Raw genomic sequence first — 128,695 nt, 5'->3', positions numbered from 1 at the left:
CTATCTATTTATCGCCCTCACTCTATCGCCCTCACTCTATCTATTTATCGCCCTCACTCTATCTATTTATCGCCCTCACTCTATCTATCTATCTATCGCCCTCACTCTATCTATCTATCTATCTATCTATCGCCCTCACTCTATCTATCTATCTATCTATTGCCCTCACTCTATCTATCTATCTATCTATCTATCGCCCTCACTCTATCTATCTATCTATCTATCTATCGCCCTCACTCTATCTATCTATCTATCTATCGCCCTCACTCTATCTATCTATCTATCGCCCTCACTCTATCTATCTATCTATCTATCGCCCTCACTCTATCTATCTATCTATCTATCTATCTATCGCCCTCAATCTATCTATCTATTTATCGCCCTCACTCTATCTATCTATCGCCCTCACTCTATCTATCTATCTATCTATCTATCGCCCTCACTCTATCTATCTATCTATCTATCTATCTATCTATCTATCGCCCTCACTCTATCTATCTATCTATCTATCTATCTATCTATCTATCTATCTATCTATCGCCCTCACTCTATCTATCTATTTATCGCCCTCACTCTATCTATCTATCTATCTATCTATCTATCTATCTATCTATCGCCCTCACTCTATCTATCTATTTATCGCCCTCACTCTATCTATCTATCTATCTATCTATCTATCGCCCTCACTCTATCTATCTATCTATCGCCCTCACTCTATCGCCCTCACTCTATCTATCTATTTATCGCCCTCACTCTATCTATCTATCTATCTATCGCCCTCACTCTATCTATCTATCTATCTATCGCCCTCACTCTATCGCCCTCACTCTATCTATCTATTTATCGCCCTCACTCTATCTATCTATCTATCTATCTATCTATCTATCTATCTATCTATCTATCTATCGCCCTCACTCTATCTATCTATTTATCGCCCTCACTCTATCTATCTATCTATCTATCTATCGCCCTCACTCTATCTATCTATCTATCGCCCTCACTCTATCGCCCTCACTCTATCGCCCTCACTCTATCTATCTATTTATCGCCCTCACTCTATCTATCTATCTATCTATCTATCGCCCTCACTCTATCGCCCTCACTCTATCTATTTATCGCCCTCACTCTATCGCCCTCACTCTATCTATTTATCGCCCTCACTCTATCTATCTATTTATCGCCCTCACTCTATCTATCTATCGCCCTCACTCTATCGCCCTCACTCTATCTTTCTATCTATCTATCTATCTATCTATCTATCTATCTATCTATCTATCTATCGCCCTCACTCTATCTGTCTAGCTATCTATCTATCGCCCTCACTCTATCGCCCTCACTCTATCTATCTATTTATCGCCCTCACTCTATCGCCCTCACTCTATCTATCTATCTATCTATCTATCGCCCTCACTCTATCGCCCTCACTCTATCTATTTATCGCCCTCACTCTATCTATCTATCTATTTATCGCCCTCACTCTATCGCCCTCACTCTATCTATTTATCGCCCTCACTCTATCTATCTATTTATCGCCCTCACTCTATCTATCTATCGCCCTCACTCTATCGCCCTCACTCTATCTTTCTATCTATCTATCTATCGCCCTCACTCTATCTGTCTAGCTATCTATCTATCGCCCTCACTCTATCTATCTATCTATTTATCGCCCTCACTCTATCTATCTATCTATCTATCTATCGCCCTCACTCTATCTATCTATTTATCGCCCTCACTCTATCTATCTATCTATCTATCTATCTATCTATCTATCTATCTAACGCCCTCACTCTATCTATCTATCTATCGCCCTCACTCTATCGCCCTCACTCTATCTATCTATTTATCGCCCTCACTCTATCGCCCTCACTCTATCTATTTATCGCCCTCACTCTATCGCCCTCACTCTATCTATTTATCGCCCTCACTCTATCTATCTATTTATCGCCCTCACTCTATCTATCTATCGCCCTCACTCTATCGCCCTCACTCTATCTTTCTATCTATCTATCTGTCTATCTATCTATCTATCTATCTATCTATCTATCTATCTATCTATCTATCTATCTATCTATCTATCTATCTATCTATCGCCCTCACTCTATCTGTCTAGCTATCTATCTATCACCCTCACTCTATCTATCTATCAACCTTACTCTATCTATCGCATCACCACAGCATCACTCAGCACCACCACAGCATCACTCAGGGGCATCACAACATCACTCAGGGGCATCACAACATCACTATGCGCTACCACAGCATCACTGAACACCATAGCAACCACATCACGCAGCGCCACCACAGAATCAATCTGTGCAGCCATTCAACAATTGGTTCAAATATGTTCTCTCAGTGTTTCAAGATTTATTACAAATGTCACAAAAAGATGTTAATATTTCACTTCTGTTCTTGGATTTTCGTCACAATAAAATATTCAACATAATCTTCACAAAAGTTATTTACAAATGTTTAAGCTATTGCCTTTATACATTACAATAACTTTTATATAAGTATTAATTATTTAAAAAAATTAAAAGCCATTGTTATTTGTAATATCAATACATCTAAGTCACGTAAATACAAAACATGTTGCATTACAAATGCTATAGGTGTTTGCGAAAGTTATAACTATTGGCATTGTAAATGACAAAGCTATTAATTTAGCTATTTTAAAAAATAACACATAAATAAAAAAAAATTCATTTATAAGACCAATAGCTCAAACTTTCCTAATGCGAGCCCTATTGCATTTCCAATGCTTGTTTAATGTTCCGGTTGGCGGATTCTTCCCTGTGGGACTGTTTATGGCGCATGTTCTGGCGATCCTGCACATGAAGGCCCTCTTGTCTGGGTGTCTTTGGATTTTTAATCTTTGCCTGGCTTCTCCAGGTCGTCCTGGTTGACTGCCATTGCATTTCCTGTTTTTTGTTTTATCTACCACTGTTGGTCTTTCCCTAGGCTGGGTATGGTGGCTTGGTGGACTAATGCTTTCTCTGTAGGGGCCTATGTTCGACCTCATGGTCACAGGTTCAAATCCCGGCTGGCCCACTCCGCCTTTCCTCCTTCAGAGGTCGATGAAATGAGAATCATCAAGTTTGATAACAACACACATCCGTTATTCAGTGCCAAGATACCCTTGGGTGAATGAGCACTTTACCAACACATAGGATCCTGTTGTACCACAGCTTGGGGCTGATCTTTGGCGGGTTTTCTCTGCCTCTGCTTTTGGTCTGGGCTAGTCCAAGTTCGTCCCCTGTCTCACAGGACTTCCTTTCAGACTTTGGGCTGCTGTTGCATGTTTTCAGCCCTGGGGGCCTTTCTGCCTGAGCCCGACTCATTTGGTGGTGTTGACTCGGGTCCTCTGATTTTTAGGTCTCGCCCTGGAATTCGCATCCGAAGGATGCGTCCAGGGCGGAGACTTATAGTCGGCTGACACGGGGGAATGAGGGACACAAAACTGTGACGAGCGTGGATTGAGCTGCGTGCACGCGCGTCAACATTCACGCATGCGCACATCACAGCCACACGCATACACAGCACTCACGCATGCGCACATACACACGCATACACAGGCACACCCCCGTCACCTACACGCATACACAGAGACCCCTCCACACACACCAGCCCCTCTCCTCTCGGCTCCACACACACGCACACGCATTTACACTTACACAGACACGCAGGCACCCAGACAGGCAACCCCCCCCCCTCACACACACGCATACACACAGACTCCAGGACACATACACATACACACACACATGCACGCTCACACACATACACAGTCCGCCGCCGCGCGCGCGCACACAGATGCCCCCCGCCCCCCCCAACAAGGCGACGCCCCACTCACCGGCATCCTCAGTGCAGCGGCTCCCACCGGCAGCAAGACTCTTCTTCCCTTCTTCGGCACCGGGGCGCAGGGTAGGCTCCTGCCTGCTCCGGTGCGCCAAACAATCGCGGCTCTTCCGTGGGAGGCGGGGTAGGCTCCCGCCCTCCTACTTCCGGTTGTCCCGCCCGGCCTGCCTGACTTCCTGGTAGAAGACACGGAATGTTCATGGCAAACAGACAGACAAAAAGTGTCTTAAGAATCTTTCGTGCGCCGGTAAAGTCATCGCGGTGCTGACCAGCAGAGGGAATGCACAAGGTAAGCGGCTCGCAAGGAGGTGGTGGGGGTGTGAGGCGAGGGACGTGATCTCGCTTAATTTAGTTTCGAGTAGAGCCCCCTGCCTCCCTCAACCGTGCCCCCTCCCCCGCTTGAAGGGGCCTGTACTATGCCCCTGGTGCCCATTTGGTTTGTATTGTAAGTTCGCAACTCATTATATAACACACGTTAGAGTTGCTCCCTGAGCCTATTCTTCAGGACATTGACACAGTTTAATTCCCTCACAGGTGGCCCGTGTGTGTGTTAATGTGTGTATATGACGTTGCACCTGTAGTTGTGAATGTACGCACGTCTGACTGGCGCGGAGGTGTGCATGCATACGTGTGCATCTATCTCTGGATGCGGGCAAGAGCAGAAATGTCCTCTCTCTATGTGTGCTTCAGTGGCCAGCCACTACTGCCTCTCCAAAGGACTTGCGGATTGCCTTGTGTTGCGATCAAACTCACTTCCGGATTTCAGTAACGCTAGGTGTTACCTGCGCATTATCAGGCAAGGCCTTTCAAGGGATGAGCTCCGGAGCTCATCTTTCTAACAACACGATCCGGCTGGAGCAGCGGGGACGGCTGAGGTGCTGAGAGGACTCGGTGCATCAGAACACTGATGCTGCAATGCAGGTTTTCTCTGAGCACTTACAGTCACTGTCACAACCGGCTTTCGTTTTCACTGTTAACAGCACATATTTCTTTTACAAGTGGGATTAAAGGAGGTAGGCAGAGGACCGTGTTCAACAAAAAGAGGGGACACGTATTGCATGCAATCCTCCAGAATTGGCACCGCTTTTACAATATACGCGCTGCTGTGATTTGAGGCCCTGTTGAACAGCTCCAACATTCACCAGACATCATTTCCTTCATGTAGAGACATGAAGAATGGCGGAGAGGGAGTTTTGAATATGAGGGACTATGTTAATGTAAAAAGGGCATAAAGTACACCCTGCCGTAATTCTGGTGCAGAGTGACTGCAAATCCTCCAGTGAGCCCACACTGAAGGCCAAGATTTGTCTGTGAGATACGGGAGACTCAGGGGCCCTCTTCAAATTCTGCCTGTGGGCCCCCTCCATTTTGCATTGCGTCATAGAGTGTAATGTGCTGTAGGGCACAAGGCGGCTGTCTGCTGCACATGGTACCTTTGTATATTTTCTTGTCTAGAACCAGATATTCCTTAATACTTCCCGGAAAATCTGTTCTTCTCGGAGGAGCTAGTGTGTCACCGAACAGGATGTGACACAGGGGTATCGGAGCTAGGGGAGTCAGAAACGCTAACATCATGGAAGGGCCTTTAATGGTGCAGGTTTGATGATGGAATACCTTTCTGCTCTTACATTATTTAAGGAAATGTGCTCCCTGTGCTTTCCAGTGAGGAGTGTTGAGTGTCCGGTGTAGTACAGAAAAATGGACATGCATCCTCGGATCAGATTGTGGCAGCTAGACATGCAGCAGAAGTTCGTTGTCACTCGCTTCCATTTCTGCACATTCAAGCACCTTGGACCGGAAAACGTACGCTTGTCCCTAATGTAACAAGCGCGAGGCCAGGTGCTGCAGCAACATTACAGTACTCCATTGCCGTGGGCCCAGAGCCATGAACTAGGTTTAAACCTTCTCTAATCTCAGTTCCTTCGTTAATCAGATGCACCGACCAGAGCCGTAGCCTCCATTAGCGCAGCAGGAGCATTGGTGCCGGGGTTCAGAGGCTCTATGTAGACACCCAAACACACACACACGGAGTGACAGTGAGTGCGAAGTGACAGTGAGTGCGGAGTGACAGTGAGTGCAGAGTGACAGTGAGTGCAGAGTGACAGTGAGTGCAGAGTGACAGTGAGTGCAGAGTGCGTGCAGAGTGACAGTGAGTGCAGAGTGACAGTGAGTGCAGAGTGACAGTGAGTGCAGAGTGACAGTGAGTGCAAAGTGACAGTGAGTGCAGAGTGACAGTGAGTGCAGAGTGCGTGCAGAGTGACAGTGAGTGCAGAGTGAGTGCAGAGTGACAGTGAGTGCAGAGTGACAGTGAGTGCAGAGTGACAGTGAGTGCAGAGTGACAGTGAGTGCAGAGTGACAGTGAGTGCGGAGTGACAGTGAGTGCAGAGTGCGTGCAGAAACAGTGAGTGCAGAGTGCGTGCAGAGTGACAGTGAGTGCAGAGTGACAGTGAGTGCAGAGTGACAGTGAGTGCAGAGTGACAGTGAGTGCAGAGTGACAGTGAGTGCAGAGTGCGTGCAGAGTGACAGTGAGTGCAGAGTGACAGTGAGTGCAGAGTGACAGTGAGTGCAGAGTGACAGTGAGTGCAGAGTGCGTGCAGAGTGACAGTGAGTGCAGAGTGACAGTGAGTGCAGAGTGACAGTGAGTGCAGAGTGACAGTGAGTGCAGAGTGACAGTGAGTGCAGAGTGAGTGCAGAGTGACAGTGAGTGCAGAGTGACAGTGAGTGCAGAGTGACAGTGAGTGCAGAGTGACAGTGAGTGCAGAGTGAGTGCAGAGTGACAGTGAGTGCAGAGTGACAGTGAGTGCAGAGTGCGTGCAGAGTGACAGTGAGTGCAGAGTGACAGTGAGTGCAGAGTGACAGTGAGTGCAGAGTGACAGTGAGTGCAGAGTGACAGTGAGTGCAGAGTGACAGTGAGTGCAGAGTGAGTGCAGAGTGACAGTGAGTGCAGAGTGAGTGCAGAGTGACAGTGAGTGCAGAGTGACAGTGAGTGCAGAGTGACAGTGAGTGCAGAGTGACAGTGAGTGCAGAGTGACAGTGAGTGCAGAGTGCGTGCAGAGTGACAGTGCGTGCAGAGTGACAGTGAGTGCAGAGTGACAGTGAGTGCAGAGTGACAGTGAGTGCAGAGTGAGTGCAGAGTGACAGTGAGTGCAGAGTGAGTGCAGAGTGACAGTGAGTGCAGAGTGAGTGCAGAGTGACAGTGAGTGCAGAGTGACAGTGAGTGCAGAGTGACAGTGAGTGCAGAGTGACAGTGAGTGCAGAGTGACAGTGAGTGCAGAGTGACAGTGAGTGCAGAGTGCGTGCAGAGTGACAGTGAGTGCAGAGTGACAGTGAGTGCAGAGTGACAGTGAGTGCAGAGTGACAGTGAGTGCAGAGTGCATGCAGAGTGACAGTGCGTGCAGAGTGACAGTGCGTGCAGAGTGACAGTGCGTGCAGAGTGACAGTGCGTGCAGAGTGACAGTGAGTGCAGAGTGACAGTGAGTACAGTCACTCAGCACCACCACATTATCAGTCAGAACCACCACAGCATCACTCAGAACCACCACAGCACCACTCAGCACCACCACAGCATCACTCAGCATCACTCAGCACCACCACAGCACCACCATAGCACCACTCAGCACCACCACTGCATCACTCAGCATCACCACAGCCCCATTCAGCACCACCACAGCATCACTCAGCACCACCACAGCACAAATATGTTCTCTCAATGTTTCAAGCTTTATTACAAATGTCACAAAAAGATGTTAATATTTCACTTCTGTTCTTGGATTTTGTTACAATAAAATACACTGAACATAATCTTCACAAAAGTTATTTACAAAAGTTTAAGCTATTGCCATTATAAATTACAATCACTTTTATTAAGTATTAAAAAAAATTAAAAGCCATTGTTATTTGTAATATCAATACATCTAAGTCACGTAAATACAAATGTTGCATTACAAATGCTATAGGTGTCACATTTGCGAAAGTTATAACTACTGGCATTGTAAATGACAAAGCTATTAATTTAGCTATTTTCAAAACCAACACATAAATGAACGTTTGGTGAATTTCCATTAAAATATTTGACTTTTTTACTAAGATATTATTATACTGTTTTATGCAAACAAAATTTAGATACTGCATAAATAACTTTAATAAAACATATTTTATATGAAGCTTTTTATGTAAAAAAAATATATAGCATAAAGCAAAAAACAATTGCCATTTACAATGCTAATAGCTCAAACTTAAATAATGCGAGACCTATTGCATTGCAAATGCTTGTTCAGTGTCTCATGGGTTTTCTCCTTGACTGGGACTGCTGGGACGAGGTTAAAGGTTTAGTGGGTTTTCCCCATTGCTTCTGGTAGGGGCGCTGTTTTCATTTCCCCATTGGTTGCCTTTTGGGCTCCTTATTTCTTTGGGCTTTTTGTGCTTAGGAATGTGGACACAAGGCTCTTAGTTCGTTTCTGTGTATTCAGATTCTGGATTTCTGGACATGTTGCCCTGGTCGCTTCCCTTTTGTGGCTGGACTCCCGATCGGGGTTCGTGTCTGCCATTACCTCCTGGCTCCCGCTTCTGCGGTCCCTGGGCGTCTGCCAGCTGTGACTATCCCGGTGTCAGCTGGACTCCACGTTTCCATGGTAGAGTGTTAATTCTGTCCTGTGGTGTCGTTCCTCAGACGGAGTTGTCATGTTGGCTTCCGTCGTTCGACCTCTGGGTCGGTTTGGGGCGTCCCCATTTCCTTGGGCATCTGCTGCCTGGTAGCTTTGTTCTCAGTGGTAGTGGTTCTACTCCCCTCCTCGGGTATCACCGGAGTGTGTCTGGATTGGGGTTCTCGGGTGCTCCTCTATTCTCTTCTCTTTCAGCATTCCCTCTGTGCACTTTCGTGCTTCAGGGATCTTACCGGATTGCTGTAAGTGGTGCATCTTCAGTTGACCACTTTTGCAGTCCGTCATTCCTCTTGTCCTGGGAGCTATTTTGGCCGCTTTCGGCTTGCTGATTGTTTCTCTTTTTCATGTCTTTTTCCCTGTAGCTGGCCTGTCATTCTGCGTCTCTCTTTCTCTCTCTACTATGTTCTGCTTCCTGAGGTTGCTTTTCGGTCTGTCACCTGCTACTCAGCCCTTCTCCAAGGTTTTGGCTGTGGCTGTTTGGCGGCTTCGGGGGTTCTCTGGGTTACCGGTCCTGGCCTGATGTTGAGCTTGTGTTTCCACTCTGCCTGACAGTCCCTGCTGGAGGTGGAGGAGCCGTTTTGCTTGGGCAGTGGGGTTTCGGACTGCTTCTCGCTCCAATTTTCCAGGCCTGGTGTTCAGTTTCTTTGCGGGTTGTTCAATTTTTGTGGGGGCTGTTTCTGCCCTCCCTGCAGGGTCTTCGGGGGCTCATTGTTCCCGCCATTGGGTAGGTTGGGAGTCCAGGAATTGATGGTGTTCACTTCTGTGGTGGGTCCTTAGGCTCTTTTCCTTCTGCCCTCTTTCTCCCATTTTCCGTTGTCCCATTGAGTTCCCGCCCTTGGGGTTTTGTCTTCCCAATGCCCTTCTCCTGCTCTGATTCAGGATTTGGGTTGGTGGCTGTTCCATTCCACCTTGGTGTGGCGCCAGTCTGTGGGGTTGGGGGGGGGCCTCTCGGGGGAGGGGGGGGGGATTGGTCACAGTGGGTCTCTGATCCCTGTGATCAGGGTTGTTCCTCTTTTTGGCGGGAGTTGCCTGGTCTTTGGGTGGCAGTATTGGTTTTTCTGGCTCCGGTTTGCTTCCTGCTCGCAGGCGCCTCCTGCAAGAGGTCGAGCCGCAAGACTTTGTTTTCTTAGAAATGGTTCCATTGCAGGAAGTGCCTGTGTTGTGCCTGCCATTATGGAGTCTGCTGCAAGTTGGTCTACGAATGTTCCTACTGTGGATGCCCTGTGCATTTTGATTAATTAGGAGGCAGAAGCTGCCTTCAGGGCACGGAAAGTCCGATGTTCCTCCTGCTAAGGTGCCTTGGCCTCACCAACTGCTGGATTGGTAGGATCCTGAGGAGGAGGAAGGTCAGAAGGGTTGCTTTGTTCAGGGTGCTGAGCTCTCTCACTTATTTGCCCCTGTTAGGGGCTATCTGGGTTTTCCTTCTCCTGTGATTAATGAGTTGGAGGATGATTTTTTTACCCAGCGTCACCAACCTGACCCTGACTCATTGCCTCTGCATGGTGCTTTTCGCAAGGTCCTGGCACACAAACGGTGTGATGTTGACAAAACTGCATTTCCTCGCTTTTTGGGAAAGCGTTACACCATGGAGGGGTTTTCAGAGGAGTTCCTTCAGTCTGTGAAGGTGGATCATTTGATGGCTGGTCTTTCTTCACAGAGCATGGTTCTCTCACGTGATGCCCTTCCTTCCAACCCCGTGGACAAGAAGGTTGAGGGTGCTGTGAAAGGGTCTTATGCTGTCTCCAATTTTTCTGTTAGGACAACTGCCTATACCCATTATATGGTTTAGTCCCTCTTGAAGGACTTCCAGGCTCTGGCTCTTCAAATGAGTGATTGAGGGGCTGCTTCCTCTCTGTTAGCCCTGATGGAGCTCCAGGTTCGCTATTTGTCGGGCATCTCCTTTGATAACTTATGTGCGGCTGCTGTAGCTTCCATTGCAGTTCGTTGCCAGCTGAGGTAACACCTCTTGTGGGTCCCCCGAAAGCAGGTGGAGATAGACAGAAAGCATAAACAAGAGGTAGATGTAAAGAAAGGGGGTCTTGGCACCACTCAGGAAGTTTACCAACAAGTTATGGAGCAGTAACAGGCTAAGAGCAACTATTTGTCACAATCAGGGGTCCACCAGGGCCATCTGGCACCAGCCCAGTTCAGTAAAGCACAGGGGGGGCCAAGGTCTCTTGGCCTACTCCCAACCCTTCTCAGAAGGCACCACAAACTCTTTGGAAGGGCCAGATGGGGGAGAGTAGTTGGTCCACCGTGATGGTGCCAGTGAGGGAACAAGTAGCGAATGGGTAACAACATACAGCGGAGCCTCTCAGATGGAGGAGTGGCTTCTGGCAGCAAGTGATGAACATGTTCCACTTGTCAAGTTCTCTCGTGCTCGTCGATCAGACGCTCATATATGGTTTTCTCTCGACCTTAAAAAACATAAACTGGAACTGCGTCAATACGAGAGGAAATGGAGACATAGCTACTCCGTTGAAGGCAGGGAGTAATATAAGATTGCTCGCAGAGAAAATAAAATAGCCATATTGAATACCAAAGCAGCTTAATTTTCTGAGAGAATTTTAAAAGCTCAAAATAAATCTAAGGAAATCTTTAAGGTTGTGGATGACTTATGCAATGACGACAGAACAGCTTCAGCTCAAGTATCCACTCAAGAGCTCTGTAACTCCTTAAATGACTTCTTTTTGGATAAAATAGCCACTATCAAAGAGAGTATACCTAAATGCACTAACCTGGATTCCCTGGAAGACATGCCTAGCAATCCCTTCACATTAGATTCTATCCCTCCCATCGACCCCTCTATATTAGCTGAACTTATGACCTGGGTCAAATCGGGCTCACCCAATGACTGTTGCCCCCCTCATGACTTAAAAGACATTTTTTCAGCTCTACCTCAAAGTGTACTCCCCCTTCTTAACGAGTCACTTGAGCAGGGTAAGGTCCCTGGCGCCTTTAAAAATGCAATGGTGGTTCCCCTTATCAAAAAATCCGGGGCTGATCCCTCCAATATTTCCAATTACCAGCCTATATCTCTCTTCCCGTTTGGAGCTAAAATCTTGGAAGCACATGTGGCTAGGTGCCTTTCCAACTTCACAGAATCAACAGACTATCTGGAACCCAACCAAGCTGGCTTTCGTCCAGCGCATTCAACAGAGACTGTGATCCTAGCAGTCCTGGACACCATTAGATCCAACGCTGACAGGGGTATACATCAAGCCCTAGTGCTCCTGGAATTGTCGGCAGCGTTCGACACGGTTGACCACACCATCTTATTGCACCGTGTCGCACAGGCCGGCCTGCGTGGCTCTGCACTGAGCTGGGTCAAATCTTTCCTGACTGACCGTACCCAGGCTGTTAGGCTTGGGAATTTCACTGCCCCCAAGTGTGTCCTTACTTGTGGGGTCCCTCAAGGCTCCTCCCTGTCCCCGCTCCTGTTTAATTTATATCCTAAGCCCCTATTATATTCTCTAAAAAATGAAAGGTCGTAATCTTTAATTATGCAGACGAGCTGCAATTAATATTCCCTTTGGACTCCCCGGACTCTGTCTGTGAATTTCAGGCCACCATGATGCATATCCAGCGGTGGATGGATCAGAACCACCTGAAACTTAACCCAGGCAAGACAGGTTTGGTGCTCCCGGGGAAAAACGAGGTTAGCTGGGGCCTGCACTTCTGGCCGATAGAACTAGGGCCACCTCCCTCGCCTTCTTCCTCGGTGAAAAGTCTGGGGATTATCATTAATGCAGATCTCTCACTCAGAGGACAGGTGGGAGCTGTGATCTCTTCTAGCTTCCATCAATTGCGGAAAATTAAAAAAATCGCCCACCTGCTGACCCATTCGGCTCTCATACATGTTGTGCTCGCATTGGTCCTCTCTCGGCTGGACTTTTCGAACTCCATCTACCTGGGGTTACGTGAATTCTTTAAAAAGCGCTTACAAATCGTTCAGAATCAAGCGGCCAGACTTATTCACAAGCAGCCCAAATGGCGTTCGGCAAGACCACTGCTGGTTGATCTCCACTGGCTACCTATTGTCCAACAGGTTGCATTTAAGGCCGGCTGCCTGGCCTTCAAAGCCCTCCATGGGAAAAGCCCCAGGTTGATTAACAGTATGATTGTGAAGTATGAGCCTACTCGAAATCTCTGCTCAGCCTATCTTTATTTACTCACCATTCCCTCTTTTAAACGGCAGCGACAAGGTGGCTGTCGCTTCGCCCATCTTGCCCCTAAAGCCTGGTATGCCCTTCCTCTGACAATCAAAAGCTGTGATAATATTTTGGTATTCAGAAAAGCTTCAAAGACCTGGCTTTTTAAGCAAGCATCTGCATAGGTTATCTGTCTGCAATTTTCCTCACCAATAGCGCCATGAAACCCTTGGGTGCCCGTGCGCTTTAGAAGTTGTTGTTAACATAACATAACACAACATAACCCCGTCGGTTACACGTTGATCCAGGCTGTGCCCCAACAATCGGGGCACAGGGTCTGGTCAACGGCGAGATGATTCACTCCAGACACTTCAGGTTACATGAAGTAGAGTTGCAATTCCGTACCTCCCTGGAATTTAGGCCAGTGGCGGCTGGTGCTTTTTGAAAGTGGTGAGGCAGAAAGGTTTGAGTTGAGTATAAAGTGCATGTGAGCAACCTTTCATCAAACAGTGGGGAGTGGTTGAAAAAAAAGGTACAAATAAACTCACAAAATCTAACTCATGCAGAGTGACACATCACTCAGCCTGCACCCACACAGACACATTGCTTTACTCACCTTCAATCACAGGCACACACTGCCTCACTCATCCTACACTCATATAAGAATCCCGCTCAACTTGCACTCACAAGGGCATACCATTCATCCAGTGCATTCACACAGTCACACAACTCACTCTATGCTCACATAAGCACACCATTCACTCGTACAATCTTACTCCTCAACCAGTGGGCTCTCATTACTCACCCTGTGCACTGCTTGCCCTGCACTCAAACACACGCAACACACTCTGCAATTGCACACAGCCATAATATTCACCATCATCACCACACACCATAATCGCACACAGACCCCAGGCTGCAGGAGAACTAAACGCTCCCTGCACCCACACTCTCAAGCAGAGTCCTGCAGTGTGCTGGGGGTGGGAGGGGCTGTGAGGCCCAGCAGAGGAGCTACAAGGCTACAGTCATTTCAGGAGTCCGCACTGATGATGACCCCCTTGGAAGTCCTGCTTATTCATACATAAAGACTACCTGATGCAAAACCCCACCCATATGCATGTTGTTATTAGTACAAGGCATACAATTATTGTTTTGACGTCCGCGGTTTTGCAGTAATATAAAACAAATGCCACAATTTGAAATTACAGAACGTTTACTTTTGCTTATATTTAGAAATTGTCAAACACCAATATTTTACATTCCTTATTACAGTATTTAAAGCACAATTAAAAGAAAACATCGGCGTATCAACCTTTTTTTTTTACTGCTTCCATGTAAAATACACAGCATGTGAATAATATACAACCCATCTGGTAAAACGGATTTCAGTATTAAAAGTATGTTTTCGATAATAATATCACGCCATATTTAAAGGAGTTCTGAGTATATAAATAGGTGCTGCTGCAGCCTTTTCTTGAATGACCACCTCAGGACCAGGTCCCAGACCACGCCGGTCCCTGGAGACGAGCGGCGGAGAGCCGAGGCCTACACTAATCATTTCGTTAATTATTTGGTGTATTCAAGACAAAGGCGGCAGCCCTTGTCATCTAATTGGGTGGTCGCCATTCTCTCGGCTGCCCGAGCAAGGGGAGGCCAAAGGTTGTCATTCAGCCTGATCTGACGTGAGGCAGTAATGAGTTATTTAGCCTCTCAGCGGGCTCTTGGTGGGGTGTGAAATGATTCTGTAGCCCACAGATCTCTGTCTATGACTATGCAATCAGTGCCGCTTTGAAGGGGCCGAGAGACAGCGACCCAGGCCTCAGGCCTGCGTCTGTCCAGAGGATTCAGGATTAAATCCGTACCGGGGGAGGGAGCTTTAAGCAGTGCTGGCTTTAAGTGTGCATACCATACAGCCCGCCACAGCCCGCAATAAATGTAAAAAAAAAACTTACCTTGGCTTGGCTTCCCGCTCTGGCTCTCGACTCGAGTCCTGTCCCGAGGGCCGAGACTGCAGACTCCCGCGAGCCATCCTGGATTTTTTTGAATGCTCGTCGTCACCAGAGTCGTCACTGGAGGCTGCAGGCAGCCTCCCTCCCCTCCATGGCAGCCGGCGCTAATTGGTTCGGCCGGCTGCCCTAAAAACGTCATTCCTCTTGGTCTGCATGCTGCAGAACGGAGAGTGGGAGGAGGCTTGGGGGAGCGGCTTGCCCACTGTTGCTAATACTGTCTGTTTGGACAGCCTCTCAGGCTGTCCAAACAGTCCGTATTCACAACAGTGGGCAAGCCACTCCCCCAAGCCACTCCCCCCTGCCCTGAGGCTCGAGCTCGAGAAAGTTTGCTGAGACAGTGACTGATTTCGCGCCGTGCGAGAAGGGCAGGCAGAAACAAATGGTAGTTATAAATAAATAACTACCATTTGTTTCTGCCTTCTTCTCGCACGGCGAGAAAACAGGGGGGGCGGCGCCCAAACGCCCCCACGGTAAAACCGCCACTGATTTAGGCACTCGGTCTGGCACGCCTTGATGTTGGTTGCACCAGACGGTTACGGTCACACACACAGACACAAGTTCCCCAGTGTCTCATGAGGTAGAATAAGACTCTGCAATGGTGGCGTCCCCGTCCTCTGAGGGTTGCAACCTGGGACCCGGACACCACACACTAAGAGCATGCAGTCAGTGTGGCACACAAGAGAAATGCGGCACAGTCGATAACGCGGGTCACGTGGGATCCTGCAACCGGTGAATCAGTGCAGGAACCACTTTACCATAGATGCGGGCAATTTATTAAGCTCTGCACTAGGCACTCTGGTCTCCAGACACAATTCTCTAGTTTTAAGCTCACACAATGTTGTCCAGCTTTCAGCAGACGTTGTGGGCGCTTAGAGGGCACCAATCAATCAATCAATCAGTGACACTTATATAGCGCGCTACCTACCCGTAGGGTCTCAAGGCGCTGGGGGGGGGGGGGGGGGGGGTGCCGCTACTGCTCGAACAGCCAGGTCTTCAGCTTCTTCCTGAAGGAGAGGTGGTCTTGGGTCAGGCGCAGGTCGGTTGGGAGGGAGTTCCAGGTCTTGGCGGCCAGGTAGGAGAAGGACCTTCCTCCCGTAGTCGCTCTTCGGATACGGGGGACGGTGGCGAGGGCGTGGTTGGCTGATCGGAGGTGGCGTTTGGGAGCGTAGAAGTTGATTCGGCTGTTGAGGTAGCTCGGGCCCTGGTCGTGTAGGGCTTTGTGTGCGTGGGTGAGGAGGCAGAAGGTGATTCTTTTGTTGACGGGGAGCCAGTGAAGGTCTCTCAGATGTCCGGTGATGTGGCTGGTTCGTGGGATGTCGAGGATGAGCCTGGCTGAGGCGTTCTGGATCCGCTGGAGTCTCTTCTGGAGCTTGGCGGTGGTACCGGCGTAGAGGGCGTTGCCGTAGTCCAGTCGGCTGGTGACGAGGGCCTGGGTGACGGTCTTCCTGGTCTCGGTGGGGATCCACCAGAAGATCTTCCGTAGCATGCGTAGGATGTTGAAGCACGCCGAGGAGACGTTGTTGACTTGCCTGGTCATGGAGAGGGAGGAGTCCAGGATGAAGCCCAGGTTGCGTGCATGGTCTGTCGGTTTGGGTGCGGTGCCCAGGGCGGGGGGCCACCAGGAGTCGTCCCAGGCGGAGGGTGAAGAGCCCAGGATGAGGACCTCCGTCTTGTCAGAGTTCAGTTTCAGGCGGCTGGTCGTCATCCACTCGGCTACCTCTTTCATCCCTTCGTGCAGGTTGGCTCTGGCGGAGGCGGGGTCGTTGGTCAGGGAGAGGATCAGCTGGGTGTCGTCGGCGTAGGAGATTATGCTGAGGTTGTGTTTGCGTACGATGGCCGCGAGGGGGCTCATGTAGACGTTGAAGAGGGTGGGGCTCAGAGATGACCCTTGAGGGACGCCGCAGATGACTTCGGAGGCCTCTGACTTGTACGGTGGTAGGCGGACTCTCTGTGTTCTTCCGTCGAGGAAGGAGATGATCAATTCCAGCGCCTTGTCCTGGATTCCAACGTTGCTGAGGCGCTGTACTAGGGTGCGGTGGCAGACAGTGTCGAATGCCGCGGAGAGGTCTAGGAGGATGAGGGCCGCTGTTTCTCCATTGTCCATCAGGGCTCGGATGTCATCGGTGGCGGCGATGAGGGCGGTCTCGGTGCTGTGATTGGCTCGGAAGCCGGACTGTGAGGGGTCGAGGGATCCGTTCGTCTCGAGGAAGGCGGCCATCTGCTTGTTGACGGTCTTCTCGATGACTTTGGCTGGAAACGGGAGGAGCGAGATGGGGCGGTAGTTCTTGAGTTCGGTGGGGTCCGCTGTTGGTTTCTTGAGGAGAGCGCTGAGTTCGGCGTGTTTCCAGCTCTCAGGGAAGGTGGCGGTGTCGAAGGAGGTGTTGATGATGTCCCGCAGGTGGGGTGCGATGACAGCGTCGGCCTTGTTGAAGACGTGGTGAGGGCAGGGGTCGGTCGGTGATCCGGAGTGGATGGAGTTCATTGTGCGGATGGTGTCTTCGGTGCTGATCGGGGTCCAGGCGTGGAGGGTGGTGGTGGGGGGTGGTTGTTCGGTCATGGTGTGCGTTGGTTGGTTGTTGAAGCTGTTGTGTATGTCCGCGATCTTGTTGTGGAAGTATGACGCGAGGGAGTTGCAGAGGTCTTGCGATGGGGTGATGTCGTTGTTTCCTGCGCTGGGGTTGGAGAGCTCTTTCACGATGTTGAAGAGCTCTTTGCAGTTGTGTGCGTTGTTGTCCAGCCGGTCCTTGAATGCTGTTTTCTTGGCGGCGCGGATCAGCTGGTGGTGCTTCTGGGTGGCAACCTTGAGGGAGGTCCTGTTGTCCGGTGTAGGTTCCCTTCTCCAGACTTTCTCGAGGGCTCGGCAGTTCTTCTTGGAGCTCTTGAGTTCGTCGGTGAACCACGGGGCTTTCTTGCTGCCGGGTCTGCTGGGCGGGGTCCTCAGCGGGGCGAGCTCGTCCGCGCAGTTGCTGATCCACTTCGTGAGGTTGTCGGCGGCCTGGCTGGGGTTCGCTGAGCTGGCAGGAGGGTGCTGGCTCAGGGAGGTGGCGAGCTGGTCTGCTGTGATCTTGTTCCAGCTTCTGCGGGCGGCCTGTTGCTGGTGGTGGTGGGTCGTCGTTCTCTTGAAGGTGAAGTGGACGCAGCTGTGGTCCGTCCATTGAAGCTCTGTGGCGTGGCTGAAGTCGATGTCTGGGCTGGAGGAGAAGACTGCGTCCAGTGTGTGTCCGGCGAGGTGGGTGGGGGTGGACACCAGTTGCTTGAGTCCAAGATTGGCGAGGTTGTCGAGCAGGGTGCTGGTGTTGCGGTCGTTGTTGTTCTCCAGATGGAAGTTGAGGTCCCCCAGGAGGATGTAGTCAGCGGAGGGGAGGGCATGCGGGCTGACGAAGTCGGCGATGTCCTCGCTGAATTGTGTGCGTGGTCCAGGGGGTCGGTAGACACTCTCCAGATGTCACTGGTAGATGGTGTGGGCCCCTTGTAGGAGATATTTGATATTCCTGAGACCTCAGAGAAAACAGAAGACCAGCCAACTGCTCCTTGGGAGCCCACTTCAGGATTCCACATGAAGCAGGTCGTCGGCCAAAGCTAGCCTATTCAGGAAGACATGTGGTCCTTTCCACAGGCAGTTATCCTCCCTGTGCACAACATAGTCCTCTGGCAGTATGCACCATGCAGACCAGGTTCTCCAGTCCTGTGTCCCCACAAGCAGATCTCTCCTCATGGTGGGGTGGCACTGGGTAGTTTGGGTCTTTGAAGTTGGAAGACGGTTTAAAGGGTATTCCTTTGAACCACAGATGTGTCCCCTACATTTCTGCCCTGACTGCCATGAGGCCACGGAATGCAAATCTCTACGGGGGCAGTGGCCTGTCCCCAGAGGCCAGGTGTAACAATCTCTGCCCCCCATGGATGCTTTTAAGCTGCCACGATAAAGACGAGCAGGAAAGAATAAAAAAATAGTCCAAGACACGAACACATAAGCTCTAAGTGGAATGTTACCAGTAGTTGGATGATGCTCCGTGGGAGTAAACATAACACAAAAAGGAGGGACAAAGAGGAAAGATTAACCAATAGCAAGCAAGCATTTTGAAGCACAATTGAAGATTAAAAAAAAGACAATGGGCGGGCTGTAACCCACAAAGTGGATCCAGTATGTCTTGCTCCCCTCAGCTGTCCGCTTCTCAAAATATTTTCCGATTTCCTCAGCTTTCGGAGTGTGGGAGCTCAGACTTGCAGCAAATGCATCATGGATCAGTGCCAGCCCCTTACCAGCACCCAGGCCCTCTCCCCCATTGATCACACACAGCAGCGCTTCCACCACTGCCTTCCATCAGAACTCCAACCACTTACTTTCCCTTCACCAATGATTGTATCCCTTCTTCTGTCTTTTAATCATGTGGGTATATTTTATGGGAAATCAGCAAGACCGGAAAAGAAAAGCTTCTAGGAGAAAGAGAGGAGTGTAAAATCCTTACTGCTTGGGAAACACGCTTCTTCTCCTTCGTTAGGGAGATCATTAGAAAACATGTGCTTTTTAAACGAGGATGCAGAAAGATGTACTCAACGTGGAACAGTTGAGCTTGCTGTGTATAAAATTGCAAAAAAGAAGGGGGGGCTCTAGTCTTTCACTTCCGGTACCTTTGCATATACACATAATGAATGGTCTGTGCCGCTTGGAATGTGGTATTTTATTATTATATTTATATACTACCCTTGTAAGGCGTTGAAGTTCTTCAGAAATGTGTTGCTTGAGTGCATTGCTTGAGAGTTGCAAAGGGTGTTTATGTAAAGGAACTGGTGCTTATGTAAAGTGCTCCAATAACTTTCACTAAGATAAAAAACAAACCTTAGCGTAAGGAAAGCCACTCATACAATTTTTTGGCTGATTTGTAATCTTGGACAAATCTGGTAATCTTTATTAATGTGAATCCTATCTGAATAGTCTGAAGAAAATGCAGAATAAAGAGCATCACACTACTGTCCTGGGTACCTTGTGGCATACCTGAATGTTCAGTGAGACGTACAATACCACACAATTCACCGCCTCACAACATGATTATACTCCACATAATACCACTGAACGCAACATGAATCAACTCCACAGAATTACACTCTACTCAATACCACATAAGTACACCCCACATAAAATCACTCTATGCCACATAGCAACAATACACATAAGTACACTCCACTTCATGCCACATAATTCCAATCAAACACAAGGAGATGATGAACGGAGCACTAAATCTTTTCAGACACTCACCCCCAGCCACAGATGTGGGTTGAAAACATCATCATTCTTAAACTCACTTCAACGCCCCAGTTTAGAATCAGCTATATAGAAATCAGTCTTGACCTTGTACCTCATGGGAACAGTCTAGCCCGAACTGCCGAACCAGGTCTTCCCTGGACCAGAAACAACCATCCTGGAACCAGTTTTGGAGCAACAGCCACCATTAGCCAGGCTAGCTTGAATCCAGTGGCAAAGTGAGCAAGGGTCCCACGTCTGAGCGTACCCTGTCAACTAAGGGCGAACAAAGCAAACACAAGGAGATGATGGACGGAGCACTGAAACTGTTCAGACACTCAACCCCAGTCACAGATCTGGGTTGAATCCATCATCGTTCTTTAGCTCACTTAGCCACCCCAGTTCAGACCCAGTTATATGCAAATCAGTCTTGACCCTGTGCCTCATGGGAACAGTCCAGCCCGAACTGCCGAACCAGGTCTTCCCTGGACCGGAAATAAACATCCTGGGACCGGTTTCAGGGCAACACTCCTCTTCAGCGCCAGGCTAGCTTAAATCCAGTGGCAAAGTGAGCAAGGGACCCACGTCTATACCCTGCCAACTTAGGGTGAACAAAGCAAACACAAGGAGATGATGGACGGAGCACTGAAACGATAGAGTTCAGCCCAGATCTCTGTACAGGGGTGAATGTATGAAATTGTTCTGCATACAATTAGTCTTTTTGCATTTGTCACCCGAGTGGGACGGGTATGCCCAGACGTGGGTCCTGTGCTCTCCATGCCACTGGAGTCAAGCTATCCTGGCTGATGAGGGTTGAAACCCCGGAACCGGTCCTAGGATGCTTGTTTCCAGTCCAGGGAGGACCTGGCCTGGCAGTTCGGGCTGGACTATTATCATTGGGCACAGGGTCAAAACTGATCTGCATATGGCTGGGTTCAAAGTGAAATGGGATGGGAAGCAAAAAAAATATGGGTTTAGGCCCAGATCTCTAAAACTGGGGTGAATGTATGACATTGTTCTGTATTTTGTCCATCAATTGTTCTTTTTACATAATTTCAATCAGCATAATTTCACACAGTTCCACGCCACACAATTCAACTCCACATATTTCCATTCCCACACCACATAATTCAACAAACCACATAATTCAACTCAACCACACAATTACACAATACACCAAATACATCCAATCCACACCACAGAATTCCACATCATGCCACAATATTCAACTACACACCACATAAACTCTACTACATACCACTCCACAACACAAAATACCAACCCACATAACTACAATCCATGACACACAATCCCAATCCACATAATTCCAGTACACTCAATACCACATAATTAATATCCACAAAATTCCACTGCACACCATGCCACATAGTTCCACTACACAAATCCACTCCACACCATACTATTTCACGCCACACAATTCCACAACTAAAAAGTCCAATCCAACCCATATAATTCTACTCCACATCACATACATACACTCCACTCCATAACACATGGGTAAAAGACAATGGGGCATATTTACAAGAAAGTGGCTGAGTGCGAGTTTGCTCCAAAATTGCTAACACCGCGCTCCGTCACTTTCGAAATGGAGGGATGCTCAGTATTTACACATTAATACGGCACTTACCTACGTTTTACCCCGCTTTGGCGCTAAATTTACCTGCCTAGCGCCAACACAGGCCCCTTTGCACTATAGTACAAGGGTGCCTGCGTTGAGGAAATTATTGTTTATGTGCAGGAAGGTATCCCTTCCTGCACATAAACAATCCAGAATGGTGATTTGCAACAACTATGTGTGATGCATTGTGCAGCATTCTCAGAAGTTGCAAATCATCATATTTTCAATTATTGTTTATGTGCAGGGAGGGACATCTTCTGGCACATAAACATTCATTTATGACAATTTCCTGTTTCTATGTGTGCTGCACAATGCAGCACACATAGGAACAGCAAAAACGAGGAGAAATAAAGCATTTCTCCTTGTTTTTCCAGGCTTTCCCTGTCTTAATTTTGGCATTGCCTCCTTTTTACCCCACCCTTGTAAATAGTGGACAGCGTCAAAATCAGTGGGTGTTGCGGAGGAACGCCCACCGCAGCACCCATTGCCCACTCCTTTCACAATAAGTCTAGCGTGAAAGGGGGCATTATTTACAAGGCGGCATTAACGCCACCTTGTTAATAAAGAGAAACCCCTATCGCCACAGGAATGTCGCAAAAAGTGATGTTCCTGTGGCAGTAGGGGCTTGTGAATATGCTGCACTGTCCTTTACAATAACAATAGCTCCTGGAGCACCCATCGCAGGTAAGAGTGGTGTGGCAGTGGTGCGGGTAGGGGGAGTCGACAGACGAAGAGTGACAATAAATCTGTAAAAAAAGGAATACCACTTACTGTGCGGTCGCCGCCTTTCATTGGTACTTCTCCTGCGGGTCTGGGTTGCCTCGTGGTCTATCTCGGGGGCCTTCCATGCCGGGCTCGTCGGTATGCAGTCTCGCGGGGTCCTGCGAAACATGACGTGCGCCTGCGCACACTTGGTGGTGCAGTGTGGGGTTTGCCGATATGCGCTTAGGAACTGGGCCAGGCACTCTTCCGGGGCTTCTCTCTGCTCCACACCAATCTTAAGGGCTCGGTTCATTGTTCTCATAAACCTCTCGACTTTGCCATTTGCCTGCGGCCACTGCGGCGTAATCCTCCTGTGGTTGATTCCTCTCCTGCTGAGGTATGACCTGAAATCGCTGCCTTGAAAAGGCGGTCCATTGTCCGATTTAACCTCGTCAGGGAAACCTAGCATGGCAAAAGTGCGGTCGAGTGCGGGCTTCACATGGATGAACGCGGTGGATGGAATCACCTCGACTACTGGGAACCTGGAGCATGAGTCGATGAGCACCAGGGCCTGTCGCCCATCAGGGAACGATCCGAAATCCATACTGATCTTGGACCACGGGGTATCACACAAGTCCTCTGTGATGACGGGGTGTGGTGCTGGTTCTTGGCTGGTGATGGCACATGAATGACAGTTTTGGACTTCTGTTTCCACCGCATTGTCTAGTCCAGGGAACCATACCCGACTACGCAGGCGGGCCTTTGTCTTTGCAACTCCTTGATGTCCTTGGTGAGCAAGGCGAACAACTTCTTTCTGCAGGCTTGCTGGTATGACAATGGTGGTGCCTCTCAACACCACGCCATGGGGCCCCAGGCTTAGTTCGTTCTGAGTTTGCCATATCTGTTGCCGGAAAGTCTGTTCTTCCTGCGTGAGCGCTCCGCAGCCCTCTAGAAAACGCTTCCAGGAGTGGCTTTCAAGTGTGGCCTTTACTCTGCTGAGACATTCATCCCGTCCTGTGGCAGCACTCATCTCCTCCAGCGTGAGCGCTTTGAGACAGGCATCCTGGGTCAGTGCCCTGACGAATTCTTCCACGTCTTCTCCGTCTTCTAGCTCTGACGCAGGAGAGGGTTGCCCTGGGTGTCTTGACAAGAAATCCGCCGGGTTATCCGCTCCAGGGCGGAAGATGACTTCGAACCGATATGGTTGAAGCTGGACGGCCCATCTTTCGATCCTGGGTGGTGCCAGCCTGGCAGAGCCCCCGAACAGTGGCACGAGTGGCTTGTGGTCCGTGATGACTTTGAACTCGTGGCCGAACAGGTACAAGTGAAAATGCTGGCACGCCCACTTGATTGCGAGCGCCTCTCTTTCTATTTGTGCGTACCTCATCTCGGTCTGTGTCAGTGCTCGGCTTGCATATTCGGTGGGAACCCATTCTTGACTTTCCGTCTTTTGTAGCAGGACTGCACCTAGCCCCACCGGGCTGGCGTCCACGACAACCTCTGTTTGTCTGTGCGGTCTGAAGTATGACATGACCTTGTCGTCTATCAGGGCGTCTTTCACTGCTTGGAACGCTTCGTCCTCTTTCCTCGACCACGACCACGGATGCCCCGACTTGGTGAGTGTGCGTAGGGGTTCCGACAGGGACGCCAAATTGGGGATGAAGCGACCGCAGTAGGTGGCCATCCCTAGAAAGCTGCGGACTTCGGTCGCAGATGTCGGCTTTGGTGCTGCCCGGATGGCGTCCGCCTTCTTCGGGTCTACTTTCAGGCCGTCTCGGGAGAATATGTAACCGAAGAATTCCACCGATTCATTGTAGAAGGAACACTTCTCCCTGTGTAGGGTGAGGCCGTGCTCCGCAAGCCTCCTGAGCGTGGCCCAAAGGTGTCCGTGGTGCTCCTCAAGTGTCTTGGAGAAGACGAGGATGTCATCACTCAGGTTGATGACGCCTGGAAGTCCCGACAGTGTCTCCCTGATTGCATTTTGAAAGACTTCGGCGGCCGAGGATACACCGAAGCTCAGGAGGCCTAAGTGGGTCGAGAAGGTTGTGATGTTCCTGCTGTCCGGGTGTAGCTCGAGCTGGTGGTATCCAGCATTTAGGTCCAATTTAGAGAACCAGCGGGCTCCATTTAAATCTGCCACTATATCGTCCATCGTTGGCGTGAGGTTCTCTCCCTCTTGATGGCCTTGTTGGGGAGGCGCATATCCACACAGAGTCTTATGGCACCTGGTTGCTTTGGCTTGGGGGCCACCACAAGGGGCGACACCCAGGGAGTGGGCCCTAATACTTTCTCTATCACCCCGAGTTCCTCTAGTTTCTTCAGCTCGGCTTCTACCTGCGGCCGCAGGTGAAAAGGAACCCTTCGGTGTCGCAGTGCCGTGGGCTTCACCGTGTGGTCGATGTGCAACTTGAACGTCTTCCCCTTCAGGAGGCCTAGCCCTTGAAAGAGCGCTGGGAACTCGTCTAACATGGTATCTGCATGTCGTTCATGTATCTGGTTAGCGAAGAACACCAGTTGCAGGTCCTCCGCCGTGTGGCACCTGAGGAGCGTTCCGCGCTTGCCGCCGGTCACATGGAACTTGGTGGTTACTTCCTGGCCATTGCAAGCAACTGTTACGTCAATTACACCTCGCAGGGGTAGTGGGTCATCGCTGTCGTACGTGTATATTCTTGTCTTTGAGGGTGACAGTGGCGGTCGAGGGGACAGTTGCTCATACTGCACATTGTCCATCACATTTACCGATGCGCCGGTATCGATTAGTGCTTTCACCGGGGATCCGTCAATCTGAACCTCGCACATGGGCGGTGGCCTCCTCCTCGAACCTTCCCGTCCCACAAAAGAGACGAAGAACACCTCGTCATCTTCATCATCTATTCTGCAGGCCGACTGGGCGGCGTCACCATCGGGGCTAGGATCCTCCAGCGATAGTTGGCGCACCCCTTGGGCGACGCCTCTTCCCCTTTGGCCAGTCCGTCGATTGCCATTGCTGTGACACACCTTCGCGAAGTGGTTCAGTTTGCCGCAGTTTGAACAAGTCTTTCCTCTCGCAAAGCATCGACCCTGCGATGGGTGATCCATTCCGCAGTTCCCACAGGCAGAACGCGGTGACGTAGGCTGATGGGTCTTCTGCGTGTTTTGGAAAGGCCTTCTTCGGAGAGCGTCGACGTGTTCCTCCTTCACCGACACGTGTTTCGCTGGAGCGGCAGGCATGTCGAGTGCAGCTTGCATCGCCTCAGCCCGGGCATTGGGGAGTTCATGCGACCTTGCTAGGACGAGGATCTCGTCGAGACTTATCCGGGGTTGTCGTAGGATGAGGCGTCGCAGTTGGACTGATCTGCAGCCTTGTATGAGTTGTGCCCTGATTTCTAGAGTCCGGTCCGGCAGTTCGGAGGAGGTAGCCAGCTTGCGAAGCCTCGTGTAGTAGACGTCGATTGACTCGCCTTCCGCTTGACGGGCCTGGCGCAGTTTGAACCATTCGTAATCCGGGTTGGCGCGTGGGTCGAAATGGCGATTGAGCGCCGTGACCGCAGCCGTGTAGTCATCTTCGTCACCCCGGTCCGGCAGGGTCTCGAACAGCTCGTACAGCTCGTCGCCCCCGTAGCACATGAGTAGGGAGCGCTTAACCTTGGCGTCAGTCTCCCGCACACCTACGAAGTAGTGTTGCAGCCGCCCCAACCATAGGCGCCACCGCGCAGCCGCTGTGGGCGGCTCCGCCAGCTCGCTGAAAGGTGGGAGCGGTGCGGCCATGGCATGTCCTGGGCGGGCGTGGCGTTGGCGACGGGGGCCGGCGCCTGCGCATTAGGAGGGGCCGCTTGTTGCTGGGCCGGAGCTTGAGGGGCTGGGGCCGGAGGAGCCGCGTTGCCGTCCCCTTGCACGTTCATTCTCTATGTGTGGTGGCGCGTGGGCCACGCGCTGGCGCGAAGCTCTGCGAGGTGATGTGCGTCTGTCTGAAACAGCGTAAGCGAGTGTGTGCTTCCGCAGCCGCCAAGGGGGGCTGTCAGGCGTGCACCCTCGCGTAGTGGCCGAATCCAGGTGGCCGTGGAGCCTTGAGAGCGCAGTATCTGGTTCACAGGAGTAGCCCCAATCACTTCCTGCAGTGAAAAACGGACCTCCGCGAGATGCGTGAGGTTCAGCAGGGCGGGAAACACGTGCCCGCGAGATGCGTGAGACAGCACTAGGGCAGGCAGTGCACATCCGCGGACGTTGAGCGCGGAGGCGGGGCACGCGTCGGGGGCCGATGCTACCCCCCGGCTGACGCTCTTCAAGCACCTGCGTGGTATGGCGGCCACAGGCCACGCACAGCCGCACGGGCCCGTTGGGGACGGGGGCGTGAGGTGGGGGCCCCCTCCCAGGACACACGGCGGGTGGCAGCAGACAGCGAGGTGAGGCCCCGAGGATGGGAGGCGGGGGTGGCTCACCTGAGCGCCGAGGCAGGCGCGGTGCTCCTTTCCATGATCCGACTGGGCCGACCAGGCCCAGGCAGCAGTGCCACCCACATGAGAGGCGACGTGGGCCACGGCCGCAGGCTCGAGCGCAGGCAGCGCGAGCGCGGCGCCCAAGACACCGCGGGACACAGCAGGCGTGTCCGCGAGGCGTGGGCAGAGTACCCGCCTCGTCGCCAATGTGCTGTTGGCAGGGGTAGGGACCACCTAGGCCGCAGAGTGGGGCCTTACTAAACAAGAGCACAATAAATGAATGCGGACACTAGCTGGCAGTTAGGGCCGAAGACCCCGAGGCGGTCTCACGCCCGTTTATTTATACCTGGGGCGTGACCCGCCCTCAGGCTGTGTGCGTGCGTGCGTGCGTGTGTGGACGAGCCGGGTGGCTCCGACAGTACAGTGTATAGTACTGAGTAGCATAAATATGTTCCTGAGTGAGATGAGAGACAGGTAACATCCTGCTCACCCACTCTCAGTTAAGGATTGGACAGTGACAATTACTAATTAACTCTTTTGGTGATATTTGCAATTATAAAGCAACTGTAATTTGCAAGTAACGAAATACGGGGACTATAAGGCGCTCTAGTAGCTTTGGGTAATGTCCACACAATAGAAATATACACTCATAAATGTATAAATAAATGGTCCCACTAAAGTCAGAGAAGGGCTTGGGCCGCCATCTTGGTTCGGTATCGCCCTGGTTGCGGACCGGAAGTGTGAGGGGTCGGCGCTCATGCACCTATCACTATGTTTGACACTTCCAGGAGCGGCTGAACTGACGGCATGATGGGCTGGGCGAACAACCCTCCATAACCCCGCCCCTTCATTGTGACGCCTGCAGGCACAGTAAGTCCGGAACGGCACAAGAGCTGTCAGTCACGTCCCTCTACCGCATGACGCGTGAGTGGGCGGAGTCCAGCGTGCCGTTGTCACTTGCCCGGACGCCTGCGTGACCCCGGTTGCCATGGAGCCCGTGACGCCGCCCGGTGACGGCGCAGGGCTCATGGCCGAGCAGGCTCTGACCCGGGCCGGGGCCCCCGCCCTGATGCGGGCCGCGCTGGTGCAGCTGCTGGCGGCGCGGCCCGCGGAGCCTCTGCGCTTCCTGGAGGAGTTCTTCGGGGGCGTGGTCCCAGGCGGGCCGGAGGCGCCGGGCACCGAGCGGGCGCTGCGGTACCTGCGGCTGGCGCCCTACACCCGGAGGTGAGGGGCTGAGGGGTCCGGGGGTCTGAGGGGAGCCCGGGTCTGAGGGGTGTGCGGGCAGCGGCTCCTCAGCATGCATCAGTTGCATATGTCCTGCTGGTGTTTGTATAGCGCCTCCCGCAGCCTCTAGGCCCTGGCTCCGGGTGCCAGGCTGCGGGGGGCTGCAGGCCGTGGACGCGCCTCCACCCCTCCCTTTCTGCACGCCCTTCTGTGCAGTGGGACAGGCGGGCCATCATCATCACCTTCTCTCCTGCAGGGTGGTATCGTGACCCTGGTGGTGGAGCAGGTACAGTGCGGGTCACTTTGATGCTTTCACGAGGGCAGGCCCTCTGCAAAGGTTGGCTGGTCACCTCTCTGTTGCTGTATTTGGAGCAGCAACCTAAGATCAGGCAGTGGTAACAAGTGTAACAAGCATTAGAAATGCAATAGGTCTCGCAGCATTAGAGTTAGTGCTTTTAGAATTGTTTATGGGTTTTTTGCTAAATCTTTAGCATGAGGTTGAGGGTGAGTGAGGGTGAGTGAGGGTGAGGGGTTGAGGGTGAGTGAGGGTGAGGCTGAGGTGTTGAGGGTGAGTGAGGGTGAGTGAGGGTGAGTGTGGGTGAGTGTGGGTGAGGGTGAGGGGTTGAGGGTGAGTGAGGGTGAGTGAGGGTGAGGGGTTGAGGGTGAGTGAGGGTGAGTTAGGGTGAGGGGTTGAGGGTGGGTGAGGGTGAGTGAGGATGAGTGAGGGTGAGTGGTTGAGGGTGAGTGAGGGTGAGTTAGGGTGAGGGGTTGAGGGTGGGTGAGGGTGAGTGAGGATGAGTGAGGGTGGGTGGGTGAGGGTGAGTGAGGGTGAGGGGTTGAGGGTGAGTGAGGGTGAGGCTGAGGTGTTGAGGGTGAGGGTGAGTGTGGGTGAGGGTGAGGGGTTGAGGGTGAGTGAGGGTGAGGGGTTGAGGGTGAGTGAGGGTGAGTTAGGGTGAGGGGTTGAGGGTGGGTGAGGGTGAGTGAGGATGAGTGAGGGTGAGTGAGGGTGAGTGAGGGTGAGGGGTTGAGGGTGAGTGAGGGTGAGTTAGGGTGAGGGGTTGAGGGTGGGTGAGGGTGAGTGAGGATGAGTGAGGGTGGGTGGGTGAGTGAGGGTGAGTGAGGGTGAGGGTGAGTGAGGGTGAGGGTGAGTGGTTGAGGGTGAGTGAGGGTGAGTGAGGGTGAGGGTGAGTGAGGGTGAGTGAGGGTGAGGTTGAGTGAGGGTGAGGTTGAGTGAGGGTGAGGTTGAGTGAGGGTGAGTGAGGGTGAGTGAGGGTGAGTGAGGGGTTGAGGTTGAGGGTGAGGTGTTGAAGGTGAGTGAGGGTGAGGGTGGGTGAGTGTGAGTGAGGTGTTGAGGGTGAGGGAGGGTGAGGGGGAGTGAGGGTGAGTGAGGGTGAGGGGTTTTGGGTGAGTGAGGGTGAGGGGGAGTAGTTGAGGCTGAGTGAGGGTGAGTGAGGGGTTGAGGGTGAGTGAGTGAGGGTGAGGAGTTAAGGGTGAGTGAGGGTGAGGGTGAGGGTGAGGGTGAGTGAGGGTGAGGGGTTGAGGGTGAGTGAGGATGAGTGAGAGTGAGGGTGAGTGGAAGGTAAGTAGATGTGGGGTTAAGAACAGTAAATCTATACTTCCCTATATATTCTTACGTCCACCCTATTAAGGTAAGTAAATGTGGAGTTAAGAATAGTAAATCCATACTTCCCTATATACTCATAACTTGACAATTTAATATTAGTAGCTATTGGTTAAGCAATACAAGTGCAAGTCGATATTAAAACTACAATATTATAACATACAACCGGCTCGATAATATGGAAAGCGCCAACTACCATTGCGCCTTCTGCTCCCTTTTCATGTGAAATACGTGTTTCTATGAACCATGGCAAAATTGGCCAAATATTCCATGTACACTGTATTATTTGTCCATACCAGCTTTGATGCAACATTATTAGCCTTGCAATAATAATGACAAATCTTTGTTTAAATGCCGCCAATGTCACTATCTGATTTTCAATATGCAATGACTACCGCCGTGGAACCCGGTTGGGTGGAATTTGCGCTATATAATATAGTTACACTATAATTCAAGGAAAATAAGCATAAAAAGCATTGCAAGTCTCACTGGACATCAGACTGCTTATTTGACTGTCTCCCATGTGACGATTTGAACTGGAATGTTTGTTGAAATTATGTTTTACACACAACCCTTATGAATATTTCAATTACTACCAATTTATGGATAAATGTGCAACCCTTCATCCCGAAGATTTGTATTGAAAGCTTAGCTAAATGGCACTGAAAAAAAAATTAAACCAGAACTCAAAGGCCAATAGGGTACCCCTCCCCCCATCCTCAGACCAAACCCTCCAAGAGAGAAAAGGAACTGCCGAAAATGGAAAATGCTGTGCAAAATATTTAAGAACACGTGTACTGCTCAAATACATTTTCGAAACTTGAAAACCCTGGAAAGACGGGCACGGGTGCACACTGCATGTTTTCATCTCGCATTCGCAGTTTGAAATGGCCTGCATTGGCTTTGTTCGGTGTTTTGATGCGGGTGTGGAAGTCACATTGAAGGAAGGGGAGGCGTCGCTGCTCCCCTCCCCCTCCGGCTGCCAGGCCTGACCCCTCTGCCCGGCGCCTCATTTGCAATGTGTCAGAGCTAGGAGGGGCGCACGGAGCGGGGCTCCTCGGAGCTTTCCATACAAAGGGTGAAATCTGCATCACACAGCGGGCTCCGGGGGCGGCCTGCTTCCTTTCAAGGCTCTGGCGGACAAAGTGAGCCTTCACAGAGCACTGGGGGCTTCACGCCAGAGGTGCAGCCGGTAGGGCTGCGTGCCACAGAATAGCCGTGCAACATAGCCCTTTGAAAAACAAGAGGTGTGTGGTGGGTGGGAGACAAACGTGGTACACACTTTTGTAGACACGCACTTCTATCAGTGCAGTGCTGCATCTGCCATGGATCTGCAGCTATCTGCGCGGATGCCTGTGTGTGGGGTAAAGGAAGCCCCACGTGGGGAGTGGGGCGGTCTGTGGTGGCGTGGGAACGATACAAGATAGGAGCGAAAAGGACACGCGTGTACCGTATGCGCAGACCAGTTGGCGTGCCTCGTGGAGTTTAACGTGTGAACTGTCATAACAAAACAATGGAGTTGCTTTCTGTGAAAAATGCACATTGTTGGATATGGAGTAACCGGCGAGGATGAGAAAAACCTGCGGTAGAAAAACACTCGCTCAATTGCTTTTTGGTTCCCAGTCAGCAAAGGCCGTCCTGCCCGTCAACTGAACGGGCACAGTGTGTTTCGATTGTCTTCATTTACAGGCGCATTGAACTTGGTGATTAGAGCTTCCAGCATGTAAACGAAAACAAGCAAACGATACAAATCGCCAGAAGATTGCGGCAAAGCAAATAGAGGAAAACAAGACGGACGGACGGAAGAGAGGGGAGGGGGGAGGAGAAATGCGACACAGAGGGAAGGGGAGGGGGCGGAGCGGGTTAAATTATACAAACAACAAGCTGGAGGGAAGAGAGGGGAGGGGGGAGGAGAAATGCGACACGGCGGGAAGGGGAGGGGGCGGAGCGGGTAAACAGAGACGGACATGCACGCGCCCGTGACTTTTAAGGTCAATGCGCATGCGCATAAGCTCAATGCGCATGCGCATTGACCTTAAAAGTCACGGGCACTGCAAGGAATCGCCACGATTCCTTGCAGTGTGGATAAAGTGTGGATAACTCGCAATAGTCTCGCTTGCTCGATGCGCATGCGCATCGACAGGCGAGACCTAAAAAGCCCATAGGTATCCCTAATGAGGGCTGTTGGCTTTGGTGATGGATTTTAGCCATGCTATATAGCAGTGCGCATGCTATTTTTTTGGGGGGGGGGGGGGGAGGGAGGGGGGGGGGGGAGTTTTGTATAGTGCCGACTCGACCCGAAAGTTTCAGGGTCTTTTACATGAGCACCAATTGCGATGTAGAGTGACACATTCATTTTGTTAGGCACAGGGATTAAGTGTGGCTATAACCAATTTCAAAATAAAAGCTAGCTATGTTGCAGCCAGGACTAATGCACATTTTTAAATTAAGGGATTTATTTATGAGAGCCTGCGCCACTTTTGTACCACATAAAGTTGCACATGCGTGATGCAGGGCTCTCTATCTTATTTATAAAGCCACCCTGCTTGCTTTGAGTGACTTCATAACTATCGATTAAGGCAACGCACCGCAAATCACTGCGTTACCTTACTTTGCGCCCAGGAGGCGTTCCATGGACATTTCAGTGGGTTTTCCCATGCAATACTGATGGATTTCGATGATGCTCCGGATGTATAAAATCATGTAAACCTGGGGAAGCCCCAAATCCATACATCTTCAGAGGTGAAGTGTAACGTGGAGGAATATGTTTATTTCTCCTTGTTTTTTTCGTTTTTCTATGTGTGTTGCATTTGATAGCACACATAGAAAGGAAAACACCTCTTAGGATTGTTTTTGTGCAGGAAGCTATTCCTTCCTGACAAAAACAATCCTGCATGCAACGGAGGACAAGGGTGCCTCCGTTGGCGCTAGGCTCCTGAAACAGCATCATCGCAGAAATACAGGACAGGAATGTACCGTATTGCATAAATGTGTTGCATTCCTGCCCTTTCACTTTGGTGTAGGGCAGTGCTGCAAGGTGCCTTGCTATGCTGTCCTGTGCCAAATCCCACAAATGAAGGCCTGGATGCTTGTCTTTTTTTGAATCATTATTTTTAGCCATGCTGCATAACACCCAAACTGCTATACAGCATGGCTACAAATCTTTGCCAAAGTAAGCAATGCCCATGCTTTGCAGCATGAACAGATGTCAATAGCAGAACTAATAGTTTCAAAAGTGCTGTCTATTGGCTTTGGCAATGCTTCTTAGCTATCTGCAAAACATCCATGTAATTCAGAGCAAATTAGTTAATCTCCCAATGCGTGAAAAAGAAATACAAATCATTGTTGCCAAAAAATCCACTGACAGGAAGAAACCAATTGCACCCATATCCATGTTCTAGTGAATATTCATTTGGAAGCTAGCATCTGTTGGCACAATAAACACCAATTTCAAAGGAGACAAGCATTTGCAATGCAATAGGTCCTCCATTAAGTTTGAGCTATTGGCATTGCTAAATATTGCAACACCATTTGCAACAAAAGTCTATAAATTGTAGGCCAAAAATGTGTATTTATTTTTGTAGCAATGGTGCGCTGTAGATGAATATGTGTAAAAGTAAATTGCGCCATACTGCGATTGCTACAATAGTTAATCGTGGATGCGTTAACAATTGATGTGTGCACTGCCGGCTGGTGGTGTGTGTGCCTGGTGGAAGCATGCACTGACGGTTGGTGGTGTGTGCCTGGTGAAAGCGTGCACTGGCGGCTGGTGGCGTGTGCCTGGTGAAAGCGTGCACTGGCGGCTGGTGGTATGTGCCTGGTGAAAGCGTGCACTGGTGGTGTGTGTGTGCCTGGTGAAAGCGTGCACTGACGGCTGGTGGTGTGTGTGTGCCTGGTGAAAGTATGCACTGACGTCTGGTGGTGTGTGCCTGGTGGAAGCGTGCACTGACGGCTGGTGGTGTTTGTGCCCGGTGGAAGCGTGCACTGACGGCTGGTGGTGTTTGTGCCCGGTGGAAGCGTGCACTGACGGCTGGTGGTGTTTGTGCCTGGTGAAATCGTGCACTGACTGCTGGTGGTGTTTGTGCCAGGTGAAAGCGTGCACTGACGACTGATGGTGCCTGTTGAAAGTGTGCACTGACAGTGTGGTTGTGTGTGGTGGTTGTGTGTGTGGTTGTGTGTGTGGTTGTGTGTGGTGGGTGTGCATGTGGGTTGTGTGTGTGGTGGTTGTGTGTGGCTGTGTGTGTGTTTGTGTGTGGTTGGGTGGTTGTGCATGGTTGTTGGTTTTGTGTGGTTATATCACAGCATAACCATTAAACCTGAACGTTTTAACTCATAAAAAGTTCATACAAACTGTTGATAGGGCCTTTTACTGGCTTCACAAACACTGCCTCCTGCACGTGTCACAGAGCTGCCTCGGAGCGGTATCCTCTTTGCAAAACCTATTAGCATTTTGCAGGACGCCTTGATTTTATTTCTTCTAAAATGCCAAGAATCTTTCAGAAATCCAAACTTCTGTTCACTAGCTCAGGGAAGGATAATAAAACATGCATTTACATTGCGGCCAGCCTTCATGTAGTCCTCAACTGCTCTCTAGGTAAACAAACCCTATGCTCGCAATATAGCCACCGGGTTGCGCGCACTGAAAGAACAAGCACTGGCAAAATCAGCAAGTTAAGTGGACGCCTGCTAAAATATGTAGCCCGTGTTTATAATGCTGAAAGTTTAGCGCGGCGCCCGGGGGCAGGACAAAAATGAGAAAGCTGTCTGATGCATGGCCAAACAAACCAGCATAGTCTGACAACCCTTGATAAAGAGGCCAGGGAGGATCGGTGAGGAAGTGGAGTTCACGAACCAGCGACGAAAGCTGCAGCAGGGGCCGCCACTGAAGCATTGCAGGTCGCTCTTTCTAGCTGAAAAACAGCACGCCATGATTTACTTTTTATCTTCCTGGCAGTCAACATCCAAGGAGGGATTTTGGGGATGAGAACTAAACAAAAGGAATTTTCACTGACACTGAATAGAACTCTTCTTTCCCTGAGCATTGCTTCTTTCAAGTTTCTAAGCGGTTGTGCGTTATTTACTTATGCATTTTGTTATATTTCTAAAGTGCATACTTCAGATTCCAAGAGATGTTGACTACCTAAATTTTGGTGAACTATACTGTAAGGGTTGGGGTGGAACCAATATTCCCCCACCACTGCCCTTGGTAGTTATGTTTTCAGTTCAAAAGCAAGTAAAATAAATATGGCCAAGGTAGGCTTTCTTGTAAATTCTTTTGCTAAGCTGTATCTACAGCTGCTGTGGCGGGCATGAAGAAGAGGGGAGAGGGGGGGAGGGCGGGGGCGGGGCGGGTTGTCGCGGCCCTAAAAGTGATCGCGTGAAAGCTATAGGAAAAAAATGCTGAAATCGAAAGTGTTCTGCTGTGGCGGGCGCGAGGAAGATGGGAGAGGGAGGGGGGCGGGCGGGTTACATGTTACATGAGGACACACATTCATTTTTGTTAGGCACGGGGAGATTAAGTGATTTGCCCAGAATCACAGGATGTTCAGCGTCACTTATTGTTCCAAAATAGAACACATCCATTTTGGAGAGGTATCCAAGTGAAATGAGGAGCACATTAGCAGGTTGCAGCTGCAGTTAGGCACTGGGAGATTAAGTGATTTGCCCAGCATCTTAGGATGTTCAGCGTCATTTATTGTTCCAAAATAGAACACATCCATTTTGGAGAGGTATCCAAGTGAAATGAGCCCAGTAGCAAGTTGCAGCTGACGAGTCCTCCAAAAAAAAGGCAAAATGAAACCCAAACCTTCAGGATTGCCATCATTGTCACGCATCCTGTTTTGATAATATTCACTGTCACATAGCCAGGTATTCTCAAAAACAGCACTTTGGGTTTTTGGTCGTGTAGATTTGCTGTTCTAATTGCAATGCTAAAGTGCATTTCATGATATCTGTGGTGGTAATGTGCAGCACAAAGCGTGGCTATGTCGGCCCCTTGAAAGTAAATAACACTACTCGATGCACTGCGGTGCTGGAAGGGGGTGAGGGGGTTGTGTTTTTCTTAATCTGACTTCAATCGCTTTTCTGTTTAATGTTTACTTATAAGCCATTATAGGCAATGTGGGGGAGGGAACGCCACACTGCTTCAAGGAGAGCTGAAACAAAACCAAAATAAATAAATAAAACATTAGGGTAAACCGCAGCGCTTGTAGCGGACTTACAGAATCCTTCGGATGGCAAATGGTGATCACTTTCGCAGCCGCTTTGATGTTCTCAGTGGTTGCGCGGCTCACTGAGAACATCAAAGCGGCCGCGAAAGTGATCACACAGGCTGACAAATGGTGCGCGTGCCCGGCGCACGTGCACTTTACCCGATCAGCCTGCAGCCTTTGGGAGCACTTTCAAAAGCCTGTTACTAAATATCTTGCATAGCATTGCTTACGATGTAGCTAGGCGAGACCTAAAAAATGCTTCTTTGAAGTGTGCGTGGCATAATAAAACATAGCTACAAATGTTGAGGCTAAGATAAGATAACATAAACATCTGTTGAAACGCCTCCTCATTCACCACCTGTCTTGACTTTGTTTTGCCTAGCGAAAACACAAACAATGCTCAGAATTCACACTTAATCACATATGCCCTATATATGCAAAATATGGAAACACCCTCCTTCATACCATGACAAGAGTAATGGGATTCCATAGGACAACTGGATTCTGTTAGCCATTGTTCCACAAAAGAAAAGAAAGGCTTGTACTCCTTAGAGAGGAACTGATAAATAAAGAATAGCCCAATGGCTTCTCAGACACAGTGGTGTGTAGGGAGCAAGAACCACAACATTCCTCTCTGAATAACAACAGGAATAAGGTATCCTCCTTTCTCCATTAGTAAAGGTTATTGTACTTCTGTAGTAAGGGATCTCTGTGTATAGTCATAATCTAGTGAATAGTCCCGCCTATGTGTGTGGACCCCGGCAATCAAAAATAATCTCTTAAGTTGTCAAATCATGCAGAAACTGCAAAGAAACTTAAGAGAGATTTTAAAGACAAATAATGCAGCCTATATCCACAGGCTACACTGTCCAGTACTTCAACTAGAAAAGCAAAGGATATTCCACCAATATCACATTTAACACAATCTGCTAAGTTTCACCCATCTTGCTGCATTGACTGCCTACAGGAAATGCCCTTCACAGACTTCCTTCTCCCAGATTCCTGTGATCAAAGATTTTTTGGAAGGCTTGAAGAAAGTGTTCCCTCCTGTCAGGCTTCCTTCGCCTTTATTGGAATTGAATGTGGTGCTGTCCAGATTGATGAAGGAGCCTATTCATAAGGCTTCGTTGCAGCACCTGTCCTGGAAGGCGGCGTTTCTCGTGGCCATTACATCGGTCCGCAGGGTGAGTGAAATTCATGCGTTGTGTTGCTAAGGACCTTATACTGCATTTCATGCTGCTAAGGTTGTTATGCGAACTCACCCTAAATTTCTTCCCAAGGTTATTTCTGATTTTCATGTCAACCAGACCATAACGTTGCCTATGTTTTTTCAGAATCCTTCATCTCCAGCGGAAAGGTCTCTACATTCCCTGGATGTTAGGAGGGTGTTGAACTTTTATCTGGATAAAACCAAAGATATTCGTAGTCAGACCAATTATGGATCGGTCAGGACGGGTCTTGCTACCTCTAAGCAGTGACGTAAGGCGGAGCCAGGCATGTCGTCGCTGGTTAATCCCATGGCAAAAGCCATGCGCCACCAAGAGGGACGCATCTGCTGCAGCGCTGATAATCTGATTCGCTACCAGCATCCCTTCGATTAACACTTCCTGGAAATCTTCCCGCTTCTCGCGAGGTAAATGTTCCGCAAACTGCTGGAGGGAGTCCCAGAGGGCACGGTCGTAGCGTCCCAACAAAGCCGTGGCACTCGCAGCCTTCATAGAGGTCGCCGATGTTCCACACATTTTCCTTCCAGCTGAATCCATCCATCTAGACTCTTTGCCTGGGGGGACTGTGGATGACTGGGTGGTGGCATGCTGTTTGCGGGCCGCTGTCACAATCACAGAATCCGGAGGAGGTTCCACCCTCAGAAAAGCCGGGTCCGAATCGGGAGTCCGGTATTTTTTCTGTAATCTCGAGGGGGCCGCCTTAGTCACCGCCGGGGTGAGAAAAAGGTCCATGGCCGGTTCCTCCAGGCCCGGCACCAGAGGTAGTAGTGGACGAGACAGGTGTTTCTGGTGCAGTGTTTTGAAAATTACCGATGTCTTGGGCGTGGGCACGGTCAAGGATATGCCCAATTTGGCTGCGCCTCTCAATAGGATATCATGAAACGCCACCAGGACATCAACCGGCGACACCCTTGTGTCCGGCGATCCCGACAAAGTCGGAGAGTAGTCCCTAGTCCCTGAGGACCTTGTGCGAGAGCGAGATCTGTGCCTCCTATGGCGGCGTCTAGACCGCGTAGACGACCTGTTGCGTTATCGCTTCCTCCTCCTGGAGCGAGAGCGCGACCTCCCGGTTCGTGGGCGCTCCGCAGGTTTCTGTGGAGGCGTCTTCCATGGCCTATCCTAGGGTCTTGGTCTAGGAGCCCCCTTAGGTGGTGTAGGAAGAGGAGGTAGCGACACCGATCTTGGCGGAGGAACAGGAGGTATCTCCGGCCGAGGGGCGGGCCCATGCGGCGGTGGTGGCTGTCCTGAGGGAGGAAGTGGTGGGAGAGGAGGGTTGACGGAAGGATCCTCCTTAGGTATAGGGGAAGGAGGCATCTTCGGCCAAGGTGGTGTATATACCACCGAGTACACCGAGACTGGTGACTTCTTCAGAGGAGGGGACTGCGAACCAGCCCCTCCAGTATGTGATCGCCGTCTCCGGCGCCCTCCACCAGACTCAGCGTGACTTCTGGCGCCAGAACTCCTTCTGCGCCGCTTCGGGGAGTGAGAACGACTCCTCGACGCCGACCTCTTTCTCCTCGACTCCGAACGTCGTTTGTCCGGTGTCGAATGTCGCCTCCGCGACTCAGGCGTCGAGCGCCGCCTCCGCGACATCGACCGTTCCATTCTCTACGACAAGCGTAGACTCCTCCTCGACGCCGTCCTCTTCCTCGAGGTCCTGGACGCCGAGGATTCCCTCGACGCCGACCGTCTTCTCGACGGCGACCGGCGGTATCGCCTCGATGACAAGCGCCGACGCCTGTGGCCTCTCCTTCGACGCCGATAGCTCAACGTCGACGACGAAGACGCCATAGACAGTGTTTTCGACGGAGGCCTAACCAGGCTCTTCGACATCGAATCTTCACGCCGTCTCGACCCAAAGCGCCGGGGAGAAGGGGAACACACCGTTGTCATCCCTTAAGTTCAAGTTCATTAATTTGTATAGCGCACTACTCACCCAGAGGGTCTCAAGGCGCTTGAGGGGGGGGGGGGGTGCATTACTTATCGAATAGCCAGGTTTTCAGCTGCTTTCTAAAAGAGAGGTGGTCGTGTGTGAGGCAGAGGTGAGTTGGGAGAGAATTCCAGGTCTTGGCTGCCAAGTAGGAAAAAGATCTTCCTCCCATGGTGGATCTATTGATGCGCGGAGTTACAGCTAGGGCTTGATTGGATGAGCGTAGTTGGCTGGTGGGTGTGTAGAAGGACATACGTTTGTTGAGGCATTCGACGTCGTTGTCGATGCAATCGACGCCGACGGAGACCAGGAACGTTTGCTGGTCTTCCTGCCTCTGGGGAGCCCCCCAGAGGCCTCAGCAGAGGCAGAGGGAACCTTCCCATCCTGCCCAGACCCACCTGCCGCCTGCAGTCGTCTCTCTTCCAGGCCTTGAAGCCTAATCTTCAGCCTTTCCTTCAGGGTCCTTGCTGAGAGGTCCTGGCAGATGTCACAGTCTTCAGGGACATGTGCTTCAGGGAGACAAATAATGCAGACGTCGTGTGGATCAGTCTTGGCCTTCTTCCTTCCACATGCTGGGCATTTGTCGAAAAGAGCAGGCATTTTAGAGCCCTAAAAAGCCTGACAAACACACAGGAGAGAAGGGAAACACCAAGAATATAAACTGCAAACACTTTTATCCAAAAGTGAACTTAAATCCAATATAAACCCTTAAAAAAAGGGAGAGCTCAATGCCAGGGTCCTGTTAGCAGGAGCCGTAAAAAAGAACTGAAAGTAAAAGGGACCTGCTGTGCATTCTGGGATACTGGGAGAACGTTCTGGAAAGTTCTCTTAAAGGCACAGTATCCTATTTAAGCCACATAATGGCAGCCTATGGGGCTTGTCTGTCCATGCCTTCCTCTCTATCATTCCAGAGTCTTTTACTGGTAGAGGCAAGTTTCTCTATGGAAGAAACTGGGCAGGCTGTGTTGTGTGTGGTTTTGTTTGGTGGAATTTCTAGTTGAAGTACTGGACAGTGTAGCCTGTGGATATAGGCTGCATTATTTGTCTTTAAATTCTCTCTTAAGTGTCTTTGCAGTTTCAATTTAAGAGATTATTTTTGATTGCCATGGTCCACGCACATGGGCGGGACTATTCACTAGATTATGACTATAACAGAGGTACCCCTACTACAGAACTGGAGTTACAGGACAGAAACTACTCCATATATGAAACGGAGTAATCCAAACAAAAGCGCAGCACCTCCCTTATGTAGAAAGACCATGTCCTGAAATAAGGAACACAGTAGTGAGGAGGCCTACCCCCAGCACTCCGCTTCCTTAGAGAAATGTTTAAACCAACAACAGACCCACACGGTAGCGCATAGTTGTGACCACTACGGGGCTCCGCTGGGATCGAAAGTACCAATAAATGCCCAGAAAGGTACTGCCAAGATAAGAAGCTTCTAGGAGTTAAACTTCACCCATAAACGAAGCAGAACGGCAACGCGTAGCAAGAACCACCGCGCTCCGCTCATAAGTAAATATCCAGACGGAAATGCGGCGGAAGGCAACGCTTTCCGTAATTGAACTGTTCCTGGGTCCTACCTCGAGTCGGGGAATCTGGTAGTTGGATCACCGCAGAACTCCGATGCTGGGAATCACCGGTGACGTGCAAGAAGCTTCCCCTTCACAGGAAACTGACAAATCTCCCAGAATTACACGCAACAGGAAGCGTGTCTCTGGGATTCAAATACCTCCCCTCACCGAGGAGCCTGGGAATTGTAGTCTTACAGCATCAAGTCTAGTTTCTTGCTGTGTTAACGTGAGTACCCACACAGCATTGTAGGCGCAACTCATGAAAACCTGACAATATGCTGCATAATTTGCCTTTTTTTTCTCCTAATTTGTCCCTCCCCTGCCGCATAGCTCCAGTGGCCCTGACAATACTTCACTTTTGACATGGGACATTCCAGCATAGTCTTCCACAGGGGTTGGGGCGAAGCTGTCTAGTTGTACTGAAACGCTAAGATCTTTGTACAAAGCCAGTTAAAATCAGTTCCAATAGTGCCCCCAACAGGGAGTGTTCCGCCATTGCTGAGCTCAGTTTCTCCATCTGGCATCCTGTAAACTCTCATTTAAAACTTCTACCCCGTGTGAATTAGTTTGCCTCCTAATGTTAATAATGTTATTGTCTCAGCCCATTCTTGTCTAGCCTTGTTTTGAGGGCTTTATGAGGTAATGTACTTGTGCATTTCAATCCCTCTCACATAGACATCTCTCTTGTCTGCTGATTTTATTCATCCTGTACATAAATGTTCTTATTACCGCATATAACTGTTTGTCCTTTTTTTTCTCTATACCCACCCTGTGGCATCGCAGGACTGCCTTTAATAACAATGTCAGCCTGGCCTATGAGTGCCTGTGCAACGCTGGCAGGAAGAAGAAGCCAGGTCTGAATGGGAGGACTTACAGCGAGCTGCTGACTAGACTGTGCAAGGAGGGTAAGCTCCCCAGTGACATCACCTCACCCCTGCTGAAGAAGATCCGGTGCCGGGATCACGAGGCTGTGCCCTTTGATATTTTCCGATATGGCACGCTAACATGCTTCGTGTTGATGGAGTACGTGGGTAAGGCAGGTGCCCTCTACGACATCCTCAGTGATTCTGGTGCAGTGGACGAGTGCGTCGGCCTAGCCCTCCTGGATACTTTGGAAGACGCCCTGGAGGCGAGCGATTGTTTGGTTCCTGCTAGTTACCTAGTGGCCGGGTCTAAGCTAGGTCCTGACAGTTTAGCACTGGCAATGGATAAAGCATTACTGGCCAAGAAGCCCAAGTCCTCAATACGTAGGGAGGAGTTTCTGGGGCAAGCAGCTGCCTTGTTTCTTGCTAAAGTGAAACCCACCCACTGACTTTTTCAACTTTGTACCATGTTTGAAAGTAGTTATTTCTTTGTTTTCCAGTAGAGCCGAGAGGAAGAGCTTCGAAGTCATGTATTTCTGAACTGGAAGTATTGTTAACTTCTCAATTTTGGCATGTTTTAAGTTCGTAAAGCAATGACTTCAGGCTTGCTAGAAAGACCTTGTGGCAAGTTGTTATTTTGCTATGTATCGTGTGCCAGTAGCAGGAACCGGGCAATGAAATGTTCCTATGACAACAAACAATCTTATGTGACACTACAGTGAAGATGGCGCAATGCAATTTTTAATACCATCTTAGGCATTTGCCACCAAGCACAGCCGCTTTGGTTTATCACGCCCTAGGATGTGGGTTGGGAAAGATGTATTCTTGCACATAAGTAGGGTTTACAATATTCATTTGATTGTCCTGGATTTCAAAAAAATATTCAGCCTATTTTCTTCTTTTATTCAATAAACATATTGAATGTTTCATAAGCCTACGCTATATAATTAGTTAATAACTCTAATAGAGCGAATCAAGCTATCGTCTTGTCAGTAGTTGGTGGTATCTTCTCGCATCTAAGGTGTCTTAGAGCGCAGTCACATGGCCCTGCTTGGAAGATGCTTAATGTCCACACTAGAATGTAATAACTGTTTTGATAGTCGCTTACTGTCTTGTCTCTTAGTTTATTTTTCTGTGTCCTGGGGGGATACGTGGGTGGAGTCGGGTATTTGGGACCTTGGTAGAAATGGCTCCTACCACTGAATCATGTTCGAATCTGACTTGCAGCCACTAGATGCACAGAGGTCGCCCAACATTGGTTGCTTGTCAACTCATACTCCAGCAGTCACTCATCACTGCTAACAATCTGTATGTTATCTTCACTATCGCGACCTAGCTTACACCAACTACTCCATTTGTTATCAACATTACAGCTACTGACACATGTCCATTGCTGTCTGCCAGTGAAGATAAGGGCCCAGAATCTCCTATTATCAACACATTAAAACTCTTTGGCTGGCATTGTTACCTGCTATTTTATCTCCGCTCCCAGCCACCAGACCCTCGCCCAACATTCTTCTTCGAGGCAACCAGCCACATCCCAGTTGCCTCATCCATCTCAACCAATGTGTTCCTTTGACATTCCAGGAGACTAACCATGAAGGATACCTTTCTTCATGTGCTGAACACCACTGCTATCTCTCAGCATTCGTCATAGCCAACTATCAGCAAGGGTGACAACATGGATTTTGCCTGCACCCCAATGACCTGTCTAACCTGCCACTTATCCTACAGGTCGTTTGGATCAACCACACTGCCATACCCTTCTGAGTGAGCCATTTTTCATTGATGCACAGGACACAGAAAAGAACACCCAACACATGTAAAATGTAACGCCATCCTATATTTTGCCCTCCGCAACTCCCCGACACCCCTCTTCATATCATAACCTGTTCCAAATGACAGCTGATACACGCACCCTTTGACATGTGTTTCATACTTGCATTATTCTTCAGAAAGGTAAGTCTTGGTGGGGGAGGTGCTCCTGTATTCTTGAATTAGTGCCAACACAGCACCCACGTGGTAAACTCTGGCTTCAGGAATGAGATCAAGTGCTCCCTTTATGAGCAAGGGTCTGCCTCAATCGGCTAAGAAGGGATGGGTTGCCTACTGGGTCTTACAAAACAGCCCACATCCTCCATAATGCATGCTAGTCCATGTGGACACCAGCAGTTGTTCACTCACTACAGAAAGTGATTGTTTGCGTGTCTTGGCACAGCCTAGTATGTGGTACCTGTGACACCAAAAAAGAAATCTGTAAGAGGTTCTCCATTCTTAGTCGAAGCATCAAAACACAGGTACTCCCTGCCAAGCAAAATTCTAAATATACAGGAGCACAGCCAATGCAGATGAGAGGTCAATGTCTGGCTGTTTCTGAGATGATCCAGACTACTATTCCTTCCAACAGCCTGGAACTACACACCACTGCCATCATATGCGCTGGCCGTGGCTATTCATGCCCACAGGCCAACTGCTGGCAACGCTGTGCCAGATGTAAGTTACCTACCTGGACCTGACATCCACTAACTATAACAAGAGGGCAGTCCTATTAGTCCCCCTCACAGGGGATATAAATGCCAGTTCACCATCCCTATTGGACAAGCAAGTGATGTCTGTAGAGTTCTGGCAGACATGTGTGGTCCCTTGAGGAAGTTAAGATGGTCCTGAAGGTCCCAACAAATTACATAGTCTGATTATTAACACGCTATGGTTGAGAACCTATAATAGCTGTCATACAAGGGATGACTGTAACTCATTCCATCCTGGCAGTTGGCTCTCCCCCACACCCCCATGCTAAAGCCTCTTCAAATCTATAAATGGGCGTCCTCCTGCTATAGTCAACATATCAATTTGGACCCAGATTACAACAGAGTCCTAGTGAAATAATGGGAGTTACAGATTTAATTGCAGATACCTGCACAGTGCAAAGTTTAAATTATGCATCTACCACTCATCCATCACACCGCTAAGAGTAGTGCCGCAGATAAGATTAGAGATTCTCTCTGGTCACTCTGGCATGACACTGAAGCACATTGAACATATTTTCAGTGCATTGTCAACACACTTTCAACCACACCCCTTGGATGCTGCAACATGGTATGTGTGTGTGGGTAGGGGCTGCAGTGTCCCACATCGGAGTAGTGAGCGATGTATCATAAATGCTACAATGCAGTTGCATTTCTTAAAGTGCAGTCTGTGCTGAGGAGTAGGGCTGTCCCTAGACATAGATAATGCAAAATATAAACAAGCACTGGCGTTGCCAATAGGTCTCGCAGTAGGAAAGTTGGAGCTATTACAATTGCAAATAACAATGCCTTTTATTTTTGTTTTCATTTTAAAAACATAAAGGGCTTTGTCATTTACAAAACCAATAGCTCCAACTTTCCTAATGCAAGACCTATTGTGCACTGCACAGTGTGGGTGAAAGTGGCACTGCATGGGTGTGAATGGCTTTGAGTGAGTGGCATTGCGTGGGTAAGTGGCGTAGCGTGGGTGAGTGGTGTTGCGTGGGTGAGTGGCGTTGCGTGGGTGAGTGGCGTTGCGTGGGCGAGTGGCGTTGCGTGGGCGAGTGGCGTTGCGTGGCCGAGTGGTGGTGCGTGGGCGAGTGGCATTGCGTGGGCGAGTGGCGTTGCGTGGGCAAGTGGCGTTGCGTGGGCGAGTGGCATTGCATGTGTGATTGGAGTTGCATGTGTGAGTGGCGTCGCATGTGTGAGTGGCGTCGCTGGGGAAGCCTGTGGGAGGGTGATTGATGCCTTTGATGTCCGGAGGGAGGAGAGCCTTTTGCGAGCCTTGTGCAGGAGAAATGCTGCCGATGCGCGTGCATATTGCACTATTTCACGTTTTTCATTTATTCTCTTTTACTTGTAAAAGGGCCATTATTAGTCCCAAACTATAGAAAAGTTAGAACGAAGTGTCACTTTTGGAACATTAGTGAAACCACACCACCACACAGCATCAGCAAGCGTGCACACGCAAACTGGAAACTGATTAAGAGAGATCTCCTTCCCAAAATGTCTAATTGACAACGCATTTCGTTTCATGCAGTATGCTGCTCTGTGAGCAAGGACACACTGTACTCTGCAAATGTGGGAAAGTGGGCAATTTTATTTATGAAGCTTGCAGAAACGACATCACCATAAATTATACCATAAAATATATATTTCTCGTGGCAAAATTGCAAAAACGTTTTACTTTTTCAAAAAGTCTAACACAATTAATTAAAATATTCGAAATCATAAAAATAAATGTGACTCAAATAACAGATGAATGAATCAGCCTGCAGATTTCAAAGGACATTATTGTAGGCGATGCGATGTGGGTAAGTATAGAGTGCAGGCATGGTGAAAGGAGATGCGTGGAGGATGGGGGCGGGCTTGGGAAACAGAGTACGGCCGGCCTTAACAGAGATCTCCTTCCCAAAATGTCTAATTGACAACGCATTTCGTTTCACGCAGTATGTTGCTCTGTGAGCAAGGACACGCTGGACTCTGCAAATGTGGGAAAGTGGCAATTTTATTTATGAAGCTTGCAGAAACGACATCACCATAAATTATACCATAAAATATATTTCTCGTGGCAAAATTGCAAAAGCGTTTTACTTTTTCAAAACGTCTAACACAATTAATTAAAATATTCGAAATCGTAAAAATAAATGTGACTCGAATAACAGATGAATGAATCAGCCTGCAGATTTCAAAGGACATTATTGTAGGCGATGCGATGTGGGTAAGTATAGAGTGCAGGCATGGTGAAAGGAGATGCGTGGAGGATGGGGGCGGGCTTGGGAAACAGAGTACGGCCGGCCTGCGGCCGGCCATGAATAATTAGGGGAGGAGAAGCCCTTTGATGTGCTGGGCTGGCCCTGAATGCGCATGCTTGTTCACGTGAACGTCATGAAAACCGCGGGGGTGAAAGCCCTTAGTTTGACGATTATTTTCGCCACTTGAATTCTCGTTCCCTCAATGCGCTTGCGCGCATTGTAGGTCACGAGACCTAAAAAGCCATCCGGCTGGGAATATGTTTCTTTTGCGGTACTGCCAACTAGCCTGCTGTTAATGCCATCCATGATTCTGGACAAGGATCTTTGGAAACGTTTGTGTGTTTAAAGACATATATTTATTCATGGAGCAAGAAGTCAGTTTGTGGATGATCTTCGTAATAAGAACAAATAATTGAGAAAGGCATGTGATAAACATCAGAGTTGCCTCACGGAGTGGGGAGGTGAACAGCCGGACTCCAGCTGCTAGTGAGGAGGCAGGGCTGACCCTTTTAAGAAATAGCCTCCCATTTCATAAAGTAATTTATTAGTCCCACCATTAAAAATCACATACTATTTATTGAAAATTATTATAAAAATATTGGCTTCTTTTTATATGATTTAAGCAACCCACTCTGCTAGGTATAATAAAATCCTCACCATTAATCTCTTATTAAAAGCTCTGTTTCTACACATGGCGGTACTAAAGCAGAACTTTTTCTCTGGCAGGGCAAAAAAGCCAGAATCAGTTTGAAAAAAGTTCGACTAGACAAGAAATTAGGAGGGGTCAATGTGGCGGATTACAAAACTTACCAGATCGCCTCCTTAGCGAAACAAGGGTCGCATTGGATATCCTCCCAATCTGACTACACCCCAGTGTGGCTCTCTGTGGAAAAGTCTATTCTTGAGGGTCTTAACCCCTGCGCCCTACTCACCGCCAAACTCCGTCCCAGCCTAGGTCCGGGGCCCATCTTCAAAAATACTAAATTGGCTCTGCTAAAGGTCAGTAAATGCCTCCCGCATCAATTCCGTCTCTCCTCTTGGGAGTCTTTATGGCACAATCCCAAAATTGTATACAAAGGGAAGCCTCTAAACTACCCCACCTGGATAGACAGTGGTATCTTATTCCCACACCAACTCGTCGAGAACTCGCTTCCACTAACCTTCAAAGAAATTCAGGATAAGTTCCAACTCCATAACGTTGAATTCTATAACTTCTTACACATTAAAGTAGCACTAGCGAAGGCTAACCTGACGGCTGTCCCCCCCTCCCTCCCAGGTCTATTCACCTCACTTAACAAATTGGGGCACCAAGTCTCTAGACTGTACAAACTAATGCGGCCGCAATCGTCCACCCTAAATGCACCTCTCCAACGGTACTGGGACTCATTCTCCTCCACACCTAACTCAGACACTATCTGGGCCAGCACTTGGGAATCCACCACCCCCCACAAAATTAGCCCTACACTCTCACAGACCAAGTTCTGGCTGCTTCATAAGGCCTTCTGGACTCCCAGGAGGTTGTTCCTTCACAAAATCAAACCCGACGACACATGTTGGAATTGTGCGAATGTGGGAGGAGATCTGGAACATCTAATCTTCAAATGCCCCTGTGTTACCTCCTATTGGGACAGGATCTTTGGTTTCATACACACAGTACTCCATATCACCTTACCAAGGGAATTTTCAACGCTTGTTCTAGGTTTTGCCAAAGCCGTCACACTCAATGATGATGACAAAGCCCTACTGGACCTGCTGCTGACGGCTGGGGTCAAAATCATACTTAATAACTGGAAAAGCACGAACAAAGCTTCCTTTCCCCACTGGCTAAATTGGGTCTCCCACTTAAGAGGTGCGGATAACATATCCTTAACTTCCACCCCATGGAGGCCGCCGCTCAGGAAACTCTGGTCCGCACTAGATGACCACTTTGACGCATTCAAACCTCCATGAATCTGAGCACATGGTACTCAGTGCGCTTTTCTGCATAGCTGTCACGTGCATCCTTCCTTTGTATACAGGGTAGATCTACACAAATGCTTAGCTCATGTTGCCTCTGCTATCCAATGTTGGTGTTCTTTTCTCCTCGGTTCATGTCATGTGATAATGGTCATGCTAAACAAGTCATCGTGTAACTTTGGACGCAACTCGTCTACATCTGCTTATTAGACATTATGTGTGGACCCTTTGTTTTTTTCTGGACTTATGTTTTTATCTGGACTCGCCTGTATTACAGAATGCAATTTACGTAACCAGCAGCAAAGTTTATAATTCTTTTTTCTTTATGATTTCATTATAGCAATGTACGTAAGTTCATGAACTGGTCTTTTGTACTGTTGTATTTCTTGCAGCTCCAAATAAAAAACCTTTGAACACAAAAAAAAAAAAAAAAGAAAGAAAGAAAGAGTCTTGTAACAAGTGTTTACGTGGACGTCATATCTTTCCCGCGATTGACCATGAGGCCCAGTCTAGCCTGATAAAACATATGCCATTGAATTGCAGAAAAATAGTATGTATAATTTTATATTAAAGTAGGCATACTTTTCACTTTTTTGGAGTGGCACTCACAGGGCGGGACCCTGTGAAGTCCTGAAGAAGAGCTGAGGGGTACAGCTCGAAACTGGTTGACTTTTTTACTAGGGTACTGTTTTTCATAATAAAACCAGCTCACCTAGTAAACCACCCCACTTTTAATGTATCCGCTAGGCGCATGAATAAAGTTTGTTTAGCTCACTAGTAGGATATTTTTAACCCTCACCACTCCACTCACTTCCCCTTTTTCACATGACACGACACATAGTCTACAATTAAAAGTGCTCCTACGCAATACCGTTAGTCGTAGCACGCCTCAACCCGCAACGGGTTGGGAAGCCCCTATGATGAAGCATGTCACCGTGAGGCAACTCCGGTGAGTGAGGGGACTAAATAAAAAAAGTTTTTTTCCCCTTGCCCAATTAGTCTTCCTTGAGACATATCCCATTCTGGAAATGTCTCATCTGTCAGCTAGGTTTTCTTGATCTGATTTCTTCAGATCTTTTTGCGTACATTAGGTTGTGGAGGGCGAACCTAGCTGTTTTTTCCTCTACCTCCCCCCTCTTTTTGAATTTTGCTGCCTTAGCTAAGCCATGCCTTTTCTTGCAACAGCTCCTCAGCTGCACCCAACAGACAGATATTGCTGGTGCACTTGTGCCATGCCGGTGTATGCCTTAGCCCCCATACTTCCTCTTGTGCATGGTGGACTGGTTTTGTCAGGGTTTCACTGCCTTTGCTGCTATTCCATTTGATGAAGGCTTCATCCCTGTATTCCATCCACCACAAACTTGTGTATGGTCCAATGTTGGAGAGTCCAGGAAGGAGGGATAGGAGAAGAGTCTTATGTCATGCACTAGTTGTGAGTGTGATGGTGTCAAAGGCAATCCCTCCCTTGCCCCTTAGAGGTCGATTCATCCCTTATCGGGTGGGAATGAGGCGAAGGTTGGGAGGGTCAAAGATGGTGATCAAGCCCCTTGTTAGGAGGAAAAGAGGATGAGGGAATGGAAGGATAGAGCAAGAGAGACAGAGACACTCTGGCATGTTGGTATATTGAAGATCCAGAGTGGATTCCTAGGTAGAGCGTCTTGAGTCAGAAGTGGTGTGAGAACACAAGAGGGCTAAACACACAAGGTAAGTATGAGAAACAAATACCACAATCTGTGACAAGCTGATGGCAGGCTTTAACTAGCCACAGGTGTACCAAGAAAACAATATTGGAGCTGAAACTCTGCAGCACAGGAGTGAGAGACTGGATGGGAAATATAAACTTGACAAACGAGTATGCAAAAGGAATAATAACGAACAGCAGAGAGATCACAAGGGTACCAAATGAGTGAACACAACAAAAGTGAAGAAACAAGTTCAGGCTTAATTACCATTGCTGCCACTATTGGCCTGGAAATGTGTCTGCTTGTGCTGGACCTCTAGTGGCCAAGGCTGCATCGTTAAGACTCTGGCAAATGTATCTTGATATGTCATATAGTTCATTTTCCATTGCACTGCTTTCCCTTATGTCCTATTGAGTCCAGTGATCTGACGTCTTTTTTCTCCTCCATCTTCGCAAAGTCACTTGGGCATCTTTAACTTACTTATATGTGCTGTGGCATTCTGTTGTATCACAAAAATGTTGGATATCTTATAAAGTGGTTCATTAGAGGTTGAAGGGAGCCTGCTGGACAGCAAAGTGAATTGCAGGACTGTGTCAACGCATGCCTGGGGTACTTTCAACTCGGATATGATGGAGGATAGGAGACAAAACAAGCATTTGCAATGCAAAAGGTCTCACCTTTGTTAAAGTTAGAGCTATTGGTGTTGAAAATTAAGTTTTTCACTGGTGATGGAAAGGCACAGGGCGGTGCAGCTGCATGGCTGCAACTAAAATATAAAGCATAGCGAAGACTTTTTATTGCTTTCTCATTTCTGAATGCATTCTTTATAATGTAAGCCGTTTGACATAATAAATGTTTTCGGTGTCTGTTGCTATGCTCTTTCTCACACATGTACCCTTATAAATAAATGTAATTAGACTGAGCAGGGACCCTGGAGCCTTCACCCCACGACATTATCTCATAGGGCCTCTTATTGGATGACTTCTGGTGGCATCTTTTCAGGATACAACGCTTATGAAGATGCAGCCATGAATCATGAGAAGAAGTGGCAGAACATTCAGATAGGGGGCCACAATGCTTGTCTTTCAGAAGTCCGAATCTGTGTTTTATTAACACTCAGAAGTGTAAGAAAAACAATGTTACTAATGAAACCAAATAAACAAGCTTTGTAGCTTCATACTCCTACTTGGGAGCACGACATAAAATGAACGCATCTGGAAACTAACATTAAAGATGGGCCGGCTATTTTGAAGCATGTTTTCCTTTCCCTACTACTCATGCTATGTGTGGACAAGGACTGCTTTGTATAGGAAATGCACCTGGAGTCACAGGGGTCACAGAGTCATTTTCCCGGGGGAGCAGGGTTGGGTGGTCTGTCAAGAAGGCAGGGGCCACAGAGGCCTCTTCTTTCATTTCTTAAATATACCTTAATGGAACTGCAGCCTTCACGCCATCTTGCGAGGAAAAACCGACACTGCCAGCCAGACCCAGGAGGCAGGAAGGTGAAAATGAAGCCGATCTTTCATTCTTATTTTTTAACGCAGAGATGAGATTTGTTTTCAGCTCTGCAAAGTTAGAGAATTATTTTCGCAAAAGGTCCTCTGTGTGTTCCCTTTTCTTTAGTGTTTTTTTTTATCTCTCTCTTATTTCTCACATTGAACTATTGAAACAGACTTTATTATACCCAGACTGCCACAGAGGCTGCAAAATTAAAAGTGAAAGTGCTTGTAAAACGGTGCTCAGCTCTGCTGCTCCAATGCTCTGTAAATTAAAAGTGAGCTGCGACGTTGGAGCTGGCGACTTCGAGGCTGTAATTGTTTGTTTCTAAACAAGCGGAAGGGAATCAGCAGTGCCACGCAGGCTGCTGGGGAGAAAAGAGCCCTAGAACCAGGAGGGAGGAGGAGGTAGCTGCAGCTCAGGAGGAAGGGAAGAGCAGCTGTTCAGAATAAAAACAAAGTGCGGGTAGTGTTGTTCTGGGAACGGCAGGGGAGAGTAAGGGCCAGATGTATCAAAAGGTTTTACCCATTCTGTGTCTATGGAAAAATGTCTTCATACATATGGCCCTAAGTGAATTGGGAGTAGCAGCAAGGACAGAGTGTAAGACAAAGTAGTGCACTGAAGGGAAGCATATGGCCCATAGTGAAATAATCTATTTTGGCAGGGCAGTCTGCAGGGGGCGGACAAAACAGCCCAAAGGCGGGACAAATGTATGCAATAGACAAATTAAAATAAAGGAATTTGTAAAGGCAGAGGAAAGAGCCAATGAAAAATTCTGGGCGTTTTAAAAAAAACATTGACTGAATACCACTTCTCGAAGAGACAGCGCAAACGCTGCCTGGGCGAGACCTACCAAAAAACAGTCATTGTGTCAGGATTTCTATGAAAGGTGTGCAGAGACCACTGCTGTGTGTGGTTGTTGGACAGGCCTCGTGGCAGGCCCGACCCCTCCCCGCATGGCGGGTCGCGGACCACTGCTACCCCTATGCCCCGGGCAAGAACCACCCCTGCAACCCGCCGGGTCAACCCCCAGCTCTTCCCCGACGGAACACCGGCTCATAATCATAACATTCTCGGCTGGCCCGGGTCCCTTCCCGAACCACCATCTCCGGCCCAGCCGCCATCTTGGACCCTCCACGACCAGGCCTCGTGGCCTCGGGTCGACCTCAGCCTCAGGCCCAGCCAAACCCCGACATCGAGGCACCACCATCCACCCATGGGGTAAAGAGACCACTTGGCGAGTCAATGGAAGACGGAGTGTCGTTGGCTCCCCTCCGCCAGGTTTCGATCACCCCCAGCCTCCCTGGGCGCTGGCTCCACCCCCCTGCTGGGTGTCTGGACTCCCTCATCCCAGACCCCCCGACCTCCAAGTGCGAGGGTCCGGACATCAAAGGGCGCCAGACCTATAACTGGGGTAACTCCAGAGCAGGAAGGCAGTTGTATCCTGGAGTCGAGAGACACCGAGACAAACTCATCCTTGGAGGCCTGCTGGCGCTGCCGCGGCTCCTCTTTGTGAACTATCTTTGAAGGCCTGCTGGCGCTGCCGCGGCTCATCCTCTTCGTGAACTATCTTTGAAGGCCTGTTGGCGCTGCCGCGGCTCATCCTCTTCGTGAACCATCTTGAAGGCCTGCTGGCGCTGCCGCGGCTCATCCTCTTCGTGAACCATCGTGAAGGCCTGCTGGCGCTGCCGCGGCTCATCCTCCTCATGAACCATCGTGAAGGCCTGCTGGCGCGGCTCATCCTCATCGTGAACCATCGTGAAAGGCCTGCTGGCGCTGCCGCGGCCCCTACCTGCGAACCCTGCAGCTCGAGGATTGTGAGCTATACACCCGCTACCCCTGTACCGGACCGGTACTGAGACTGTCCCGCAACCCCCTTTCCCAAAGAGACTAGAATTGACGGGATCCGCGTATCCTGGTCCTACTGTATCGTCAAGTTAACCTGCCTAAGAATACCTATAAAAGTGTACCGAACCTATCTTTGTGTGGCGTCCATCTGTGGGGGGGTAGTTGCTCGTCCATACGATTGAAGGAGAGGGCCCTCGCCAGGAGGCCTCTCCCCCTTGCTCGGCCGACCCTCCGGGTCCCCGTCTAGCATTGGTGGCCAGCGGCGCGATCCGAGCCGACGCATAATCGTACGGAGAGTAACTCGCCCCACGACGCACGGCAACAATGACGACGAAAGAGAGTGGAACAACCGCAAAATTCCAGATGGAACGGCTGGAAGAATACAGCCACAAAGAATTGAAACAATTCTGCATAGACTTGGGCATCGCTACCACGGGACTGAGCACCAAAGATGACCTCAATCACGCCTTGGAATCTTGGGTGGAGACAGGAGCGTCCCCACCCCAAAACGAAAGCATTGAGACCACAGAGACAATGATCACCCCCGTAGAAGAAAGAAGAGCGGGCCTCTCGTCCGAAGAGGCCCGAGAACGGGAGAGGAGCCGGCTCCACGAGTTGGAACTGGCTCGACTCCGCTTAGATGGAGAACTAAAACTGGCAGAACAAAAGATAACCCTCGAACACTTACGGCTCCGGGAAGAACGAGAAGAGAAAAAGAGCCAGAGGGAGCTGGAAGAAAAGAAACTAGCGTACGAGCACGAGCGCAATCTAAAAGAGCTAGAAATTCGACGACAAAACAAAGACCTTGGCGTCCCCGAGAACCAGAGCTCCGCTCCCCCTACGGACACCAAGGTCCACATTTCCAAAGACGTCGTCCGAGAATACTACCGGAACGACGATATCCAGCAATGGTTCAAGGCCTACGAGGTAGCCATGATCTCCCACCGAATTCCGCGAAAAGACTGGGGAGCCGGGTTGTGGGGGAGATTCGTCAACGAAGGAAGCGATGCCCTGCTACAACTCCCTGACCATGAAATGACATCCTACGAACACATGAAAGCCGCCCTTCTCGCTCGCTATGGGCTCACGCCCGAGATGTACCGGCAGCAATTTCGAGACTGTAAAAGAATCCCTGGTACCACCTGGGTGGAATACGTGAACTTTTTTAGCCGAGCCTTAGAGGGATGGATCAAGGGCAGCCAGGTCACCACCTACGAACAATTATTTGACCTCATCGTGTGGGAGCACCTCTCCAATAATTGTTTCGTAGAACTAAGGCAGCATCTCCTCGATAGCAAGCTGACCGAACCCCGGAAACTCGCCATCGAAGCAGATCGATGGGAGAGCACCCGGGTCCCCAGGAGTTGGCCGAGCGAACAGAACAGAGCCTCCCAAGGGCCCCACCGTCCACGAGGGGGAGGAGGAGGCCAGGGTCGGGGCCGGGACACCGTCACGGTGCCCCCCACTAGCAACCCCCCGCCCCCGGCCGGAAGAGGAAGCCCTCCGACGCGACCGGGATTCCGCTCCAACCTGGTCTGCCACAAATGCCAGCGACCCGGCCACTACGCCAATGATCCAAACTGTCCGAGAAACCAGAGTCCAGTGAACCGCCAGATCACCGCCGTCGCCCTCGGAGAGGAGCAAGGCGAAGAAGAAGCCGAAGAGTGCGAACAATACCAGCCCGAGTGGGAACCCGCCGCCATGTCCCTGGTATGTCTGGGGGAAAGGGACATGGTCCCGCGGGCCCCCCTCCCAGCCAACACTCAGAAGTACAGCCAGTGGGTCACCATTAATGGACACCGGGCTGAAGCCCTCCGTGACACAGGGGCCAGTGTGACCGCAGTCCGCTGCCATCTGGTGACCCCCGATCAAATCCTACCCAACGTACTTTGTCCAGTGCGGTCTGCGGACAACTCCGAAAGCCTGTGCCAGATGGCCCGCGTCCCCTTCGAGTGGGGGGGAGTGTCGGGCATGCTTAAAGTGACCGTCCGAGACGATGCCCCCGTGGACTGCCTCCTGGGGAACGATCTCGAGAGCTCCCCCTGGGCAGCCGTTGAGCGAAGAGAACACCTGGGGATGCTTGGCCTCCCTGAATGGGTCTGCGCCACGACCCGATCCATGGCCGCCCGCGCCATCCCCACCACGGAAGAACCTGAGTGGCCCGAACCTCCACCGCCGATCGTCACAGCAGAGACCACCGCTGAGCCTGGTCCCCCGGGGCCCAACAACGAAGACCCTGACCCCCTCCAAGACCTCCCGGAGCTGGCCCAGTGGCGCCAAGAAGGTGGCCCCACTCAGGAACAGTTCTGCCAGGAACAAAGAGCATGTCCCTCCCTCGAGGGGCTCCGACAGCAAGCCATAGCCCAGAGCGCAGGGAATGCCTCGGGGGCCCACTGGATCTATTGGGACATCGGGCTCCTCTACAGTGAGCAAAAGATCGCCGAACTGGGAGCCAGCCGGGTGCTGGTGGTCCCCCTCCGATTCAGAGACTTCCTCTTGAACCTGGCACACGATGTGCCTCTTGCCGGGCACCTGGGGCAGGACAAAACTTACAGCCGCCTGGTGACCCATTTCTACTGGCCGAAAATGCGGAACGATGTCATAAACCACTGCCGGGCCTGCCCCACCTGCCAGGCCAGCGTGAAGAGCGGCCGAAAACTAAAAGTCCCCCTGCAACCCTTTCCCATCGTCACCACTCCCTTTGAGCGGGTGGGAATCGACATTGTGGGGCCCCTGGAGCCCCGGACAGCACAAGGGCATCGGTTCATACTCGTCCTGGTGGACCATGCCACCCGCTATCCCGAAGCCATCCCTCTCCGGACCGTGACAGCGCCCGTGGTGGGCCGAGCCCTGATGGGGATCTTCTCGCGGGTGGGCTTCCCCTGAGAGGTCGTCAGTGATCGGGGCACGAACTTTATCTCCAGATACATGAAGTCCCTATGGCAACAGTGTGGGGTCACCTACAAATTTACGACCCCCTATCACCCTCAAGGGAACAGACTAGTGGAACGATTCAACCGCACCCTCAAGGGTATGATAATGGGCCTGGAGGAGCCCCTACGCCGCCAATGGGACGTGCTGCTACCCTGCCTCCTATTTGCCTACCAGGAGGTCCCCCAGAAGTCCCTGGGGTTCAGCCCCTTCGAGCTCCTGTATGGGCACCCCGTCCGGGGCCCCCTCAGCCTGGTCAAGGAAGGGTGGGAGATGACCCCCCAGAAAACTCCTCCTGATGTGTACAAGTACCTCTTGACCCTCCGGAACCAGACTCGGCGGTTCAGGGAACTCGCCAAGGCCAACCTCGAAGCCAGCCAAGAAGACATGAAACGTTGGTACGATCAAAATGCATCCTCCATTGAGTTCGAGCCGGGACAACAGGTCTGGGTCATGTCCCCGGTCGAACCTTGCGCCCTCCAGGACAAATGGACAGGACCCTTCAAAGTGGTGGAGCGCAAGGGCCCCGTCACCTACCTGGTGGACCTGGAGTCCCCCCGGAACCCTCTCCGTGTCCTCCATGCCAACAGACTTAAGCCTCACTTTGTACGCTCTGAACTTAGCCTCCTGATGGCTACTGACAGTGGGGCTGAAGAAGACTCCGAGCCCCTCCCCGACCTCCTGAGGACCCTCGAAAAAGACGGCTCCGTGGAAGGAGTCCACCTCTCCGATGCCCTGTCCCCAGCGCAACGCAAAGACTGCCAAGACTTGCTACAGCAATTTGCCGACCTGTTCTCCCTCATCCCTGGGGTCACCCCCTGGTGCCTCCACGATGTCGACACCGGGGATAGCCCCCCTATCCGGCACAGGGCTTACCGAGTACCTGATCGAGTACGCGCCTGCATCCAGTCAGAAGTGTCCAAGATGCTGGCCCTAAGAGTAATCGAGGCCTCCGCCAGTCCCTGGGCCAGCCCAGTCGTGCTGGTCCCCAAGGCCGCCGCCCCTGGAGTCGCCCCAGAGCTCAGGTTTTGTGTGGACTACCGGGGCTTGAACGCCGTCACCCGGACAGACGCTCACCCCATCCCCCGAGCAGATGAACTGATCGACCGCATGGGGGCCGCCCGCTACCTGAGCATCTTTGATTTGACCGCGGGCTATTGGCAGATCGGCCTCACCCCCGGTGCCCAGGAGCGGTCCGCCTTCTCCACCCCGGATGGCCACTACCACTTCAAAGTAATGCCCTTCGGAATGAAAAACGCCCCTGCCACCTTCCAGAGGCTCGTAAACAAAGTATTGGCGAACTGGAGGAGTTCAGCGCCGCCTATCTGGACGATATTGCCGTGTACAGCGCCAATGGGCAGAACACCTCCAACATCTCCGGGAGGTCCTGACCGCCTTCCGACGGGCCGGACTAACAATCAAGGCCAGCAAGTGCCAAATCGGCCAAGGGTCTGTGACCTACCTGGGGCACCAGGTGGGAAGTGGCCAGGTGGCCCCTCTCCAGCTCAAGATCGCTGCCATTCAGGCTTGGGAGCCCCCGGTAACCCAAACAGAGGTCCGCGCCTTCCTGGGGCTCACCGGATACTACTGGCGCTTCGTAAAAGACTATGGCAGCATTGTGGGGCCCCTCACAGAACTCACGTCCAAAAAGAACCCCCAGAAAGTACACTGGACCCCTGAGTGTCAGGCTGCCTTTGAGAACCTCAAATCCGCCATGTGCACCGCCCCCGTGCTCCAAGCCCCCGACTACAGCCGGGAATTCATAGTACAGACAAATGCCTCCGATCATGGCGTTGGGGCCGTCCTCTCCCAACTCAACACCGAGGGAGTTGACCAGCCCGTGGCCTTCATCAGCCGCCGCCTGCTGGCCCGAGAGCAGTGCTGGAGCACCATAGAGCGAGAGGCCTTCGCCGTGGTGTGGGCCCTCAAGAAGCTCCGGCCTTATCTCTTCGGCACCCACTTCCGGGTACAAACAGACCACTGTCCTCTGCAATGGCTGATGCAGATGCGGGGAGAGAACCCGAAGGTGTTGCATTGGTCCATCTCCCTGCAAGGGATGGACTTCACTGTGGAGCATCGCCCAGGCCAAGACCACGCCAACGCAGACGGCCTGTCCCGCTTCTTCTGCCTCGGCGAGGAGATTACCCAAGAGGATGGGTGACTCTCCCTGCCTTCAGCTGGGGGGGACGCATGTTGGACAGGCCTCGTGGCAGGCCCGACCCCTCCCCGCATGGCGGGTCGCGGACCACTGCTACCCCTGTGCCCCGGACAAGAACCACCCCTGCAACCCGCCGGGTCAACCCCCAGCTCTTCCCCGACGGAACACCGGCTCATAATCATAACATTCTCGGCTGGCCCAGGTCCCTTCCCGAACCACCATCTCCGGCCCAGCCGCCATCTTGGACCCTCCACGACCAGGCCTCGTGGCCTCGGGTCGACCTCAGCCTCCGGCCCAGCCAAACCCCGACATCGAGGCACCACCATCCACCCAGGGGGTAAAGAGACCACTTGGCAAGTCAATGGAAGACGGAGTGTCGTTGGCTCCCCTCCGCCAGGTTTCGATCACCCCCAGCCTCCCTGGGCGCTGGCTCCACCCCCCTGCTGGGTGTCTGGACTCCCTCATCCCGGACCCCCCGACCTCCAAGTGCGAGGGTCCGGACATCAAAGGGCGCCAGACCTATAACTGGGGTAACTCAGAGCAGGAAGGCAGTTGTATCCTGGAGTCGAGAGACACCGAGACGAACTCATCCTTGGAGGCCTGCTGGCGCTGCCGCGGCTCCTCTTCGTGAACTATCTTTGAAGGCCTGCTGGCGCTGCCGCGGCTCATCCTCTTCGTGAACTATCTTTGAAGGCCTGCTGGCGCTGCCGCAGCTCATCCTCTTTGTGAACCATCTTGAAGGCCTGCTGGCGCTGCCGCGGCTCATCCTCTTCGTGAACCATCGTGAAGGCCTGCTGGCGCTGCCGCGGCTCATCCTCCTCGTGAACCATCGTGAAGGCCTGCTGGCGCTGCTGCGGCCCATCCTCGTGAACTATCTTTGAAGGCCTGCTGGCGCTGCCGCAGCTCATCCTCTTTGTGAACCATCTTGAAGGCCTGCTGGCGCTGCCGCGGCTCATCCTCATCGTGAACTATCTTTGAAGGCCTGCTGGTGCTGCCGCGGCTCATCCTCATCGTGAACTATCTTTGAAGGCCTGCTGGCGCTGCCGCAGCTCATCCTCTTTGTGAACCATCTTGAAGGCCTGCTGGCGCTGCCGCGGCTCATCCTCTTCGTGAACCATCGTGAAGGCCTGCTGGCGCTGCCGCGGCTCATCCTCCTCGTGAACCATCGTGAAGGCCTGCTGGCGCTGCCGCGGCCCATCCTCGTGAACTATCTTTGAAGGCCTGCTGGCGCTGCCGCGGCTCATCCTCTTTGTGAACCATCTTGAAGGCCTGATGGCGCTGCCGCGGCTCATCCTCATCGTGAACTATCTTTGAAGGCCTGCTGGTGCTGCCGCGGCTCATCCTCATCGTGAACCATCGTGAAGGCCTGCTGGCGCTGCCGCGGCCCCTACCTGCGAACCCTCCAGCTCGAGGATTGTGAGCTATACACCCTGTACCGGACCGGTACTGAGACTGTCCCGCTACCCCCTTTCCCAAAGAGACTAGAATTGACGGGATCCGCGTATCCTGGTCCTACTGTATCGTCAAGTTAACCTGCCTAAGAATACCTATAAAAGTGTACCGAACCTATCTTTGTGTGGCGTCCATCTGTGGGGGGGTAGTTGCTCGTCCGTGCGATTGAAGGAGAGGGCCCTCGCCAGGAGGCCTCTCCCCCTTGCTCGGCCGACCCTCCGGGTCCCCGTCTAACAGTGGTCATGCCACGCTAGACAATGAGTAACTTGGAGGCCCATTGTAATGATGTGTGAAGTAAAATTAAATTGTCAGTCTTGCAAAATATACTTGAGATAAACAACCTGAGCTGTTTGTGTCACTCACAGTGACTTGGCAAGACTACTTACATGAATAACTGTTCAGCTGTTTATTTCAAAAGACTGGGCGTACTCCATTTTTATAGCATGAAGCATATTCACTGTACACACATACAAAGGGTTGGGCTGTCATTGACTGCTGGAGGCATGACTAAGATTGGTTCCTATGGCATATGACCTCTCCAAGATGTCCACTCAGGAGTAGTGGCTACAGCTCTCCTTAGTCTGTTGTTTGTTTCGTTGACAGGGGGGGTAGCCATCTTTGATTGGGCTCCGTCAGTGGTTCCGCGTTGGTAAGGGCCGTTTCCGTGCTAGAGGTCTGTGTACGGGCGTCACTGTCCGCGCGGTGCCCCCGGGTGGCAGGCGCCCCCTGCCTTTTCTTTGATGCCGTTGCTCCAAACAAACACGAATTGTCCGCATGCGCACTGACGTAGCCGCCCGATCCAAGATGGCAGGGGCGGAGTCAGGAGCGCTTCTTTTGTGGTCCGCTCTTTGTGTCTACGACGGGCCGGAAGTGCCAAGAGGAAGCGGAGGAGAGAGCAGCAGAACAAGGAGCTGGAGCCCGAGGCCCCCCTGCCCCCGAAGGACCCCCGCTCCGAGTCCTGTGCCCGAGCCCTGCTTCCCCCCCGAACCCCCGCCGGCTTGGACACCGCTGCCCCGAAGCCCAGGGACCCCCAGCAGCCGCGCACCCGGGGCTGCCCTCACTCGACCCTCGGCGGGGACAACAGACACCCCCGCGGAGCCCAGGCTCTACCCAGGGCCCCTCTCACTGGTGCGGCGGGTCACAGGCACCCCAGCAGCGCCCAGGGCAGAGAGCAGACCCCAAGACCGACGTCCCCCCCACCCCCCAAAAACACCGCTCTATCCAGACAACAACAAAAGCCCCCTCCTGAAAATAGATTGTAGACTCACGATTCCAGCCCTCACCAATCTCATGGTAGCAAACACCCCAAAACAAGGGCCCCAGCAGAGCAGCAACCCACCCCATCGAATCCCAGATATTAAGGAGCCCAGCAGAGCCCCCCCAAAGCTTGGACTCCAGCCCCACCCCCAGAAGATAACTCTCAGGCTCCCAGGGCCACCCCACTCCAGGTTGGAAATCCAGTGACATCTAGGACTGCACCTAACTAATACCCCACGTTCTCAGCCTAAGTGTAGCTCCTCCTCTTTAGGTCCCCACAGAGCCCACCCACCAAGGCTCTCCCTGTGGTTGTTGCCTAGAGACCCCCCCCCCCCCACTTTCTAGATCTCAAATCCACACTTTTCCACTTGACTACCTCACTCCACACCCCTAGTTACCCCCTGCGCCCTCCACACCCCCAGTTGCCCCCTGCCCCCCACCATGGCCCGCGCTGGCCCTGTGCGTGGCTCTTCCAAGGCGCTGCTGCTGGAGCTGAAGTCCCTACAAGAGGAGCCGGTGGAGGGCTTCCGGGTGTCCCTTGTGGAGGAGGCGGATCTCTACAGCTGGGAGGTGGCCATCTTCGGGCCCCCCAACACTGCTTACCAGGGTGGCTACTTCAAGGTATGAGGAGGAATGGTGTCACCTTCTGAAATGCCCCTCAGTCACAGCCTGCAGTGCTTCATTTCAAGAAACAAATTGTGCCAGGGCCCTCCTCGGATGCCACTGCAGCTTGCTCCACCTATTGCCAATGACCGTACCAACACGACTACGTCACACTCCTCCAAGTGTGACACTTCAGAGTATTCCAGGCCCCAAATGCTATAATTACACATTTCCGGGGGTAGAGGAGCTTAGGAGCCAATAGTATCAATACAAGAGTCCCATACACTTAGATAATAAGGCATCCTCTTTGCATAATGAATAAAGAACATACGAGGAAAAATAAAGGACCAATTATTTTTGGTATTTATAAAATGAAATAATTGTGTTGTCTCGTATGATAAGATATTTCTATTGAGAATTGTAGGATTTTCTAGACATTAAGTGTATGGGACTCTAGTAATGATACTATTGGTTCCTGTGCTCCTCTCCCTTTGGAAATGTCATTTTGTTAAAATTGGGCTTTGGTAGCAGTTGGCCATAACAGTGAGCACTTTTCGAACAATTGGACAAACAGAGTGCGGCGAGTACTGGCGATAACCCTTCTTACTATTGCCTTCCAAATGCTATAATAATGGCTTGGGTGGCCGGTATTCGTCATTTTTTATGTTAGTTGAATTTATAAACAATTGTTATGCTTATATCTAAATCACACAAACGGCGCCTCCATGTGGCAGCCCATTATAAGTGCCGGTGTTGGCAATTAAGTGCCGGTGCTGAGCACCTTAACCCACCAACTCCAATTAAGCACTGGTTACAGGGTGGAATGCTCGTTCTAGATATCTAAAACAAGCCTTGCCAAAGGCAGTAGATTTTGCTTTTATGGCTTATTGGCTTCCGGTGCTGTATTCCGCCAACAAACAAATTAGAGAAAAGATGCATAACGTGAAACACATACAAGCGCATACATTTGTGATGTCATGGAGTTGATATTCAGTAGGCGCACACGTGCAGTTCTAGGTTTACGCTTTTATGCATTACCACACATGGTCACACCTACCAAAGGATGCAGTGGCTATTTAAAAAATGTATTTAGTGATCCAAAATCGATGATTCTACTCAGAGTAGTAAAAATAATTGTTTGCGCAAGATTAAATATTTTAAAGCAGACTGGTCCAGTGTCAAATAGGGGATGCTAGGCCCTCAAAGTAGACTTATAAAAAAAAAACATTTTAAGGGCTTTGCAAGGCAAGGGGGCAACAAAGGAGGTGGTGCGGTAAAAGTGATGGGGATGGAGCCAGGGGAGCACTTGGAAATAATTTGGTCATTGGTGCCCAGGATGTTGGCTGGGTTCACAGAAAATAAGTTGGTGGTGGGGGGGGTACAGGAGTGGAAAGGCAACACAGGGGAAGGATCTAGTATGTTGGCCTTGGAGTCTCACTGACCCCTCTGAGATAGTCCACTGCGTAAAGGGAGCCACTCACAACAGAGATAGGGTATTGATACCACTTCCCCTGGGATCACAGCTTACTGGACTTTGGACGTCGCTTTGACTCGTGTACCGGTTTGTGTCCCCGTCCCCATCTCTTTCCATGCGATGTCCTTCACCCTCCCCTTTCCCGCCTTCATTACCCGTCTACTTCCCCAGCTCCTTCCCCCCTCCCCTGAATCTTTCCCCTTGCTTTTCCCCTTTCGTATTTGTGCTTATTGTTTATCTTGACCATACAAGTAACTATGTTGCCATGCTTTAACAACTGTGTAACCTTTGTAACGATGTAACCTGTAACTATGATCTGATGCTCATGTAAAGCGCTCTAATACCTCCGGGTCTAGCCAGCGCTATATAAAACCTTTTAAAAAATAAATTTTAAAAAAGGGCTGACAGATAATGTAGGTGTAACAATGTGGTTCACTCCAGTGCTGTCCTTGTCTTGTTAGTAATGTCTCCTAGCATGGCTCTCATCTGCGCTTGCACATTGTTATTCACTTAACTCTTCCTTATTCAGTTACCCATTCTTGCTGTTTCATACAAGAGCAGCAAAGCCCTCCTTCCGTTTCCTGTTTTCCTCTCGTTCAAATTAAGTGATTGAGGGCTCTTTCTTCCTTAATTAAATTCCGTTCTTGATCTGACTTTTTTTTTCTTCCTTTCGACAGTCTGCATCGTGGTTTGACTTCTTCTGGAGCCCTCCTTTCTTCTAGAGGGTGTGCCTTTGTTTGTTTCTGTTTTTAGTCAGCCCCACCATTGGATTCTCTGTTTACCGACTCTGCGTTCGATTGCACATACACTTCTTGGCCACTTGCGAGTTTTCCTTAGTTGGTTGACTTACTTGCGCACTCATTGTTCTACTTGTTTTCCTTCAGTCCATGTCTGTGAGCGCTGCAGCCCAAGCAGTTTGCCTTTCTATCCGTCATAGCCTGTTGTCTTTTGCTTTAGATTATACTTTTATTTTTGCGCTACTTAGTCTGGCAACTTCTCCCCAGTAGCTGCACGTGTTTAAATTACGTTTATATAGCGCTTCATACCCCTGACCAGGCGTTAGCTGCTCGATTCAATTCGCCTTTGTGGGTGTTTGTGCTCGTCGGCTTCCAACCCCTCTGGGAGCCTTTTCTTTGTATCTCGTATTGTTTACCTGTTTGCTGCTTGTCCAGGTTACACCTGCGCGCTCCTGCTCTCCTGGGGGCCTCCATGGGTGACGTCAGCAGGGCCCATGCTTGCTTTCTTGCTCTTTCACCTACACTCAGTTGTCAGTGGATGCATTAGCTTGTCGCTGCTTTCCTTGTCCTGTGTTGCCCGTGTGAGCTCGCCTCCCACCCTGCCTGTAGTCTGTGGCCTGCTTGCTGCAGCCTTGGCAGCTCTGCCCATACGTCGTGCTGGAGCGGAGGTCCAGGCATCGCTTCACCTGCTGGAGTCTGCCAAGCACCCGCCGGCGGAGGAGGCAGCAGATGGAACCTGCCTCCCCAAAGCGTGGGGGGAGGGAGCCTCTCGCGTGGCGTTGAGTCACGGAGGGCTCTCGATTCATTGGGGCCGAGCAGGAGTCTCTTTTGTTGAGTCGATAGCCCCCCTTCGCCTTCAGAATGAACAGATAGTTTAGTTACCTTTACGCTCGTTCCCATATTCCATCTTCTAGTGCCTGCTGCCTTCTGCTAAGGCTGGTAAAGTGTTACTCGCTCGTGGGTTCAAGCTGTTGCAATGAACTTTCTGGTGACCGAAGTGGGGCAAACGGGCTTTTTCCATCCTGTCACTTTAATTTCCTTTTATTATTTCAGTTGTAGGTCAGTTCTAGTTCGTATTTGTGTATATTTTGAATTGTTTCATTCACGATAGGAGCATGTTTGCCGGAATGGAAGGCTGCCTCTGTGCAGTGCCTATCTAGGTGGTGTGGGGCATCAGAAGGGAGTTGGAGACCAGCAGCTTATTCTGCAGGACTCTTCGGGTGTACTGGGCTTCTCTTTAAAGATGTAGTCAGCCAATCACAAGGCAGCTTTTTTTCCAGTTTCCTCTGAAAACGAATTGGATTACCTCTGGATTAAAATAGCCTTTAAGTAAATGCCAAACATGCGTGTTGAATCTGCTTCTTTAGTACAGGGCTCATGCTGCAGTGACTCTGCTGATGTAGATATGATGGCTGGCGACCGTGGTCATTCTGTCTGGAGGGGCTGGTTGTTGGGGCACATTGTGGCTTCTCTATAGTGGTTGTGGTTGTTCAAGGGGCACAGCGTCAATTGAAGGGGCGCTGGCAGTGCAGTGACGGAAACACGGGCTGTGTTCACGTCACATTTAAATAACCCCAGTGAGTCAATAGGGTGGCAGCGCAGTGACGCAATACAATATTGTTCGAATAGGAGTGTCTTTAAGGACTGATGAAAGAAAACAGCAGCGGGGCATCCTTCATATCTACTGTGAGTCCTTTCCCACCCTGCTGGCCATCACTGGTGGGAGGAGGCCACATGCTGGCGAGATGGAGGGCCTGGGAGCGATGAGGGGTTTACAAGGAGCTTGTTTTGGGCAATTGACTGACAGTCCTACAGATGGTTTTCAGGTTGTGATGAAGAATTTGAAGCGTTTTTAATGACTACCGGCCTGTTTGGTGTTAGGTGGCCAGGCGGTTGGGCTAAAGGGTCCACCTTTTTGGCTAGGCTACAGTAACAGCAGGTTGGATACTGCCCAGAGAAGGGGTCAGAATTGTGTTCCACCTGGAACAGGTTGTTGTCCCTTGGAGAAGCAGGTTAAGTAAATTGAAGCAGGAGGTGCAGGTTTTCTTTGTCAGTATATTTGTCATTTCTGGAGTTGTTACAGGCTTACTTACTCCTCTCTCCTTTTCTAAGACCGGGATTTCGCTCCAGATTTGCACACATTTTGTGTGGAGAATCTTTTGAGTTATTGGCCTAATATCCCTGTAGTTTTGATAAGGAACTGAGGGGCATATTATCAAGAAACAGAGTTAAAATTATCGCCGCTTAAGCGGCAGAAAACTGCAGCTAAAGCGGCGATAATGGGCTTGATAATATGCCCATGAGAATTCCAATAGAAGCCCTGTTCTTGTGTCAACATGTGCTTCTATTGGAATTCTCTACGTCATATTATCAAGCCCATTATCACTGCTTTAGCGCAGTTTTCTGCAGCTAAAGCGGCGATAATTTTAACTGTGCTTGATAATATGCCCCTGGGTCACTTGCACATGACATAACTTCCTGTTTGACACATGCCTGTAAAGGCATAGTTATTATAAGACATTATTATAATTAAGCTAATGATGATCCTGGAGGTGATTTTGTGAAGGCGGACCTGAAACATAGGTAACCAGACGATGTGTCACTGTTTAAAAATGCAACTCCTTTTGGCCTGTACTTGCAGGGACGTGTAAACAAAGAAACCAGTGTGAATATATTCTATGCGGATGGGCCAATCGCTTTGTTTGGGCACCAGCCAATAAGCCACTCGTGTTCTTTATTTATTTTAAAGGTTTTATATAGCGCTGGCTAGACCCGGAGGTATCAGAGCGCTTTACATGGTGCCAGCTGATGTTTCATCCTTGTTTGGGTGCCAGTCGCCTTATTTGGGAGTCAGCCTGGGGCTTGGCCATGCTTGTGCGTCTAGTACATTTGTTATTTTCATTGGAATCCATCTTCCTCGACCAAGCAGGTTTAGGTTTTGGGAGAGCAGGTGAGGTGGCCTTCAGTTCTGTGTTGGGGCCCTGTCAGTGTTGACCAACAGATGCTTGTTGGCGGCAAGGGCTCGAGTTCAGCATCCATGGTCACTAATCTGTCATTGTTTCTCTGTCCAAGATAGAGATTTCTTTTTAGGTCTGGTAGTAGCCAATACCTTTTGTTATTAATAACATATACTTTACAGACGTAGTTAGAAGGACCTTCAGTCAGACATCCATTGGTCTCCTACAGTGTCATTCACATTTTGCTCCCCCTGTTACACAGCGTTTGTAACTGGGTCAGGCAATTCAGCCATTGGCTGACCTGACTGTGAGCAATGGTATTCTGTGATTTAATGTGCCCTTCCGCACAATAGGAAGTCTCATTCGGTGCCAGGGACTAATGCTGCGATGTGTGCTTTTTTTTTTATTTTATTTTTTAAAAATTTTTAAAACCTTTATTGCAGCAAAGCACACAGCTATTCAGCCTAACATCCCGGAGGCAAGGCAGCATAGTGTCAGGAGGAGTAAAGTGCAAAACGAATCACATCAGGACATTGCAGGTTGTTTTTTATTTTTATAGAATAACCAAAACCAAGAAAGAAACGCCAAAGGGCGCATTAGAAAGGCAATGGAGGAAAAGGAAATGCGTATGAGTCAGTCAGAGGCATCGGAGGCCAGGAAGATTCTAGGAAAGAACGGAAAGTAGGATGTAGGAATGGGGGAGGGGAAGGAAAGCAGGAGATTTACAGCAGGTGTAAAATAGCTGGCGTCATTGGTTACGGTGACAGATGTTCCTCTCGGGGAATAGGCTCCGGTGGTAAGCACAGATCACCCCTGTAGGCATTCCACGCCCCCCACACCTTGTTCCACGTCTGGGGCCTCCCCCTGGCAGCGTACACCGTCTTCTCCCGTAGCATACACCAATCCATGTTGGCCTTCCATTGCACCACCAGGGGGGCCGAGGTAGAACCCCACTTCTGCTCTATATCTCGCTTAGCAATCATGTTGCCTAGTGTAGCCCAACGAGTCTGCGCCGTGTTATAGTCATTCGGCTCCCAAATGTTGAGGAGGCACCTCCGCGCCTCTGCTGCCAACTCAACACCAGTCACTTCCCTCATTACACGGTGCACTCTCTCCCAGTAGGGGGCAATGACAGGGCACTCCCACAAGATATGCAGGAAGGTAGCAAGGGCTCCACAGCCGCGGCGACAAAAGCCATCAGGCGAGGCGCCCATGTGCACAAGCCGGGGGCCGGTGACATACACCCGGTGGAGGATCTTAAATTGCACTAGGCGCAGTCGCGAGGAAATGGCGACCTCCTTAGGGGAAGACACCGCACTCTGCCAGTCCTCGTCGTCCAGTTCCAGGCCGTCAGCTACCCACTGTTCTCGCAGGCGCTGGAGGAGGTTAACTCTAACATTGATCAGTTTCTTGTAGGACAAAGAAATGGCACTATCAAGCATATGGCCGTCCAGAATCCTGTCCTCCAAGGGGGAGCTTTCAGGGATGTCGCCCTCCTCTGGCCTAGCGGCGTTTAGCGCGTGTTGTAGTTGGGCGTAACGGAAAAATTCCGAACCACCCAAGTGATATTCGGCCTGTAGTTGGGGGAAAGTCTTGACCTCTCCTTTAGCAACCATGTCTTCCACCCTTGAGATACCTATAAGGTCCCATTTATCAAAACCCTTGGTGTGCCAGAGCTTGCCTAGGATATCTGAATCATACAGAGGGGTGAATCTCGTCAGTCTGCCCTGCCACCCCTGTATCTTAGTAATCGTCCGCCACGTGTGAACCGCTGCCCTGGTCGGGCCCGTGAGGCGCCGGTCAAAGGACCTGGAATACAGGGCGCGGTAGTAGTTGCCTCCACGCAAAAGCCATCTGTCCATAGCGTAACCCGGACTGTCCGCGGGGCCATAAAGGCCATGGTTGATGGCAGTAAGCTGAGAGGACCAGTAGTACCGCCGCACGTCCGGTAGAGCGATGCCCCCGTCGTACCATGGTAAAGTAAGCTTCTGGATGGCGACACGAGGACGACCCTCCCAGAGCAGGGCACGTTGCAGGCTCTCAACCTCTCTGAAGTAGCGAGCCGGAACCAGGTCCTGAGTATTTTGCAAGGCATATAGAAACCTGGGCAGGGACATCATTTTGAACAACGCCGCCCGGCCCAGAAGTGAAAGCGGAAGCTTGCGCCAGCTGGCCACATCCCTCCGTAGTCGTTGGAGAGGAGGGAGGAGGTTGTAGTCATATCTCGCCTTAGGACTACCCGATATGTAGATTCCCAGGTACTTGAAACCTTGCCCGGCCAGTTGTATATTACAGCCCCTAGGGAGGCGCGGCGTGTCTCCTTTGAGAATGTAAAGGGAGGACTTGGCCCAGTTGATGATCAGGCCCGAGTATCGCCCAAACAGCCGGAGAACGTCGCACGCCACAATAAGCGATTTACAGGGAGAGGTAAGGTAAAGCAGGATGTCGTCCGCATATAGGAAGACCCTGTCTTCAAAACCCGGGGCCCAGGTGATTCCATGCAGGTCAGGGTGCGAGCGTAACATGGCCGCAAGTGGCTCCAGGGCCAGCGCAAACAGGAGTGGCGACAGGGGGCAGCCCTGTCTAGTGCCACGATGAAGCGCAAAGGAAGCTGACATGCGACCGTTAACTGTGACGGCAGCCAGTGGGCACGCATAAAGAAGTTGCACCCAGCCCAGGAAGCCCGGTCCAAACCCAAGCTTTGCTAACACCGCCCAAAGGTAACTCCACTCCAGGGAGTCAAAGGCCATCGTGGCATCCAGGGATGCAAGTACCGCCGGTTCCTCCAGGGTATGAGCTCTGGCCATGACACCATGCAGCCGTCGCAGGTTGAGGGCAGTGTTGCGGCGGGGAATAAAACCTGATTGGTCCGGGTGTACCAAGTCGCTGATGACTCCGGTCAGCCGATTTGCAAGCAGTTTAGCTAGGATCTTGGGTTCCGCGTTGAGGAGAGAGATAGGACGGTAGGATCTACAAACGTCCCTCGGCTTGCCTTCCTTGTGAATGACCACTATGGTGGCCAGCCGTTGATCCAAAGGGAGGACACCCTCCTCCCGAGCCCGCAGGAACATAGCTCTCAGATGAGGAGAGACCACATCCGGCCGAATCTTGTATAACTCGACCGGTATGCCATTGGGGCCGGTAGCTTTACCCGATCGCAGGGCGCGGATCGCCAAGGCAATCTCGTCCGCGGTTATATCTCGATCCATATCAGCACGTTCCTCGTCAGAAAGACAGGGGAGGTTAATCGTCGAGAGAAACTCGGCTGAATCAGCCTCGGAGCGGTCTGAACCAGAAGTATAGACACCCCGGAAGTAGTCTGCAAAGGACTCGGCAATAGCACTTGGGTCCGTGACCGCCACTCCGTCCTCACCCAGGATCTCCGGCACCACCCGGCTTGCCATCTCGCGCCTGTCCAACCAGGCCAGCAATTTACCGGCCTTATCCCCAACGTCATAAATGCGGCCCTGCTGTTCCTTGGCCAAAACTAGGGCGGCATTCGTAGCGAGTTCATGGTACTCCGACTGTTTAAGGGGGAGGTCGTGTAAAAGAGAGGGGTCTGGCTCAGGCCCCAAACGAGACTCGAGGTCCAGGACCTCTTCCTCAATATGCGCAAGGTCGGCATCACGAATTTGCTTAGCCTCCGCAATGAGAGCTAGGGCCTCACCCCGCAACACAGTCTTGAATGCCTCCCACAGCGTGACCGCCGAGCCAACCGAGCCAGCATTTTCGGAGAAATACAAGTCGATGGCCTTGGCTAGGAGTGCGCGCGTCTTGAGGTTGCGAAAATACCAAGGGTTCACCGCCACCGGACGGCTGGACAGGACGATGCCAAAGTCGAACGAGACCCACAACGGGGAGTGATCAGAAACACCCCGTGCCAGAAAACGGGCCTCAGACACGGCAGGTGAATGTGCCGCCAGGGTAAGGACATAATCTATACGGGACAGACTCCCATGGGCACTAGAGAGGAAGGAAAATTGGCGGAGCGCGGGATGCCGCAGTCGCCAGCTATCCACCAAACCCATGGAGTCGAGGAAGGCCGGCAGCCACATTTGGGAACTCCGGAGGTCTCTCGGCGGTTGGCGATCAAGGGTGCCAGAGCAGACTGAGTTGAGATCACCCCCCAGTATCAATAAGCCCGCAGGCAGGGACAAGATGGCGCCACCAAGATCTTGAAAGGTGCTGGATTGGAGGCCTGGGGGGACATAAACCGAAAGTAGCGCTAGGGAACGCCCCTCCCATCTTCCCGCCACAGCGGCGTAGCGTCCCCTGTCATCAAGCACTGTGACGTCGATTTCAAGGGGAAGGGACGCACGCACAAGGATGCCCGCCCCCCGGGAACCCGAGGAGAACCCAGAGTGGGCAACCATTTTGTAGCCTTTACGGTTTAGGGCCTTGCAGGAGTTCCCTACCAAATGCGTCTCCTGCAGAAGTACAACATCGGGCATATGTCTCTTTATCAATTGGATTACCACCCCTCTCTTAACTCGGTCACCCAACCCATTAACATTCCAGCGAAGCACTTTTAAATTCCTACCCCCCATCGTCCAACAACCCGCCCCACCCGACCCCAGCCAACTCAATCATCAAGTATACATTAAAAAACACAATCCATTGCCTCAAGAAAAAGGAAGAAAAAGAACAGACGAACAAATAAACTTGCATAGTTGCACCCCCCACCCTGCACCCCTGCATATGACTGAAAAGCCCCCCCAACAGCAGTGTGCCTGTCGCCCCATAACTACTCTACAAGAAGAGACCCAGAGGAGTAAGGAATCTCTGCGAACACCCCCCGCCACCCTCCGTGTACAGACAGGAAAGTCAACAGGGTAAAATAAAACAATATCCTATAGTCATAGAGGCAGAAATAACAAGCGATGGATCACCCACTATAGAGCCAAGTCTCATAGGTCCGGGCCACCAGCAGCACCACCTTCATGTTCATCCTGAGCGTCTCGGCGCGGCGATAAAGCGTCCAGCCAGTCACTCACATTTTCAGCGAAGTCAAAGAAGAGGGCACGGCCCTCGTAATCGATCCGGAGCTTGGCAGGGAACATCATGGAATATTTGTATCCCAAGTCACGTAGTCTCCGCTTCACCCCGGCGTAGCTCTGGCGCTGCCGCTGTACCGCCCTGGTAATGTCTGGATAGAAATGGATGTCGGCGTTCTGAAATTTAAGCGGTCCATGCCGTCTGGAAGCCTGCAGAACCGCGTCTCTGTCTCGGAAATTGAGCAACCGAGCCACGATGGGTCTAGGCGCCACGCCCGACTTCGGCGGGCCACCCGGTACTCGGTGAGCTCGCTCCACCGAGAAAAAGTTGCTAAGGCCAGGCGGTGCCAGATGGGTCTTGATCAGGTCTTCAACGAGGAGGTCTGTCGCTTCAGATATGGGTTGGTATTTAAGTCTTCTGTCAGCTTGATGATTTCAACCCTGAGAGGTTATGCCTCTTTGTACCAGGCTTGAATTCTGAATTGTGATAAATCTCTCACACAGCCATCTTTTCAACGCCTTGACTAATCTGCAATCTACCAGCTCTGTTGCCCTCGGCCCCCATACTAAAACATGCATTTGCATAGCCAATAGGTCTCGAATTGCGACCGTAAAAGTATTTAACCATGCAGCACATTATCCTGGGAGCTGTGCCACCAGGAATTGAAGAGCTATACAATTACTACACACTGGGTCATGCTTGTCTCAGGAAACATACATGGACACATTCCAAGGCTTTTTAACGCACAGACAGAAAGACCAGATCCTTGATGCAAGTCAACAGCACTACAACATTGTGTGACTGCATCACTAGAGTATTGAGCAGCCTGTGAACAAAAACAGTGAAGTACTTTCAGATGTCACAGCCCTCCTCCCCCAGGCCTCTATTCACCATCCGCTCTTCTCCAGAGTTTTCCATCGAACGCTACTCGCACCATCCGTTTACCAGCAAGCCCCTGGCTCGCCCCCTGACCCAGCCCCCAGGGTATAGGAGCACTGGATGCAGCAACAACAACAAAGTGCTCCCATTTGTCAGGTAGAGGGGAAATAATAAATAAACAAACGTTGACATCATTCAATCTCCGAACACTTAAAAACAAAAAAAATAAACTGACCGTGTGTAATGTAACTGGCGCTTTTGCAATGTTATAAATGGGGCTTCATGTGTAAACTATTTGTGCAACACACTCACCGCGCCAACTCAGTGAAACTCCTCAGACTCCACACAGGGTTAAGAAAATAGTATGTTTTTATGTTGAGTAAAAGGTAAGACCAGAACGATGAAAATCCAATGATTTGATCATGCTTGTGCAATTTTATAAATAACTTGGGTCAAAGCAATTGTAAGTCAGATGAGTCTGCTATGCCCCTTTCAGAAAGGATAGAATGTAGAGGCAGTGTTGCTTACAGTCATAGGCAAATGTTTATTTGAGCTTTTCAAGGACGCATGCCTTTGCCTCAGAAGCTGGTGCTCTTCTATTAGATGAAATATGGTGTTTGCAACTTTACAGGGTAAACAGTGACTGATCATGCAATGTGCGCCTATAACACACCATCTAGTAGTTTCAGAGAGCTGGGGATTGTGCTGCTGGAGTCCGTAACCCTTGACCACGAGAAACGTGGTTCGGGGAGATCAAGCCTGCTCCAGCCCAGCTGTTTAACCAAAGGTAGGAATCCTTTCAGTGTGGAGCCGCTAGTGGCCTGACTATTGAAGCAACACGTGTGACAGTGACATTCTGTTGCAAGGAGAGTAGTAAACTGATGTCTGGACCTCCCAGGTTCCGGTTGTCCCCGGTGTTAACAAAGTAGGCACTGCTGAAAATGGATTGCAGTTGTCCCTGGCTGCGAGGTGTACAGGGGAGAATCCTTGGGACTGCTGAGTCCAACTGTGTTGAAAGTCGCTGCGCTCCTTTTATAATAATTAAGTTCCCGCCTGGAAAGTCACAATGGTAATGGGGTTGATGTACTGTTGCGGGGAACGATACAGGAGCGGTTCTGTCTGAATGGACAAATGCAAGATAAGCAAACAAACTGTACTGGTTGGAAAATGCAAATACCGTCCAAAACATGAAGCACAGCGTTCGTGAAGCGGGTACCATGCTGATACACAAGCCAAGGCAAACCAAAAAAAAGTGTGCCAGAAGGAACGTAAATAAAAATGAAGAGTAAGGCCGCTTGTAACAGGGGCAGTTTCCTGGGAGGGTCAGAAACACCAAACGCCAGACTAATTAAGCATATTCACCAAACAAAAACAGGCATTTAGAAAGGGTAGTAGGAGGAACAAATGGAAAAAATGGGATGTGCTTGAAGCCCACATTGTAGATACAGCATATCTCAAGAGACGGCACACGTGCTCCCTTGGCAAGACCTAAAAATTACATTGTTTGCCTATTAGAAGGCCGGTTATTTTTACTCTCTGCTGCCTAACGTACAATGCTTTATACCAGACCCAACCTGCTCTCCTGTGCTCAAAACATAGTTATTATTTGCCTTCCAGGCGCTAAGGTCTTCCAACAAACTCTCCTGCAGACCCCACGCATTCATACCCCCAGATTTGGTGGCAGATCATTCTCATATATACGCTTCCCCCTTCATATTCGTACTTTCCCCAGCAACATGAATTTTAGAAAGATGTTAAAAAACATGGTTGTTTTAAACAGTGCTACTCTTGCCTGATCAGCACAGCACCGAGATTCTTTCGGGAGCGAGTTGCGCGCTATACCAAGTGACAATTAACATCAAGTTCCTTTTCCACACAGCACAAAGGACAGGCCATGATTCCAATGAATGGACAAACAAGAGTCGCTGTCCATCAATCCAGTAGTTTTGTGGCGTTGTTGGGGTGACATTGCCGTTGTAACTGTCACCAAATGATTTTTTTTTTTTTTTTAATTTGTTTTTATTGCAGAGTTAGAAACCACAGAATACAATTAGTCAACCAGTCCACTCGTGACGCCCCCCCTTGATCAACAATAAAACGTATACCATACACAGCCATTCAGCCCGCATCCCGGAGGCCGGGCGGCATAGTCCTCTACATAGTAGGAAAAACCTCACGGTGGATGTCCCATAGGGACCATGGTCTAAAGGTCGTTGTACGTATCCGCATTTTACCCCCCCACCCTCAACAATACTACCGTCGGCCATTCTACTTGCGCGATCAATGCTACTACCCGCACCCGAGCCCACCCCGAGCACTATAGAGCCCCCCAGTCCTGGTCACTCCCCCAGCCATCCGACTCTCCGTGCAGCTCCCCACTGGCCCTACGTAACTCGAAGTCGCTCTCGCGGACAGGTAACCCCTAGGCTTCCAACCCACCCCGAACTCCCATGAAACAAACCCCCTATGTCCCCACCCCGGCAACTGCTAATGGTGTGCTTCTTCCTGATGTGTAGTATGGATCCCGCCATAGAGTCAATGTCAACTCCAAGTTCGTGCGCCTCGCAGTGTCCACAGGCCCGATTCACTCAATCCTCATCTTCCACCAAAGAGTCACGCAAAGCTTGCACCACCAACTCCCACGCACGCGCTGCATCCAAAGCATTCTCATTGCCAAGCTTGACAGCCTGCTTCATCCGGAGCACACTCTCGCATTCAGACCACCTCAACAGTTCATTCTTCCACCTCCGTGTGGACGGCCCGCCCTTGGACTTCCAATGCCATGATATTTCCCTTTGCGCCAGTATCAGGCCCAAATCAATAAACTTGCTCGTTACCTTGGTATGTTTGGTGTGCGGGAACCAGAGTAACAAACACGCCGCCATATCGAAATCCACCTCCCTATCGGTCACTTCATTTAGAAGGTCCCCTACCTCCGCCCAATAGGCCTCCAAATGCGGGCAACCCCAAAACAAATGGTCCATGTCCGCTCCTGAAAACGAACACCGCGGGCACCGAGCGTCTTGTACCTGGAAATACCGCCGTATTTTATCGGGGGTCAAGTAGGCCCTATGAAGCACATAGAAATGTACTTGTTGGAAGCGCGCGTTTCTCGTGCCTTTCCACGTGCGTCGCAAAATATGGCCCCACGCCGTGTCTGGGATGGGCCTGCCCACACTCGCTTCCCATTTGGCCTTGAGCCCCTGGAGCGGTTCCAGTCCCTCGTTCAGCATCCTGTTGTGGAGGCATGTTACCGCCTTGAAGGTGCCTGCTGCCATCACCACATACTGACACGCCATAGTCGTGGTCGGTTCCATAAGCCCACCCTTCCAGTGCTTCTGTATAGCAGCCACCACCGCCGCATGCAGGAGGAACCCCCGTCAGGCAACCCGAACTGTTCCCGAAGCACTTCGAAGGGTACCAGAGCCCCATCGATGTACAGATCGCCTACCACCTGCAGGCCCGCCTCCTCCCAATCCAGCAATGGGGACCAATCGCCCCCGTGTGGCAGGGCCATTAGCATACCGATCGGAATTTCGGGCGCATAAGGCCGCGTCGCCTTCGCTCTCCGAAGGCTCCTCTGCCAGCACAGCCTGAGTGTCCGTTCCTCCATTGTGAGGCCCCGCAACTCAAGTCGCTGCTGCATAACTATATAAGACAGCACATGGCGTTGTATCCCCAGCACTCGGTACTCCTCCGGTCCCCTAAACACTCTGGCCACATGTTGCGTGAGGACCTGCAGTTGCGCCGCCAAATAATATAGTTCGAAGTCAGGCACGGCCATACCCCCCTCAATCTTGGGGCGAAGCAGCGTGCTTAGAGCCACCTTACGGCGGCCATGGCCCCATAGGAAACCAATGACCATCGTTCTCAGGTCTCTAAAAATCCCCTGAGGAATCCAGATAGGTAGCGTCCGGAAGTAGTACAGTAGGCGGGGAAGTGCCACCATTGTCAAGAGAGCAATCCTGCCTAGAACCGTCAGGGGGAGGGTCGACCAGAAGGACATGCTGCCCCTCAGTGCCCGAATGCACCGACCTATGTTGCCCTCCAACAGGTCCGCGGTCGCGTGGTAAATACGGACTCCCAGATAGGTGAAGCAAGATGGCTCCCAAACTACCCCCAAGTCGCGAGCAGGGTTGGGCGACTCCGCTCTCAGTGGAAACACACAGGTCTTCGCCCAGTTGACCTTAAGGCCCGACAACCGGCCAAACTCTGATAACAGGTCCATCGCTCCCTCCAGGGCCCGCTCCGTATCGCCGAGGTACAGGAGTAGGTCGTCCGCATACAGCGAGATGTAATGCCGCTGCCCGCCGCTGTCGATCCCCGTGTACTTGTCACCCGACCTAGCATGGACCGCTAAAGGCTCCATCGCCAGAGCGAACAATAGGGGGGAAAGGGAGCACCCTTGTCTCGTGCCCCTACCCACTGGGTACGCCGCGGACACCAGACCTCCCAGACGCACCCGTGCCGTAGCCGAGGAATACAAGACTCTTGTCCATCGGCGGAACCCCTCTCCTATGCCAAACCTTCCCAGCACTTCGTCCAGGAAAGTCCATTCCAGACTATCAAAGGCCTTTTCAATATCGACGGACAGGACCGCTTGGGCCCCGTCCCCATCCAAGATGGCGTCCATTATCCCCACCAGGCGGCGGATATTCAGCGCCGTGCTCCTCGTGGGGATAAACCCAGCCTGATCCTTGTGCACCAGGCCCGTCATGTGTGGGGCCAGTCTGGTAGCTAGAATTCGGCTCAGGATCTTGTAGTCCACCGTCAACATGGACAGCGGGCGATAGGACCTCACGTCTGTTGCATCCCTGCCAGGTTTTAGGAGCGGAACTATCAAGGCCTCACGCATGGACCCAGGCAAGCCCCCTGTCTTATAGGCTTCCGTGTACACCACCAGCAACCTGGGGGCCAGGGTATCAACATACTACTGATAAAATTCTATTGGTATCCCGTCCACCACTGGCGTCATATTACGAGCCATATGTTTAATGGCCACCCGTATTTCAGTGAGCGTAATCGGGCTGCCCAGCTCTTTCGCGTCCTCCACATCTAGGACCGGAAGCGGCCTCGCCCCTAGGTACTACGCAATTTCCTGGACCTCCACTCCCAACTGGCTCTGATACAATTCCTGATAGTACACCCGAAAGCACTCCAACACCGCCGCCTGGGAATACACCAGTTCCCCCCGTGCGTCGCTAATGCTAAGGATCGGGCAGCCCCTGAGTTCCGGGTTCGCAAGTCTGGCCAAGAGTGTGCCCACCTTGTCCCGTTCAGCGTGCGCTCTGATGGCGTATTGCCTGTAGTCGTAACACCTCAACCGTTCCGTCGCGGCGGCGACCACTTCCTTCGCCTCCAATAACCGGGATTGTAAGTCCGGGCTGGCCGGCCTGCGGCGCTCCAAATCTCTCAAAGTCTCCTCCGCTTTCACAAGTACATTCAACACAGTCGTACGAGCATTCGAGAACCTACCCAGACACACCCCTCTCACCACTACTTTCATCGCATCCCATTCAGTGGACCTGCTCGTGGCCGTACCCTCGTTTTCGCCAAAGTAATGATCGATGCCTTGCTGGACAGCGTCCCTAAATACTGAGTCCTCCAATGTGTCTGGACGGAGCCGCCATGTTGGTATCGCTGAGCGCTCCCGCTGCCACTGGATATGTACCAATAGGGGGTTATGGTCCGAGATGGTTCTAGCCAGGTACTCCGTGTGGGAAATTAATGGGGCTAGGGATCCACTACAGAGCACTGAGTCTATTCTCACATGTAGTGCGTGGAGGGCTGAATAAAAGGAATAATCCCTGACGTCCCTGTGCTGCTCCCGCCAAACATCCAGCAACCCCCATCTGTCCTGCCAATCCTTCCTATGCATGGCCAACTTGCGCACCGGGGAGTCAACAAGGGGAGGATGGGACCTATCCAGCGCCACATCCGTGATCGAGTTAAAGTCCCCCCCTAACACCACCGAGCCCGCCAGGAAAGAGGCCAAGAACCCAGAGAGGCCATCAAAATATTGGGCCTGATCAGTGTTTGGTGCATACACACAACAGAGAACCACATCCCTGCCATACAACCTCCCTTCCACCGCCACGAACCTGCCATCAGGGTCCACTACTTGGTTCAGCACCTGGAACGGTATCCCTGCCCTCACCCAAATCAATACCCCCCTGGCATATGCTGAGTAAGTGGTGCCGAACACCTGGCCCGCCATCTTTTTTGCAACGCAGCGCACTCTTTTTTGGTCAGATGGGTTTCCTGTAGCATAGCAATCTGGACCCCCCCTGCGCACCAGATATGCGTGCACTTTGTGGCGTTTGACCATAGTCCGCAGCCCTCGGACATTCCACGTTAGGCATTTCAGGTTAGGTAACGTCCCCATACCAACATCGATCAGTCCGAGTCAAACAACGAGAGTTCACATCCCCTCCAAAGCAGTTACCCCCCCCCGAAACAAACCCTGAACAGAAGAACACCCCAAACCCCACTCCCCAGGACAGAGCCCACAAACCCAGTGTCAGCCCCAATCCAAACCTCGAACCAACTACCCATTCTCCTAGCCTGTGGTCTCCACCACAGGAGGCCTTAAGGGCCCACGGGGGGTGGGTTATCGCCGACCTCAGCTAGCGGAGCCCACACCCTGCGTCCTCATCCCGCTCTGTACACTCAGCCCCCCTCCCGGCAACCCGCTCATCACCAACAGGATACCGCCCTACCATAACATCTTGTCCAAGTCCCAAAACAGTCTCAACCGCAAAAAATCCCATCTGAGGTCTGGGGGGTTACCAACGGCCCCTTCGAGCTCTCCGCTTCTGAAAGGTCTTCTCCTGTCCTGCTGCCTTCCCCGCCGGAGTCCGTTTCCACCAAGTCACTGTTCCGTTGCGATCACGTGATGGCCGCCGTCGCTGCGAGCGCATCTCTTTTCCGCAGCCATTTGAGCCTCCCGTTTCTCCCGCTGGCGCCTGTTGCGGGACCTGATGCGCTGTGATTGTCTGATCCGGGGTTGCTTAGGCAGATCTCGCCTACTTTTATGCGACCTGTCCGTCCCCGCTCTATACGATTCCAGCCACTGCCATGCCTCGTCCGGAGTCAGGAAGAAGTGCGTAGTCTCGTCCAGTATGACCCGCAGCTTGGCCGGAAAGAGCAAGGAATATTGTATGCCCTCTTCCCTCAGCTCCTTTTTCACCGCTAGGAACGATGCCCTGTTCTTCTGGACCGCCTGAGTGTAATCCGGGAAGATCGTGACCTTACAGTTTTCCACCTCAAACGGGCCTGCCATTCTAGCCCTCTGGATGAGGAGGTCCCGGTCCTTATAGTGGAGGAGCCGCACCACCATCGGTCGGGGGAGGCGGCCAAGCCCTGGCGGGCGAGCAGGCACCCTGTGGGCTCGCTCCAGAGTAAAGAAAGGAGTAAGCCCCTCCGGTGCCACCACTGTACGAAACCAGTTCTCCATGTAGGCCACCGCATCCTCCCCCTCAATTCGCTCCGGCAGGCCCACGACCCGCACGTTGTTCCGTCTGTTGCGGCCTTCGGCATCCTCCGCCCGTCGTTCCAGCGAGTCCAACCGGGCCAGTATGTCTGTGATCTTGTGTTCCGCGGTCACCACCGACGGTTTCAGGTCCAACAACAGCTGATCATGGTCCTTGACCCTATCCGCAAGCTTCGCGTGGTCCGCTCGCAGTAGTCCCAGTCCCGAGGCCACTTGTGCTATGTCCTGGTGCAACGCCTCCTTGGTCGAGGTGATCGCATCAAGTATGGCGTCTAGACGTCGGTTCAGCCGCTGTTCCTGGTCCAACTCCGGCGGGGGAGTCTCACCCATCTGAGACGACTCTGCTAGGTCCCCCTCGCCGCGTTCCGCGGGTGCCAGCCCTCCGGCCGCCGCCATTGCAGGGTGCTGCGTCACAGGCCAAAAAGCCCGTCCAGTTCCAGCACTCGAGATTCGGTGCCAACTCTCCGATGCTGATCAGGATCAAGTGCCACCACCGGTGCCCTCAGGTCCAATGCCAACGTGGTGAGCACCGTTCGGCCGACCCCCTCGGAAACTTGGGGGGGGGGGGGAGAAGATAGAGATGGCGGCCAGCTAGGGTCCCCAAAGTCCGGGCAGGGCGAATCACTGTCCCTTGACCTCCGGAGCTGTTGCCTCGTCCCCAATGCCCGATCGATCGGTTGCAGGGCCTCCCGCCAGCCGGCGACAACTCGGCTCAAAGTCGATGTCCGGAGCTGTCCGACCTCATCGCCGCCATTTTCTTCTCACTCTCGGCAACACCTCGGCCGACTCCCAACTCGGTCTCCTCGGGGCCAGCAGTCCCCTAGCAACTGTCCGTCCGTGCCCAGAGGTCCCCTCGCACGTCGTAGGGCAGGAGAGTCGATCTCGGGTCGCCCAGGGTGCGAAAAACAGGAGAATTAGCGGGATTCCGCGCGGAGCTGCGAGCTCACGCCGCCATCCCGATCGGCGTCCAAGCCACGCCCCCCCCCCCCCCTCTCCTGTCACCAAATGATGATGATGTTCACTGTCGGAGCAGGATGGTGCCAATGTTCTTTATTTATGTTAAAACAAATTACCTGACCCGTCTATCTGCATAGATAATGGCTGATGGTGCTTTAGAGGATAAGTAGGGAGGCACATTTCAGTCATACCTTTTTGATTTGTCGTCTGTCAGTTGCAGTTCATAATTCATTTTAGCGTGTGCAAATAGCATGTCAGCCCCATCTGCCTGGATGGCTTGGGAGAGGTAGGTTCACCGGCTTCATATGCAAGAAGTGGAGTCCTCTCCTTGTGTGGGAGGGTTGAGGTAGGGTCATCACCTTCGTGTGTGGGAAGTGAGAGGTTAGATCATCTGCTTCAAATGCGAGAAGGTAGGGTCACCAGGTTTATGTACAGGGAGAGATAGGGTCATCACCCTCATGTGTGGGAGGGGAGAGGTATGGTCATCAGATTAACCTCTTAAGTGCTGCGCCTATACCAACGGCACCACTACCTCGGGAGTGCTGCAGTCGGCCGTTGGACGTTCCTACTGCACCTGCGCAATGGAACGTTCAGCACTGGAGCTGGACGTTCCAAAGCAGCTAAGGTGTTAATGTGTGGGTAGAGGTAGGGTCATCGACATGTGCAGGAGGGGAGAGTTAAAGTCATCATATTAGTGTGCGAGGAGAGGTAGGGTCATCGGTTTCTTGTACCTGGGGGCACTGAGGCTTGACAGCCTGATATGAAGTGACTGTATGCATTCTTTCTATAACCTACACCTGGTCGAAAAGCGGCATATAACTCTACTAGGTCGAAGGCAAGCGAACAATCTTTGTAAATTGATGCAGGGTCACTGGAGTCTGAGTGCAGAGGGACTTGATACTGTCGCAATCTTTTGTTCTGAAAGCTGTACATTAACCTCTCTTCTAACCGGAAGAATGAGCAGGGAAGGGCCTGACCTGTTGGAACAACCAATTTTCGATGTGTACTTTTTAGGAACGAGTTTGTGTTGGACACTGCGAATGTGACCAGCTGTATGAACCTGCCGAATACGGCTCTGGTGATTTGATTCCAGAATTTTGTACGTTTTATTTCAAATTGTATCGTAGGATTTCCGTTTTTTAAAGATTTGGTGTGAACAAACTTGCCCTAAAAAGTACACTGAAAATTGGTTGCTCCTTGCGACATTGTTTACGCAGTTTAACTTCTAATGAACTTTCTATGTAAAGTTGCCCTGAGGAAACCTTTTTGTTGAGGTGAAACTCGTTGGCTGCCCATGGGCTTTCTGAAAAGAACACTATTTAAAGACCAATACATACAAAAAGGACCCACTAACCTTATCTTCGTTGTTTCTTGTACAAATTGTTTGTGTGCACTTTGTTTTGTTGCCTCTCGTTTGTGTTGAATATTCTTAATGCATTGACATGAGCAGCTGGTCATTGGTGGAAACTAGTTCTTTGAATGCCGAGGCAACTTCAGGTGGTGCAGCCCCCGTTTCCCTGTCTGCCACAATGGGCTCAGTGTCTTCTGGGAGGGGAGAGGGCGTAATGCAGATCTGTCGCCTCACCTGCTCAGCACAGGTTTGTGCCCGAGGCCCAACGGACTCGCTCTGAGAAACCCAGTGTTTTACCTTCAACTGCAGCAACGACTGAGACTAAGCCACCTGTCTCCAGGGCCGGCTTGCTGCTGTTTGCCCCAACCCCCATCTGTGCCTACCACTCCCACCAACTGTTTGTGTCTGTTTTCAAGCAACAAGGGGGGAAGGGGTTCACCTGCACAGAAAGGTAACCAAGGGTTCATTCAAGTGACACCTGTAAGGGTAAGTAGTTTGCGCTTTACAAATACAGATTTTACATTTACCCAGAGGTTGTCTGACTACTGCCCCAATCATCACCGATATTTAGGGGTAGGGGCAAGCCCCTAGGTTAATCTGTACCCTCTTTAGGGGCGAGACAACTGTTGGAGTCCTGCTGTATTCTGTCTCTGTGGAGGTATACTATGCGGAATTTGCAGCATATTTTTGTCCTTATTTTTCCAGTTCAGGTATTGGCCTAGACCTTTACATTCGTTTTACTACATATGTATGTATAATATGCTTACTAACAGGCAGGGCTACTGGAATTATGCGATACGGTTGACTATTATGTGGCAATAAAATTTGAATAATGTGGTGTAATGCGCCCATTTATTTTATTTTGTGGTTTGCTTATACACTGTTAATGTAAGTAAAATTTAGGTTTCACCTCATTAGTACCAGTTTAACACCCAAATCAATAAGCAATTGAAAAATGACTAGTCAACCTAAGCGAAGAGCCTTCCACTGCACCACACTTGTTCCTGCTTTTTTAGTAACTTTTTATCAATTTGAGCTAGCAACAATTTTTTTAATGTCAAATCTGCAGATTTTGCAGAGGATGATTTGTCAAATTCATAATTATTTGGAAAATTCCACTGCTGCAGATTCACGTACTTCGAGTACCCTGCCTAGCAGGGATTTCAGTCAGTCCTTTTCATCCAGTTGGTCTTCTGTAGTGCCAGTCACATTTTCTTCCACCCACTGCAGCAAACAGTATTTCACAGTGGGTCAGCCCTCTTCACTGTTGCCTAATTTCACTGAGTGACTGCATTTAGTCTTCACCAATAGTGCATCCTCAGACAAAGTAGTTCCCTTAAGTCCTGGTTACTACTACACAGATCTATGCTTTATTTTTTTTAAACCAAAAGCTTGTTGAGGGTTGCCAGCGCTTGTTGAGGGTTGCCAGCGCTTGTTGAGGGTTGCCAGCGCTTGTTGAGGGTTGCCAGCGCTTGTTGATGGTTGGATGAGAGTTTTGGCTAATCTTTATATCTAGTTTTTTTGTTAACTAGGGCTTGTGGGTTAGCACATACCTTGTATTGAGATAGTAAAAGGAATCTTCTTGGGAACTTGACCAGCGTAATAGAGTTTAGTGATAAGAATTACTTTTGGGTTACCTACTCCTGTGGCACATAACTGAGTTGCAGACCAAGATGCTCAGCGGCAATTTGTGTGTACTACCCATGGCGGTGTGGTACCCACGTGTACATGTCTCCTCCACTACCCAGTAGAGCAGAGGTCTTCAAACTTTTCCAGGTTGAGCCCCCCCAGCTGAATTCCCCCAGATGTTGGGCCCCCCCACCACCCGACAGAAACCTCGGGAATCCGGCACACCACATGATCGACTGCCACGCGCACACCACGGGCCATATCCGGCAAACAATGCTCAACACAACAAGAGTGCCTAGCTGTAGGAAGGTGGCTACCTGACTATGGTTACCCCAGATTTTTTGCCTTGTGTTTAGCTGGTTTTCGACTTAGTTGGCCTGGTTCCCTGCTAATCAGGGCCCCAGGCTATCTGCTCTCTCTGTAAAATGGATTCCATGTACCCAAGGTGCATAACTAGATTGGCTTGGGTCACCTTATCAGCCCCTGTACAGAGCACTATAGGTGCCCAGGGCATAGGGGCATCCAAGGCCTACCAGGGGCTGCAGCATATCTTTTGCCACCCCTGGCTGGCTATCTAAAATTGACACAACTGGCTGATCACTCAGCTGGGGCAAGGTGGTGTAATCACCCCTTGCTTAGATATAGTATGCCTATATCTAAACCTATCTGGACACATATAAACCTGTGAGCCAATCCTATGGCAGGCCTTAACAATCCTGAAGGCAGAGTGCGTGGTTTAATGTGAGATGGTGCTCTAGCATGAGCTGAGCCTGTCTGCAGCTGTCGGGACCAATTCCCTTAGCTGTTCCGGGATAATGCCAAACCATATACTATTAAGTGCATTATAATCCTCGCGGTTATATGTCAACTTTGGTTTGGCTTTATCAAAACATGTCGTGTAAGGTGTCATACGATTTGGAATACTACCCCCTCGCCAGTCCTGGCGACGGGGGTAGCATTCCACCCCTCTAGAGGGGACGACATGTTACTTTTGCTAAAACGCGGTTGATTTTTAAAAGAGCCTCAGATCCACAAAATGGATGCTTCTGCCACAGACACATGTCTGACCTCCTGCTGCTGACCGAAACTCAGCAGAGGAGGCCTGGACAAAGGATTTCCTGTCACAGGGAGGTGTGACACCACCCCAGACAGGAGATAGTGGATTGTAGCAGGGAGGTTTGAATGAAACCAGACAGTGCCTGGGGAGCACAAGGCTTCCCCTTGCATAATCCGGTCAAACCGGTTCTGGGGCAGCCCAGCCCCAGCTCCAGTGAGACCTGGACAAAGGAAAGGGGGTGTAACCACCCCCCTTCCTGGTCCCACCCATAGGGGAGGGACCTAGCAGGAGATCCACCCCTCAGATTGGAATAAGAGGGGGAGCAGTGCCAATGCAACTCAGATCATCCTGAAATCAACTTTAAACTAAGAAGACGACTGGACTTCGACATTCTGATGATAGAAGACTGAAGAGCATCTCCCTTGTGGCCTAGGAGGGGCCACCCTGTGAACACAGGCATCACCCAGCACCTCGACGTCTGCTTTGCCGCCGCCTCCCGCCGGAGTCCGAGTGCAGAGCCTGACAAGACCCAGCTTCCCAGACTTCTCCCAGCCCGATCCACAGTCCCTGCAAAGAAGGGACCCGTGGAGGCACCGAGAGACGTGGGAGCGGCCATCTTGAAAGACCCCCGAGACGCTGACTGCGCAGCACCCGAGGCACCCTCGACTCTGTGCTTTGGGGTTTGAGAAGCCCCACAACCGAGCAGCATTTGCACCAAAGACCAGCCCTCCAGCATCTCCACGATCTGCGTGGGGCCCTTTTGCTTTTTGCCACTCGACTCGCCATCCCGGCCGCTTGTCACGTGGTCAGCGGCCAGCTTGGCGACGAAACCTACGATTTACACTGTGGGTCTGGTTGCTCCAGACCTGCCCTCGCTCCTGTAGAAAGGAGTACCCGCTCTGACCTTGCTGGTCCGAGTAATAAGCCTTTTTCACTTTCCCCGTGGCTTGCATTAGCCAAGGCTTGTTTGCTTCAATCGAGTTGCCGACACCGCCATCAGCTAGAGCCTTCGAGGGACAGCTCGTGATCGACTCCTGGACGTCCTTGACCTCTTCGTGTCCACGCGGCTGCAGAGAGAAGCAACCCCTGATCACCTGTTTGCACCCGACTTTGCCTGGTTCCAATCTGGTTCCACGGTGGTCACTGGTCAGTGACTTTGAACATTGTCCCCTCTGCTTTCAGGTCTTCATCACTTCAGATCCACCCTTGGATCCATCGGACACTTCTCCTTCACAGCGCCTGCAGCATCTTCAGCTTCAAGCACCAAGAACCTGCGTGTCAGAACCCGACGCCACTTCGACCCTGTGCACCCACGGCCTGTGGGTGAGGTAACATTGCAACGCCGGTGTTCCCACACTGGTACACACCTCTAGGGTCTGTGTCTAAAGTTTTGTGTTCCTAGGTTCAGCGGAAGTATCTTTTAATTCACTTTAACTGACTTTTACGCACCATTGACAGTGCATTGGTGCGCGCCGCACTTTCCGTGCTGCACCCGTCTCCTGTGGGCTACTCCCGACTTCATCATTGCTAGTCCTGACTGCTCCCAGCGAATCTCTAGGCCCTAGGCCTAACCATTGTTCGATAAGTGTTACTTATACCACTTTTTTAGTATATGGTTTGAGTGGCCACCCGCCCTCATCCATAATTGTGCAACTTTATATGTTTAAACAGTGCTTTTGATTTAACGCTTGTGCCCCTTTCCTCATAAAGAGTACTGGGGAGTAATTTAGAAATAAATACATATATTTTTATAATATATACTTGTGTGGTGTCCTTTCATTTGATTACAGGATTGTATGTGGTAAAACAGCTCGCTTAACACGACCTCTTAAGTTAAGCCTTTAAGGCTGCTTAGTCCATGCTACCATTAGGATAGCTTGTCTACAAGGTTGACTTACAACCTGACATCTTTGGGGTTTGTTTGGACTGATACCCAGTGGTTCCAGAATTGGAAACACTACATATCAGGCCAACTTCTCACACTAGCAAACTGCAGGCCTGTGAGTGGGTGTGACGAAACGACAGAGGCGTACCAGACAGCTCAAAACACAATCCTCCAAGACAAAATGTGCGCAAATTCTCCCCACTAGGATGCCCTGCCTTACACAGGACCAGATCAACAGCAACACCACCAACATGAATGTGACGGGTGTGCCAGTGCCCAGCCACACCTAGACTCTCAATCTGTGGGTGAATCCCTGCCACTGCCATCCTCAGGCTGTGCTCCACATCCAGTTCTAAACGGTACCTAGTCTTCAACACCGCAAGTGCTGAGAACCCAATCTCACAAACTCCCCAACAAATAAACAAATACATTGTAGGATGTAAAGCACCATGCACAAGTGAACCAAAGGGAGGACCGCAGTGATGAACCCACTATAGGGAACACACCATGGGTGCTTCACCAAACGGAACCCAAAACATGGAACCCGACCTTGCCCATGGGGGCCCCGCATTCAAGTAGCAGCTGGACGTCACGCAAAATGTCACACGCATGATGCATAGATCCCACACATGAGCACACATAGAATACAGAACAGTAACACATAGGCAAGGGAGCAGCCAAACAATTCAAATACCTTCCACTCTGAACCACAGCTCTCATGGCACCAAGAAAGCAAAGGAAGTCATCACAACCCTCCCCATCCATCATGTACACCTTGTCATCCACCAACTCCCCCACCATTCATTCCGTCCCTCCATCTGAGCCCCATCCACATCCAAACCCCTTCAACCACTTGCAAACCCATCCACCTTCCATCCCTCCATCCATCATCTCACCTATTCATCCCTCCATCCACCCCCTCACCCATCCATCCATCCACCATCCATCCATCCCTTCACCCAATCTATCCCCTCACCAATCCATCCACTCTTCCACCCATCCATCCACTCATCCATCCAACCATTCACCCAAGCTATCCTCCCACTCATCCATCCACTCCTCCACTCATCCATCCACTCCTCCACCCATCCATCCACTCCTCCACCCATCCATCCATCCACTCATCCATCCAACCACCCACCCGCTCACCCATCCAGCCATCCCCCACCCACTCATTCATCCACCCAGTCACTCATCCGTCCACCCACTCAACCCCCACTCATCCATCCACCCATCCATCCCGCTCTCCACCCTCCCCCCACTCATGCATGCACTCTCTGACCCATCCATCTCCATGCTCCTCTCCTCACCCATCCATGCACACACCTGCCCATCCACTCTGCCAATCATTCATCCATGTCATCACTCATCCATCCATCCTCCCCCTCTCTCTCCATTCCCCTCTCACCCAGCCACCCATCCCTCCATCCACCCTTCACCCATCCACCCACTCATCCATCCACTCATCCACTCATGAATCCATCCATTGACCACTCATCCACCCCTTCACTCCTCCATCCATCCCCCCGTCCATCCACCCTCCTCAATCACCCATCCATCCCCACATCCACCCCTTCACTCATCCATCCATCCATTCATTCATCCCTTCACCCATCAATACATCAATCCATCTATCACCTCTCTCATCCATCAACCCACCGACTCGTCCACCATCCACCCCATCGATCCATCCACCATTTCACTGATCCATCCACCCCTCCACCTACCCTTCCAACCATACAGACATCATCCACTCCCATCCATCCCTCCACTCATGCATCCATCCTCTCTCCCACCATCCATTCACCCCTTCACTCACCATCCATCCCCTCACTCATCCATCCACCCCCCACCCATACATCCACCACTCCACCCTCACACCTTTTATGATTTAAATTTGAATCTGCAGACCAACATCCCTGAACACCGGGTGCCCACACAAAGATCCTCATGAGTTGAGGACCGCAGACCAGAGCCCACTGTCCCGATTCATGGCCAAACCCGGATTGCAACCTCTCCCTCCCTTCCCAAAATAACTGAAGGACTCCCGCACCCCCAACTCCCCCTCACTCCCACCCCCCTTGAAAGGCTGGAGCCCTGGACCAGAGCCCACCCTGCCCGTGCCTCAAAACCTCTGCGAAACCTTCTCTCCCTTCTGGGAAGAGCTAACTCTCCCAGGAGGGGGTTAATTCACAGAGCTGACAGCTTCAGCTGCAGTGGGAGTCCAGGGGTCTCCTCTGCTGAAACTGAAAGCGTGTCTGTTTGTTTGCTTTCGTTTTTAGCAGAGGAGACCCCTGCCTCACACGCAGCCGAAGGTGTGGACTCCGTGAATTGGCCCCCTCCTGGGAGAATCACCCAGACAAAGAAACGGGCACAAAGGGAAGATCGAAGTGGAGCCCGCGCCCCCCCTGAGATGGCGCCGAGCCCCCCCAGGGGGGCGCGCCCCACAGATTGAAGAACCCTGCAGTAGAGTATTCTTGTAGTGCAGCAAGTGTCCAGGAGTATGAGTTTGGGTATTAAACAAGTAGAAATTGAGAATCCCTGATGATGAGGTTTATTAGAGATCGACTACAAACGACAAGTTCAAGGTTGTACGCCCTTTAGCAAGATGCCCATTTATATTGGAGGAGAACATGGTTTTGGGTCTAAGTCTCTGAAGCCTTTCTGAGGCCACTTCATTCACGATGAATACTGGGAGGAAAGTTGGCATCTAGGGGAGAAGCGGTTACATGGCGAAGAACTTGAGTGAACGTAAACTGATCCATGATTCTGGAGAGCCATCTGGTAAAATGGCCTCAATTTTTAATCTCAAGGACTGAAAATGCCATTCAGCACCACTGGTTGGAAAGTCTTGTTGAATTGTCCCCTCTTCCATGGTCCTGGTTTGCCGAACGGTTCAGCAGACTGTGCGTTAGCTATATTCTGGGCCTATGTAGGGCACTGGCGCCGAGACAGCTGGGGGCCACTGGTATTGTGCATCACCCCTCTATCTATGGGTTCACCAAAGGGGTGCTGCTCAGAGCACCCTCTTGTTGGGGAATAGCACCCAAGGGCACACATTACTTATGTAAGATACATATGCTCAATCTCGGAATATCATGAAGTATGTATGTACGAAAATGAAACCCGGTCACTCTTTATAAAACCAACTTACTTTCTGCCTTAGCGTTTTAATGGGGTGCTTACTTCTGTGTGAGGTGGGGAGATGATCAGAGGCTAGCCAGAATGGGATGAATTACTTAGCGCTGGGAGGTGAGCTGCACTTTACACAATGATACATACCCCCCCTCCCACCCTAAATCTAACATGTTCTTTGTTTGCAGGCTCGTCTGAAGTTCCCTATGGATTATCCCTATTCTCCCCCAGGATTCCGCTTCATCACCAAGATGTGGCACCCCAACATCTACGAGGTATGATGACAAACAAGGTGCAGGGCAAAAGTGTATAATTTTTGCCCTCACCGCCTCTGTGATTGGCTCACACGTTGCCTTACCCAGTTCAAGAAGCCACTTTTACTCTACTTAGATATTGAAATACCAACTTAACGTTGTGGCTGCAGTCCACATTTACACCCCGGTTTACACTGCCTTCTTACCTTGAGCTAAATGTTTTTATTGTGTGTGTAGTTTATGGTAAGGGAATATCTGGGGCATTTGGTGGGAAGAAGAGAACTACAAACTTTGTTTTCTTAGTGTATTTTACTTGGAGCTGACCAGATGAGTTGTTTCCATGCTACTGGTACCATTGAAAGTTTCATGTACGATGAAGTGGCAGTCACATGGTTGGCTGTAGCTCTCTACCCCTGGTTTTCCAGCGTCCAACTGATTTATCCTATGCTGAACCAAATGACCTATTCCCCTCAAGACTGTGTATCTAAGCCTCTCTCGGGCACTGTTGGGGAAAAGTTCATGAAGCTACCAGATTGTACAGCACAGTGAGCTTCTTGCATTGCCCGCAGAACCTGCATAGAGGCGTGCTAGCAGGTCTGAGTGTGAGCAGTCTCTCCTTCGAGGCTTCCAGCACATATCCTGGAGGTGCTCGTACTGTCTTAACTATAGAAACCCTGCTGAGAAACTAACTGCAGGGGCCCTTCATTTACTTGGGGTTATCTTCACAATTTGCCTACAGGTTCGTTGGTAGCTGTGGCATTTTACTGTCGCATAGCACAGGCCCGAAGAAAGTTGTAAGGTTATGTTTCTAGAGTGTCTGCTTCATGGGAAGACGTAAGGTAGACCGTTCCCAGCATTGTGCCCTCTGTTTTTCTCTCTGGCACCAGGGTAAGCGGGTCCCTTGAGCCTCATGGATCCACCCAGACTGCTAACGGGCGCCTCCATGTGACTGGTTGCCTGAGAGGTGAGGCCATTAGGGTCTCCTCCAACCATGGTCCGTTTTGGGGATCAAATCACCTAAAGTACCGGGGGTCTAATGTCAACAATTTTTTTCAACTCCTAAAACTAGTGAGTCGGTACACAAGTCACATAAAAGCCCAAAGAAAATGAAACAAAGAAAATAGAGAGCCAAGATAGTGATCAATGGTTAGATTCAAAAGCAGCTAGTAGGATTCCCATCAATTTCTCGTGGTGGTCAATCTTCTCATTTGGTCATCCACCTCTCAGCATGGTGTGTCTCTTGATCATAGACTCTCTACCACACATCAGGAAAACAGCTTATATATAACCAGATTCCTGAGCAACTCAACTCAACACACAAAAAGAATTTTTGAGTGTGCTGCACCTCTCTACTGGCCTTAGGCCCACCCGTCTTAATTGTATGCCCAATGCAGAGCTGTTAGCTCCTATGGTGTGCACTCCCAATGCCCCTGTTGCTCCCAAGAGGCAATTGTTAACAAAAACAATAAACTTTCCACCCGCTGTGGGCTGCACCATCGGAGATCAAAAAGTACAAATGTCATTAAAGAATGTCCAAGAATTGTTTTGTCTTGTTTTGTTTCTTCTTTATTCAATTTTCTTTTAGGCAGCCAACGCGTTTCGTTCATAAGAACTTCATCAGGGCGTGCTGGCTGTGTCCAATGTGCACAGACCACACATCTTGTTTCTACGAGTTCTGTGTCCACGTCAAGGTAAACGGCTACTGTGCCGAACGAGAGGTAGCGTCCTCTCTTGAGGAAAAGAGTCTCCGTTTGAAAGTTTCAGGAAAATAGCTTGATTGGACCAACCCGAAAATCACTGGGTGGAGGGGGGAGGAAACGTGTGTTTCTAAATTAAGATCACAAGGGAATTAAGTGCAGTGCAAAACACAAAAATTTGATGATTAAAATAGGATAATGAGGCGCAAAAAAGCATTTTATTATAGATATCGACTCATCTCCTGATTAAAACCAGAACAGGGCATGGGGCGGTTTCATCAAATAACTACAAAATTCAGGTCAACGTGTTTCAGCCCCTAGGGAACAAAATCCCCTCAGCTTTCTTCAGGGCCTCTGCTCTTAATATTTGGTCTGCAGTAGCAAAGTTTATGTACTCACAATTAAAGTGAAAAAATAAACTATAAATAGTGAAAATACACACATACTAAGAGGTTGGATTCAATACAACCTACTTGTTCCTGATCCTCCGCATCAAAGAATGCAGAAAGCATCTAGAGAAAAAACAACAACAAACAAAATTCATCATTAATCCAAAGTAGCTCTCTTATTAAATTGGCTCATTAAATTGTACTATTAATCATTAAAATATTTGTATATGCTCACCCAGCTTGACTGGGGACTGGACCTCACCTCACCTGGACCTAGCTCAGGAAAAAAAGAAGGCCCGCTCTGTAAGGTAAAGCAAAGGGAACATAGAATAAAGCAAATAGGTGTGCGCTTTGTCTAACCTTATCCTGCCTATTCTAGCAACCCTATTATAATCCATCCTTACCGAGATGGGTAACTCTAGATGGCCAGGTGGCATCTCCAAACAAGCTCTTTAAAGCATCTGAGCTCACACCATTCTATCAAACATGGCCTTACTCCTACGACTGGTATGCACTGATAACCCAGTCTAACCATAGGGATCCTCATCTGTATTCAGAGGAAACTACTACTCTCAACTCATTGGAAAATCTATTGATTGAATTCTGCCTCAATGATCAAGTATATCCTGACCTGTTGAGTATGATTGAAAAAAACAAGAGGGCTAATCATTGCAATGTAGCAAACGCACTCTTGAATCACTAAAGGATGCAAAGTAAACCCTCTGTTTCAAAAAGGCACCCTTCTCCCATCGAGAATATCAACAGACATATCTTAGCAATGTAGGGATCAAGACCGCTGTGCACTCACTTAATCTAGTTCGGACTAGCACCCATAATTCCTACCTGTCAGTCGTTGCCTCAGACTGATTCTGAGTCAAAGGGGGTAACAACGAACGGCTCAGGTCGGGCGTTTTTATTGGTGTCTAATCTCTTTTACAAATGTGCCTGGTACCAGTAGTCGATGACGCAGAATATTATCACACACACCCAAATTATTGGCCAAGAATCGTAACAGCCAATATACAAGCAATACGCTTACATGCACTCTGAACTACAATGTTACGGGCAGGTACCTGATTAAAAATAACCTTCTCTCCCATCGCCAGTTCCAAACCACGCGTCTATCCTCGCGATATAGAGTAGAACTACTGAGTGACGTCATCAAGATGGCGTGAGTCGTTTTCTTTGCACGGACCTATTTAGAGTTTGTTAGGTCCCTTCCATCAAACAATCCCTTTGTTAACTTCCATGTAGCCCACTATTAACTGGTTGTAAAATCGCCTCTACTACCCATATCGAATCGGGACTACACAATGACATCAGCAAGATGGCATTTGTAGTTCAATGTCCCCAGATCTGATTCAACTTTATTAGGTCACCTCTAGCTTATGGACCTGAAAGGAGCCTCAAAACTTAGTCGGTTACCCTGTACCAACTCCAGCAACAATAACCTGGGCCGTACATCATATGGCATTTATATACATATATAAACGGGCCAGCTAGTCCTTAACTGCACTTCTAAGTGGAGCTTGGATGGAGGGGATAAACCCATCCTCACTCGGAACTGAGTGAGAATGGGTTTGTCCCCTCCATCCAAGGTCCACTTAACCCCTTTGCTGCTGATGACTAGCTGAGCTCGTCTTCAGCCACGGTGGTTGTGTGCGGATGACGAGCTGAGCTCGTCATCTAACGCGGCTTTTGGAAAAAAGTCGCACAGCGGAAAAATAACCACTGAAAAATAACCGCCGCAGCGATGCGGTTAAGGACTAGCCTAGTTCAGTACAAACATCATGAGATAGATATATATATATATATATATAATATATATATATATATATATACACACACACCATATGATGTACGGCCCCGGTTATTGTTGCTGGAGGTGGTACAGGGTAACCGACTAAGTTTTGAGGCTCCTATAATTTCTACCGACTTGATTCTGGCAATGTCATTTGGGAGTTCGGTTGGGTATCATGTCCATATGTGACATTCACACCGGATTTTTCACAACACTAAGAGTTTCATGGCATGACTGATTCTGTTGCTTATTTATAGTGACAGTCTCACAGTATATGGGTGTACAATAGATATAGGCACACATTGGATGTGGTTGACATATATCATATACAGTGGTATAGAGATGTCGCGTTATGTTTGTTAATTGTCATAAGCTAGAGGTGACCTAATAAAGTTGAATGTGGTCCGGGGACATTGAACTACAAATGCCATCTTGCTGGTGTCATTGTGTAGTCCCGTTTCGATATGGGTAGCAGAGACGAGCGCCTCCGAGCCAGCAATGGTATTAAATGGCGATTTTACAACCAGTTAATAGTGGGCTACATTGAAGTTAACAAAGGGATTGTTTGATAGAAGGGACCTAACAAAGTCTAAAGAGGTCAGTGCAAAGAAAACTACTCACGCCATCTTGATGATGTCACTCAGTAGTTCTACTCGATATCGCGAGGATAGACGCATGCTTTGGAGTTGGCGAAGGGAGAGAATGACGTTTTTAATCGGGTATCTGCCCGTAACATTGTAGTTCAGAGTGCATGTTAGCGTATTGCTTGTATATTGGCCGTTACAATTCTTGGCCAATAATTTGGGTGTGTGTGGTAATATTCTGCATCATGCACTACTGGTACCAGGCATATTTGTAAAAGAGATTAGAGACCAATAAAAACGCCCGACCTGAGCCGTTCGTTGCCTCCCCCTTTGACTCAGAACCCGTCTGAGGCAACGACGGACAGGTAGGAATTATGGGTGCTAGTCCGAACTAGATTGAGTGAGTGCACGGCGGTCTTGATCTCTACATTGCTAAGATAGGTCTGTTGATATTCTCGATGGGAGAAGGGTGCCTTTTTGAAACCGAGGGTTTACTTAGCATCCTTTAGTGATTCAAGAGTGCGTTTGCTACATTGCAATGATTAGCCCTCTTGTTTTTTTCAATCATACTCAACAGGTCAGGATATACTTGATCATTGAGGCTGAATTCAATCAATAGATTTTCCAATGAGTTTGGAGAGTAGTGGTTTCCTCTGAATACAGATGAGGATCCCTATGGTTAGACTGGGTTATCAGTGCATACCAGTCGTAGGAGTAAGGCCATGTTTGATAGAATGGTGTGAGCTCAGATGCTTTAAAGAGCTTGTTTGGAGATGCCACCTGGCCATCTAGAGTTACCCATCTCGGTAAGGATGGATTATAATAGGGTTGCTAGAATAGGCAGGATAAGGTTAGACAAAGCGCACACCTATTTGCTTTATTCTATGTTCCCTTTGCTTTACCTTACAGAGCGGGCCTTCTTTTTTTCCTGAGCTAGGTCCAGGTGAGGTGAGGTCCAGTCCCCAGTCAAGCTGGGTGAGCATATACAAATATTTTAATGATTAATAGTACAATTTAATGAGCCAATTTAATAAGAGAGCTACTTTGGAGTAATGATTAATTTTGTTTGTTGCTTTTTCTCTAGATGCCATCTGCATTCTTTGATGCGGAGGATCAGGAACAAGTAGGTTGTATTGAATCCAACCTCTTAGTATGTGTGTATTTTCACTATTTATAGTTTATTTTTTCACTTTAATTGTGAGTACATAAACTTTGCTACTGCAGACCAAATATTAAGAGCAGAGGCCCTGAAGAAAGCCAAGGGGATTTTGTTCCCTAGGGGCTGAATCATGTTGGCCTGAGTTTTGTCGTTATTTGTTAAAACTGCCCCTTGCACTGTTCTGGTTTTAATCGGGAGATGAGTCGATATCTATAATAAAATGCTTTTTTTTTGTGCCTCATTAGCCTATTTTAATCATCACATTTTTTGTGTTTTGCACTGCACTTAATTCCCTTCTGATCTCGAGTTTAGAAACTCATTATACGTTTTTTTTCCAAGTGATTTTCGGGTTGATCCAATCAAGCTATTTTCCTTATGTGTGGTAGACGGTTTCTATGATCAAGAGACACACCATGCTGAGAGGTGGATGACCAAATGAGAAGATTGATCACCACGAGAAATTGATGGGAATCCTACTAGCTGCTTTTGGATCTAACCATTGATCACTATCTTGGCTCTCTATTTTCTTTGTTTAATTTTCTTTGGGCTTTTATGTGACTTGTGTACCGACTCACTAGTTTTAGGAGTTGAAGCCAGTTGACAAAATTGTTGACATTAGACCCCCGGTTCTTTCGGTGATTTGCATTGCAGTATAGGGTGAAGTGTACCTGGGCAGGTCTTTAAATATCCCTTGGACCCTATATTCCTCTGTGGTGTTTAGTGGCCTTTTTTGGGATCCCCACAGCACCCCCATGAGTTGCTAGCAGGTGATTCATAGCTCTTGAGGTGTACCCATGGAACTGTCGCCTGATCCACCAGTGTCTTTGTACGTCCAGGGTGTTTGAAGGTTGAACAGAAGCTCCCTCAAATGTCTATCTTTTCTAATAAAAATGTTGCAGGCAATCATTGCTGGTGCAATCCATCACAGATATTATTGTACGTTTGATGATTGGGTTTTCTTTCACTGCTGCTGCATATGCTTTTAGGATTGCACTTACATTTCTATGAATATTTCTTCTGAAGTACAAGTGATGTTTGTAAAAAGGAAGATAATGTTTTTGTACCGAAGACCATTCAATTCCCACCATCGTTTTCTGCTCTCCCTTTGGCGTGGCTTGTAGGGGACTCTCATAGTAACCTGCCAGAGAAGCCTGGGGGCAGATGTACCTGGAGACCCTGCTTTCCCAGACTCCCCTCTGTGGACGGAAACGTGACCCCAAATGGTTGGCTGGCCCCTACAAAATACACACTAACAGTGACTGGGCTTCTGCCAACTGCTCATCTTGTTGCCAGGCAGATCATTTCACTTACTGGACAAGGACGCACATGGACTACTCGAGCTATCCAGAGTGTGGAGCGGGTCCGTTTTTCTACCGTGCTGATACCCATGCCCAGCGCCTCCCCAGGGAGCACTGCTCCATGGCAGAGACCCTGAGCCTGGTGTACCCTTCACCACATGATGGGTTGCCAAAGAAACCTACTCCTTAGACACAGATGCCAACTAACATAGTTGAATGCTCTGTACCCCACACCAGCGATGGGGACCTGCTGCAGAGAGATCAGCCCCCAGAAGTCGGTGACTCTGCCTGGAAACCTTCTGTTGGGATGGGTGAATACGATGTCCATGAATGTCATGATGTATACGGGCCCGACAACAATATCAGGAAATGCAATGTGAATGTCCAAACAACCGCGACCATGCCAATCGATTCGATATATACCATATCTTGTGACTGCACAGAAGCGCCGACATCAGCAATAATACCAGTGTCATAATCAATGCTGTCAATATACGTGCAGACCAAAGTAAACATAACTTCAACAACACCAGTAAAAACTATGTCAATGTGCAGGATGACAACTGTATGCACAATGTTTATAATGTTGGTAAAAATACCAGTGTCTGCCATTTTATTCTTAGGAGTTCCAATAAACTCCTATCGTTGCTGTCGGATTCACACAAGGTGACCTCCTTATCAACCCCGAGTCTGAGCTACGTGGTCTTGCAAGTCCTGCGACCCATGCCCATGCTTATTGAGTAACTGGTCACAGGTTGGGTCCCCCCATATATTGCTGGCAAACACGCACCCAGGGCAAACCCTGATCGATTCCATAGATAGATAGTTGCACCACAAGCAAGTCCAAGGTAATTGGCCTCAAAACCAGTTTATCCTTAGGCTTGTGCTCCCTAGAAATGCAACAAAGCTAGATACCACATGTAGCCACTCAGCCAATCGGGACACGACATGCTCACCTCACACCGGACATCTAGACACACACACTGGCCCACATTAGCTCTTCCCGAGGTCAAGAGCCATCTGTGTCCTTATCAGATGCACATATGTGATTGATTTATGACTAAGATGCTCTTTAGGAATGTGGAGAACATTTTATTGTACCTCATGAACTGTATAAATTGGTGGCCAAAAGATTTTGAGCAGACTCCTTCTGTCCAGGCTCTCCCTGTCGGAGCTTTTAATTAAACCAACTTGTTCTTGTTTTACCAAACGCCTCTTGTCTTTTTACTTGTTTATGATAAATTCATATCCGAGCAACATTTTGGCGAGCCAGATAGCAGAGATTGGTTTATCGAGCCCGGCTGTTGTCGAAAAAAGAATCTCGACCCGATTGGATTCATCAGCAATAAAGATTAATGAACAGATACCCTAATTGATTAGCATTTCTTCTGAGTCCATGAAGCGGGTGTCTGTCTGGAGACAGCCGCCATAGGGTAAGAGACTCCATCTGATCCTTGGTCCCAACCTGTGGTGTATGGCAAATTAGAACAAGCGCGTAGACCACTTTTGTTTTTCCCCTAGTCAGCACGCTAGAAGAAAGCACCTTGGGTTTAGAGCACAAGGTACGCTTCATCCCTGGGTGTCAACAATGGATAGCCTGGTGTTATACTTGGAACAGGGTCTGCCTCGTCCCTGGGTGTTAGCAAGGGAAAGCTTTGACCATTGGGCTTGGTGGCACATTGGTTCACATAAGCTCTTGGTATGATATAGTGCCAATATCTCAATCTTGATTTTTTTTTTTGTTACAAAAGTTCAAGTGCTGTTGGTTCCAACACTGATACCACCTGAAAGAAGTAAGAGGTGTCCCCTTTTTTCTTTCCGCTTGAAATGCTGGGCATTGTGCAGTGATACGCACAACCCCTGGGTGTAATAAGTTATGAAGACATTTCAGACCTGGTTGAATCGGGCATAGCTTGCTTGTGGTCGTAAAGAGCTGATAGTTTCAGGATCTCGCTTTTTTCGATTAAATTGTGCTATTTTTGTCCGCTGTGCCTATGACAGACTATCGGGGTCACCTAGCTCTGAGCACCACTGAAAAAACGTCAAAGCAAACCTGGCAGCAAGAAAGCCTCATGGTTCAACGATCTCAAGAAGTCCAAGAAACTCTGCCGCTCCCTTGAAAAGGCCTGGAAAAAAGACCCAACCACCAGCACCAAGGACGCCTTCAAAAACGCCTCCCGCACTCACCACCAACTGATCCGAAAAGCCAAGAAAACAGTGTGAGAAGGTGGCCTGATATGCAGTGCTCACTATTCTAGTGAACACTATGTATCAGTCCAGCAACCCTTATTGATGATTGGTTGTAAGTCAACCTTATAGACCAGCTATCCTAGTAGCATGGATACGAGCAGTCTAAGGCTAAAGACTCGAGAGGGCGTGTTAAGCCAGCTGTTTACCACACATATACCCCTTGAACACCAAGTGAAAGGACACCACACAAGTGTTATGAAAATAAACAGTTATTTATTAAAGATCACAACAGCCCTGTACTCTTTATGAGGACAGGGTACTAAGCACAAACCAAAACTCTTACAAAAATACTTAAGTTAGCACAGTATATACAAATGCCCGAGGGGCACGTAAAACCATATACTCTGAAAGTGGAATGTGAAATTCCTAGCAGGTAAGTACAGTACTAATAGCTTTTGGAATCGCTAGGACTTGACTAGGGAATCGTTAGATTACTTCTAGGAGGCCTAGGGGACTCGGGTGCAGTGTGTGCACTCTCACGCGAGATGCGGACAAAAGTCTATGGTAGCTAGGAATTTAGAAAGTTAGTGTTCTCGGGCGAACCCGACCTGGTAGGGAGAAAACGAAAGTAGATTCTGACCCTTGGATAGTGAGGCTATGCTGGGGCACCGAAATGCCGAAGTTATCTAGCCCAGGGGCTGCAGCTGCATAGGTCTGAAAAGACGTCGGGAATCCTCGTAGACGGACCAGGAGCCGGAAGAAAAGATGCTGGCCGGTGACCAGTGGAGAAAGTTCAGTTGGATCCAAGCCTGGATCTCGAAGATAGATGACACCTGAAAGCAGAGGGGACCAAGTTCGAGACTACTAGTCAGTGGGCACCAGGAGGGCACCGGATGGTAGCCACCTCGACAAGGTGAGTGGGTGACGCTGGAGCTCGAAGATCTCACGGACCAGGAGGCGTTGTCGGCGACCAGGATGGAGGATCGAGCTGTCCCACGAAGATAGAAGCTGTCGGCGTCGCTGGACCCAGGATTGGGCAACAAAGCCTTGCCAAATTCAAGCCCACGCGGTGGACTCAAAATGGCGTCTGGAGTGGACCAGGAGGGTCCGGGGTGCCTCTCTTCAAGAAGGAAGCAAGGGCCAGTCTGGAGCAACCAGACCAGCAGTCGTGAAGTCGTCGGGCGTCGTTCAGAAGGCCACAAGCCAGCCGGCTAGTAGCCAAACAATGCGGTGCACAGCAAACAGCAGAAGGGCCCCACGCAGATCGTGGAGATGCAGGGAGGCTGACCTTGGGTGCTGGAGCTGCGCAGGGTCGGGGCTTCTCGGACCCCAAAGCACTCACCAGTGGAGGACACGGTGGGCTTGCAGTAAAGATGTCGTGCAGTCTTGGCGATCGTCGGTCCCTCGAGGTCTCGTCGCACTCACGGTTCTCAGCTTGGCTGTAGAGGTGAGTAGAGGTCAGAGGTGCCAGGGAAGCCGGGTCTCGTCGAGCTGGGTCGTCTGATTCGTGATGAAGGACTTGCAGCAGACCGCAGTGTTCTTTAGGATGGTGCCCGCTTGATGCAGGGTGACTACTCCTTAGCCACAAGGGAGAATCTTGAAGAAGAAATCGTGAAGTCCTTTCGAAGAAAGTGGTATCTTGATTCCAAAGATGATCTAATTTGAACAGGGGGCCCGCTCCTACCTTTATACTAAAAAAAGGGGGCTGACCCGGTGACTAGGTCCTGCCTATGGGTGGGACCAGGAGGGGGGTGGTTACACCCCTCTCCCCTGCCGGACTTCCCCAGGCCAGGGGCTGGTGTGCCCCTGGAACTGGTTCTGACTGGCCTATGCGTAGTGAGCACCGGGGTGCCACTCAGCAGTCACCTTCCTGAAAAGCCCTGCCTACCCAGGATACACAAAACCATGTCTGGGACGGTGCTAGCACCGCCCCGGACAGGAAACCCTTTGTCCAGGCCTCCCTCGCTGGAAGGACTCCCAGCAGCAGGAGGTCAGACTAGTGTCTGTGGTGGCAGCATCCATTTTGTGGAGCTGAGGCTTTGCTTAACTTTAACCGGGGTTCACAGTTACATACATGTCGTGTCCCTCTAGAAGGGTGGAATGCTAACCCCGTCGCCAGAATTGGCGAGGGGTTAGTATTCCAATTCGTATGACACCTTACTCGACATGTTTTGATAAAGCAATACCAAAGATAGCATTTAACCGCGAGGATTATAATGCACTTAAGAGTATATGGTATGCGATATCATGGAACAGCTATTAGGACTTGGTTCCGCAAGCTGCAGACAGGCTCAGCTCATGCCAGAGCACCATCTCACACGATTCCAAGCACTCTGCCTTCAGGATTGTCAAGGCCTGCCATAGGAGTGACTGATAGGAATCTGTGTGTCCATTTTAGGGTTAGGTATAGGTATACTACACCTACAGCAAAGGGTGATTACACGACTTTGCCCCAGCTGTCATGCAGCCAGTTGTGTCAAATTTAGGAGGCCAGCCAGGGGTGGCATAATACATGCTGCAGCCCCTGGCAGCCCTGGGTACACCCATGCCCTGAGTTTGGGTCTGGTAGGGTGGCCCAGTACCAATTGGAAATGTACCTAGGGTACATGGAATCCATTTTAAAGAGAGAGCAGTAGGCCTGGGGTCCTGATTGGCAGGGTCCCAGGTCGACTATGTCCAAAACCAGCTAAAACACAGGGCAAAAAGTTGGGGGCAACCATAGTCAGGATGTACCTTCCTACAAACAGCATTCAAGGATCGACTTGACAACAACGCCCACAACAGCAAGGAACTTTTCAACATCGTCAAGGAATTTTCCAATCCCTCGGCCAACTCCAACGACATCACCCCCTCTCAAGCCCTCTGCGACAAGATTGCAGACATCCACAACAGCTTTGACAACCAACCCGGAAACCAACCCACCCTACCATTTGCTGATCATCTTCCCCCCGTGAACACCCTTAACGACTGGAACCCAATCTCCACTGAGGACACCATCCGCCTGATGAACTCCATCCACTCAGGATCCCCCACAGACCCATGCCCTCACCACATCTTCAACAAAGCAGACTCCGTCATAGCACCACACCTCCGAGACGTCATCAACTGCTCCTTCAACTCCGCCACCTTCCCGGAAGACTGGAAACACGCTGAACTCACCGCCCTTCTGAAAAAACCAACAGCGGACCCCACCGAACTCAAAAATTACCGTCCCATCTCGCTTCTTCCATTCCCGGCCAAAGTCATCGAGAAAGCTGTCAACAACCAGCTCGCCGCCTTCCTCGAAGCCAACAAATCCCTCGACCCCTCACAATCTGGCTTCCGAGCAAAACACAGCACTGAGACCGCCCTCATCGCAGCAACAGACGACATTCGAACTCTACTGGACAACGGAGACACAGTCGCCCTCATCCTCCTCGACCTCTCCGCTGCCTTCGACACAGTCTGCCACAGCACCCTTCTACAACGCCTCAATAACATCGGAATCCAAGGAAAAGCACTTGAATGGGTCACCTCGTTCCTCACCGGAAGAACCCAGAGAGTCCGCCTTCCTCCATTCAAGTCCGAGGCCTCTGAAGTCATCTGCGGCGTACCACAAGGATCCTCACTCAGTCCCACCCTCTTCAAATTATACATGAGCCCCCTCGCGGCCATCGCACGCCAACACAACCTCAACATCCTCTCTTACGCGGACGACACTCAACTGATCCTTTCTCTCACCAATGACCCCAGCACCGCCAAAACTAACCTACACGAAGGAATGAAAGAAGTTGCCGAATGGATGAAACAAAGCCGTCTGAAACTGAACTCAGACAAAACAGAAGTCCTCATCTTAGGTACATCCCCCTCTGCATGGGACGACTCCTGGTGGCGGAAGCCCTCGGAAAAGCACCCATCCCGACAGACCACGCACGGAACCTAGGCATCATCCTGGATCATCCTGGATTCTTCACTCTCAATGAACAGACAAGTCAGCGCCGTATCCTCTTCCTGCTTCAACATTCTTCGCATGCTCAGAAAAACATTTCGCTGGATCCCCTCCGAAACAAGGAAAACAGTCACCCACGCTCTGGTCACGAGCCGACTGGACTACGGAAACACCCTCTACGCGGGCACTACCGCAAAACTCCAGAAGAAACTCCAACGAATCCAAAACGCCTCAGCCAGGCTCATATTAGACATCCCACGCAAGGAACACATCTCTGGTCACCTTGAAGACCTCCACTGGCTACCTGTCAATAAGAGAATCACTTTCCGACTGCTCACCCACGCACACAAATCACTCTACGACATCGGACCAGATTGCCTCAACTCACGACTGTCCTTCTACACCCCCTCCCGCCAACTACGTTCTTCCAGCCAAGCCCTCGCCATTGTACCTCGCATCAACAAGACCACCATGGGAGGCAGATCCTTTTCATACCTGGCTGCTAAAACATGGAACTCACTCCCCGCTTACCTTCGCCTTACCCAGAACCACCTAGGGTTCAGAAAGCAACTTAAAACGTGGATATTTGACAAGTAATCCTCCTCCCCTTCCTAAGCGCCTTGAAACCCTCTGGGTATGTAGTGCGCTATACAAATTTTATGACTTGACTTGACTTGACTTAATTTTTTAGACAAAATAATGTTTCTGTCATTTTATTTAAGTCCCTTTTAGATCTTTCCCTTTTTACATTTATCAATATTGTGCTGCTGTTGAATTTTTCTGAATCATGCAGCATGTTTAAATCTTATGTCTCATTAATAATTCTATTCTTTTAGCTGATACTAGCCATTTTTCCGAATCAGAAGTTTGTGATCGTTCGTTTTCTGCTGCAAATAAATCTACACTGCCCATAACTAACAATTCACTTTGTCATAGGTTGTTATTGCTTCATTGCATTATTCTCTCTATTTTAATGTCATCCCTATTTTTGCTTGGGCATCAGGTTGCTTTTTGAGCTCGTAACCAGTAAATTGAGTTTTGGGTTCACCCCTGTGTACACATTTCCTCCAAATAAGAGTTGAATTGGTAACTCATTTAAAGAAAAGCCGGAAAGGTATCAAGAAGAAAATAAAGGGATTACAAATTTGGGACCCAGTTAGATTATGGCTAGGGAGCCCAGTATAGATCAATAATGTAACGGAGATGTATCGAGTTCGTAAGGAATGTAATGATTTTTTTTTTTTTTTTTTACTCTTCTTATTCTTCGAAGCCTGTATTTCTTTATAATTTTTTTTATTGCTATTTTTCAAATTGTTACCTGTACCGGGAGGAGGGGTCAACTGTGATGTAAAAAAAAGATAAAAACCTCAATAAAGACTTGTTAAAGAAAATCTCGAATACAAATTTTGCAAACCCTTAAAACATCCCAGTTTCCCACTCGGTCATAGCGACTCAACTAGACCACATGAAAGGGAATTTCCCCAACAAGGCTTGGAGTTTAGAGAGACACTGCAGTAAATAACGCCCCTATACCAGGACACACACACATTCATTGACCTGGTTTGTGGGGAGGGACATTAGATACTTACATCATAGAACTCGCCAAAACTTCCATTCAAACCAGACTTAAGGGCCAAGAACGAGATGTGCAAATTACCCTATTAAGAATATGGGCCGACCAAGGGGCGGCACCAACATGCACCATACACGACCAGCAAGCAGCAGTAAAGAGGAAGGCTCCGGCTCCTCTTAGTCCGACAGCGAAGGTGAAAGCCTAAAGTGGGGCCTGCCAACCCAGGGGGCAGATGGGGAGCGCTAAAAACAAACACCTAGGCGCATAAGAACGTGCTCAACCACGGTATCCCGGACAACTTTGTGGAGGGCTTGTGCTAACAGTGCTCATAAACACTGTATCGCTTCTTAGCTGGTAAAGGGGCGGCTAGGTCATGGCTACAAAAAAGAGCTGCCCCTATATCTATCGAAGACCACCGCTAAGATACAGGGGATATCAGAATTTGTGGCTACGGTTCCTCTCACAGAACCCCTCAAAATGGAAGTAGGAGGATGTAAGATCAGAGAACAGTTATTGTTCTATCGATCCTCCCTGCCCCATATACCAGGACAGGATCTATTGTCCAAACTGAGGATGTTCATCCTGTTCACTGAGGATCAGAGTATACCCTGCTCCTTTCCTGAAGTTTTACCCCTGGAGCACAGACCAGTAGCATCCACCCACACCTTAAGAATATTAATCCGGACAATCCCAGACCATCTTGCCCTCCTCGAGAGAGCAGTCCGTGGTTATATGGGAAACCTCCTAAACTTGTACGAACTAGACCTACACTTGACCTGTCATGCACTCCATCGCTTGGTGGAAACAGCCTAATCAATAAAGGAATGCACGCATAAGACCATTGCACCCCCTGAGGCTAGGGGAGAGGCTGGCTCTGGGCTGCCTGTTTCAGCCTCCACCACCACCCTGGCGCCTCTTCGAAGGAACATGGTCAAGGGGTGGGATTACTGCACTGGGAGCCCCTCCTTGCTACCCGATACAGATCTGAGACAAATGACAGCGGCAGGGAAGGCGTCCTGTCCGACCTTCTTGACACCGCCTAAGGGAATTGTCCCTGCCAGCCTCATGGGAGAAATCCCTGGATCTAGAGTGGACAGGATAACTCCTACAACCACCCCCCCTCCCCCCCCCCCCCCCCCCCCCGCCCATGGTCCTGCTGGAGCAACCAAGAAACGGACGACAGCACCCACAAAGAGATCTGGGTGGCCATGAACATACAGGTGGTGCCTGATTGTGAGAACTCCCAAGTATTTCACAAACGGAATAGACTGTTACCAGGGCTACCTACACAGAATCCCTACAAACAGATCAAATCCCTAATTGTGTGTAAACTTACGTCATACTCTTTGTTTCAGAGGCAAAGGAACCGTACCTTTGGGCACAACGAGAATTGTGGCACTACACTGCTCTTACAAGACCTGCAATGGGGCACCTTCATGATGATTGATGTCTACAGGCAATGCGGTGACCACGCCTACACCCAACTTGTCACTGGATGGCAGCGCCTCTGCACCCTTGTGACCATACACACCACAACTCTGTTAACTATCGGAGAAGATCTGTCCGCGTTGTCTCAACCTCTGTTACAGAAGAAAACAACTCTGTTGAATCGGGCTCAAAGGAGAAAAACTGCTGATTATTTTGGCTGAACTCGTACTAGGACATTCCAGAAGAATTCAGACTCTTCATAAAAACTCTAAGCGCCGGAGTGTCAATACCCTTCTTCACCAAACAAAGTAAATCAAATGCTTGCTGGTTACAAATAACCAGATGGGAATTGATGAAGATGATGAATAACACTGAGACCGACCTAAAGGCTATCAAGGAAGAACTGCGAGCCATCCACCTTAATGTGATGCATCATTGGTACTTGTTGGATTTGACCGCGATGGAGAGTGGGGGATGTGCAAGATTGGGGCTTCCTGTTGTACTTTTATCCCCAGATACAATCTGAACAATGAAGTATTAGCCCGTGCCATCGAAGATCAGCATAATCTACAAGCGTATATGAAGGAGGGAGGTGCCCCGGAGCAGGACTGGTTGTACAGTATCGTTTTTTTTTTTTTCGAGGATTCCCTTAATTAGTGTTCAAGTTACTGTCATCAGGGATGCCTGTTCTTCTTGCTGTACTTCTGTAATGTGGTTGCCTACAAGTGAGGGGATTGTGCTGAAAAAAAGTCCTCAAATTAAGTAGTATGCATTTAGGTAGGAAAAAAACAACCCATACTACATACACACTTTCAAATAATTGTCATGACATAGGGGGAGGATAGAGTAGCTTTTGAGTCCACTAGAGGGGAGAATTTTGGGATGGGTGAATACTATGTCAAATGAATATCCTGATATGTGCAGGCCCGACATCATCAGTAAATGCAATGTGAATGTAAGCCTTAGGCTGGGCCCACAAAACAATGACAATGCCAGTCTATGCAATGTCAATACATACCATAACTTGTACCCGCACAGCAGCGCCGACATCAGCAATAATGATACCATTGTATGTCCTCTATGCTGTACGATAATATTGTTGCCCAAAAAAACAATGACCATATATGATCAGACCAAAGCAAACATATTGACAACACCAGTAAAAACTGTCAATTTGCAAGATGACCACTGTATGCACAATGTTGATCATGTCAAAAATGATATCAGTGGCTGTCATATTATTCTTAGGAGTTATAATGAACTCACATCATTGCTGTCTGATTCTCCCAAGGTGACCTCCCCATCAACCCAGAGTCAGAGATACGTGGTCAGGCAGATCCTGCGACCCAGTGCCACGCTTATCGAGTAACCGGTCACAGGTGGGGTCCGCCATAAATTACAAGCAAGCATGCACCCAGGGAAAACCCTGATCTATTCCACAGATAGTAAGTTGCTCCACATACCACTCCGAAGTAATTGGTCCCAATAAAGCCGGTTTGGCCAAAGGCTCACGTTCTCCAGAAATACCACAAATCTAGAGAAAGCTGGCCCCCGTTTATGGTAGGTCACGTGGTGGTTATACTGTGCAGAGAGTTCAGGGGTTCCTCAAGTGTTCAGGGGTCACTGTAAAATCCGAAGTGCTCTATTAGTGGTAGTGTGGGCGAGCAGCCTTCAGTCTAACACAGAGGAGGGTAAGACATTTATTGCACATTAACCAATAATGACACGACTCAGAAAGGAGTTCAACACCAATTTTTGAAAACTAAGCTTTGTTTCTTTTTTTAAAGACCAAGATCTTCGCAGTAAGGTAAGTACGTTTTTAAATAAAAATATTTGTCACTCAAATGTCGAGACAAAATATTTTCTGAACCGTTCAATGCTTTTCTATGGGGAAATCGATTGTGGTCAAACAGGTAAGTACAACACTTGCAGTTCCAGTCTTCGGGACCAGAGGTCAGCAAGGGTCAAATGAGTACCAAAACTGCACTACCAGCGGCACGGGCAAACGGTGCAGAGGTCAAAATAGTTTTTGCCCAATCACTAGAGACTGGGGGCTCTTGGAGCCACACTGCTTGCCAGGGAGGTAGATGGTTGCAGGGCCCAGGCTTTAGTGTTTAGCTCAAGCACAGGGGCGCCACACTCCAGCGGCAGCCTGATGCAAAAGCAGCATTGGGATCCCAATGCTTTGCAATGAGTTTCTTCTTTTGACAAACAGGCTGCAGGCATCGCACCAGATGTTGCAAGAGGGAGACCAACCACAGCAGAGGTAATTAAAGATGTAGGGGGTCGCAGGTACACCGTTGATTCAGCTCACCAATCCCCAGGGGCTTCGGGTGCATGGGTGCCTTTTCACGTCTGGGCCTTCTAAAAGCCATTGACGTGGAAGTCTTTCTAGACCAATTAATTAAAGTGTGGTCTTTTTGGAATATTTTGTCGCTTAGAGTATCTCTTACTTTTCTCCTTGCATGAAGTTGTTATGGATAGGAAATTAACTTGGTGTCAAGTTTGGGGCACCCCACAATAATTGATGTCTGTTGATGTAATTGTTTCCACGTGATGAATTCTATTTCTGTATGTTGTTGAAATGTTCTAGAGTATATATGTTGTCTTGTATAAATTGTAAATATGTACGTATAGTGTTTTTTCTTTGATGAAATAATACAGAAACTCTTAAAATAACGAAATAAAATAGGTATGAACAAAGTATACCTTACAAACTTGAATTGAGACTGGTTTGTAGTTCTCAAATGTGAGATGAAAAATGTGCAGCTGGTAATTTTTTGTGTAAGTATTAAATGATGGTCCATCCAACTGCACGTCCCAGGACCTAACTCCTTATATTTAAAAAAAAAAAAAAAAAAAAAACTCAGGAATGTAGAGAGCATTTTATTGTACCTCATGAACTGAGCTATTTTTAGCAGACGCATACTGTCCAGGCTCTCCTTGCCACATCATTTAATTAAACCAACTTGTTCCTGTTTTGCAAGTGCGTCTTGTCCTCCTTTATTTAAGGCAAATTCATATCCGAGCAACACTTGGCATCTGCACCACCTTGGATTATTAGTAATTTCCAAGCGGCTCCCCTTTGACCTGCCTTGTGCATCGCTCCAGCGCTCTGCTGGTTGTATAGTCTGCTCAGTCTGCGACCCATCGCCCCATACATTGCTGGCCTGGTGCCTGTGGCATCTCCTTGGTCGGTGTCAATAAAGAATCCCAAAACACTGTCCCTTGTTTGTAGGTGCCTTCAACCATCGTGTATCTTCATCCTGGGGTTATATTTAACTGTTTGCAAACATCTAGTGTTGTCAACACTGTCTGCCATCGCCTCAAGATACAAAGTATCCTCCATAGGAGGGAACGGTTGGACTCCTCCGTGAGGCATGTATACCTTGCTGTGGCTGGGAGCCCTGCTAGAATTCACTTTCACAAAGTTTGAAGAAACTCATTTTTTCTAATAATATCCGCTGTTCAAAAACTGTATGTATGAAGAATGAATGAATGAATACTAATGTTGTATACAGATCCTACTTGATATGGAAACGGTTGCATGTTTCTTGTTAACCTATGATTAAAATGTTTCCTAACAAAGAATGTGTTTATATTTGGTGATGTGGAATTCTAGAGCTTGGTGGCGAGAAGTTTCCATTTCAAGGAATCAAGTGTTTGTATCATTAGAACTGAGTTGAAGGAGCACCTCTTCCCAGCCACTGTCCCTAATAAGAACTGTAATTAGTCTCCTATATGATTGATCTTATCCATGTCCTCACAGGACACCAAAAACATTGAAGTAAGACCTCTAACCCCCCTCTGAGCACTTCATGCACTTAGGGAATATACTCCTCTCTCTCCATACACACAGGATATATATACACCTCTATACATCCACATGGGATATATACCCCTCTCTCCCCATCCACAGGTGATATATACCCCTCTCTGCCCATCCACATGGGATATATACCCCCCTCTCCCCATCCACACGGGATATATACCCCCCTCTCCCCATCCACACGGGATATATACCCCTCTCTCCCCATCCACACGGGATATATACCCCTCTCTCCCCATCCACACGGGATATATACCCCTCTCTCCCCATCCACACGGGATATATACCCCTCTCTCCCCATCCACACGGGATATATACCCCTCTCTCCCCATCCACACGGGATATATACCCCTCTCTCCCCATCCACACGGGATATATACCCCTCTCTCCCCATTCACACGGGATATATACCCCTCTCTCCCCATGCACATTGGATATATACCTCTCTATCAGCTACCTGGGATATATATCTCTCTCTCACTCTCTCCCTCTCCCCACAGGATATGTACACCTCTATACACACACACAGGACATATAAACCTCTTTCTCTGCCTATCCACACAGTACGTATACCCTTCTCTGCCTATCCACACAGTACGTATACCCTTCTCTGCCTATCCACACAGGATATGTACAACCTCCCCCTATCCACACGTGTACATCCTCCCCCTATCCACACGTGTACATCCTCCCCCTATCCACACGTGTACATCCTCCCCCTATCCACACGTGTACATCCTCCCCCTATCCACACGTGTACATCCTCCCCCTATCCACACGTGTACATCCTCCCCCTATCCACACGTGTACATCCTCCCCCTATCCACACATGTACATCCTCCCCCTATCCACACATGTACATATAAAACTATCTCCCTGTCCACGCAGGGCACCTCTCCCCACATGTGCACGCAGAACATAATCAGCACTTCACGCCACATGTACACAGAACCTCAGGCTGGTGTAGGCATAGCAACACTTGCTGAACACAATTAATACATTACGGTGCCCACTTCACTGGAGTTAAACTGATTATCCACACAATGAGCACTTGAGTCTCGTCAGCCTGTGTTCGCTGGATTTTAACCTACAGAGTAACCAAATATACCATGTAATCAGGTGGTCTCTTCAGACTGTCTCTGCAAGCTCTGAATCATCACACAGTAGGACCTCTCTTCACTCCTGATGGACCCAGCAAGGCAGATGTATTTCTTAAACGCCCCTATAACCAGTTCATGATTACATTGTTCAGTTGCAAGTTGGGCTAATCAAGTTTCCATCATCCATGTGTTTCTTCCCACGAGTGATGTATAAAAAGGCTAATGTCTCTTTGTTGGTCTTGTTCTAGAACGGAGATGTTTGTATTTCTATCCTGCACCCCCCTGTGGATGACCCTCAGAGCGGAGAGCTGCCTTCCGAGAGGTGGAACCCTACCCAGAACGTCAGGTGAGGGCCTTCGCTTGGACCTGGGGGTGCTGGATATACCCTGGAGTAGGGTTCTTCTTAGCAGATTTCTCCGCCCGATGGAGTGACTGACAGTTCAGAGACTCTTTCTTCCTCCTTACATAATCCTGTTCACAAAACACACTGAAAGGCAGTCTTAATTTGATGCTGTCTTTCTGTGTTTTGCTGGGTCATTGATCCCCTACAGCCCGATGTCCTCTCTCTCTGTAAAAAAGAATGCACCTTGAGGACTTTTGATGACTCCTCACTGTGCTCTGCTGTCTTCACTGTCTGCTCTGTTTATTGAAGCTTTGCACGTAACTACAACAGCATTACCAGCCCCTTATACAATTTTGTGGTGTAGAGCAAGACTACTGCAGCCTACACAGCTCTTCCAGATCATATTAATACTGGACTGTACCCCCCTTGCCCAGCGGTGTGCCCCTTCAGAGCTCTGCCAGATTACTGTAACACTGGAAAGCACTGCGGTTGCCCAGCACAGCGCCCCTGCACAGCTCTGCTTCATCACCTTAGATCTGATCTACTCCACCCTTGCCCAGCACAGTGCCTTCTGACGTCTGCTCGTTTGTGGCGTCCTTGACGGGTTCTTGCTTTACCTCCTAGACCTTCCACGGTGCCTCCGTTCTGACACTCTGCCCGCCTGTCTGTGCCTTTGCATAACGGCCGGCCATCTCAATTCTGACCCGGCACACCTTTACAGCTAGATTTCCCCTGCTGCTCTTCCAAAACACACTCGCTTGTAGCATTTTTTTCATGTCCTGTACCGTGCGATGGCTCCTCTCTGCCAGAGCACCTTTAAGCATCCCTGACTGTCCATGCACGCTACAGAGTGCCTCAATCCTGAGCTCTGCCGCCCCAACCATGTAAGTAATAGAACAGTGAAGTAGGGTTTCAAAGAATTTCTCCTGCACTCCCTCTTCTCTTCGTCTGCTTGCATATGGCGTCGTGTGATGATGAAGTGCTTCTTGCTGAAGACCTGCCACATCTGTTGACCTGGTCCATTTTCAGGATGTGTAGGAAAGTGAACATTCAAGGTTGGAGTCCGAGTAAGGTGGGATTAGACATTCTGCTGTCCAGGGACTAATGCAGACTAATGCCTTCCCGGATGGTATTTGCTTACGGTGCCTCTCAGAAGGCAGCAGACATCTTCTTCAGAGTACGATCGCCAAGGAGAAGATAGAGAAGGCCATCTTGGATCTACCGTATCACACAGCCTCTGGTGAGGACACTTCCTGGCTGAGTTCTACAAGTGGACCACATCCGAAGAGGTGGATCGTTTCCAAGAGGCCTTCGCTGAGGCAGATCACTTGGGCTCCTTGGGTTTACGGTCCAACAGGTAGCTGTTTTGGTCCTCCTCAAACCAGGAAAGGACCCTCTCCTTGGCGGTTTTCTCCCCATATCCCTGCTTAATGGGCATGTCCAGGTACCGACCAGCATTCTAACTGCCTGCCCCAAATGAGTCCTCCCATCTCTTTGTTCACCATTTTCAAGTGAGGTTTGTCCCAGGCCCTTCGTCACGAAACAATCTTTGCACGTTAGATCATGCGGTCTGGCTATCAGCCGGCATTCTGCATAAAGCCTCAGCGATGTCCCTGGACGCAGAGAAGTCTTTTGAAAGGATAGAACAGGTTTATTTGTTTGCTGCGCTCCAGAAATTTGGCCTTGGGGATGACTTAATCTCCAGAGTGAGATGGCTCTATGACTTTCCCCTCTGTGCAGGTCATTTGCAGGTGCTTTCTTTCTGACCCCCTTCCTGGTCCGCAGGGTTACCTGTTAGGGTTGTCCACTCTCCATGCTGGTATTTCTCCTCTCAATGGAGCCTTTAGCGGTGTCTCTGTGCCGACCAGATCGTAGTTAAGCCTATAGCGGAACAAAAGGGGGTGATGATGGACGGAGCATATGAATCAATCAAACACTCGCACGCAGTCAAAAGATCTGGGTTTAATCCATCACCGTTCTTTAGCTCACTCTGCCACCCCAGTTCAGACATGGCTATATGCAAATCAGTCTGACCCTGTGCCTCATGGGAACAGTCCAGCCCGAACTGCCAAGCCATGTCTTCCCTGGATCGGAAACAAGCTTCTGAGGACCGGTTTCTGGCATTCCAGCCGTCTTCAGCCCGGCTTGCTTGAATCCAGTGGCAAAGTGAGCAAGGGACTCACGTCTGAGCATACCCTGCCACACTTATGGCGGCCAAAAGCGGAACAAAAGGGGGTGATGATGGACGGAGCATCTGAATCAATCAAACACTCACACCCAGTCAAAAGATCTGGGTTTAATCCATCACCGTTCTTTAGCCCACTCTGCCACCCCAGTTCAGACATGGCTATATGCAAATCAGTCTGATCCTGTGCCTCATGGGAACAGTCCAGCCCGAACTGCCAAGCCATGTCTTCCCTGGACCGGAAACAAGCTTCCGAGGACCGGTTTCTGTCATTCCAGCCGTCTTCAGCCCGGCTTGCTTGAATCCAGTGGCAAAGTGAGCAAGGGACTCATGTCTGAGCATACCCTGCCACACTTATGGCGGCCAAAAGCGGTACCCTTTTGTTCCGCTTTTGACCCGCCATGCAAATGTAAATTGATACTTGTATAGCGCACTACTCACCCGCAAGGGTCCCAAGGCGCTTGTACGAATACCACTGTGGAACCCATCCTTGCTTTCCCTGTGAGGCGTCCACTCCTGGGCACCCACAAGGTGGAGGCCAGGCATCCTTAGCGTTGTGGGGGGAAGTTGTGGAGATTAAGCAAGCTATTGCCCAGAGTTGCAGAGTGGGACTCCATGATTGGAATAGGCACCGAGGGGAGAATTATCAGGTCCATGGAATTTTTGAGTCCAAGACCCTCCGAGGCGGGGAATTGAACCCTGTTCCCGGGCTAGACCTCTGCATCAGCAAGATCTGTGTTTTGCGACATTGGCGTTCCCCACAATTGCCATCACATGAGAAGTGGCTCACAGAAGTGTGCAAGACTGCGCCCTATGAAATCGTCATTTACAATGTAATGGACAAAGGAGATATTTTTCTTCTCACATGATCCCCTTTTCTACTGGATTCCCCCCACCCTAATTCGCATTGAATCTTGATTTTTCCTCATTGCTGTCTTTGCACCCCTCCCCTGCATTACTATACTTGGGCTTCGCCTGACCTACCTTCTCTTCCATGCTTTTGTACTTCTGTTTTCCTTCACATCTTTTCTTTCTGTACTCCTTCCCCTTTCTGTGCTCAATCTCTAGGTTATTTTCTTACTCCTCTTTCTTTTCTCTTTCCTATAAAGTAGGATTGTTATTGGTGCATGTACTGCAATAAACATTTGTATGTCAATATGGTTCCATGCTGGACTGGCATGTCTCTGCATTTGCTGTTATTTTTCAGTACTCCATTTATGGCAAGAAAAATATTTGCTACACAAAACAAAAGGTGTATCAGTGAGGAGCTCTTTGCTTGCACGTCCAACTGTAACGAGTGGTCTATAAAACCTCTCCAAATGTGGGTAAACCTCAGTGCGCATCAGCATTTTATTGGTTATTGGAAACGATAATGACTATCAACAGCATCTGGTTGGCTCATCACCGAAAACACATTTTTTATCATCTCCTTGTAATCTAATTTTGGCTTTGTATTCGAGATACAAGGACTAAGGACCTGATTGCTTGCACGCGTTCCACTTAGGGAGACCCTCTCTAATTCCCTCTCTGTCCCCCCAGAACCATCCTGCTTAGTGTCATCTCTTTACTGAATGAGCCAAACACCTTCTCGCCAGCAAATGTGGACGCCTCGGTCATGTACAGGAAGTGGAAGGACAGCAAAGGCCGTGATCGCGAGTATGCAGACATCATCAGGTGAGGCAAGCATCGAACTCTGAAGGGCATGGCCATTATGGTGCTGGTCTAGTATTTGTCTTTTCCTCAAGTTCTCCTGCTATGAGTTGTCCATGTATTTGAAGAGATGAACTCTTGCGTTATACATTTGTGCTAGTGAAGGCGTCCTCGTATGCAGACCAGGCACAGTGCATTCAGCAGTGCAAGTATCCCATGCTCACATGTACATCCAGACAGCAGAGCTGCTTCTGTCCACACAACACTTACAGCCTAGTCAGCAGCAGCGCATGGTCGGGTCTGTGGTACTTCCCCTGTTGTAGTGGCCTCCGTTAACATACTATCCGTCTCTATACTACTAACCTAGGATCCTATTCATGCACATCTGAGTGGTACCCTGGCTTGTCTCTGATGTTGCACACAAGAGGGGGTTCACACCCTAACTCTGCCACGTTGTATCTGTTGCTTCCCATGCCATTCACCAAAGTTTGCACATCTACGCTGAGGAGCGGACTGAGAAAGCAGTTCACACAGTATGCATTGAGGACCAGTCTTCTGCCCAAAGATCTTTAACTTTTGTTAAACATGAGCACTTTAGGAGATAATAAACTATTGACACCGAGGCTTTTCATCCATTAACACCCTGAGAAGGAGCTTGCGTGACGTCATCTATTGAGCACAGACGTAGGCTTTTTTCTATGCGCTTTGTGAGCCAGGCTTCAGGTGGCATAAGATTTATTGTGAACTTACACTGAAATGTCCCACTTGTGAAATAAATCCTCCTAGGCTGTGTATCTTGCACCAAAGGAAAAAAGAAAATTGACAAATAGGCTCTAGACATTTTTTCGATTTGCCTTTCTGATGCTTATGTGTTTAATACTTGGGAAATGATGGGCTGGTATAAATGCCAGGTCCATATCTGTGACTGTTTGTGGTTGTGACCTGATGTAGACTTTAAAAGTGCTGGCTATTTGTTTAGTGCACCATATAGTTCAAAACAGAATAGTGATGAGAGCTCTTACCTGGCTGTGCCCTAGAGAGTTTGTTTGGCATCTGAATCCACCCTGTGGTACTTGCACACACCATGAACGACTGAGTCCTGAGGCCGCTGTAGCGACTGCCTTGTAAAGGGTATTCCCCCCTGCATTAAATAGCACATTGCAGCAGCTGACATTTTTGGTCCAGCACCCAGATACTGTTTATGATTTTGACCAAATTGACATTTAACTGTGGTTTGCTATTAACAGGCAGTCTGCAATGTTGTGTTAATTAATCAATACTTATTCCTCTTGTATAACCTGTACCTCTTCCTCTACCCCACCCCTTTAACTGCTGCTCATTTCTAGGAAACAAGTGCAAGCAACCAAGGCTGATGCTGATCGTGATGGAGTGAAGGTGCCCACCACACTAGCAGAGTATTGCGTGAAAACCAAGGCTCCCGCGCCAGACGAGGGCTCAGACCTCTTCTACGATGACTACTATGAGGAAGATGACATGGAGGAAGAGGACGAGGATGGTGATAGCTGCTTTGATGACGAAGATGACTCTGGGAATGAGGAGTCCTGACACCAACTGCATCAAACTGGAGATCCTTAAGCTTCTTACCACCTCCCTATACAGACACCGACCTTTCCCCCCCCAAACTAGAACATGAACTTGGGTTTGGAAGCCTTTCCTTTCACCACAACTGGTGCTTTACCCCTGGGAGATTCTTCTGCTTAGAAAGGCTTTCTGTCAAACCCAGCCGTGTCCTCAGACTTTGAGAAGTTGTTTCGCGGCTCCAGCAGCCTCGTAGTGACCAGCCTGAATTCTTTGCATGGCGCTGAGGAATGGACACGAAAAAGCTGGCACTAAGGAGGATGTAGTTTTGAAGGTGCTGCGGGACGAGGATTTGGGTGTGCGGTCTCAGGGGCTTGTGGTGTACAGCAGGACTTTGCATATGTGTCTGTCTAGTTAACACCCACTGTGTCGGATGCCTTTGACGGCCCTAGTGTTGACTTTCTTGATGTAACCTTTGTTTCCAGTTGGCCATTGGACTCCTGCTCTTTCCCTGTATTGCTTCAGGGATTTTAGGGTGGCCGCTGACAGCTGAGCAGATTGGATGGCTAATGAGTACTTTTGCAGGGAGATGTGCTGGTGGAGGGTGTTTGCTTGTACTGTGATGTTCTTCACCCCACCAATGTTTTGCTCTCCTTGGTTTCCTCGTTTTGACCTTCAGATGCTCATGCTCAGAATTTGAGTTTTGAGATTGCTTTATAATTGATGGAGAAATTGGTTTGGTATCATCGGAACAGGGCTATGCCGTTTCTATAACGTGGAGCGTGGTAGCAGCATGCCTGTTGGTGAGAGGGCCAGGGAGGTGTTTGACCAACAGTCTTCACCGTCTTGGTTCCTTGGTCGTGGGTGGAATTACTTTATTGTCTTTATATTTTATTGTGTAATGTATTGTTTTGAATGTTTTTGTTCATTTTATTTGAAATTATTTAATTAAAAAAATAAAACTGTTGTACTTTGTGGAAATATCTGGTAACTTGCTAAGATTCCTGAGTGGTAATGTTGAAAGAGGTCAACCAAAACCTTATGCAAGGTTGGTATGCGTGTTCACCTGTGACTTGGGTGGAGAAGTGGAGAAGGATGATCTCTTTGTTGTTTAGTCAATTAAAACCAAAGCAATTTTTCTATGAATACCAACATTGATTAAAAACCTACATTAAAATTATTTCATCAGCCTAGTACATCACAATGTAATTTCACACAACTATAAAACAAGGATCTTCGATTGTCAAAGTTCTCTAAAACCGTGTAAAATGATATCTAAAAGTTTGAGTTGATTAACATGAAAAAAAAACATCAAGTAGTAGCTTACACTTTTTACTTTATTTTACAATAAGAATAATTTATGAATTAAGAGCTCGAGTCCATGTTCTCTTATATTACTACAAGTCATTAGGCCAATGCAGGTCGTAGTTGCTTCCCGCCTGCTATGTAAAGCAGTAAGTTCAGTCATTGAGCTGACAGACCTGCGGACTTGTTGCGGCAGGCATTGATTCTTCAGCGGGTAGACACTCACTTGAAGACTTAAACTTCAGAGCCTGTTCATTTATGTGAAGAAACGTAACCAGTTTGCAGCTCATCTGCGGGTGAGATGGATCAAGCCCTGTAAGAATAGCGGACTTGCCAGATCCTATTCCGCTGAACTGGAAGGCTTCCTTTAACAAAGTGACACGTGCTAGATGAAGTTTCGGACAGATACATATCGGGTGTATAAGATCTTCCTTATGACATCCACACTGCCTATACATTTTAAGCCTATATTTTTCCACCTTGGAGCGTCTGATAGTGAGGGATAATTTCCAAAGCGTTGTAGGGTGGAGAAGTGATTAGCACAGTCCCTTGTTCTGGTTAAAGGAAATTGAGAATGTGATAAGCAGTTTTATTTTTTTTCAACGCCCTCTAGAAGTGCTGTGACATTTGTGTATATGTATTCTCAAGCAATTCTAGGATCCTCGCACATGGCGGGTACCCCTTCCAATGGGGGGCATACGTCCGGCACAGTCCTGAAAGCACAGCTGACAGATTGCATAAGGTATTTAAGAAGTGTAACAAGACAGCCCTCATGGAAGTGAGGTGCCGGGTTTTTAGGAACCCGGTGGTGCCAGGGGATGACACCCGAAGACCTCGGAGTTCTCTCTGTTCCGGACCACAGAAACCAAGAGTCTTCTAGGTGAAGTCAGAGATCGAGTTTTATTGGCTGCAACCAAGCAACATGTGTCCTAGAAGTACAACAGCACGGGTTGTAAGTTCTCAGGAGACTGTTCGTTTTTACAGAACCAGCCTTCTCCTTTTATACATAGTATTACACTTCGGGCAAGAATTCTTGAGTTTACAATACGGTCATAGACATATTTACACAATAGAGCAAAACGCACAGTCATGTTGGCCAACCTATATTTTAGATGTCCAGTTTGTGATAGATGACCCAGCCCGGTATTACAATCAGATATCGATGAAACCCCAATAAAACAGGGCACCTCCTCGTCGTAAAACTGGCCATAAACAAGGAACATGGACAGGTGTATGTGTGTAGAAAACATGGTCTGTATGTAGTGAATGGTTTATGGCATGTTGTGCTTTGATGATATCTTACTCGGCCACTGGGCGAGGAGCTGCCCAAACAGGTTGGGCTGGAGGCGGTGGAGTCAGTCAGGGCAAGGCATAAGATAGATGCCGTTAACAAAATGGAGTCCGAGGGTTCAGAACGGAAACCACGATTTGAGGTTGTTAGCATCGCTCAATCATGACGCAAATGCACAGGGATAATGTCCTAATCATTACCGGTCTGTCGATACCAAATTCGTCATGGTACGATGATATTTTGCGACACGAGTGTTGGACCTCGGTACCGGCATTACAGCAGGGTCCAGAATTTCAGAACCACAGGCCCTCCTTTTGCCCTCATATTAGACAATAACTCATGCTAATCTGAGTCCAAATCTGTATTAATTAATTCATGGAGATGCTGCTGTAGCATCATTCTGTTGCTCCATTCGTCCCTTGACACAGGCTTCCTTACACATGAATAGCACAGAGGCCACATATTGCAGGAGCGCACTGCACAAACAGGCAGAACATAAACAGAACAGCTAAGATCATCCCAATGAAGATCAGAGTTTTCCATCCCCAGGCAGAGATCAGTTCCCAGAACCACCCTAGCAGGGACCAATCCCCTTTATCCACATGAAGGGAATCCGATTTTGTGCAGTTTGGAGATGGCCTGGTACACTGTCGGAGCATTATCGGGGATGAAAATGCAGCAACTGGATTGGATCACCCTACATACACCACCACGGTCTGAAAGTATGACATCTAGGGCAACCCGGTTCTGGAGAGTCATAAGCCGGTCCGACTGGAGCTCAGCTGTCAAATTACTAAGGGCACCGGCCGTTTCGGTCACGGCGGATTCGACTATCCTTGTTAACTGGCGAATGTTCCTGCTGTTCACCATAGGCCCCCAAAAGGGACAGAAAACCCTTTGCGAAGTCCCCAAATTCTTGACCCGCAGTGTCGTCTTGACTCACGACACCCCTAACTGTCCTTGTCCGATGGTAATCTGCCCCGGCCGTATAGGTGGGTGGCAGCAGAAACGAGATGAAACATGTGCCCGAGAAGTCAGGGGGCAACCAAGTGTAGGCTTTGTCATGGCAGATGAAGTATGTACCCTTAGCTGCCAAGAATGGAAGGGAAGTTCGGGATGCAAACACGTACGTTTCTGTGCATACTCTCTTCCCCAACTGTGCTTCGGGATCCCTGCCAATACTTTGCAGACATAGGTGACCTCGGTGGGGTACTACCCAAACCGGGGAGGATTTCTTCGTTTTCTGGCTCTCACTTAAGGAAATCCCATACTTGGTGATGTTCCACCTACTGTACGGGGTAAACTCATCTTTGGTAGTTGCTCTAACCGTGTCAATATCTCTACTCTTATTTCTGATTCCTGCCACTAGTGCCTTATTGTTTGAATTTTTCCCTGGAACGTACGGTTCAAGGGAAAACAGGAACATGGTCTGGAAAGCCCACAGAGAACCGAAATAACTAAACGGCAGGACAAAATACGGGATACCCTTATCTGTAGTGTGTGGCATGAGTCCGCATATCCAACAGTTCGAGGTGTTCATGACGGATTGGTGCTGGTGTAGGAGTTGGACAAATGAATTATTTACAAATTCTAGTCTTCTGGCGGACTCGTGTTCAGGTAGGGGATGAAAGGAGTGTGTAGGAACAGTAGGAGGAGGTGTGAGCGGAGTGTTGTGCATGAATGGAACTCGAAAAATGAACAGAGCATATCCACTTAAAAACATTATTATACTACACAACATTGAGATGCTTAGTACTAGAGATCGTCTTCTTGCCATTACAGTGCATATTTTCTTTTCAAAGTTCATGGGTCTAGCAGGTCTCTCCACCCTCGGAAACTCCATCCTCTAGTTGCTGCCCGCGGTGGGAGTTTGATTCTGCCAGGGAGTGCGTTCTGTTCAGTCCGGGGTAATTCCCTCAGACCAACCAGAACCGTTGACCTTAAACGTCTCCAGCTGCACTCTCCAGACTTCAACCGCGGCCCTAGCAGCAGAACCGGATGGCGGTTCGAAAATCAAAAATGAGCAAGTTCCCTGGGCGAGAGAGCTGTAAAATCAAAAATAGTTCTTAGGGGAAAGAAAGTCGCATAAATTCGCTTTTATTAGTCCCTTTTTCTCGACCTCAGATTATATCGTTGTTTCCCAGGTACGGTGTGGTCTTCGAACAATGTTTCAGGTTCTGTAGTGTCCAACTGCATTGACGGAGGCACAAATCCTTGTAAAATACGATCACTCTCCTTTTCTGTACCAGTTCCTTTCAGTCGTGCATCGCTGAAGAGTGCAAAGCGAGGTACAGCTTCGGTCTCAGAGTCAGCGATTCCGCCCTGGACCCACCGGTCATATGGAAGAGGCAGAGGGACCCGTTTACAGTGGGTCCTGTGGATCCAGTTCTTCTTTCCTTCCACCCGAACGGGTGATCTTGTGGAAAGAAGGACGAGGTACGGTCCGGTCCACCTGGGCTGTTCGTTGTTCGTGCGCTGAAAATTCCGCACTGGCACCCAGGTGCCGGGTTCAATGGAGTGACCTGGATCGTCAGAGGCTGGCGGAGAGGAACTGTGAACCTGTTGGTGTAAAACACGCAATTTAGTTGTCAATTCGTGTAAATAGTCAAGCAGTACAGGATGCTCTACTTCGCTTAGCCTCTTTGGCCTTGGCACGCCCCAGATGTTAGCTGGGCGGCCAAACACTATTTCGTGAGGGCTGAGTCCTAATCTAGAGTGGACAATCATTCTGGTAGACAGGAGTGCTAAAGGCAGGGCGTCAGGCCATTTAAGGCCTGTGCTTGCTTGGATCTTGGCTAATTTCAGTTTTAACGTGCCGTTGTACACTCATCACCTGTCCCACGAATTCACTTCCATTATCACTCCAGACCATTCTAGGCATTCCAAACCTAGGGAAGAATTCCTTGACAAGGGCTTTGGCAGTTGACAAGGCGGTGTTGTCCTTAAGGGGATACGCTTCCACCCACCTGGAGAAGGCGCAAACAACAAGCACGTATTTCAGATTGTTGCACCTCTCCATGTGGATGAAATCGAGCTGCAAAACCTCGAACGGATACGTTGGAGGCGCAAAATGACCAGCTGGAGTTGGGGTTCCCCTACCGGGATTGTACTTCAAACACACCATACAGTTCCTGACCAAATTCTCCGCGCATTTTGGGATACCACTATTCTGCCATACTGGGGCCAACAGTTTACAGATTCCTTTCACACTGATGTGCGCCATTCCATGGGCCATTGTCACCACTGCGAGTACATATGCGTCGGGTAACATCCATCGTTGGTGCTCTGACAATTCGACCCAACAACCATTCGCATCCAATCTTCCCTTGCTTTCTCTCCATTCATCCACCTCTTTTTCAGTGGCATCAGCTTGTATGGACTTGACACTTTCAATAGTGTCCTCACACATACCCACATCGGCGATCCATCTAGCAGGACCTACAACGTACATCCGACTCATTGTGTTCCTTGCAGTCTCTTTCGCAACCTCGTCTGCAAATGCATTCCCCCAACCAACATAATCTTGAATCTTTCTGTGTGCACTGCATTTTACAATTGCAACTTGTAGTGGCAAGGTCAGTGACTCGAGGAGCTTGTTAACTAGCTGACCATGTTGGATTTTTGCACCATGTGACGTCAGGAACCCGCGTTCACGCCACAATCGTCCAAAACTATGGGCTACGCCAAAGGCGTATTGGCTATCTGTATACACATTCACTCGCTTTCCTGTTGCCAACACACACGCTCTTGTAAGTGCGATTAGTTCTGCTGCTTGCGCAGAATTCTGGGGGATGCGTGCGGTCTCTACAATAGTGTGCAATGTTGTCGCAGCATATGCTGCAGTCGTATCACCATTTGGCAACTTGAAGCATGAACCATCGACCCACAAATTATCATTACATTCAGGAAGGGGAGTGTCCTGCAGGTCTACTCTCCCTTTTGTCTCTTCTTCTGTCCTAAAGCAGCAATCATGTTTTTCGACCTCATCTGTCTCTGCCGGAATGGGCAATAAGTGTCGGGGTTGTGTATCACACCTCTTTATGTGTATGTGGCTCGCCCACAGTGTCAGCTCATAGCTGGACAGTCGAGCACTAGTTAAATGCTGCGTCTTCGTTCTGTTTAGTAAAATGTCTACTGCATGTGGGACCATAACAATCAGAGTATTATTCATGACTAACCCAGCAGACTGTCGAATACAGACAGCTGCTGCAGCAGTTGCCCTCAAGCAACTTGGTAATGCCCTAGCTACAGGATCTAGAGTCGCTGAGAAATATGCGCATGGGCGCTGTTTGTCCCCAAAGTGTTGCGTCAGTTCTGATAATGCGCAACCTTCCTTCTCATGGACGTATAATGTAAAGGGCTTACTGTAGTCGGAGTTGCCCAACACAGGAGCCGAACATAATGCATCGCGCAACTCGTGGAAACTTGTCTGGCAATCTTCAGACCAAGGCATAGGATTGGGTGTGTCTTTGCAGAGTAGTGCCAGCAAAGGTTTGGTCAATAGGGAGAAATTCGGTATCCATTGTCTACAGTACGATGTAATGCCCAAGAAAGCCCGAAATTCTCTTTGTGTCCTTGGGGCACTCAATCTTGCGATTGCCTGTATTCTTTCTGGGGTCAGTCTCCTTCCCTCCTTCGATAAGATGTGACCTAGGTAGGTCACTTCTTGTCGGCAAAATTGTAATTTTGAAAGACTTTATGCTTCATGTCACATAAACGACGCAACAACGACAGTGTGGCTTGTTTGCAAAGTTCTTCAGTATCTGCAGCGATCAGCAAATCGTCTACATACTGAATCAGAGTCGCACCATCAGGTAGAACAATCGTATCAAGTTGTGTTTTCAGAGCCTGACTGAATATGGATGGACTCTCACAGTAGCCCTGAGGAGCGCATTTGAAGCGGAAGCTTCGTCCTCCTAAATTGAAGCCAAAAATGTCTCTGCTCTCCTTGGCAATCGGGATGCTGAAGAAAGCGTTCTTCAGGTCAATCACCGAAAACCAAGAGGCTGAAGCTGGAACCATTGTCAATAAGGCAGTAATGTCGGGGACAACTGGAAACTGTGGTACGACAATCTTATTTACTTCTCTGAGATCAATCACGAACCTGTATACAGGGGGCTGTGAAGGATCAGTACGCTTTAAGACAGGCAAAATAGGGCTGTTACAAATGTTGCCCGTTGTTTCCTCAATGACATCTTTCTCAATCCGATCGTAAATGATCGCTAACAACGCCTTTTCACATTCGCTAGAGATCTTGTATTGGGGAATATGTGGCAACCGAACATTGGCTTTCAATGTTGTGACATACGGTGCTATCTCCAAACGACCTACATCATTAGAACCGGTAGCCCAAAGTATATCTGGAAGAGATGATAATTCGGTTGGAATATCTTCCTTTGACAAATACATTGGGGAAATCACTTTCTTACCAAGGGTAAGTTGTACTCCCGAAGGAGAACAGTACAAAGTCGCATATAATCTTTTTAACAAATCAAACCTAACAAATTTTCGCCACAACCTGTTGTAAGGATTAGGGGTGCTTCTAATTCGCATGGGCCAACAGAAAGGGACATAGGACTAGATATCGGGTTTCTAACAGGGGCGCCAGAGAAACCTACTGAAACATTCATTTCGCCAGACAAAGGTGCGCCAGGAAGTTTTGAGTGCATAATAGAACTTTTTGTAGCACCAGTATCCAGCAGAAATGGTTCTGACACTCCTGATGTAATCACCTCGACATAAGGTCCATTCTGATCTACTGGAACTGAAAGAACTCCCTCTCTTTGTCCATGGCTGTCCTAGCAATTATTACCCTCATTCTCGTTTTCTGCGTAATAGTCATCAGTATAGTACTGAGCTGACCTAGAGGACGCATTATTCTGTTGATCAAAGCTATTCATAGAATTCTGAGGCGGAAGAGAAGTGGTGTTCCGGGGGAAATTTCCACGGCCCCTACCCCTAGGAGCCTGTTGAACACCTCTACCTCTCGCACCAGAAACATCAGAAACACCATTCAGACGTCGTGCCAGAGCTGGACAATTATTCTTGAAATGACCCTCTTCTTTGCAATAGGCACATTGATTCGGACCATACGGCAAACGCTGATGGGAAAACTCGTTTCCTTGCGGGTTTCTCCAATACTGCTGTGGTTGCTGATAATTGGGCTGACTAGGAATGCGAGGCGGATAGGCTTGTTGGAGAAGAACTTTGGTCTTTAAATCTTTGGTCTTTTTATCTGCCTTATCTAGCTCGTCTTTGCGCCTATTTTCGTAGTACTGGGCTGTGGCTAAAATCTGCGCTGACGTGGAAACAGCCCGAGCACTCTCTGAATCTTTCAATTTATTGCACAGTTCAGGAAGCAAATTATGTACGAATTTGTCTACGAACAATCTTTGACCACCCTCGGTAGCCATATCCTGACCACTATGATCTACGAAAGTCTCTTCAAATCTCGTGAAAGTCAGACACATTCTCATCTTTCTTTTGCTTGCACGCAGACAACTTATCCCAATTTACACGCAGTTCAGGCATTAACGTCTTCATGTACATGATAATTCTACCAGGAAGTTCGGCTATTAAAGGCTCTGGTTTGGAACCACCAACTTGTCTAGTATCTGCAGCAGTAATATTAGCCCATGTGTCACCTAATTCTTGATCATGATCTGCATGACGAATTTTACTCCATAAAGGCTGTGGAACGACGTTCCCAAACAACATATCTACATCTGCTAAATTCATTATACATGAGCTGGCAGTCTGTGATAACTCCTTATAATACCCTGCGGGGTTTTTACGTGGATCAGGTAATGTCTGCTTGAGTGCTAAAACTTCAGATCTTTTCCAGGGGACATGTACCCATACCCGCTGGAAATGCGGTGGGACAGGTGGATGTGCATTCGCATCACCTTCCCTCCAAACTGGAGGAACCTCTCTCATAAGGTACTGTCGCGCCTTTTTCCTACCTGACCCGTCATCTTCATACAATGATCTAGAGACATTTCCCTTACTCCTATAGGATAATAACAGATCTATTGCTTTTTCAACATCGGCACCTACAATCATGCCTTCATAGAACTTAAAACGCATACGGAATAATTCCTGCATTTTGCGCTTTGGATCGTTTGTCTCCAAATCTTCACAAAGATATACACACATCTCTTCGAATAAATATCTGAGTGGGTGCATCCCATTGTCGGAAAACTTCCATAACAGACTGAAAATCGTATCTAACAGTGTCAGTAACCCATTTGCGTGCTAACTCATTCAATACTACTCTCTCCTCATAATCAGGTAGATGACTACGCAACTGTCTACGTCATGTTTTAGGGGTCGTTTTAGGCGACCCAAAGAAAGGTGAGAACAGACCAGTGACAGTACTTGCCACTCTCTGTCGAACAGAAGGAGAAGCTTGCGGAGAGGCAGATGCGCCAGAAAAGACAGGCTGATGTAGAGAGGAAGTCGAAGCAACAGCAGAAGAAGTCGAGGCAGTGGCAGAAGTAGTATAAGGATAAACAGGTGGAGCGGTAGGCAAAGTTGTAGGAGAAGTAGACGGAGTATGTAGCAAAGGCGGCGGCCATTGAGAAGGCTGCGCCGGAGAAGTAGGAACCAGCTGAAGAGGAGCTGGTGCTTGTGCAAGAGCTGCACTTCGTGCACCGGGGCGTGGTATAACAATACGCTTCGGGGGTCCAACAATACTCGATGTATATGGGGGTGGTGAATTCAACAAATGGGACATTAGTGGATCTTTCTCAGATGTTCCCTTTGGGTCTTGTCCTTCCTGGGGCAACATCGGGTAGCATTTATCTACTGCTAACTTCTTGCTTCTGAGCATTTGCTCACTCTCTTGCTCTTCCTCATTATCCCTGTATACAATGGCAGCTTGCACCATTGACATACCTCTTTTATTTTTCTTTGCTAATTTTATTTCTTTCTGTTTGGCTTCTTTGCGCCATAAGCGAAAAGAGTCAAACCTCGCCGGCCGGGCATTCTTCTTAAACAATTTGACCTCGAGGTTATCTAAAATTTCTGAGTCAAAGCTACCATATTGGGGCCATTGTAAAACACCATCCTTGCGGGTGTACTTTATCCATACCTCATTATATGTGATAGGGTTATCCGTGCTTGATATATAACTCCTATGTTGGAGTTCCAATCGGAGGAACCGGACACAAATCCTCTAATCGGGAGTCCTTTACTACAACCAAGACAAAACTAGTTTCCAAGTCTGCTGAGACCAGGCATCTTTGCTCACTAGTCTAGCTTCAAACTTCAAGGGATTATCCAACTATGATATTTTCGTGAATACACGAATCCCTCGGTTTTGGCGCTTGCAAGTTCCAAACAAGGTGTACCTCAAGGATACCAAAGACTAAGAACCAAACTAAGGACTGGGAGACGCTCCACTTGTACTTAACTGAAGTATTGAAGATCGGTGACGTCACTAGAAGACTCGTCTATCATTTCGCTCTACCAAGGATCACTGGGTCCAAAACAGGGCGATAGTCAGGGCAGCAGTCCTTCGTAGCCGTCGGGACGCGGGGAACCTCGCAGCAAAGACCTTCGGAACCACGTCGACACACAGGGGTCGCTGAAGTGGCTGGCCGTCCTCTGGAATTTTCACACGAAGCTCCTCACGAACATCTGGCTTGGACCGTCACCGCTTGATACCGCCCCGAGTTGGGCGCCAACTGAGGTGCCGGGTTTTTAGGAACCCGGTGGTGCCAGGGGATAACACCCGAAGACCTCTGAGTTCTCCCTGTTCCGGACCACAGAAACCAAGAGTCTTCTAGGTGAAGTCAGAGATTGAGTTTTATTGGCTGCAACCAAGTAACATGTGTCCTAGAAGTACAACAGCACGGGCCGTAAGTTCTCAGGAGACTGTTCGTTTTTACAGAACCAGCCTTCTACTTTTATACATAGTATTACACTTCGGGCAAGAATTCTTGAGTTTACAATACGGTCATAGACATATTTACACAATAGAGCAAAACGCACAGTCGTGTTGGCCAACCTATATTTTAGATGTCCAGTTTGTGATAGATGACCCAGCCCAGCCCGGTATTTCAATCAGATATCGATAAAACCCCAATAAAACAGGGCACCTCCTCGTCGTAAAACTGGCCATAAACAAGGAACATGGA

General features: G+C 49.6%; 2 protein-coding genes across 2 annotated transcripts; both read left to right on the top strand.

Moving 5' to 3' along the window:
* Positions 1 to 27,586: 27,586 nt before the first annotated feature.
* TPGS1 (tubulin polyglutamylase complex subunit 1) lies at positions 27,587 to 42,247 on the top strand. Its single transcript, XM_086946745.1, has 2 exons — positions 27,587 to 27,895; positions 41,242 to 42,247. Exons 1-2 carry the CDS (start codon positions 27,660 to 27,662, stop codon positions 41,768 to 41,770), a joined length of 765 nt encoding a protein of 254 aa, XP_086802871.1. The 5' UTR covers positions 27,587 to 27,659; the 3' UTR covers positions 41,771 to 42,247.
* Positions 42,248 to 60,454: 18,207 nt separating this feature from the next.
* Positions 60,455 to 117,940, top strand: CDC34 (cell division cycle 34, ubiquitin conjugating enzyme). Its single transcript, XM_086946744.1, has 5 exons — positions 60,455 to 61,482; positions 90,201 to 90,287; positions 111,491 to 111,588; positions 115,310 to 115,444; positions 116,767 to 117,940. The coding sequence occupies exons 1-5, from the start codon at positions 61,303 to 61,305 to the stop codon at positions 116,984 to 116,986; spliced, it is 720 nt and encodes a 239-aa protein (XP_086802870.1). The 5' UTR covers positions 60,455 to 61,302; the 3' UTR covers positions 116,987 to 117,940.
* Positions 117,941 to 128,695: the final 10,755 nt, after the last annotated feature.

Source organism: Lissotriton vulgaris, chromosome 12, assembly GCF_964263255.1.
Source record: "Lissotriton vulgaris chromosome 12, aLisVul1.2, whole genome shotgun sequence".
NCBI classification, from domain to species: Eukaryota; Metazoa; Chordata; class Amphibia; order Caudata; family Salamandridae; genus Lissotriton; species Lissotriton vulgaris.
Note: the sequence above shows the minus strand (reverse complement) of the source record. Positions and strands in the feature narration are given on the sequence as shown.

What these genes read in the sequence shown, in the direction of transcription:
- TPGS1 (XM_086946745.1), top strand. Translation starts at nt 27,660, where the DNA reads ATGGAGCCCGTGACGCCGCCCGGTGACGGCGCAGGGCTCATGGCCGAG. An exon ending in CTGGCGCCCTACACCCGGAG is followed by an intron (nt 27,896 to 41,241) that starts GTGAGGGGCTGA and finishes GTGGCATCGCAG; the next exon opens with GACTGCCTTTAATAACAATG.
- CDC34 (XM_086946744.1), top strand. Translation starts at nt 61,303, where the DNA reads ATGGCCCGCGCTGGCCCTGTGCGTGGCTCTTCCAAGGCGCTGCTGCTG. An exon ending in GGCACCCCAACATCTACGAG is followed by an intron (nt 90,288 to 111,490) that starts GTATGATGACAA and finishes GTCTTGTTCTAG; the next exon opens with AACGGAGATGTTTGTATTTC. An exon ending in AACCCTACCCAGAACGTCAG is followed by an intron (nt 111,589 to 115,309) that starts GTGAGGGCCTTC and finishes CTGTCCCCCCAG; the next exon opens with AACCATCCTGCTTAGTGTCA.